The sequence below is a fragment of the Xenopus tropicalis genome, chromosome 1, assembly GCF_000004195.4.
Source record: "Xenopus tropicalis strain Nigerian chromosome 1, UCB_Xtro_10.0, whole genome shotgun sequence".
In the NCBI taxonomy this organism is placed as follows: domain Eukaryota; kingdom Metazoa; phylum Chordata; class Amphibia; order Anura; family Pipidae; genus Xenopus; species Xenopus tropicalis.
Window position 1 is genome coordinate 192,684,256 of NC_030677.2, and position 144,179 is coordinate 192,828,434.

Genomic DNA, 144,179 nt, shown 5'->3' on the forward strand with positions numbered 1-144,179 from the left:
CAACTGAAGAGAATGGTCATTTATTCTACTAGACTCCTAGACTCTCCTAAACTGAAAGACCTTCTTGAAGGTCAGTTAGTGTGAAATTTTGGGTGAAAAGTATTTGCTGACAATATTCTTGATATGAGTGATACACAGGTATATTCCTACTGAACATCGGTGCTCATTTAAAGAGCTAATGGGGGCCCTGACCAAAGGTTGGACCTTTAAAGAGGCTCTAACTAAAGGTTGGACATTAAAGCGGGGCTTAAACTGGAAGAGTTTAACAACCACTGCCTTAATGAATTCTCATTCAATGCCCACCAGTGCCAATAGTATTGGCACCAATGGAGTGGTACTTTGGCAGTGTATGCATGTGCATATGTGCAAGTAACTTTGCAATCAGTGGTGTTTTCACTTTTGAAATGAGAAATGGGGCTTATTTTTTGTTTTTCCAATGCTCCCATATGAACTGGAAAATGTAATGTATATTTGTATAAGTCCATGATAAAAAGTAGTCTGTAGAGTTTCAAAACATGTTCAAAAGAAAGTCATTCTAGTGTAATAAGGTTTAATAAGGTGGAACCTGATACTGGCAGTTGCTTGGCCTGTCGAAATTTGAGTAGTTTGTTGACCTATAGTCATTAATAAAATCCATCTTCAATCACCAGAAAGATATAGCTTTATTTATTGACATACTGCAGTGACTCACATTCATTTTTAATATAAAAGGTAACACAATATTTCATAAGTGGACCCAAAAGGAAATTATAAAAAAATTCTAACAGTGAATTGTGACCAGAGCTATTTTGTTTTATATTTACAGCTTTATACATCAGCTTCTACCTACAGTGGTTATTTGTCCCCATTACGTTTGTTTGGCACTCTATATTCAGTACTGTGTTAATACTCTATACAACCCATAACTCCATCTTCTCCATCCCTATCCCAAAAACCCACTTCTCCCACCATAAAACTCTCCTTTGCTTCACCAGCTCTTTCCCACTAAATCTTATGACTATTTTTACCTTTTCTAGAATCTTCCTATATTTAAAAGGATGTTATCACTTTATATAGATTTCCTTTTCCTAATTTTATTCTATTTTAGTTAAGGTTCATTTGCACAACAGATCTGTGTATCATCTTGAGGATATATGATCTGCCACTAATGCTAGATCTCAGGTAAGAGACCTTGGCTCAGATAGTTGTAGCAACTTCTTATGAAGCTGTAGTTACGTCTCAAGGTGTGCTAGCATACTAAGTATATCCCAATGCCTGCTATCAGGCAATTATACATATGTACTGTGTCTTTGTTTCTACTTCAACAAAACTTTCTCTTGCATGTAATTCTATATTGATGTAAACAATGGAAAATCATGAACCATATCTACAGCCCTATAGAACCTGATACAAAATTCAAGGGGCAGATTTATTATGCTGTGTAAAAAACAGCAACAAAACTCGCCAGGCTTCGACGTGTAAAAAAACAACATAAAATCAGTGTAATTCTTAATCCAGCCCCCTCTATACATAGTCTTTGGCAACTGTTTGTGAAATGGCCATTTCTGCCTACATATTTAGGTTGAAAGACATCTTTATTTCTGCCCATGGAATCCCCCATTTCCCAATGGGTTGATCCAATCATTGTCACAACATAAGGAAATGGGGTACTTTGTTTTTTTTTTTAAATAAAAATACTGCTCTGGATTTGGCAGTGTCTCTATTGTTTGGCAGCACAACACTTTTTTTTAAATAAATAAACATAAATAAGGTTCACAATTAATCAAACAAAGACCAATATCTTAATTCACTGCTGAACCTAATTTTAATTGGTACCTCCTGTGAGCTGCCATGTTCCTCGCTATGTGTTTAAGAGTGTATGATAGTATTTTCTAACTATTACAGTTTCATAAATATATAAAATTAAGTGTAACTATATGGCAGCAGAACAGCACCATCAAGTGGTCATACAAAGAAGGTGATATTGCTCCAGTAACAGCAATTTGACTGGCCCCAACCCAAAAGCTATCCGAGTGCTACAATGTTAACCAAAGACCTTGGTTGAATAACATTTTCTATGGTCTATGACTTACTCATAGGCTTCTTGTTTTCTGCCCTATAGTAATTGTTTCCAGGGGTTCCTGGACAGAATCAAGCAGTGTATTTAAGGTCAAATACTGTAAATGGAAATGACTCTACATCCATTAAGGGTGTACAGTAGTTAACTTCTAGGTTTACAATTAAAAAATAGCTTCCTACAGTATTACATATGGTACCTAAGATGCCCCAATAACACAACATAAGCATATCTACAAGGAAGACATTTACCTAATATTTATGCACTATGAAAATCTAGCTGGGCATATACAAATATGCAAAAAAAAATAATCTTGTGGATTTAATGTGGATTTTATAAAAACAGAAGAGTGAGACAGTCACCAAATTATACATTAATCTAGACTGAAACCTATGACTATACAGTTTTTAGACAGTGGATATGACAGTTTTTGCCCTGGAGTTGTCCAATTCATGTTTGGAGAACCACTTCTCAAAAGAGTCAGTCTGCTCAATGTCTGTCGCTTCTGCCTTGATCTACCAGTAGTCATCAGAAAAGCACACTTTGAACTGTTGAAATAGTAGCACATTTACATCGTGCACCTTTTCAATTGTTGGCCTACAACACCCAGGTTTATGGTGGCCCAAGACCAGTGGAGGAGCAGTCGGTAAATTGTTCTTAATTGATTTAGTTTTGGCGATGTTGCCCTTTGTATTGCTAGGGGCATTTATTTTCTGGAAAGGTTCTCTTGTTAGGACCCAAAAACAAAAAGGGAACCATAGTGATGTGATACTAATACTGTATGTCCCTCAATCCCATGGGCAGGCATTGGGCAATAAAACATTTGAGGACCTCAACAGCCTATCGGCTTTCAGTTGGACAGCATTGCTCTTCAGTGAGGGTTGGGGTGTGTGCTAAAGCTGCACCACAGCGGAATATTATGGCCTAGCTAAAACAATTCTGGCAATGTCTGAGCAAAAGGCAAGTGCTTTTTGCCTTTAAATCTGTTTCATCCATCACTCAGGGAAGCTGCAGAATGTAGTATCTTCTATTGCTGACTGGGAGTTAGTAGACAGTTTCTACCACCCATCTTCAGAATCATCTTCTGTTATTTTTTTTATAATGCTGCCACATAAAGAACCCAACTCATGAAATAAGTTTAACATCTCCAGTAGAATAAAAAAATACAAACGGCTTTGTCTAAAAATATAACTAAAGTCCAAAGAAAAGGAAAAAATAGAAAGCACAGTCAACTTTTCTTTTTGGCCTAGTAGTCCATCTAGAAAATAATGTTCCACTGATATGTGTTTGAAATGGTCCAACGTCCATTTTTTGGTGACACTCTTTTCCCCTGAGGTCTTTATGAGGCCTAGTCTCCTTGGATCCTACAGGCCTTAACACTTAAAATAATGTGATTGCATCCTTGTTTATACTGTAGAGTTGTCAAGCAGAACTTGCCAAGCGTCACCTCCTTTGAACACTGCTTTTGTTGCAGTTGGTTTCTTCTAGACGCTGGTCTAGCATAGATCAGCCGCACTGAATGTTCCAGATTCTGTCACTTTTTGTCAATTATCCATGAACTGTTCATAAATGTCTTTTAACGTTTATCCTTGTGCTTCTTTGGAAACATTAAACCAAATATAATAATCCAGCTGTGTTCAAGTATGACCAAAAGGAAAGGCAAAAATGTCATTCTTCCATCTTTTCTTTTAGTGGCCTTTTGAAAAATCCAGTCTGCGAAAGGAAACAGGAACCCTTTGTTACTCTATGCAGGTTAATGAATACCTTATATATAATAGGGATGATGGTTATTTACATTGAGCTTAATAAGTGAAGATGATTGTCTAGGTCAGCAATAAATTTGACAGTCTAGAAAATCCATAAATTGCTTCTTAGTAACCCAAAACTGTTTAATGGGGAAAAGGAATGACTGTTTGGGATCCATAGAAGAGAATAGAAAGTTTATCAGGGCAAGATTTCAATAGGATATTATGGGCTGACCTTAAGTCCTTTACTATTGATATATTGAGTCCTGTATTATTGAGATTCATTACTTTATATACCTTAACATATTTGCTAAATGATTTCCTGATCAGGGGGTTTCTCATGCATTTCTTATATCAATAGTCTGACACAAATACAAAATTATATAGGCACCATGTCTGTTCAGTAGTATATCTTCTTCAAAATACAATAAATCTCTTACCTTCCACATTGCAAATATGATCAGGGCTAATATCAGTAGGCCAATGATAATGCTAAGAGGAATAACCCAGAAGGGCACTTTTCCATGCTCCAATTCTTTTGATATTTTAATCATTGTCTGTAAAGAATATAAATAGCAGAGTTACTGAAGGTGATGACAATAAACAAGGTACAAAGTGAAAACAAGCTACACTGACAATACAAAATATGATGGAAGTGGACGTTGGTAAAGTGACACATATTCCTATGAAAAGCAAAATCAGAACTAATAAAATATGTTCAGCATCTCCAGTAGAGTGAAATACATATACGTGTACGGATTCAAAACCTGCCTTTGCTCATCACCCTTTCTTCTCCATCTTCTTTCCTTCTTTTCCTTTGATCCTTTGTATTTATCCTCCTTCTATATCATCCTCCTAGATATATTTTTTTAACTTTAACCTATTTAGCAACTGTTCATGATAAGTCCTCATATACAGTTGTATTAAACGTATTTCTAAGAAACTTGCCACTGTGTGCCCAACGTGGAATTTAAATCTGTGCCTGGGGTATGTAACTAATGGTGGCCTTGGGCGGGCCAAGCCGACCGGGCGCCCTAGGCAACCCGGTCGGCCACCTTGCCTCCCCCCCCCTCGCTTTGGCGCATGCTGTTAATGACAAGTGGCGGGGGCAATGACAAAGAAGGAAGACTAGGGGTAGGCAGGAGAGGCTCCTGCCTGATGCCCCCCAATCATTGAGCCCTAGGCAGCTGCCTCTTCTGCCTACCCCTAGTTCCGGCCTTGACCGCAAGATCCACTCTTTGAAAGGATCACCAAACAGATTTGGCTCCTATTCTTATCCAATTGTTGGCCCTTGAGAACAATCAGATCATGCACTAAGGCCTACAAAGGACCATATAACTAGGGCCACAGCAATGCACTGGTGCGCTCTTTGTCTGGATTTTCAAACCTGTCTGATATCTAGGTGAGTTTTGGCCAGATATTGGTTGGGCAGGCCAGCCAGAGGGCCAATAAGCTGCTGATTCGGTCTGGAGTGACTGAGATTTTATAGGCCATTGTAAAGCCACCTTAGCTCTTCTTGTCTCAATGAGGCCCTATCCCTCCAAGCTGAGAGCAATACAAAACAGAACAAGTTCCTGCCAGGCACATAAAGGGACTCAGTGATCTCAATATTCTTCCCAAGCAGTGCTGTCCAACATATCACATCTAGCTGATTATTTCTCATAAAGTGTGTTTATGGACCAACTGAATTCAAATGATCATGTCATACAGTGAAGTCTATGGAGCCTTCAAGTGAACTGGGGGCCATAAAACCCTTTGGAGGGCCACATTCAACCCCTGGGCTGCCAGTTGGATAGCCCTGTTCCCAAGGATTCCCCCTGGCACCCTGTCAGCTTTTTTTCTTAATAAAAGGTTTTGTATGGAAATTAAAATCTGCAGTTAATGCAATTAGATGTAATTAGAGATGTATTTGTCAGTCTTTCAATTTATTTTGCTAATTCAAATAAAATCTAAAATGTACCAAACACAAATTTGAAACCGAATATAAAAAAACTCAATCTAATTACACACGCAAAAAAACTTTAATGCGGCAAATTCGGCAAGGTCTACAAGCTGTAAACAAATTGACCAAAAAAATATAAGGACAGGGCACTAAGAAATGAATGCTTTAGTGATACGCTGGAGACATAGAAAATCAATCTGTTAAATGGGTTTCGGCAAAATGGCGAGTGGTCAAAAGTCTTAAAAATTATAAATAGGTGAAGTTGTCAGAGAGGAAAAGATGGGGAATATTACTCTGCATATTATTATATAGGTATCAAAGTACTTACCTCATAATTCCTACTCCCGGGGTTTAAGACCAGCAACGAGCTCTCACTTTGCAGCTTTGCGTTCAGAACAAGATTAAGATTGTGAATGTTGGCCTAAAATGATATCATTTGGTCAGTGTTTTGTGCAAATATATACAATTTACAATCAGTATTCAGTATTACCTAACAATAATTAAGGTTTGAGGGTCTGGCTGTATCCCATGTTCAGCTGAACTGGGTCTCTAGTCCCCATTATAGTTTCTATAACTTTCTATAGTTTCTATTGAAAAAAATAAAAGCAATAATAAACACCTTGTTGCACAGTACAGCACAAGGCCTCGGGCCAGGGAACTCCAATGTATCTTCTATATTGTACAACATTGTACAAAACACAGGTTTCAGGGAGTCATGTGACAGAACTGACATCACTAAGCAACAATTATACTGTTGACATCACAAGAGCTCTTTATCAGGATATCTTTTCTTCAGTACTCCATTGGGTTCCGCGTGGATATAAAACCATGGGAGTGCAGGCAGAGTGCTTTAATACAGGCCAGGAAACTCCTCATAGTGTACAACAGGGGGTACATTGTTTTTTCTTGATACACAAGTTTCAGTAAGCCATGTGACACAAATGACATCACCACACACCAATTATAGGGATACATATTCTACATGTTATTTGTTGCCCCTGTGTACTGGTTATATATTATGGAAGTTAGCATAACAAAATGGCTTTAGTGCATTATAAAGAAAGACAAGACAAGCAAGGTAGAGACACATTACCTTTATAAAAGTTGATTTCCAGACCCTTAGTGACACGTTGATGTGAGTATCATTGGCTGGCTCTACTGTGCACTCAAATGAGCTGCATTTACTTCTTTTGCAGTCCTGTTATGATTAATGACATGACAAGTATAAAACTTTTGCTCAGAATTTAGTCAAACTGAAAAGGGGAAAACTAAGGCACAAACAGGGAAAAGGCTTCATTTCTGTTTTTAGTCAGTTTGTATAGTAGGAATTTCACTTACCCCATTTATTGTGACCTCCTGTGCATCTATATTTTAGTGGGGCACAACCCACCCTTTGTCAGGATCATCCCACTGGTAACCAGTACAGTTGCTAACTCCACTATAGGCAATAAAGGGTGAACTAATGCTTAAAGGGCATCCATATCTACATTTGTTAAGGAGCCCCACACAACACAGAAACCCCTAATATCCCTATCACTGTAATCTGTTCCTTCACAAAGTAGAAAAAAATACAATTTTATATGCTGAAATCCAGCTGCAAAACTGTTCTTCTCTTTCTGCGTCATTTGAAATCCTGGCAGAGGAGGAGGGACTAAAACATTGATGTTACAAATTGTAACAACTTCTCCACAGCTTACAGACAGCATGCAGGAACTACATAACCCACAATGCATTGCACTGGGATGTTCCTTTCCTTATTGGCATCACGTGGCAGGGAATTGTGGGATTGGGAGGATGCAGGCTGAAGGCAGGCGGCTACTGTTACATTATATCATACACAGATCAGCCAGATCAGCAGGGGAACAGTTCCCTAAGCCCCCCCCGGCTTAGGGAACTGTTCCAAACCATATTATTACATTAAAAATAACAAGAAAAAGGCTGCTGCAAAGTTGCTTGAAATTATTATTATGAAAGTTGAGTTCCCCTTTAATAAAACAATTTTCATAGAAATGCTGCACATAATTTTTTGGTTTCTGTACCACCCATAGCCTTTTACTAGTGAAGATCTGTACCTCTCAAGATGCCTCCAGATTCACATTACATGGCAGCTCAGAAAGCAGTGCATTCTGCATCAGAATTTAATCAGCCCTGTAACATAAGCTGTTAGGACAGGCAAACTTCATTTTTACTTGATAATTTGTGGCAACCCCTAAGCTCAGCTTCTCAACTGCTGCCCAGGGCACACTGAGCATGTGCAGTGTCACTGACACTTCTGGCAGTGTCCAAGATGGGAAGCGCCAGTGACAAATTTTAAGGCCTGGATCATTACTGCTAGAGAGATGCTGAACCTTTAGGCTTGTGCAATAATTTTATTATAAAAAATACATCAATTCTAGCAATATCTGTTTTTAGGGATAAGTTCTCCTTTAACAGCCATGTGAGACACAGGCCACAACCAGTGCGCTCAATTTCTCATGATCACTTACTACTTATGAATCTATGTTTTAGAGCAGTGTTGTGCGGCTTTTACCACATTTGATACCTCGTGTTCAAGAGCTGGATTGCAGCATACTGAAATGTGAATGAACAGTGAAACGTTCCATTTACCAATGGTCAATATATTAGCTGAAGACTTAAGCTACAACTTAAGGCTATATATGAAAGTATTTTTTCAACACTGATTTAATTGACTACTCATAATCCATGATTTATAGATGTAAATAAATATTTTTTGGGGAAAATAGTACTCCTATAAGGCACACAGGAAAATGACCCCCAGTGCTGCCTATGGCAACCTCATGAAAACAGCAGAATGGAACATTTTCATATGAATCGCCCCCCAAATCTAGCAGTATATTGTCAGATGAAAATTTGCACTCATCTGTATCCAGGGAATTTTGGATACAGATGAGTGCTGTTCAATGTCTCATTAGAATTTTTTATTTTTTTACATAAAAGTGCAGTACCACAAACAGACACCAGATGGTGTAGACGTACAGCTTTATAGTCTATAGATGTCAGTTAACCATTAGCTGCTATCAGGAGAGAGTGCAACAATCTTGGAATTGATTTTGCATTTATATTGGCTTTTCTGTAAAAATACAATTATATGGTTGAAATGTTTTGCCAGGAATGGATTCGCAGGGTATCCAAATATTGCCGCCAATTTTTTTGATGCGCAACATTTTCACCGTTTCGTGAATCTTTCGAAACGAAACGGGACTGATTCGCTCATGACTAATTATAATAGCTGACATAGCTGACAAGAAAAGATATTTTTTAATCATTTGTAACCAGTTAAAAGTGCGGATAATCCTGAATCCATCTTTAATTTGACACCATCGTGTTTTGAAAATATATATTTGTGAATTGGGCATTCCTGGGGGAGAATTGACACTCACTGGAGGAATTCTGAAGCACAAACAGGGTATAAACTGCTCACAATTAAAAAGTAGAATAGTAGGCTTATTTACAACAATGTAATCACACATGAATGCCATTATTAAAGCAACAGTTATACAGTTATACATGGTTTACAAAAACATGCATGCCACTGTAGGGACCCATAGGATTAATAGCTCCTATGGCTTTAAATTGCTACTACTTTCTACAGAGCTGTCAACCTGGACATTACAGAACCCGGGGGAAACTGGTGTTCGTACCCAGACGTGTTGCCATGCATATATGCACGCTTCCGGAAATGATGCGCAAATGCTTTACATACTTACTGTGCATGCGTGTGCGAAATCGGACGCAAACTTTGGGGGATAGTCTATAAATTGTGAGAATACTACTGGGTGACGGGAGACAGGGGAGGGAAGGCAAAAAATAGTGGGGATTGACAGTTTTGTTTCTATTCCCTTAGTTACTAGGTGGAAGCTATTGTATCTAGTTTTTTCTCATTAACATAGTTAATTACAGGACTAGCTTTTGTTATAGGATGTTCACAGAGGAATTCCGTGACCATATAAAACGACAAAGCTGAAGGCCGAGTGCTTTTATACAGGGCATGCAACACCAAGGTAACTTCTGATATCCTTATACTTTACAACAGGGGGTACATTATTCATTTTAATATAAGTTTCAGTAAGTCATGTGACAGAAATGACACACTAAGGGGCATATTTATTATGCTGTGTAAAAAACAGCGAGAAAATTCGCCAGGCTTCGCCGTGTAAAAACGGCGTAAAATCTGCGTATTGGCTACAGATGCCTTATTGTCACAGCTGCAGAGGAATGCTTGCCAGGGGTGGGGGCTTATGCCCCAGTTTTAGGCACAAGTGTGCCAAGGTGGATATGGTTTCCTCGGACAAGGGTCCCAGGACGGTGGTTTTATGGTTACCTGCTCCCACTTGCCGTGGGGGATATAATGTTGATACAATGTTGATTGTTATTGTAAAATCTTAACAGTAATTTGTTAATAAAGCTGTGGCCTATTTTATCCCAACTTGGTTGTCCTTATTGCCTTTTGGGGGGGGTGGGAAAAGGTAGTTTGGATCCCTTCAGGTTAATAAAGCCGACTCAATTGACGATGCACAGAGAAACAAGAAGGGAGCCGGAGAGCAGAGAGACAGGGACAAAGGAAAAGATAAAAGAGAATGAACTTCTGGACTTACCAATATCGTGTCTCTTAAATTCTCTTTGAACTCCGGCATTGTGTATGTTTTTCCAGAATTTATGCTCAGTGGATCCAATAGGTCAGAGCTGCAATTAACATTCTACAGAGAGGAAGATATTCATGTTATTCACTCGCTGAACCCTGGACACTGATTAACTATACCAAGTATTAAGTACCAAGTATGAATTTCTGCAACCCCCTACACATGGGGAATATACATGAAATATCCTACTCTGGGTTAGTACAGATATGGGATTCCTTATCCAGAAACCTGATATCCCAAAAGATCCAAATTACAGAACGCTATCTCCCATAGAGTTTATATTTATTTCCTTTTTCTCTGTAATGAGAGTGCCTTGTATTTAATCCTAACTAAGGGGGTGGGGGTTTGCCCTCAGCTGTAGGCCTGGCATTGGCAGGATAGAAATAAGAATAGGTAGGAAATACTGGCATATTGTACACTCTAGGGGTCCAAATTGTATATGAGTGATACACATGTATTCATTTTCACTTATCATTATTAAAGTAGGAATACAGTACAGGTATGGGACCCATTATCCAGAATCCTGGGTTTTCCAGATAAGAGGTCTTTCTGTAATTTGGATCTCCATACCTTAAGTCTACAAAAAATCATTTAAACATTAAATAAACCCAATAGTATTTATAGATTAATTATATGTTAATTGGGATCAAGTACAAGGTACAGAAAAATACACAAAGTGTATTATTTTCAATGCTTTATTCAAAATATCATGGTAAAACTCTGATTCTGGTCTACTCTAATAAGGTGATAGGGCGACATTCACTGTGCAAGTTCCATTAGTGCTTAAAGGAATACTGTCGTGGGAAAACAAGTTTTTTTCAAAACCATCAGTTAATAGAGCTTCTCCAGCAGAATCCTGTATTCTGGTTTTCAAGAACTCAAACAGATTTTTTTTATATTTAATTTTGAAATTTCACATGGGGCTAGCCATATTCTTCATTTCCCAGGGTGCCACAGCCATGTGACCTGTGCTCTGATAATCTTCAGTCACACTTTACTGCTGCGCTGCAAGTTGTAGTGATCTCCAAGCAGCTGATCAGTAGAACAATGGGAAGGGAGCAAGATAGCAGCTCCCAGTAGGTATCAGAATAGCACTCAATAGTAAGAAATCCAAGTCCGGCTTGGGACTCCTCCAGTTACATGGGAGTAGGAGAAACAATAGGTTACCTGAAAGCTGTTCTAATGTGTAGCGCTGGCTCCTTCTGAAAGCTCAGACTCAGGCACAATGCACTGAGATGACGCCTACACACCAATATTGCAGCTAGAAATACATTTGTTGGTTCAAGGATAACATTTTAAATGGTAAAGTGAATTATTTGTTATGTAAACAGTGTAATTTAGAAATAAAAGGTATACCATTAAAATCAGTATCCCTTTAACATCTCCCCCTGGCCTGACCTCTGCCAGAACTAGAAGTCAATTGTTGCAGCTGCACAGAGGATTTTTCATCCTGTCAGATACATGGCTGTTTTTATACATAGACACCCAAGGGCAGTGGCGTAACAACTCTGCGCCGGGCCCCCCTGCAAAAGAATCTACAAAGGGGCCCAGTGCAGAGCAGCAAACTCACCCGGCCCCGTCACACTGATGTGCCGTCCCTCAGCTCTGATACAGGTTTCTGGATAATGGATCCCATGCATAATATACTCTCAGAGCAGGAATACAGTATAATATACTCACGTGAGAGAAGGATACGTTGGTGAGATATAGGAGAATATTATTGTCTGGTGTTTTGTAGGGAAATGAAAGACGGAATGAAACCTTTGGCATGGGAATAAAATCATTCTTCCTAATCTAGAACAGAAAGTCAGAATTATTACATTTCTCACAAATGTTGCACCCAACCCCATTGCTCTCTCCCCTCCCTGTCTCTCACAGTCCTACAGTTCAGCAGCAACAACCACATGATCGTTCGCTTTTTTTTCTAAAAAACAGCAGCACCAAGAAGCTTCTACAATGTAAAGAAACATTCCACATTGGTCCCCATTTCCATAGGACATTCCTGAATCACAGATTCCAAACAGAGTGCAGCCCAATGAAAAGTAGGCTTTGGGGTGGATGAGGGTGTAACTGGGTATGGCCGGGGCAGATTGGTTTTTAAAAGTAACAAGTTGGGAAGTATATACAGATTTGATAAGCTCCCTCAGTTCATTGAAGTTTCAGCTTCAATGATTTAGGATAGGCCAGAGAAGGCATCAGGGGGTATAAATCTCACAATGTCTCAACATGTACTTACCACATAGTGTATATTCACTTCCGCCCCAATGGCTTCAGTGGAATTGATTGTTGCCGGTATAGAGTCGTTTGCTGCAATCGGAACATGAAACTCTTTTGTAGAACTGGGGGAGAAATGGTTAGTTTAACTAATTATACTCTTAGAAAGATACGTGATAGAGTAAATTTCTTGTCAGTGAACAATTTTTTCCCCAATGCAGTAAAACTATCAGCATTACCTTTTATCTGCAGGTAGAATAAATTATAGTAATGATCGGTTGCTATGGAAATTGTAATGGGGTCAGTCAGCCCAGTTTCAGTAAAACAGCCCCGGTGTGTGTAGAAATATAGCATATACAGTACTGGGCAATCCCTGTACCCCAGGTACTAGTGATGTGCAGGTCAGGAAAAACTCAACCCCGCAAACCCAAACCTGCTAAAAGTTGCTAATGTAGGACCCACACATAACCCGTACTTGCATCTACCCACACCTAATGCTACTTCTGCGAGCGCCTAGGGTCAGACTGGGGCAGCGGGACGCTGTGGGACCCTGACCAGATCCCTGCTGGCCCTCATCCACTGACCTCCCTCTCCCGGTCACATCTATTTAAGCATGAGATGCATACTTGGGGGGAGGGGCAATCAGCGGGGGGCCCCTGCAAAGTGTGGGGGGCTCCAGTCCGACCCTGCGAGTGCCTCTGGTTCCAAGACAGAGATCTTTGGGAGCAAATGAAGAGTGTAGTTTCCCAGTCTGACTTGTACCCAACTAGAATCTGTAACAGTCACCCCAAATTTCTACCTAAACCTGCCCGAACCATAAGTAAACCCACAGGATTTGTATCAATGTACAGTACACATCACTACTGGGTACCACAGGTGAGAACTTTTATCTTCCTGACTAAATATATATTTTAGTGAGTGGCTGCACATAGCAGAGAACCATGTCATAACAGATACCTTACAAATGTCAGCCAGGATTCATATTTCACCGTAAATGTAATGTTCTTCCTATTGTTCATCAGTGTTTCTGGCTTCTCTTCACTGTCACTAGAACAGAACATATTGGATAGTTTAGCTTCAGTGCAAATGTACTAAAACAATATAACAATTTACTTGTATTTTTTCCTTAATTGCATGTGCAGCCTGGGCTTGGGGGACCCAGCACCATAATGTGCAAATATGGTCATTTTATTCCTGCCCTAGCAACCAATCAGCAATTTTCTTTGATCTGATCAAAAGTATTCAGGATAAAGAGAGCGCTGGATAGCAGCAGGGCTGCATGACCTGTCCAGCATCATCAGAAGGGGATAAGCTAGTTAAGGGGAGGGTTAGAGTAGGGGGGTAGCAGTGGGTATATAGTTGAGTGGTAGGGTGTAGCTATTCACCATTTTAGAATGGGCAGAAAAAAAAAGTTTTCCACCCACCCTCCCTTAGCATTGGGGATGGATTTATTTATTAGTTTGATGTTTTTCTAGTTATCACGTATATGGCCTTGGAGGGTCAGGGGGTACACTAGCGCATAGACTTTAGGGAAGAGTCAGATAAACTTGGTATAGGATGGTCCCTGAAGATGGCTGATTGGCAAAAGGGGGGCAGGCGGTGGGTGCCCTCTGAGCCAGTATGGCGACTAGAGGATAACGCATCTCAATCTTGGGTCATAAAAACAAATTCTGGATTGGTTATGAGTTATTACTGTTAAATACATGTAGAACTATTATTGTCACTTTCTCTTTTTTGATTCAACAGTTTGTATTTGTTACAGCAATAAAAAGTTTAATTATATAGATGCTTACAATGATACATATACAAATGCAGCCAAGTTCCTTCACCATGTTGTCGCGTTATGTCTCTTTCAGTTAATACAGGGAAAAAAAAAAAAAAAAATTGCTACCAGATGGCGCATGGTCTCTATGGCATTTTCTATTGTATTTTGTGGGCAAGTCTTTGACTCACTAGCACCATCTAGAGGCAGGCAAATAATAGTGTCTGGATAAGGTGAGACAAAATGCGAAAACTTGCTGGCTGCATCTTTACACATGGTGAAACCTAATAGAAAGTATCTGTAAAATAGAGAGACAATAGATACACCCAGGTAACTCCTGGCCAATAATGCAGAACTATACAACCATTGGAGGTAGTGGTTGGGGGGGGAGTGTTATTAAGGCCAAGTAACAACAAAGGGGGGGGGGGGACATGTTATTAACTGAGCCTAGCCAAAGATCCAGTACCTTTTAAAGGAGAACTAGAACGTAACAAAAAATGTTGGACAGAAATATTGTACATTATGTTTTTGGCTTCTGTACCAGCCCAAGTGCCCATTATATGGAAATTTAATAATCAGCCCTGTAACATCACTCCCTGTTACAGACAAAGCTCATTTTCATGGTACCATTTGAATTTTTAGATGATGTTAAGGCCAATATACTGCTGGACAGAAAGCCCTGAATCTGCTTTTTTCCCAATGCAGAATATGAATGCAACTGTCCACAACTATCTTATAGGCTAAAAGGAAATGAAAGAATTTATATATCGTTGGCTTAAACAGGTTGAATCAGGGAAAAGGAGAGTGCATTGCAGTACAGGCAACACAGAACAGCTCTTTCTCCTTATATATCATTTGGTGCATCACAGAAGAGTGACATTATACAGTAGATATTCAGTTGATTAGTTTTTTTCTTTGTTTTTTGTTTTGTTTGTCTATGTAAAGTTGGGAGGAACACGGGTCAAAAAAATTTCATTACAGTAATGATGCTTCATTGTTATTTGTATATGACAATAAACTTGAAACTTGATCTCATACCTTGTTGCATTGACAAATATAAAGGTGTTATCCAAAAGATGTGAGGAGTTGAACTGGAATGTGATTTTGAATGAAATCTAAAGGGTGGAAAGAAAGAGGGAAGAGAATAAAGTTTCCAAACATAACAGGATCTACAATTGCTTCTCTTGTATGTACTGCAGTAGCGAATATGTATAGCAAATATTATGTCAGGTAAGGAATCTCTTTCTCCAGAATGATCTGATAGCAGCTCCTCATTATCAACTCCGATTTACTGGTCACTTTTCAGTATATTTCCTTGTTCAACCTGAATGCAATGAATAGGGCTTGTGCTGAACATACTTTTTGCCTAATGTTCTTTATAGTTAAATAGTTATTAATAGGTAATAATTAGATTAACAGTTCACTGGTATAAAGAAGGCCAAGGGATTATCGTAAGGTCACATTGCAGCAGACACTCCAGAGGGGGGTATGATGCCCCCCATGGAGCCCCCAGCCACTGAGGTCCCCTGTTGCACACCCTATCCTCACTGTCCTCTTACCATCGCGTCACACCTGTGCTTTTTTTTTTTTTTACAAGAGCATCAATTTTTTGTCGCCCGTTTCGCGGAAACAAAGAATCCATGTCTGAGGAAAGTTCGGCCATTACTAGATACAATAGTGCAAGCTGAAACGCTATATTTATGCTGCAGAAAGCTTTACCATACCTGAGTAAACAGCCCTAGCAGCTTCCTCTGTTTGTTTAAGATAGCAGCAGCCATTTTAGCTTGGTCTTATTAAATTCCATGCTGCAGCTCTGGCTGCTGGTAGCTTATATTACAGCAGAAAGGGGAGGGGGAGAGAGCAAAGATGAGAAGGGGAGAGTGGAGCAAACTGAGCAGACTCACGCTGTGCCCTAAAGGATTTTTCTGAGAGAAGGAAGTCTGACACTGAAGAACATGTGTACACAAAAGAAGAAAAGAAATCCTGTATTTATTTTGGATACAGGACTGATAGAGTTTTCCTGTGTTTTTTTTTTTTTACAGTTTTTCTGTGGGTGTTTTTAGCTTTATTTACATAGACATTATTCAGTTAACTTTCTGCTACAAGGTTACATTGGGCAAGGCATTTACTTACCATTTCATCCTTCTTCAGGAAAGGATATCCTATTTTGCACGTAACATCATGATCCGATTCACAGCTCACTTTCTGCTTATCCTGTAGGACACAACCATGTACAGTGAGAGACATCACCCCCAATGCAGAAACCAGGGGGTACACAATACAGGTAGGGTTGCTGCCTTTGCAGATGGCTAAACCCGGACAAAGAGGGTGGAGTTTAGGCATCAGGTGTGGGGCAGTGATGCTGGGGCGTGGGTATGGAACTGGCACAATGTTGCGTGGGGTTATGACACTGGGTTGGGGTTATTGTATCAATTGCCTGCATTTATGTTTTTTCAATGTTTTAAACTGGCCAGCTCTGAAAAACTGGGATGCTGGTTAAAAACCGGTCAGTCGGCAACTTTAGCCCATTCTATATTTTTCCTGATAAGTAAATCCAATTCTTTAAAAACATGGGAACTATTATACAGAAATACAGTTATTCTAATAAAAATGAACTGTACTTGATGATAACTAAGCCATGGTGATAGAAAAAATCACTGTGAGTATCTTAATATAAGTGTTTTTCATTTATTGGGCAGATAATTGTTCAGGTTTCACAAGGCTGAAAAACGAACAGACAGTTGAGCCCCGAACAGGTCTAAGAGAAAACAAACTGTTTGGGTCAAAAGCGAACAGGCGACAACCCTACGTACAGGCCAGAACCTTCTCATCTGATGCAGGATCTCAGAGCATTGTGTTTATTTGCACTTTTAGTGACAAATACAGTCCAGCTGATATCTAGAAACAGTTAACATGGGATACTTAACTCCAACTATAGGCAGCCTACCTTGGTAATATAATGTAACACCCATACATTTTAGTGGCATGCAGAAAGGCTTTGTAGGCTTCTTGTTTTAATTTGTTACACTGCATTTCTGCCTGCTTAAAGACAGTATGAGAGGAATCATATGATATGCATAGAGATGCTTTATGTCTGTAAAGTCATTAGTTATAGAAAGGTCAGGGCATCTTTATGGGGAAGACACATTGACTTGTTGTACATCTGGGGGCGGCCACAGCTGGATAAAGACAATGGGTGCCTTAGTTCAGTAACAGCTGCCAAGACGTAACTTATTTGGTTTACAGTGTAAAAACACAAAAAGGGATAATAGGCCATGGGTTTGTAATGGATGCACTGTTCAATTAACATTTCGGGGGTGGGGGGGGGGTTATTGCTATGAGGTTTGTAGTAGAGAAAAAGAAGTGTTACACTTAGCAGATATTGAATACATACTTCCAAGGGTCTCGTGTGCACACCTGAGCCAGTACATTAGGGCTTTACAAGTGGAAACTTGGGGGTTCTGTGTCTGTGTGTGGGGGCGCTATCTCCAAACCTGCAGTCATTGTTTTTTTACAAGTGTCTTTGTATTGTGCTAGCACATGGAGTATCTCACAATACAGACCTCCTATTGCTGATTATGGTATATAACCCTATATACTATTATTTGCAGTAACTTACACCTCCACAAACACATGGACTCAGTTTGTAAGTTTCATGTTTTACTGTTTATTGTTGTATACATTGGATTATGTACCCACAAGTGTTTGCTTTGCTCAGTGTATTCTATTGCATGTGGCTTAAATGGTCTCAGGCATTTCAGGGGGTCTGTGGTGACAGAGACCAAAGATAAAAAGGAAAAATAGTTAAAAATCTGTTTTTTAGAGTTGATTTCCACCCCTTGTGGATAGAGGCAATAGAAAGTCTGAGAGCAATACACATTTGGAATTAAGCACTGAAAAGTCTTCCTGGCAAGGAGACAGCAATGGTTGCCAGTCAATAAGAAAAACATATGAACAGGTTGTCTCCTTACAATAATTTATGGATTTTCTTGTTATAGAAGAAGGGGAATTTTAGCATTAAAGGACAGATTTATCAAAATGTCTTAAAACTCACCCATATGGGATATTTAGAAGAATATTTACCAATGGGTGATTTGTACATTTTACATGCTTCTAAATATCCCATAGGAATGAATAGAATGTGGGTAAGTTTTTATGTATTAAAATCTAAACTCAAATTTTAATAAATCCGCCCCTAAGTTTCATGTCATGGATTGACATAATCATCGGATGACCCTGGGCTCAATGTTTTCTCTTCCACCCTCCCTAGTCTTGTGAAGTTATAGGCCAGATTTATCAATGTTCGTATTTGAATTTTTACCTCGATTCAAGGTTTTTTTTGTCAATTATTCATTAAGCTAAAATACTCGAAAAAACTAGAATGGAAAACTTTGGCATCTAGAAGCTTCCGAGGTCATGTAGAAATCAGTGGCAGCTGTCCTAGGCATAATTTAAATTATCTATTCAATTCAAGTTTGAGTTTTTTTAAGGTTTTTTTGGGATTGTAAACTCAAAAAAATTGATGTATTCATTTTTTCCCAATATTTTATTTACTCATGTTTTTTTATATATGGATTTTTTAATAAATGAGCAAACATTCTAGTTTTTTTAAATTGAGTTTATTTGAAGTAGAAACCTCACAAATTAGAATTTTGGTTTCGATATGGCTCCCAGTCTCCAGTATGGCTTTCCCTATAGGTGATATGTTATATTGTTTTTGCTATGTCTCAGTAATGCGCTTTTATCTCCTGCTTGCTACAGCTTTATTTGGGGTGATTGGCGAGCATTCCCTAGCATGGGAATAGAACACGACATGGGGAGTTCAGCGGCTTTCCCAGTAGCCTATTGTTTGGAACAACCCTAGGAGACCCCGGAACATGTGTTGATGTTTCTGCCTACAGGTTCAGTGCCCTGCAGCTGCAATATAATTTTACAAAGGATTTATAAATGTAATAATGGTTTGGGAACTCTTAACAGCAGCCTTGGGCAGCCACAGCTCTCCGTGCTCATCTAGTTATTGGCAGCCTTGCATAGGAGTGTGTTAGCCAGATACCAAGTGACCAAACACTTGTAAATAAATGTCCTTATTAAACAATGTGAAGGCAAATTGCTTCCTCTGCTTATACAGCTGGCAATCAAGATCAATCAAGAGATTGTCTAGGAACTTCTCTCTGAAATCTGATTGACATAAATGAGCTTTGAGGTCATTTCAAAATCACTTACCTCAGTTGCAGCCAGTATAATGTTTGGGGAATATTTGACAATCACCCTGGCATTATAAGCACTCTTCTTCATATTCTTAACCGTCAGAGTCAGATTGAACTTGTCCTTTGTGGGCTTCACAATTGCTTCATTAAAGCTGTGCGGATAAATGACACATTTACGACCCTTTGAAGGAAAACAGTTCTACTGTATATATAAATATACATCCATACACCCTCCCAATATGAATATCTGGCCGAAATGACACATTCCAGGGTGATCAGTGCAGTTATGGCAATGTCCTGGGAATCACAGTGATTGATATTCAGTAGCATAAAGCCAGACTTTGTAAAAGGGACATTCTCCTTTACACATGTTATAGATGGACCTATTCTGAGCAATTTTTAGTTGGTCTTTGTGAATGAATTTGTACGTTCTTTTTTAATTACAGGTATGGGACTTGTTATCCAGAATGCTTGGGACCTGTGGTTTACTGGATAAGGGATCTCTCCGTAATTTGGAGCTTTATAACTTTAATCTATCAAAAAATAATTTAAACATTCATTTAATCCAATAGGTTTGTTTTGCCTCAAGTAAGGATTAATTATATCTTAGTTGGGATCAAGTACAGGTACTGTTTTATTATTACAGAGAAAAGGGAATCATTTAACCATTAAATAAACACAATAGGACTGTTCTGCCCCCAATAAGGGGTAATTATATCTTAGTTGGGATCAAGTACAGGTACTGTTTTATTATTACAGAGAAAAGGGAATCATTTAACCATGAAATAACCCCAATAGGGCTGTTCTGCCCCCAATAAGGGGTAATTATATCTTAGTTGGGATCAAGTACAGGTACTGTTTTATTATTACAGAGAAAAGGGAATCATTTAACCATTAAATAAACCCAATAGGGCTGTTCTGCCCCCAATAAGGGGTAATTATATCTTAGTTGGGATCAAGTACAGGTACTGTTTTATTATTACAGAGAAAAGGGAATCATTTAACCATTAAATAAACCCAATAGGGCTGTTCTGCCCCCAATAAGGGGTAATTATATCTTAGTTGGGATCAAGTACAGGTACTGTTTTATTATTACAGAGAAAAGGGAATCATTTAAACATGAAATAAACCCAATAGGGCTGTTCTGCCCCCAATAAGGGGTAATTATATCTTAGTTGGGATCAAGTACAAGGTTCTGTTGTATTATTACAGAGAAAAAGGGAATCATTTAACCATGAAATAACCCCAATAGGGCTGTTCTGCCCCCAATAAGGGGTAATTATATCTTAGTTGGGATCAAGTACAGGTACTGTTTTATTATTACAGAGAAAAGGGAATCATTTAACCATTAAATAAACCCAATAGGGCTGTTCTGCCCCCAATAAGGGGTAATTATATCTTAGTTGGGATCAAGTACAGGTACTGTTTTATTATTACAGAGAAAAGGGAATCATTTAACCATTAAATAAACCCAATAGGGCTGTTCTGCCCCCAATAAGGGGTAATTATATCTTAGTTGGGATCAAGTACAGGTACTGTTTTATTATTACAGAGAAAAGGGAATCATTTAAACATGAAATAAACCCAATAGGGCTGTTCTGCCCCCAATAAGGGGTAATTATATCTTAGTTGGGATCAAGTACAAGGTTCTGTTGTATTATTACAGAGAAAAAGGGAATAATCTTTTAAAGTTAGATTTATGTGCTTATATTGTTATCTATGGGAGATGGCCTTCCTGTAATTTGGAACTTTCTCGATAATGGGTCTCTGGATAATAGATCCCATACCTGAACTAGCATTCCTATTCTGGCACTTTCCATCTGTGGCTGAAAAAGCTGCCTGGTTATCAGGGTCACTGTTTTCGACAACCAAAAAACCAAACTGACAGTGAGCCTGTATTCTTATACAGGTTGTATTCTTATTTTTTTTAAGCCCTCCAGTCTGATTTCAAAACTGCTGCATGGTTGGCAGGGTAATTAGGCTGCAGTTCTTCAGAACAAAAAATGTAAGTACTTCAGTATAGTTTTCCCCAGGGTGTATAACCCATTGTACCCAATCAAACACTTTTCAATATTTCACAACTGAAAATCAAGAAATATTAGGCCACACCCTGGTCTGTCCAGGCCACACCCAGTTATGCCCAAAAACCCACTGCTCCACATGATAAATATTACTTCTGCAGCTCCAATCAGAACCAAGCATTTGAATAAAGTAGTGGCTGTAAGTAATTACAGAGGCTGATACAATCTAATAACCAGAATCACAGATAATGTATCAAACCCCCCTCACTTGCCAAACCATACAAGCACACCCACTTTAGCATGTGTTTAGTCAGATACAATACCTGATTCCATCCATACTTATTTCAGCATCTAGGACTAAGTCAGTAATACATTTCTGTTCTGATCCACAATCCATTGTGAAAGGAATCTATTAAAAGAATAAAGGAAAATAAGAACTTGTAGCTGTAAGTGGTTCATCAGCATGTAACCAACTGTAATGTTTTGGACTGTGGATGGGGAACCCATAGAAAAACACCAACAACACACACAATTCTGAAAGAATATAGAGCTAACAATATGAGGCAGGATATGGTATCTGGTGAGGCAAATCATGCTGTCCTATTGCCTATAGGGCACATTTACTTATGGTACCACAGTTACACTGCACTGAATACCATTCATTAAAGGTATTTGTGTTAACATGCATCAACTCCTGGCACTACTGTATAGTTGTTATACCTTCCTGGGGGCCTTCTAATATGGATCAAGTACTGTTGCGCTTACTGACTCAGCCCACTGTGGGAACCCTAAAGATACCACTTCTGAACTAGGCAGTAGCTCCAGGCAGAGCCCTGCATTGGGTTGAGTACCTGTGGGTTACCTGCAGCAAAATGAGTAATTTGTTCTTGTGGGCGGGCACAACAATGTCACAGTTACTCCTAGATTGCTGTCCCTCTGGATTGACATCTCTGCTAGCTCCAGAGTTCCTACAGTGGACTGAGTCAACAGCCACAGTGCAGATGCACCATAAGAATCGGGTGCAGATGTCACTTTCTTCTAGGGTTACCACATTTTGTGTGATGTAATGCCTTTGGGTAAGGGATTAGGATGTGATGTCGCACAGCGGTGGGGAAATGAGTTGACTGAATGGGGAACTGAACGGACAAGACCAGTGATCCCCAACTAGTGGTTCGTGAGCAGCATGTTGCTCCCCAACCCCTTGGATGTTGCTCCCAGTGGCCTCAAAGCAGGTGCTTATTTTTGACTTCCTGGCTTGGAGGCAAGTTTTGGTTGCATCACAACCATGTGTACTGCCAAACATCCTCCTGTAGCTGCCAGTCCACATAGGAGCTACCTATAGCCAATCACAGCCCTTATTTGGCACCCATATAAACATTTTTCATGCTTGTGTTGCTCCCCAACTCTTTTCTTTATATGGGGAATCCAGGGGCACAGGTGGGATTGTCCTTATAAGGGGGAATCCAGCAGCAGATAAGGTCAGTGAAGGGAGGGATTTATAGGGAATTACAAATTTACCTGCAATGTAAATGTGTAATTCCTGCCCTAGCTGGAGATTTACTGACAGGGCTAGTCACATAACGGCCGGGTGGCTACCCTACCTTCTTCTGGAAATCATGGGCAGCATAATTGCATAAATATTAACGCATCAGCCACAATTGCATCAGACACATCTCCCCCTGATGCACCACAGTTAAACTGGAATCTTAAAAACATGCTGAATTGTGGGAAAGTAACATTATTATGCTCTAAACTGCACTTAGCCCACTGTAATGAGGTAAGTAAATAACTCATAATGTGTGAAAGAAAAAATGGAAATCAAGTTATGTCATTAAAAAAAACAGGAAAACTAGATATATTTATATTTAACAGCACTAATTAGAAGGGTATCAGAGAGATATGTAACCCTTTCACTGCCTTCATTTTAGAAGAGTTGATAACATTTCCTAATGTGTTTTAGATGCTGCAAAAAAGAAAAAAAAGCCCAAATTAATGATATTTTATCTTTTTTAAACCTTTATTTAAAAACAAATGGTTCTGTGCATGCTGAGCGAAGGAAATAGTTCTGCCCTGTTATTTTCCTGTGCGCAGTGAATAGAATGTTAGCTCGGTACAAATGAGCGACGTGACTTCATCCTGTGCATTGGTTCTAAATATTATGTTAAATCATTTCCTCGGGATAAAACAATGTCTGGCTGAAGGAAAATATAAAAACCACTGGGGAATTTCTTTGGGATATCACAATATATCAACATTCAGTGATGGGAAAGAAACTTTCATGTAACCTCTTCCACTTGCTCTTTGCACAGTACTGTTGCTTTTTGTTTTGCTTGTCCCAGATGCTAATTCAGGGGTCCACAGAGATCTTTATGTATTGGGCTCTGGACAGGGGGAGCGTCAGTTTACAGGCACCTACCTATATAAACCAACCCCATTGTACCCCTTTATAAGAGGCATAGCTCATCTTTAAATTAACTTTTAGTATGATATAGACATTGATATTCTGAGACAATTTGCAATTGGTCTTTATTTTTTATTATTTGTGCTTTTTCAGTTATTTAGCTTTTTGTTTATCAGCTCTCTAGTTTGCCATTTCAAAAGCTGGTTGCTAGGGTCTTGTTTACCTTAGCAACCAGCCATTGTTTTTTGGCTGCTGGGGTCAGTGACCCCTCATTTGAAAGCTGGAAAGATGTAGAAGAAGAAGGCAAACAATTAAAAAACTATAAATATTAAAGAAAGAAAACCAATTGCAAAGCTGCTAGGAATAGGACATTCTATAACATACCAAAAGTCAACATAAAGGTGCACCACCCCTATAAATAACACACCGGACCATTTGAATCTTTTAGGTAGAAGAGGCTGCTGCTTGTTTATTAACAAAATGACATCCATTAACATTAAAGGAACAGTAACGCCAATGAAAGTGCATAAAAGTAATAACAATATAATATACTGTTGCCCTGCATTGCTACAACTGGTGTGTTTGCCTCAGAAAGACTACTATAGTTTATATAAGTAAGCTGCTGTGTAGCCATGGGGGCAGCCATTCAAAGGAGAAAAGGCACAGGTTACTTTGCAGATAACAGATAAACCCCCATTATATGGGGCTTATCTACTAGTTATCTGCTATGTAACCTGTGCCTTTTCTCCTTTTTTCTAGCATGAATGGCTGCCCCCATGGCTACACAGCAGCTTATTTATATTGTAGCTTTTCTGTAGCAAAAACACCAGTTTTTTGCAGAGCAACAGCACATTATATTTTAATTACTTAAAAACACTTTAATTTTTTGATGTTACTGTTCCTTTAAAACTTCAAAGATTCAGAAAATGTAATACCAAAGCAAACCTTACATCAATTATCTTTTAATTTCCATTAGTTGCCCAAGGCTATGAACAGTTATAGCCAAAGTAAGGGTCAGCCTGTGGTTACTCCTAGGCCTGACTCTTTCCCATAACTGACTCCTCCCCATATCTCACACCCATTCCAGCAGACCCCTTCCGTCACTTTGGCCCCGCCCACAAAATAAACTTTGTACTCCCTCTCACCCCACTACCAGCAAATAGTATTCTTTCTTCCACCCAGATGTTCATAAATAAATTGAGCTCTTACAGTCATATTAAGAAATTCAAATATAGAAAAGAAGATCTATTGCAGAATATGTTCAGCCCAATAACAGGGATTTGCAGGCCAAACAATGCCTGGATTTTCCCCATTCAGCACCACTGGAGCAGAGGCTGATGTGAGGATATGTCTGCAGTATTTGCAAAGCATTTCAGTATTATTAATAAACAATTGGTAAAATCAGTGGTTTTGGCTCACAAGTACCTCAAAACCCATAGATTTTACTTCCAGTTTCCTTTCTGCTCTATGGGGATAATGAGCTTCTTTAAAAACAAATGAAAAAATTACACTGATTTCCCTGCATGTGGATTTCTCTTTTCTTCATGGTGCTACTTCAGTTCAATTGATTCTAAGTTTAGACCTCTGCATTTCCCTCACTTCTATTGCTAACTCAGATTTTTCAGACTTACGTATGAGTTATAAAAGTTTGGAAGTTCACTGCTGAGAACTGGGCCTTTTTCTGGGTCAGGAAAATTAAATTCAACCGAGACGTTAATGGAGTTCAAGAAATCAGGTTTTTCCTGTATGGGGGAGAGAGAAAGACCACAGAGGTATGTTGTACATGATTGTTGTTTATCATTCCCCCACAGCTCAATACAAATAATATTATAGGCCATCTAAGGTTTGACGCTAAGCCTTATGGGCCTATTCTCCCAACAAATGAAGAATATATAAAGACAGGAATGCATTTTTCCATCTGCATTTACACATTTTAGGCACAGACTCACAAATACATTGGAACAGAAGCATTTCATTTACATAATAATTGCGCTGCGCAGGGCCCTGATGCTACATCTCCAAACAAGGGTCTCCATTTTCTGTACATAGGGTTGTCTACCTCAAAGTGCTACTATCTGGTCCTCATGAAGAACAATATATATAACCTTTTGATTTACTAATATACCTACTAAGCAGGAGTCAGCACATCAGGCCCTAGACAGACATGTGGACTGTCCAAAATGGGCTGGAACTCAGAAGGCAAGAGAAAAGCATAAGTGTACTTGTATAGCGATGATGTACTTGGAAATGAATACAGCAAAACAACCCTTTAAAACAACCCTTTACATAATGATGGAGGATCACTAGAAATCACCACCTCTTCATTGCACACATCTGTAAGGCTCTCCTGGGGTTTGAACTTGGGACCTTCTGGTTGCTCTCCCAAACCACTGGGCCTGGAAAGCAGCAAGCAAGTGCTCATCTCCTGTTTTCCTGGATAAATTATATCACCCCAGCAGCCTTATTGGTTGGATGGGGTCAGCCAATCAGCTCTGACTTTGGTCTATATAAACCCAGCCCTCCTCATTTCCTATGCCTGGGCATTGACCTCATTTCTGATCACTGTGGCAGGCCCTAGATGTCTACTCCTTGCTCTGGTTCTTGTTTCTGCTCTTGTCTTGTCCTTGTTTTTACCCCTGTTCCTGCTCTGTCCTGTCCCTGTTCTTGTCTTAGTCCTGTTCTTGCTCCAGTCCTGCTTGAGACTCTTTCTACACCGCCCCACCTCTGCCTGTCCCAGATTCTCTGTCTCTTCTGTCCTGCACACATCCAGTCACCACTTCTTTGTTGGCTCTATCCTGCTCCATTTAGTCACTTATTCTTCCCTCATTTTACTCTGATCTCCCTCCTGTACCTTTGTCACCCATGCCTGAAGGACTCACAGCTTCCCCGCTCTCTTCTCCTTAGCAATCCTTTACAATCCCTCACAAAACCACAAGGATCAGGATAAGGGTTTGTGTTAGTGGCCACCCAAAATCAGCAACCAAACCAATGGCTATATGGGTCTATCTTTCTCTGGTTAAAATGAGGCTTTATAGTGTATATGGATGAAAAAGCACCTAGATGACTCTCTGGGGTTCATTTACCAACACTGGGTAAACTTGACTGTGGGCAGTAACCCACAGCAACCAATCAAATTATTGCCTTAATTGTTCTACCTTTAGCTGGCTAAACAAAGCCAATCACTGATTGGTTGTTATGGGTTATTGCACACAGGCATATTTGCCCAGTGTTGATAAATGAGCCCCACTATGTTACTGAGAACCCAGCAAGGTAATTGTGATTGTTTGTTGGCTTTTATTGTTCACATTACTGTGTTTCCATTAGTCAGTGAGCCCTGATATTAGAAATTACGATTATTTCGAAAATTACTTGCCACCGTATAAAAGTCATGATTCAGACAATTCCCTTTGTGTCCCATAACCCCTTGGAACTTCCTATCCTGAGAATCATTGAATAAGACTCGAGAGGCGTATCGGGGTGAGTCCAATGTGATGGTATAGATGATATCTGTAGAGATGAAAGCAGTAATTATAATGTATAGGAGTCTGTACTAAATAGGATCAAGTTCCTGCAGCTTTAGTGTGGCCTTTCTACTTACCTGAACTAGCTTTTTTGTCCTCACCAGACTTTAGCAGTAGATTAAAACAAAACCTTGCTTTAATGCAAACGGTAGGTCTGTTGCTGACCGTGCAGTCCTTCTTTTCAATATTAATTGCATTTGGGGTAAACTCTGTGGTTACTGTTATTTCGGCAACGTCCCGAGACCTAACAATAGAATGGAAACATTTGCATTGTAACAAGGAAATGGCTGGTTAAAGGGAATTTATATTCAGTACGGGTCAGTTACATTAAGGGTCCTTTAAGAACGTTGTGCAATGTGCAATTTTTCAATGCAAATCCCCACAATGCAGTGGTTATTCCCTGAATTCCAGGGTATTTGCAGCTGTGTGTGGAGTTGTGCCTGTTGAGATTGTCCCCGATACATCAAAACAAACACAGTTGCACATCTGTGTTCCCAAACCAGATGCAGATTAAAAATAATTTGCACCTATTGACACAACCCTGTTGGTGAGACCCTGGGATTGCCGCCATGTTTTGGGAATATGGGTCTCTGCTCTACGTTCTGGAGTGTAGAAACCTGCAGCAATTTTCCAAAATGAAATATGGTGAATAGCACCCATATTTGCACTTTGCACCCTGTGTTGCACTAATTAAATGATCCCCAGTCATATACCTGAGCTTAGAGATTGACCCACAATATTCAGTATAAATACAATGAACAATGTAAGGCAGTGGCGTAACTACATAAACAGCAGACCCTGCAGTTGCAGGGGGGCCCAGACTGTGGTGTTTGCTGTATATTAGTTCCCCCTTCCCGGCCCCCATTTAGTCAGGGCTGGGAGGGGGGCGGTGGAGGAGGGACTGGTCGTACCGGGCCCGCTGCAGAAAAAGCTTTTGAGAGGGCCATGTGCGACTAGTCCCTCCTCCCCTGCCTGGACCGGCCAAATTAGGCCGCTGATGTAAGGCTCAGCGGCCTGCCCGACCGATACCTGGCCTGAAATTGGCCAGATCTTGATCGGGCAGGTTAGAAAATCTAGTCAGATTAGGGACCGCATCAGCACGTTGATGCGGTCCTCGGACTGACTTTTTCTAAACCCGTCGTTATAATTTGATCGTTTGGCCCCAGGGCCAAACAATAGAATTATCCTGGATTCTCCCAATATCGCCCATCCGTAGGTGGGGGATATCGGGAGAAGATCCGTTCGCTTGGCGACGAGCGGATCTTATGGTGTATGGGGACCTTAAGTAATGCAGACTTGCTGCTCTGCAAACCTATAAACGCACATACATACCAAAAAAGGGATGCTCCCCCAAGTCCTCCAATAGTGACATCAGTCAGACCATCTCCATTTAAATCCATTTCACCATGAATAGACTGTCCAAAAAATCTGACTTTCTTTCCATCACCCCCTGATGGGATACGCTGTTTGTAAGAAAAAAAATAAAAAGATATTTCATGAGGACAATTAAGGGTTACTAATTTGCAAACAGCCAGCTCTTCAAATGTTGAAAAGAAATGACTTTTCTCCTGACATGTTAATTAGTGGTTTGGTAGAATGTGTAATCGACCATCAGCAAAGCAAGTTATAGAGTGCCAGAGGGTGCAATCTGCAATGGAGCCCTGTACTTACCACTTGCCCTATGTTAGGGAGTGAGGCCAGGGAGCCTTGGGCCAGTTTGGCTCTTTAGAGCTTTCTGGACCTGCCAAGCTCACTATGTTGGATTTTGCCCCTTCAGACCCCCGGGAGCAACAGGATGTAAATGGTTTTGATTTTCCATCGTCCTCTTCCGGAAATCCACGGCAAAATCATAGACTCTTCCCAGGACTGAGACTGCTTTTGTCCATATGTCAGGATTTTCATCAGGACATTTGGCCAGTGGACTGGGGGGGTGAATTTTTTAGTTGTAACTTGAAATTATTGGCCGGCATGTCGGTCTGAGTTCTGTTAATTCTCTTTTGTGAAGTTTTTAATAAAACCACATAAAAACCCTACTGAAAGTGATACACATAAAGACTCTTTTGCCTCCCTTAATGCTCCTGACTTGCAGCAGGGGCAGTAGAAAATAGTCCCTTATAAAGTAATTAGCTAGACAACATACGTGGTTCCAACCACATCAGGGGTGGTTCCCCTTTAAGTTAACTTTTATTATGTTATACAATGCCCTATTCCTAGCAACTTTGGTTTTTATTATTTATTGTTTAAAATTTTTGAATTATTTGCCTCTCTCTTCGCCTCTTACTAGCTTTTAAATGGCGGTCACTAACCCCAGCACTCTCATTCCCACAAGCCCACAAAAATAAAATAAAAAATACCAAATCAGCACCGGATGGGGTAGCAACCTTACAATGACTGCCCTCCCACACCACCAAAGAGGGCCAGTTCTGCTAATTTACCAAGAAAGAAATATCTGCTATCCAAGCACTAAAATGTAACTTTTATCATACCTTTAAAAACATTCTTCCACTTATTAAATTCACCATTACAGAACTTGTGAGCCGCAGTCAATCCTCCTCACTTGCAGCAGGGGCAGTAAAAAAATAACCCCTTATGACATCATATTAATGCTACTTGAATCTATTGCTGATTAAAACACAGGCCAAAGCTGCCAATGTAAAGGGCAATTGTAGTTATCTGATATAACTGCTCAGTAAGAGCTTTGACTATAAATCCAATCTTCCATGAATTATATTTTATACAGGGCATCTTCTTCTATCAAAAACAGTTCATGCTTTACCATTACCCCATCAAGTTCTCAAATAAAGCTATAGAAGACGTACCTGAGCATAGTTTTCTTTTATAGATTTCCCACTGCCGTGATAAATGTAAACAGCCCCCCGATGATCCCCTTCTAACGGGGCTCCTATAGCGACATCATTAAACCCATCCAAATTTAAATCCGTTACAGCTGCTATTGCCGTCCCAAACCGAGAGCCACATGGCTCGTTCTGGTTCTCATTCTGGCAGCTGATATCTTTCTGCTGAGAGCAGCAAGTCTGGTTTAATGGCTCCAAACTCATCTGATAGTGCATTTCTTTCTGTGAACGGAAAATGTAAGCATTCAATTAGTTTTGTACTGGTCACATAGTTTAAACGGATTCTGTCATCATTTTTATGGTGTGCTTTTATATTTCTAAATTACACTGTTTACATAGCAAATAATTGACTCTACCATTTAAAATGTTATTCTTGAACCAACAAATGTATTTTTAGCTGTAATATTGGTGTGTAGGCGCCCTCTCAGTGCATTGTGCCTGAGTCTGAGCTTTCAGCCAGCGCTACACATTAGAACTGCTTTCAGCTAACCTATTGTTTCTTCTACTCCCATGTAACTGGAGGAGTCCCAAGCCGGACTTGGATTTCTTACTATTGAGTGCTATTCCGATACCTACTGGGAGCTGTTATCTTGCTCCCTCCCCATTCTACTGTTGATCGGCTGCTGGGAGGGGGGGATATCACTCCAACTTGCAGCGCAGCAGTAAAGTGTGACCTGTGATCTGTGATCAGAGCACAGGTCACATGGCTGTGGCACCCTGGGAAATGAAGAATATGGCTAGCTCCATGTGAAATTTCAAAATTATATATTAAAAAAAAAAATCTGTTTGCACTTTTAAAAACAGATTACAATGCAGGATTCTGCTGGAGAAGCTCTATTAACTGATGGGTTTTGTAAAAAAAACTTGTTTTCCCATGACAGTATTCCTTAAAGCTTTAAAACTTAAACTGAAAAACAATGTTAAAAGTCCTGTATACCTAAGGAATACATGTTGAAATAAAGTATCCCCTAATGTAAAATCGACAAATATCATTGAGGAGCTCCTTGACCATATAAAGGCACAAGACTCAGGTTGCCACCTTTCTGTGTGTGGCACTCCGGGCAGGGGGCGGACAGTGATGTCATGGGGGATGGGAAGTGATGTCACAGGGATGGGACAGGCAGTGTCTGGGATGGGACTGTGATGTCATGTGGTAAGGCTATGACTCAGCAACGGTGATTGGCCGATCACCACGTCAATCAAGAAGAAACCTGTCCAAATTTCCTAATTTGGAAAACCGGCAGGCAGTTTTGACCAGGACAGCCCTTCCAAAATCTGGGATGTCCAAATCAAAACCTGACAACTGGCAACTCTATACAAGACCAAAGACCAAGTGGAATTATACAGGAACTTCGAGGTGACTTCTAATATAATAAACCAATGCCATCACTAAGCACTGTTTATAAGGATGTAATTTACAGGATATTCACAGATCTCTTATATTATGTATAAATATTTAAAAAGAAAACATTCCCAGACATATAGCGCATGAAAAAATACGTTTAAAAAATGTAAGAGACCAGGATATATATATAAGAAAACATAGCTATTGTTTTCTCTTCTTACCCCATGAATTCTATACACGTACACCTTTCCTTGTTCTTGTTTGGCACTTCCCATATACATTGGAGCTCCAACGATAAGTATGTCGCTAATTGAATCTCCATCCACATCCACTGTTGTAAGCACGCTGCCAAAATATGATCCAATCTGCAAAATACAGTAGTATTAAAATGAGAAATGTTCAAATTCCCCCTATCTCTGTCTGTCTATGGCCTACTCTTACACATACCACTCAGTGTGATACATATATCCAGCATTACTGAACTTATACCTGTAATGAAAGCAACAAAATATTCATATTATGCTATGTCTTTCTAAATGCAGGGTGGGCCCCTTCCTCAGAACCTTATAAGTTACTTTCTGACACCCGAAACAACAATGTGAAAGTACCCAGAAGCTGCATGATGAATAGAATTGTACAGTATACAGGTATAGGACCCATTATCCAGAATGCTCGGGACCAAGGGTATTCCAGATAAGGGGTCTTTCTGTAATTTGGAGCTCCATACCTTAAGTCTACTAAAAAATCAATAAAACATTAAATAAACCCAATAGGGCTGTTCTGCCCCCAATAAGGGGTAATTATATCTTAGTTGGGATCAAGTACAGGTACTGTTTTATTATTACAGAGAAAAGGGAATCATTTAACCATGAAATAAACCCAATAGGGCTGTTCTGCCCCCAATAAGGGGTAATTATATCTTAGTTGGGATCAAGTACAGGTACTGTTTTATTGCTACAGAGAAAAAGGAAATCAGTTTTGAAATTCTGCATTATTTGATTAAAATGGAGTCTATGGGAGATGGGCTTTCCGTAATTCGGAGCTTTCTGGATAATGGGTTTCCAGATAAGGGATCCCATACCTGTACATGCATTTGATTACACGTAGGGTTCAAGGAGGGCTTGGAGATTAAAGGAGCAGTTCACCTTCAGGTTAACTTTTAGTATGCTATAGAATAGCCTATTCTTAGGAACCTTTCAACTGGTGTTAATTTTTTTTATTTTTAATTAAAAAAATAGTTTATATAGTCTGAATTATTTACCTTCCTCTTCTGATTATTTCCAGATTTCAAAAGGGGGTAACTGGGCCCAGCATAAAAAAAAACCTTTTTTTGTAAAGCTACAGTTCTATTGTTATTGTTACTTTATATTACTTATGTTTCTATTCAGAGCCTCTTCTATTTATATTCATGTGTCTCTTTCGAGCAGCCTGCCTGGTTACTAAGTTATATTCGACCCTAGCAACCACACAGCTGCTGAATTGCCAACCTGAAGAGCTGCTGAACAAATAGTTAAATAATAAAAAAAATACAAATGGTACAAAATGAAGACCAATTGTAATTTGTCTCAAAAGGCCCTCTCTATTTCAGGGGTCCCCAACCATTTATATTAATTTTTAAAAATTAAAAAAAAATATGTAACAGTAACCAATATGCCATAAAATGCCGTGCACACAGGCGAGGGAGAGGGCTATGAATCAGCTTCACGGCAATGGCCACTAGTGACTGGGGAGATGCAGAGAATTCTAATTGGCCTGTGAGGAAAAGATGCTGATTCACATTAATGGAATAAACTGTGGTTAAAACAACCAAAATAAGTGACATCATTAACGAAAAGCATTTCAGGATTAGCTCATATGTTTGTTCTCAGGAATCACTAGGAAATATTTCCCATACACTATGAATGCTGCAGTAGGAGTATGAACATTTCTACATTTATACCAATATTATAACTTTTAATAGTAAACACCCACCTGTTCTCCATTTAATGTCTGCAGTACCTCAATTTCCTCTCCATTCAATTTATAAATAATCACTTGGCCAGAATGGTTGTATCGGGGTTGTCCTGCAATATAGATCTCTTCTCCATGTACTGATGCAGAACTCAAGGTGTAGCCTAATAAATATACAAATATATACAGAAGCAATGAGGAAACTTGCCTGAATGTGTGGGTTTTGCCGTGCCATACAATTATTGGTAATGACTTTTATATGAGATTCTGTATGTACTGTGTATGGGCTGACAAGTGAGCTCCCTAGTCACAGGAAGGAAAGGAATGGGGCCCCATAACTTTAAGGTAGCAGGAGCCTTGATGGTGCTAGGAAAAGCAGGGGGTGTGAAAGGGGTTAATTAATACAGGCTAGGACTGGGGGAAGGAGGGTTTGTAAGTAGGAGGAGGCACCAAGATAAGAAAAGTTACAGCAGAGGAAGCGGCGGCGGTACCATTACCTTGTGGAAGTCAAGGAGTACAAGCGGTGGTTACATAGGGTTGAAAAAAGACCAGAGTCCATCAAGTTCAACCCATCCAAGTAAACCCAGCACACACAACCCACACCTACCAATCTATACACTCACATACATAAACTATATATATACAACCACTAATACTAACTGTAGATATTAGTATCACAATAGCCTTGGATACTATGCTTGTTCAAGAACTCATCCAGGCCCCTCTTATAGGCATTAACAGAATCTGCCATTACCACATCTCTAGGAAGGGCATTCCACAACCTCACTGCCCTCACTGGTGGATCAGGTTGGGGAGGGGTTTGTTTATGCTGTCACAGCTTGCGGTAGGAATGCTTGCTGGAAGGTGGGGGCTAAGCCCCAGTTTTGGCACATGGGTGTCAAAAGGTGGATGGTAACCTCCTCGGACAAGGGTCCCAGGAGAGTAGTGGATTCTGGTTGCTACACTCACTTGCCCACCTGAAGCTGCTGCGGAACGTGGCCGGCATGGCAGGCAACCATGGTTGGTGGCTGGAGTGGGCAAGCATTCCAATGGGCATTACATGGATGGTTATTGTTAAAATGTTGATTATTTTATAAATTACTTTTGTATTTATCTATTTACATATTTTTCTGTTTAATAAAGCTGCGGCCTGTTATATCCCATCCTGGGCATCATTATTGTCATTGGGGGTGGGGGAAGGAGCTAAGGTAAGGAAGCCTGCGTAACTGACACTGCACTATACCCCCAAACAATGTAGGTCTCTATAAAAATATATTGCATAAACAAGCTCATATGTAAAGTCCTGCTTCATGTAAATAAATCATTTTATATAAATATACTTTTTAAAGAGTAAGTGCTATTGGGTAATCCTAAATAGAAAATTGCCATTTTAAAAATTAAAGGCCACCTCCTAGGAGGAGTCACTGTGCACACAAACAAGCCAAGGCACACATACATGCTAGGCCCCATCAGCCAATTAATGGACAGAGTTCTGCCTTTTGCTCCCACACTACTTCCTGTTACAGTTAGAGCTGCATTATTTCCTGTCAGCTGATCTCTGAGGGAACACACAGCCCATCACTAAATGGCGGCTCAAGGGAAAGGATGTAAAAGGGCAATATTTACTGATTATATATATTCCAGTTTGGCAAGATTCTTTAATGAGTCCTATAGTCTCCTAAACTTAGTAAGTACTTCAACAGATAGGAATAATGTAACTTTATTAAGGGAACCCCTTAATTGAGTAAAACATGGAGCCCCCCCAGAAAAGTATATTGAATGAGCATAATTAATAAAGAGTGCAAAGGCTGATAGCCGTACAATGCCAGGGGATGACTATGGACAGTCTGGGTAGGGACAATGCGTTATTACTGCCAATTTACTCCTTTCCCCACTGACATAAGGAGAATCTGTATAGTTTATATAGGACATTGCAAGACAGCAGCTGCGGAGACCTAATGGGTGGTCCTTGAAAAGCCATCCATCTGCTTTTGATTCTGTTCAACAAATATTTTATTTTGGTATAAAAACATGAAAAAGAGCACGAGAGGTGAGTTCACCAGAGTTGCATGCAGGGACATATATTTAAAAGCACGGTAGGACAAGGATTTACAGCGTAGGCACTGAGAGGAAACAGCTCAGAGTTACAGTAGCTTCTCAACTCCTTTCATTGCAAACCATACAGCAGTGACTTATAGAGAAAATGAAGGGGGCTTCAGTGCAAAGGCAATATGTTAGTATAGTATTAGGTATGGGACCCATTATCCAGAATGTTAGGGGCCTGGGGTTTTCAGATAAGGGATCTTTCTGCAATTTGGATCCCCTACCTTAAGTCTACTTAAAAAATTATTTCAACATAAACCCAATAGGGCTGTTCTGCCCCCAATAAGGGGTAATTATATCTTAGTTGGGATCAAGTACAGGTACTGTTTTATTATTACAGAGAAAAGGGAATCATTTAACCATTAAATAAACCCAATAGGGCTGTTCTGCCCCCAATAAGGGGTAATTATATCTTAGTTGGGATCAAGTACAGGTACTGTTTTATTATTACATAGAAAAGGGAATCATTTAACCATTAAATAAACCCAATAGGATTGTTCTGCCCCCAATAAGGGGTAATTATATCTTAGTTGGGATCAAGTACAGGTACTATTTTATTATTACAGAGAAAAGGGAATCATTTAACCATGAAATAAACCCAATAGGGCTGTTCTGCCCCCAATAAGGGGTAATTATATCTTAGTTGGGATCATGTACAGGTACTGTTTTATTATTACAGAGAAAAGGGAATTATTTAACCATGAAATAAACCCAATAGGGCTGTTCTGCCCCCAAGAAGGGGTAATTATATCTTAGTTGGGATCAAGTACAGGTACTGTTTTATTATTACAGAGAAAAGGGAATTATTTAACCATGAAATAAACCCAATAGGGCTGTTCTGCCCCCAATAAGGGGTAATTATATCTTAGTTGGGATCAAGTACAGGTACTGTTTTATTATTACAGAGAAAAGGGAATCATTTAACCATGAAATAAACCCAATAGGACTGTTCTGCCCCCAATAAGGGGTAATTATATCTTAGTTGGGATCAAGTACAGGTACTGTTTTATTATTATTACAGAGAAAAGGGAATCATTTAACCATTAAATAAACCCAATAGGACTGTTCTGCCCCCAATAAGGGGTAATTATATCTTAGTTGGGATCAAGTACAGGTACTGTTTTATTATTATTACAGAGAAAAGGGAATCATTTAACCATTAAATAAACCCAATAGGGCTGTTCTGCCCCCAATAAGGGGTAATTATATCTTAGTTGGGATCAAGTACAGGTACTGTTTTATTATTACAGAGAAAAGGGAATCATTTAACCATTAAATAAACCCAATAGGACTGTTCTGCCCCCAATAAGGGGTAATTATATCTTAGTTGGGATCCAGTACAGGTACTGTTTTATTATTACAGAGAAAAGGGAATCATTTAACCATTAAATAAACCCAATAGGACTGTTCTGCCCCCAATAAGGGGTAATTATATCTTAGTTGGGATCCAGTACAGGGCATACCTATATATGCTTACTTGCTTAATATGCTTAAGGACGTCACACTTTGTTCTATTTTTAAATCAGAGGCCTCTAGGAAATGACCTTAAAACTACAGAGAGGCCGATGTTATTGTAAGGACTTACTGTAGGATGACCAGACCTCCAACAAACAAAAGCAATGCGCAGTACAAAGGAGCCTTAATACTTAGGAAAAGCACTTAATAATCTCAGTTTTATACAACATTTTGCTGATAGCTCACAAGAAAGTTTACAAATTACCCAAACACAGACAGATACATAAACACACACGCAAACATGCACGCACTAACACTGACAAATGCATGGATTCTGGGCATTCCTGATACACAGTACATATAGCAGTGCAGCCGGCACAACCATGCAGACCATTACATTCTACCAGAAATTGTTAGATTAAATACATGACATTTGTCCCAGTTGGTTTCCTCTTGAGGTTGACCTGGCGTGCAAAGGAAATGCTTTAAACTATCAGTTTGGACCTGGCAAGGTTCCTGGGAATTTTATTAAAAAAAAAAATCAGCAATAAAACAGAAATGTAGTTTAATTGTGTCCCCAGTATATACCCAAGGGAGGATTTATTGTAAATGAAACTGGGGAATCAAGAAAGATACTCAGCCGTTTGAGCTATTTTTTAATTTACCATCAAGGAAGTCTTAATGAATTTAGATTTGCTCTGATTAGTCTTAATGAACACAATTTGCTCTTTAATCTTTACTTGTGTGCACTGACCCTGTTACCTACCCAAAGCTGTGTATTTTGTGCCCGGCTCACCTCATGATGTTTGCTTGACTAGTGATCAGTTGACTTTCAGCGTAAGGCTTTTGCACCGGAGCCTGCGTATGTTAGTTATACTTGATTTATTTAGTGTGTATATCCTGACTTCCTTGGATGAGCACATTGATTATTTCATCTGACAAAGATTTGATGGATTTCAATAAGTATTTTGCTTGCTTTCAAATATTCCCGTATATATAGAACACAAGGGCACAGATTTGCCAATGCACTGACTTTCTATACACACCTTCCATGTTGCTACCTATATGAATAACAGACATTTTTTCAGGGTTTTCCTGGGAAGCATCAGACTGGCCCACCAGGTGTCAGTGGGCCCTCCTGCTTCTAACCATTTGACCTAATTCATGGTAATTTCTTATTTCTCTATGGCAACAAATTGACTAAATTTTAAGAAGAATAGGTTATAGGACATAAAGAAAAAAGAACAAGGACAATTTAGAGGTTGAGTGAGAAATGGATGAAAAATAGTGTGAAAAGTGGGTCCAAAAGGTTTTCTGGTGGGCCCCTGGCATCCCTGTCAGACACTGTCCCTGGGGGTCATTTTAAATACATTTCCTAAAATATTGGAAACATATTTACAATGCTTTTGCATCAACCTGGAGATACTGGTATTTCATCTATAGGCTACCTCTGAAAAGCAAACACAACAGGCGGACAAAGCCCCTTGCATGCCAAATACAAGGGAAGGGAAAGCCCTTATGAAATAATAAAGCCCTTGTGGTTGAGCATTACAGGAGGCCAGGTAGTACTAATATCCCTCTGGAGACCTGAGAATATACATAGCCATCTAGATTAGTAAATATGGTATCTGCCTGTTTGGGGTAGATGAAGGAAGCACCCAAAGGAAAGAAGCCCACTGAGTGGCTCAGTATCTGAGCAGGTTTTACTTACCAAGGTAAGCTGCCAGGGGTTCATTCTTTTCATCTGTTCGTTTTCTAAATGTTTGGTTATTGGGTATTAAAGTCGCATCAGAATTCACCATAACCACGGTTCCATTCCAGTCATATGCTCCAACAGCGCCAAGCATTGCCCAGTCCTAGGAAATAGGAAAATATTCTAGTTGTAAAAATAAATAAACACCTCTATCACAGTGTTGGGATAAGCATCATAACGCAGGAAAGCTGGAAACTACTATAGTTTTATCTGCATGTATATGTATTGCACAATATTGTTGTGAGCAGTCTTCTTAGACTAAACAGACCATTCTACTTAAACTAACACAACAATAGAATGCCCTTCCTAGTGATGGTGTAATGGCAGATTCTGTTAGTGCCTATAAGAGGGGCCTAGATGAGTTCTTAAACAACCATAGTATCCAAGGCTATTGTGATTCTGGTAGCATTTCTATCTGTCACCTCTGGGGTCCCATGTCTGCATTGGGTTTCCTTCCACACTCCAAAAAGATACAGGCAGGATACTATGTATAAATATTATAGTGACTTGGATTTTAAACTCCACTGGAGCAGAGAAAGGTGTATAATCTCTGTAAAATACTGTGTGAATGTGCCACCGCTGTTTAAATGAATACCAGACCATAATGGCAATTTACCTTTGAATAATGAGCGCTCAATCCAGTCTGTGACATTTCCATTTGAAAAGATGATGCCCGTTCTTCATTTGTAGCTGTAAAACACATTAGAAGGATCTATTGTGAGTATTTTTTTTAACATATTTAGATACATAGTAGTTGAGATTGGCCAAAAGTCAACAGAAAAAGAAAGTGTGGGGTCTGAGCAGTTACACTACAGAGGGCATGGGTTGCACCACTCGGTTGGACCGAATATGAAAGTCAAAAGACAATAATGTTCCGGAATCTGATTGTGGGGTCCCCTATCCTTACCACCTCTTTAGAATAGAGGAATGAAACTTTTATTTGAAGCAGTGTGTGTGTGGGGGGGGGGGGGTTGGGTTGGGGAATGCCCTTCCGAGTGACGATATGATGGCAGATTCTGTTAATGCCTTAAGGAGTAGTTTGAATGATTTTTTGAACAAGCATATTATCCAAGTCTGCTGGGATACTAAAATCTACAATAAGTATCAATGTTGGTATATATGGTTTATACACAGTATGTCAGTGTATAGATAGGTTAGGATAGGTTATGTGTGCTGGGGTTACTTGGAAGGGTTGAACTTGATGGACTTTGGTCTTTTTTTTAACCCAACGTAACTATGTAACTATGTATATGCCCCTTATGACCATTTATTGAAATGGCCCTGTATCCAGTGCTAGGAATCAGTTATAAGATAAAATATTGGGGAAATGCCAAACTTCCACATACATTTCCAGACAAGTGCCCACATATGAGTTGTAAAGGTAACAATAACACAGCATTCCACATGTGTATTTTAGGGATTTCCTTATTCCTATATCTCAGTAACTGGCACTGCAGCCTTAAGTAAATATTTACTGCCTGTTGTGATGCTTTCTTTTCGTTCTCAAAGAGGAATGTTTCCTTGCTTGTCTAAAAGTTTTTGATACCATCACAAACATAAATTTCCCATAACCTTTTCTTTATCGTGTCTCCCAGGGAAATGCACTGTAGCTCTAAAAATAAACAACTCCCACCACTGTTACATACATTAGGAAGCCATTTACTATTCTTACCAAATGTGGGAAGCAAATGTGTAAGTAGATATATACTGTATATATACAATTTTAGAAACACCATTTAGATTTCCTCTCACAACATATATCACCATGTGAAACTGTTGAAACTGTGAAATTACCCAGAATACATCGGAGTAGTGCTAGGGGACGGAAAATGCAGTATTATTCACTGTAAGTGAAAAAAAGGCGTCTGTACGGATTGAACTTAGTCAACATAATGGCTGGGACACCAAAATCAAGACTAAATACTGGAAAGTATTGGGAAATATTGGTCTTTTTTGCTATCATGACTGCTTTACAACAATGTTATTGTAATAGTTACAATATTTACCAAGTGATGTATCTGTACTCTGTAGGAATACATTGATAAAAGTAATATTTTAATACTAATTCAATGTGTTAAGGTATAAGGTATGCTATTCTGAGAAGACTATTTATCATGCAGTGTAAAATTATTTACTGTGGAAATATGATGTAAAAAATGCTGTAAAATAAATGAAGGGTCACTTACAAAGTACAAGGAAGAGTGCAAAGTGAAAAAATCTGTGGCCTGCTCTGTACTTTTCTGAATTTCCTTTAGAGACCTGTGTATGCCCCACGAATACAGTGCTGCCATGTAGGCAAAACCCTCTGTAGCCCCCTGACATGCTCTTCATTTAGACAGAGTCCATGCACATCAGATTCCCACCTCTAATAACACAGACCAGCTCCTCCTTCCTGAGCCCCCTCCTGAATGCCTTAATTCTTTTACTGACTCTATAGTTCATTGACTTCCCTTGTCACCCCCATAACAACTTCTTCTCTTGACCCTATGTCTTCTTTGTGGGACCCACAGCAATCTAGTTTCCGGCCTGCACACTCTACAGAGACTGACTTGTGCAGAGTTTCCAATGATCTCCAGGTTTCCAAAGCCAAAGGTCACATCTCTATACTAATCCTCCTTGACCTATCAGCAGCAATTTATATGGCTGACCTCTTCCTCCTGATGCAAATTCTGCATTCGATTGGTATCTGTAATCAGGCTGCATCCTGGATATCTACTTACCTTTCTAACCAATCCACCACTGTCTCTTTTACTAATAAAGCCTCATCTCCAGTTCCACTTAATGTAGGGGTACCCCAAGGCTCTGTACTTGGGCTGTTGGTGTTCTCCCTCTACACTCTGTCTTTAGGAAATCTCATCCGCTTATTTGGTTTTAAATATAATCCTTCTGCTGATGATATCCCAATATATGTATCAAGCCCTTCATTAACAGCTGAAAATGAGACTCAGATCTCTAACTGCCTCCTAGTAATCTCCAACTGGATGAACCAATGCTATCTCAAACTGAACCTAGCAAAAACTGAACTATCATCTTTACACCTAAGCCTGGTTCTAATCCCCGTTTCCTATCTCTATTGATGGCACGCTCATTAACCCTGTCAGCTCAGCACATTACCTGTGGTCGATCTTTGACTCCTCACTCTCTTCCGACTACTGTCAAAACCTGTTACTTTTCTTACACCATATTGCCAAAATACCTCCCTTTCTTTTACACATAACAGCTAAGACACTCATACTTGCTCTCATCCTATCCCGACTAGCCTACTGTAACCTGCTACTAACTGGCCTCCCCAACTCCCATCTCTCCCCCCTACAGTCTATATTAAATACTTCTGCCAGAATTCTGCTCCTCTCATCCAACTGAGCACAGGCCCCTCCCCTGCTGAAGTCCTTATCATGGTTCTCTATTAAACAAAGAATATCTTACAAACTCCTTCTCTTGACCTTCAAAGCCCTCCATTCCTCTGTTCCTCACTACATCTCTTCCCTTGTGTCTCTGTACGTTCCTGGCTGAAACCTCCGCTTCTCTCAGAGCAACCACTAAATTAACTTATTGCAACCCCACCTTGTATTTATTATCATATTTATTATCGAACTTTTCAACTGATATTCATTATTTTTTTATATAGTTTTTGAATTGTTTGTGTTCTTCTTCTGATTCCTTACAGCTTTCAAATGGGGGTCACTGACCCCAGCAGCCAAAAAAAACGATTGCTCTGTGAGGCTACAATTTTATTGTTATTGTTACTTTTTATAGTAAAAGTTAACTCAAAGGTGAACAACCCCTTTAGTTAATTGACAGAACCTCATGCTCCATCACTACATAGCTGCACACTAGTTATTACTAGCAGTACTTACGCAGTGTAAGATGTTGGTCCCATTTACAATAATAGCAATTCTACCGGCTCTTAGCTTTTTCTGGTGTATGGTGAGCAAGTTAAAAGAAGCTATCCCTTTTTGGTAACAAGTAACAGCACCAGATGCACTTGGCAGCAGGAAACATTTTCCAGGCGTGGAAAGTACCTGCAACGTATCTGGAGATGATTGAAACCCTGTATATGATTATATGACAGGGCTTTATTATTAATGGTAAGTTGACATTCATTTGAATCCAGCTGTACACGAGCAGCACACACAGTAGTTACTGCTTGGAATTTTATATAAAACATCACCAGAATGTGAAAATCCCTCACATAAATCTCCATTTGGCTGATCTGTATAAAGGAACTGTGAGCACTTGGCCCCTCCCCCCAAGGGCTGCCTGGAAGAAGCTTCCCAGTAATGTTAATGTCACCAACTTCCTTTTATTTATATTCTGTCACACACAAACTAAAACCCCTAATTATGTGCATACGGCCAGATGAGCATATAATATATGCAATGTCTGGATATCTGTGAGCTCTGGGGCAAGACTGGAGGCTATGGGCTTCCCACACAGAAAGCAAACAGCTGTTAAATACCCTTAAAACTTAATGGTCATCAGGGTTTCTTATATAAACACTGAAAGTGGATCTTGGTTCTGATCACATTGGCCTGAAGGCAATCAACCCACACTAGAACGCTCTGGAGGAAGCTTATATGGAAACAATTATAAAGTGACTATTGAGGCATGGGTCAAATCAAATGGTTTGCATGAGAAAAGTAGGCTTTAGTTATCCTTATACTCCAGCAGCAGCAGTTATATAGTTATCACAGGAATGTTACCTCTGCACTGCTTAACATATCTGAGTGTCAGTTTCTTGGCCTCTGCATCAATATGGTAAAGTGCAAATGTTATATATCTATTTCTTAAGGAATGCCATGGCATATTCCTCCGGAAAACTGTCCAGGAATGGGATGTTTCCTATCTGCACACAACATTATTAAAGGAATGTTGCCATTACAATGAAAATGTTGTACCTATGGCTGAAAGCAGTGTCCAGTGTTGAGTATAATAAAACTGTGGGGTTATCTGGCCTGGACTGGCAATCTGGGGGTTCTGGTACATGATAGAGGAGTAGCTGTAAGATGTCATAGTGTGAGGCATTAGGGTGGGTGAGTCCTTTAGGCGAGGTCTGATATTGTGCCAACAGGAACGGAAAAGGGGTGACACAAGATAGGAGCAGGCAAGGCAGATTCGGGTTGTAGCCGGTGTAGAACCAGGAACAGGATGGAGCGGGCAAAGAATTAGAGACTAACATAGGCAGGGACGGAGAGGATGATCTGGCAAGACTGGGGTGCAGTGGGTAAAGGATCTTAGACAGACATGAACAGGGTGGAGCATCTGAAGGATCTGGGACAGGCAAGAGCAGGGTGGAGTGGATGGAGGATCTGGGACAGGCAAGAGCAGGGTGGAGTGGATGGAGGATCTGGGACAGGCAAGAGCAGGGTGGAGTGGACAAAGGATCTGGGACAGGCAAGAGCAGGGTGGAGTGGACAAAGGATCTGGGACAGGCATGAGCAGAGTGCAGTGGACAAAGGATCTGGGACAGGCAAGAGCAGGGTGGAGTGGACAAAGGATCTGGGACAGGCAAGAGCAGAGTGGAGTGGACAAAGGATCTGGGACAGGCATGAGCAGAGTGCAGTGGACAAAGGATCTGGGACAGGCAAGAGCAGGGTGGAGTGGACAAAGGATCTGGGACAGGCATGAGCAGAGTGCAGTGGACAAAGGATCTGGGACAGGCAAAAGCAGGGTGGAGTGGACAAAGGATCTGGGACAGGCATGAGCAGAGTGCAGTGGACAAAGGATCTGGGACAGGCATGAGCAGAGTGCAGTGGACAAAGGATCTGGGACAGGCAAGAGCAGAGTGGAGTGGACAAAGGATCTGGGACAGGCAAGAGCAGGGTGGAGTGGACAAAGGATCTGGGACAGGCAAGAGCAGGGTGGAGTGGATGGAGGATCTGGGACAGACAAGAGCAGGTTGGAGCAGACAAAGAACAACAAGCAGGAACAGGACTGAACAGGAACAGACAGGGGCCAGAGCAAGGGAACAAGAGATAGACAGGCCACAGTGCTTAGGTAACCAAGGCTCAGGATGCATATTATGTGAGGAGAGCTGGGCTTAAATAGGGCAGAGTCAGCCATGACTGGCTGTCTCAAACCAACCAATAAGGCTATTGGAGTGATATAACATAGCCAGGGATCCAGATGAAAAAGAGATGAGCACATGCCGGCTGCTCTCCTGGGCCAGTGGTTAGGGAGTACAGCCAGCACCCAGGAGGTCCCAGCAGAACCTTACCTATAGACAGTCACTGTTTATTAGGCTGGTTGGGGCTGTTTGGACCACTGTTTACTTGAACTGCAAGGGCCTATTTTGAATACCAGTTTGAATTGAATTTTCTGATTGAGTGACTGTCTACGTCTTTTAATTAAGAAAGCTGAAGTTCCATCATGGACCATGTGGGATTCTAGCCTGACAAGAAAAAAGGCAAGATGGATATTCTGCTACAGTATATCAGAGAGAATCAAGGTTTATAGATCCCATACAGAAGAATTAAAAACTAAATCCAAGCAATAGGAATAACCAGTGTTCATAAAAGTAATTACTAATGGATGTTCTCATGGGTGTTTATAGTATGCAGTGAGGGGTGAATCCTGCATCAGCTGGCAGTCATGGAGAGGCAACAAAGGGCCACCCAAGTAAAAACCTACATGCCTATTTTATATAGAAGGACCCCAACAAAGAGAAATAGAAGTAGGGCACATAGGGAATACTGAGTCTACTGGCTGGTTTAGCCAGAGAGAGAGAGAGAGAAAGAAATGATACTGGTTTAGGGGATTATGTTAGAAAAGGCACTAATTTACTAATACTCGAGATAAATATCACTGGTGATGTTGCCCATAGCAACCAATCAGATTTTTGCTTTGTTTTCTTACTTGTAAGTAACTGTTTAAATCTAATTGCTGATTGGTTGCTATGGGCAACATCACTGACAATATTTATCTCCAATGTTAGTAAACACGCCCCTAAGTTTTCCCAGGAGCAGTAACCCATAGCAACCAATCAGCAGGTAGCATTTACTAGTCACCTGTTTAAAAGCAAGCATCTTATTATGGGTTACTGCTCCTGGCCAAACTTATTGCTTTTTATTACATATGGGCGATAATGTTTAAACCCTGACTGAACATCACTACTTTATTATGTTGACAAAAATAAACAACACAACACAGTCTAAACCAGTTTCCAAACCATGCATTCCACTGTCTGGAATTGGACAAAAATAACAGGGCTTTAAAACCACATAAATAAAACTATCAGGTCCTGCCAAAAGCAACATAACTGTAATAGCAAAATATCTTCTTTACCTCTGAATATCAACGAGGTACTCAGCTGATAATAGGGAACATTTATCAAAGGTTGAAAGCTTGTTTGTCCATACATTGCAATATACTTCAAGCTAACCAACTACGTCACTGTCACCCCCCAGCCTGGACAGTCCTACACTCACTTTTATCTGATTCTTTAAGAAGTCTACTGCTTCATTATACATTTAACAAGGGCACTGGGTTTTACCTGCAACTTGTTTGCTTTCAAGGTTAAAAGCCCCAAATGGAGCTACAACATAGGGCTGGCCACTGCTCTTGTAAAAACCTATACAGGAGTTTATAAAGGAGCAGTGATCCAGAGCTTCAAACTAGTCACAGGAGCTCCCCACTTCGGAAAGTGTCAGTGACACTGCACATGCTCAGTGTGCTCTGGGCAGCTGTTGAGAAGCTAAGCTTAGGGGTCATAGCAAATTATCAAGCAGAAAATGAGATTTGTCTGTCATATAAGCTGATGTTACAGGGCAAGAAGTAATTTTCTTTATTAATTACAGTCAGCCTTATATTGTGCCATTTATATTCTATATATACAGTATATTGTGCCATTTATATTCTATATATACAGTATATTGCGCCATTTATATTCTATATACACAGTATAATGTGCCATTTATATTCTATATATACAGAATAATGTGCCATTTATATTCTATATATACAGTATATTGTGACATTTATATTCTATATATATACAGTATAATGGGACATTTATACTCTATATATACAGTATAATGTGCCATTTATACTCTATATATACAGTATAATGTGCCATTTATACATTTATACTCTATATATACAGTATAATGTGACATTTATATTCTATACATACAGTATATTGTGCCATTTATATTCTATATATACAGTATAATGTGCCATTTATATTCTATATATACAGTATATTGTGACATTTATATTCTATATATACAGTATAATGTGCCATTTATACTCTATATATACAGTATAATGTGCCATTTATATTCTATATATACAGTATAATGTGCCATTTATATTCTATATATACAGTATATTGTGACATTTATATTCTATATATACAGTATAATGTGACATTTATATTCTATATATACAGTATATTGTGCCATTTATATTCTATATATACAGTATATTGTGCCATTCATATTCTATATATACAGTGTAATGTGCCATTTATATTCTATATATACAGTATAATGTGACATTTATATTCTATATATACAGTATAATGTGCCATTTATATTCTATATATACAGTATAATGTGACATTTATATTCTATATATACAGTATAATGTGACATTTATATTCTATATATACAGTATAATGTGCCATTTATATTCTATATATACAGTATAATGTGCCATTTATATTCTATATATACAGTATAATGTGACATTTATATTCTATATATACAGTATAATGTGACATTTATATTCTATATATACAGTATAGTGTGAGTGGGTCCCTAAGCTCAGGTAAGTGACAGCAGCACAGGGCAGGGAATCAGCAGAAAAGAAGATGGGGGGCAACTGGGGCATCTTTGGGGCACAGATCTTCCCTGCTAAAGGGCTGGGGTTGCCTTGGGCTGGTACAGAACCCCAAAACAAAATGTATATCATTTCTGCCCTACTTCTTTAGTTAGGCTTTAGTTCTCCTTTAACCATACCAATACCTTCAACCTAGCACAATATAACAAAGTGGTCTGTAATTAAGGGAACAAAAGAAAAGATAAAGAGTAACCCATGAACAGTGATAAGTGAAATTTGCTGCAAAATTCCCCAATTCGCCATCAATCAAAAAAAACAGCAGTTGCGTTACGTCAAATAGATTGCGTAAAAAAAATGTATTTGCTAGCAGTCCACATGCTACCAAATAGCCAATCACAGCTCTTATTTTGCATCATCTAAAGAACTTTTTAATACTTGTGTTGCTCACCAACACTTTTTACATCTGAGTGTGGCTCACAAGTAAAAAAGGTTGGGGATCCCTGGGTTAGAGCAACGTTTTTGTATGAGAAAATTTAAGGAACAACTAGTGTACAAAAGTGAAAACATAATATCAAACGTCTTTTAGAAGAAAGGGATGGATAATATGAAAGATACAACAGAAAACTCTGATGAGGCTCAAAAGGTATTGTGTTAGTATTTATAGATCAGAGAGGAAATGTGGGTACAGATGTGAGTGAGAAACTGCATTGCAACATCACTGAATATGCTGAGAAGGAATTGCAACAGTAGATATGCCTAAGGGTGATAACCGCAACTCTATTTTTATGAATGGAGACGGAAGTGAGAGCCTCTGTAGGTTGATGATTGCAGCCACACTTTGCACACATACAGGGACATACAGGCTTATCTTATCTCTGTATCTGAAATCATAAATTAGATCTCATCTCATCATTAAGGCTACACGCAATTAAAATCTGCAAACCAGACCACAAACAAAGCTCATATCACAAATGGTACCCCTTCCTTTCTAGCAGCCAGCACCTTCCCTTATAGAGTCCACCATTTTTAGAAAAAGGTCACGTGACACACATACATAAATGTTCGATACCTGCTAATGCATATTATATTAGAGAACGTGCTTTCTGAGCAATTGGCATTGAAAGTTATTTTTACATATGTGTCATTGGCACATTTCTTTTGCACGTGCTCAGCTTTCAGACAATGCACAAGAGGAAATCAATGGTGAAGATTCCAGAAAGCTGACTAAGGTGCCAGTTGTCAGGGGGAAAATATGCATACATTCTCTCCAAGACCAATGCCTATTATTAAGGGTAGATACGCCCGAAATGCGTCAGATGTCTGATGCTTCTGTTGGTTTCTTATACTATCCCAATAAAGATCACGTAAGTTTTGATATGTGGAGACCTCTTCTCTTTTCGTCCTTTTGGACTGACTAGGAGTGTTTTGGAGGACGCCGCACCCAACTTTCTGACCAGGCCACTGCCTTACATGCTGTATCTCCATGTGGTGAGTCTGAGCGCCAGTGACTTCCTTGTTTCATATCTATCTCACCAAAACAACAATGCCATAACTTTTCTTTCTTTTGATCCTGACCTAGAAACTGCACCTTTGATTTAATTTTGCAAATTTTCAGTGCAGCATTGCACATATATATTATGCTTCATTGCAAAGCAACACAAACTGAATCTACCTTCATCGCTGAGGCCTTAACTGCTCCATCTTTCTCCATTGTGGAATTCTGCACTCAGCTGACGTTCTCCTTTGTCTCTGAGTCTTTAGACTTATCTATCCCACCTCTCCAAATCTTCTGAGACCTATTAAGAACCCTTATCTGGCACTCTAGTTTCTCTTAATTAAATTCAAACTCTTGGATTTTTTTTAAAAAAAAATATTTAAACAGTAATTAAACCCAATAGGATTGTTCTGTCCCCAATAAGGGGTAATTATATCTTAGTTGGGATCAAGTACAGGTACTGTTTTATTATTACAGAGAAAAGGGAATCATTTAACCATTAAATAAACCCAATAGGGCTGTTCTGCCCCAATAAGGGGTAATTATATCTTAGTTGGGATCAAGTACAGGTACTGTTTTATTATTACAGAGAAAAGGGAATCATTTAACCATGAAATAAACCCAATAGGGCTGTTCTGCCCCCAATAAGGGGTAATTATATCTTAGTTGGGATCAAGTACAGGTACTGTTTTATTATTACAGAGAAAAGGGAATCATTTAACCATGAAATAAACCCAATAGGGCTGTTCTGCCCCCAATAAGGGGTAATTATATCTTAGTTGGGATCAAGTACAGGTACTGTTTTATTATTACAGAGAAAAGGGAATCATTTAACCATGAAATAAACCCAATAGGGCTGTTCTGCCCCCAATAAGGGGTAATTATATCTTAGTTGGGATCAAGTACAAGGTACAGTTTTATTATTACGAAGAAAAAGGAAGTCATGTTGAAAAATTAGAATTATTTGATTATAATGGAGTCTATGGGAGATGGCCTTTCCGTAATTTGGAACTTTCTGTATAATGGGTTTCCGGATAAGGGGTCCATAACTTGTACTACAAGTCAGTTCCTATTAATGGCGAGGGACTCACTTTGTTGACATGTTCAGAAGGTTAAGGGGTGCAGACTGCAGCAAGCTATTGTGTTATTGTATAACTAAACTCTGAGGACATTTGTCTACACAGCTATGACTAATATATTGTACATTATACAAGTGTTTCCCATCTCTCAACTTTTAAGGTGGACATTTTACACTGACTGATTTAAACAGAAAGCTGATAACCCAGAGGAAATAGTAATTTTTAGCGATTGTGATTTTTTTTCAACTGCCTACTAAATATAGCCTATTGTTTCCCATTACATACATGTTTTAGTTTAAGAAAACAGTCAACTTTTTTAACAATGGAGAACACCTACATAACCGCCTTAGCAGAAACAACTCCATTTTAATGCATTTATATATGCAGATAAGTAATATACAGCAGCAATATGAATACAAAGTGTAAGAATGTGATCAAATACCTTCAAGAGCGAATATCCTTTCTCCCAGAGATTCCACAATATTTAAAAGAGCCAACTCATCCGAGACATTAAAGAAATGCTTCTCTTTAGGCTCACTGGCAATGGATTTTATCTCTTCTACAAGGGTCTCTGTACTTAAATTCCCTCTGTTGTAGCTTCCCAGAATCTAAAGGAAATACAAGCAGTTAGATCTGACTGAAGGAAACACTTTTCATTGCGTTACACCACAGTTCTATTGAGTGGTTTAAGGATAGATCACACTTTTGTGCGTACAGCGAGTGTAAGGGTGATGGAACCACAGGCATCTTCACAAAACTTAGCACTGTGTATGATTTCCCACCAGGGAGGGATTCAGTTTGCCGGTGCAAAAGCATTTTGGGGAGATTTGTCGCCTATAGTAGCCAAGATTTAACCATGGGCAACAAATCTTCATTGCTCTCCAGCAATGAACAATTTTAAAATTCAACCTTGAATCCCACTAATGATGTTCATAAATGTTTCAATAAAAATACTGTATGCCTGGTTCCATTGGTGCAGGGTTAGTAAATGGCCATAATGGGCACGTATAATTTTGTACTGGTCCAGGTTTAGTAACTGGCCTATGATGAAAAAGCTCATCAACATTACAATAATGAGCACAGGTTTATTAACAGGGTTAGTACAAGGTTCATGAGAGGTGCAGGTTTAGCAAAAACCCACATGCCTTTGGTTTGGTAACTGTCTAAATAATGGGTACATATTTAATAAACAATCCACTATGGCACTGATCCCCAACTAGTGGCTCATGAGCAACATGTTGCTCACTACTTTGATGTTGCTCTTGGTGGTCTCAACGTAGGAGCCCATTTTCTGGCTTGGAGACAATACTTGGAAGCACAGAGACCTCCTGCAGACCAGCAGTGCACATGGGGATACCAAATAGCCAATCACAGCCCTTATTTAGCACCCCCCAAAGACCTTTTTCATGCTTGTGTGGCTCCCCAACACTTGTTACGTTCAATTGTGGCTCACAAGTAAAAAAGGCAGGGGATTACTGTTCTATGGGTACCGAATTAGCTAACAGCCCCTGATGAGTGATGGTTTAATGAATAGCCCAGAGAAAACCAGAGGCACAACAGTTGGGCAGTTGGGGACCCTGTACCCCCTTTGTAAGTGAAATAACCAGTTACAAAGTCAAACAAGTCATTCAGAAACCAATATTACTTTTGGTTACCACCTGTCTACTGTCTTCTTGCACACATATAACTCTCTGCTCTACATGTACAACATATAAGCTCATTATTAATGACTTAATATTTCACACACAAATAATCAAACTCCCCACAATGTCTAGCTGAGTTCTTTTCATTCTGTTGATGTATTTTGTTATACTGTTTCACACAACCTACATATTTTTTTTTGTATTCAAATCTTTATTGATAAACAAAAAATTTGCTTTATACAGATTATTCCTTAATGGTTTTCAGCACATTTAAATTGTACATTCATTCATTTCACATCCTACATATTTATGTTAATATTTTTTCATTCTGACTGTGTGGATAAATCATTTCTCATATTTATAGCTGTAGGTGTTACAGTCACAGGATACTCACTGCAATAGAAAATCTCTGAATGTCATCTGTCTCGCACTCTTTGATAACGCTGTTTAGTCTGTAATTGTCATGTGACTCCCCGTCTGTTACAACCACCATAACCTTTTTTACTCCTTTTCGTGCCCCTCTTGCTTCGGTAAATGCTTCCTTTCTATGAAGTCACATGTGCCATTTAGAAACAAATAATATTATTGGTTAGGACACTTTTTTTAGAGGCTTTAGACCCATTATGTGATATACTAAATTTACCAAATATACTGTAAATTAAGTAATAATAAATGGTAATGTCCTCTTTATGAAAAACAATGGATTCAGTTGTTAATAGGGCTATTATTCATACTTAGAATTTCAATGACTATCATCAAGACTGAATATTTGATTAATTTTTATAAACATAATTAGATCTGTGTACCTTGCTGTGTCAATACCAAGAGCTGTCATTGTCTGAGATCCACCTCTTTGCTTAATTCCCAGGGATGCCTGTCGCACTTTGGCCGTTGAATCGTAAGTATTCAGGTTAAATTCATGAGTTACATTTTCCCCGTACTGAACTATGCCAACCTACAATGGACAATGTCATAAGTAATTACTTTTGAATAACATATGGAAATCAGAAGTCAGAGAGGATACCAGCTATATTTTATTACTTTGCTTTCAGATTTAGACTGGGCTACATGGTTCATTGCAAGTAATTAAGTTTATAAAGCAAGAATTAAATCCAAAATGTAATCAATATCGTAAATCCAAGTTTTTTAATTATAATTCAATACCCCCCATACTGCTTTCGAACTACTGCCAAGTTACCTGTAACATTTGATGCGGCGGCACAAGCAGTGGAGTGGGCTGGTTCAGCAGGGGCCTATGAGAGCCAGGACCCACCAGGGTTTTTTCCTGTCGGCCTAGTCTAACCCTGACACCCCATGTTTTAGATGTAAGACACTTCACCAATTTTACTAAAGCCAGGAATATTACCCATTGATAAATTAAAATTTCAGGGCCATATAACTACCCCGGGAAACTAAAGCACTTTGATGTCACCCTCGGGAGGAAGGGTGCAGAAGTGGGGAGGCAGCTTTATCAATTTTTGAATGTGAGAACAAGAGCAGATCATGGAAAAAAAATTACAAAACACATTTAACTTTTTTTCCTGAACTGCATGTTTTTGCCCATTGTTCCACTGATTTTCAATTTAGAATTTTCGAGAATTTTGATTAATTTGAGACAATTCCCATTGACTTCAACAGAAACAGAAGTAAAAAGGCGGCTTTTACTAGCTGATTTTTTTTTTTAATGCAGCTTTCCACATTTTTTCTCTTTAATAAGTTGGGATTATTCAAGGTTTTTAAAAAAAAGGTTGTAAGTTCTATTGAGCAGGTCCTTCTTTACCTCCTACATCAGGGGTGGGCAAACTATGGCCCGCGGGCCACATCCGGACCCTTGGCCTTTTTAATCCGGCCCGCCGACGACGCCAAGTCTCATCACGCGAGACTTGGTGTCATCGGTGGGCCGGAATTAAACAGACTAAGGGGGCGTAACGCTGGCCTGGCCCAGTAAATGTGGCCCGTGAGCCAAAAAGTTTGCCCACCCCTGTCCTACATCATTCAAGATCAAGCACTGTAGAATATGTTGGCACATAAATAAGTCATTGATAATATTAACAACATGAATACATTGTAAAAGTATAAAGAATTTCTTACCTGAGTCTGGTTAGGATTTATGTTCATATTTTTTAGAAGCTTCTGTAAAAAATAATTGACACTCTCCCATGGGTAAACACTATTTGAACCATCAAGGACTATCACAATATCTAGCTGATTACTGCACCCTGAAATAAAACCATTAACACAGTCACAAAGCAAAAATAATACTGCTACATTTTTTTTTCAGAATAATTTACTGAGAATTCCAAATGCGTTCATTTTTCCCAGTGAATGAAACGGTGGCTTTGATTTGTGGCTATACAGTTCAACATAAATCATTCATGCCTTATTTTAGGCAGGGCATTGTTTACAATTGGCTGTTAAAGAATGAGTTTATAAAAACATTCAATACATTGCAGTGGTAAAATGTCCTCTCCATCAGATCCTTAGCTTTTCAATCAAATGGCCAAATAGGTTGACGGCAATAATGGTATGGGATCCCTTATCCAGAAACCCGTTATCCAGAAAGTTCTGAATTACGGAAAGGCCATCTCCAATAGACTCCATTATAAGCAAATAATTAAAATTTTAAAAATGATTTCCTTTTCCCCTCTAATAATAAAACAGTACCTTGTACTTGATCCCAACTAAAACAGTCCTATTGGGTTTATTTCATGTTTAAATGATTCCCTTTTCTCTGTAATAATAAAACAGTACCTGTACTTGATCCCAACTAAGATATAATTACCCCTTATTGGGGGCAGAACAGTCCTATTGGGTTTATTTCATGGTTAAATGATTCTCTTTTCTCTGTAATAATAAAACAGTACCTGTACTTGATCCCAACTAAGATATAATTACCCCTTATTGGGGGCAGAACAGTCCTATTGGGTTTATTTCATGGTTAAATGATTCTCTTTTCTCTGTAATAATAAAACAGTACCTGTACTTGATCCCAACTAAGATATAATTACCCCTTATTGGGGGCAGAACAGTCCTATTGGGTTTATTTCATGGTTAAATGATTCCCTTTTCTCTGTAATAATAAAACAGTACCTGTACTTGATCCCAACTAAGATATAATTAATCCTTATTGGGGGCAGAACAGCCCTATTGGGTTTATTTAATGGTTAAATGATTCCCTTTTCTCTGTAATAATAAAACAGTACCTGTACTTGATCCCAACTAAGATATAATTAATCCTTATTGGAGGCAGAACAGTCCTATTGGGTTTATTCAATATTTGAATGATTTTTAGCAGACTTAAGTTATGGAGATCTAAATTATGGGAAGATCCTTTATCCGGAAAACCCCAGGTCCCGAGCATTCTGGATAATTAGTCCCATACCTGTATCAGCAAAATTATGTCTAAGGTGTGAGCAGTGTTAGGGTAAATTAAATGTTGTATGGAAAAGATCTAGAAATGGGAAAAGTAGTGATAATTGAATCTGTCCCGTTTCACTTCCCCCAAAAAAATTTGTGAACCGCTAAAAGGAGTAAGAAACTGGACAAGAGATAAAATGACAACGCCAGGTGTATTGTGGGTACATAAATAACAAGAGACCAATCTTTATTCAGGTTTGTCAACTACTTCGCTAAATGTAAATGTTATAGTTGATTAAATACAATGCTGGGAACTTTTGAAAATGTACAGGGGGGTAGTGACAGGCGAAAGAAAATGATACAGATCAATTATATTTGTCCATACAAAAGGTGACCCATCTCTCAGAGCTGATGTTTTTGATGTAATTAACTGATCACACTAAACAACGTTTACACTATTTTTTATATACTACACTGATGAGCCCCAAGAAGGGCGAAACCAGTCTGTAGTTGGGAATCTGATCAGCTATTATCCTGGCTTCTGGTTTTAGCCTATAGGATAAACCCATGTAAATGGGATTTTTCTAAGAGCCTTAAGGAATTTGTTCCCAGAATCCCTTTTGACTTATTTGCATACATATGAGGCGGTCTCCTCAACCCTTTTGACTTGTTTGTGAATCCCCACTCCTGGCTCTGCCAAAGCTGATCAGAAAACCCTGTGCTACACTGATGAGCCCCACTAAGGGAGAAAATGGTCTGTATATTGGAATCTGATCAGCTATTATCCCGGCTTCTGCTTTACACCCAGTGGGTGAGCTTTAGCCTATAGGATAAACCCATGTAAATGGAATTTTTCTAAGAGCCTTAAGGAATTTGTTCCCAGACTCCCTTTTGACACTGTTTTTTATGTAATTTCAAAAATTGTCACAGTCACGGGTCCGCTACAGTTTGCTGTTAAATGACAACAGAGCCACTGCATAGATTACAACTACCTGAATTTGCTTTTATAACAGTATTTTATCAAGGTCTGTGTCATGAAAAACAAGACCCAGAATTCAGTTGTGATTCAAAGTGGACATGTAAAAAAATGACTGACTGTGGCTAATGCCACATGGGGCTCATTCGCAGTCATGAATCAGCCCCTAAGCTGGCATAAACGTTTCCCTGTGTCTGTACCCATAGCCATGGCGTTGGCCTGGGTGCAGGTATATGGAGCTGATTTCAGCACCAAAATATGCGAGTATGCATTTAGCTGCCAAAATTTGCTCTGTGTACCTGCGCTCAGGCCAATGCAATGGCTCAGGATACAGGCACAGGGAATGGCTGATGCCAGCATAGGGGCTAATCCTATCCTTTGTATATCCGCAGGCGGAGAATCGGCCCCGTGTGGCATTGGCTTTAGTCCAACGAAACTGGTAAGAAACTATAGATAAGCCTTTTGCTAAGGTGTTGATCTCTGCATTAACATATTTTGAACCACCACAGTATTCAATTACTTTGAATAAACCGCGTCACACTGACCCATTGGCACATCAGAAAAACTCCAGCAAGCACAGGTAGCAGTGGGCCTTCCAACATTTTGCCATGTATGCCCTTACCATGACCATTCTCCATTTCTGTTACAGAATAAAGAATAAAAACCAGGATGTCTGCTTAAAATAAAGCCTTCTTATCAGTGCAGGATAGAAATAAATATTATTTCAAATAATTTAAATTTAATGGTGTAACTGGTCCTTCAGCTTTGGGTTTATTTCTAGATATATATACATTTTAAGTTTCTTTGTCACCATCTCTGGTACAGGTATGGGACCTGTTATACAGAATGCTTGGGACCTGGGGTTTTCCAGATAAGGGATCTTTCTGTAATTTGGATCTCCTACCTTAAGTCTACTGAAAAATCATTTAAACATAAAATAAACCCAATAGGATTGTTTTGGCTCCGGTAGGGATTATTTATTTCTTAGTTGGAAGCAAGCTGTTTTATTATTACAGAGAAAAAGGAAATTATTTTTTAAAATGTGAATTATTTGCTTATAATGGAGTCTATGGGAGATGCCCTTCCCCTAATTCTGAACTTTCTGGATAATGGGTTTCCGGATAAGGGATCCCATATCCATACAATGCAAAACTAAGTAGTGCAATACACATATAGATAAATATAAATGGGCCATGCACAAAAGGCATTTCAATCCCCTGACCAATAGAGCTTACTATTTAAATGAAATACAGAGCAGAAATGGAACAGAACAGAATATAATTCTGATAAAGAATAAACAGGATAAAGAATATCATGAACCTTTTTTTATTACAAAATTATTACATTCTTTTTATTAATGTCATTCAAGTCAAAACATAAGATACTGCACCTTGGACTGATGGAGCAATGGCATTTAAAACTTCAAATGAAGAACTGACATTGGAGCAGATTCCAGTTGTATAGTGAAAACTTCCACATCTGTAAGCATATAAGGGACCACATGCCTGGGGATACAGACAATTTCATAATTTTAACATTAATACCATTCTTGACCATTTACAAGCCTTGTTGAATAAAACTTTACTTACCAGAAAACCGCCTTTAGGATTTTTCACTAAAGTTGACCCCATGGCCATATTTTCCTTTACTTCAATAATGTCAGGGATGCTTGTATTTCCTATTAGAGCAAAATGCTTATGAGAAACACAGTGAAACGGTACCACTGTCTCATCCGAACAGGAAAAATCTATCACACAGGAATTTTCCCATAAACAATTCAGTAAGGGTAAAGCTTACAGTGAGTAAATCACTATTGTATTTATATGTATATAATGTATATGTATGCTAAAGTTTTCCAAATATGCCAGATTGCATGATAAGCCTAGATGTTATATGAGATATGGTGCTTTAAATGATCCCTTTTTATTCCCTATTATGTCCTAAAAGTGGAGAGTATTTTTCGGAATCCTTCCGCAGGAGGCTCTTTAACAGGAATGGAGAAAGCCGACCTGCTAATATCGAACTAGGAAGTTAGCCCAAATCTCACACCAGTTGGTAATGGGGTCCAGCATCTTTGTTAGTTTCAGTTGTTGAGGACAGTCAGGGAAAGCCTTTATAAAATCACATCCATGCGTAAAGCTACAGTCAAGCACTGTGACATTTGAGGATCAATGTTAGTTGATAATGGATATTTGAACTGACTTGCTAAAGAAAATACTGGTTATGGCCAGGGCTGGAACTACGGGTAGGCAGGAGAGGCAACTGTCTAGGGCGTAACTTGAGGAGGGTGGCATTCAAAGGTAAAAAAGGCACTGTTCCTTCAGCTCCTTGATTCTGCACAGAGCAATGGGAATGGGGGTGAGTAGCGCAAGTGGCAAAAGGACCTGGTGGGGAGTGGTGGTGGATTGGTTTCTGGCAGCTGAGGTAGTGGCAGAGGACCTGGCGTCAGGCTGAAGTTTGCTGAGGGCGGCCTTGGGAGCCCAATTCTTTTGGCCTGCCTCTGGTTGCGGCTCTGGAAAGTCCAATCACAGCCAGGATCATACAGATCATGGTTCTTTAGGAACTTTAACATACAGTTGTGTTAATTTTGGAGAATTGGATGCAGTATTGCTCCTTTGTGACTGCAATGGTGCTAGAATTCTATAAATAATTGTTGCATTTTGGGAAAAAAAACATGGCGATCCAACCTCATAACTGACATCTGAGGTTATAACGCTTAACTACTTGAAATGCTTTACTATAAATTTCCAGGAAAACAAAAAGGCCTGACTACATTATATAAACTCATCAATGGAACTCAGAACATCAACAATTTCTTGCTATCAAAAGTAAACCTTCAAAAAAACATTTACACCTCAACAATGTTTAACCTCATGTTTAACCTTTACCCAAAAACTTTAACACGTCTTCACCACTGAAACCAACAATAAATTCATAAAAAGATAGTATGCAGCAGATTTATTAAATTGTGAGTTTAGAGATTCATAGATAACAACCTACCCGCATTCTATTCATTCCTATGGGATTTTTAGAAGTATATTTATCAATGAGTGAAAGAAATCATCATTTGATAAATACGCTTCTAAAAATTCCATTGGAATGAATAGAATGTGGGTGATTTTATTTACCAAGCTGTAAACTCACATTTTGATAAATCTGCCCATATACAGTATGACATCTAATATACATATTCATGAAGAACTGGTGGTCAAGTAGATACTCATATGTTTGGGAATTCTACAAAGGTTTAAATAATTCTGCATTCAAAAATGTCAAATCATTTCTTCAGTCACTGGAATGCAGTGGATATCAGACCCCATAGTTTCATTATTTGTGATATTTCCCCAACCATCAAACATACTGAAGCATGAAAAAATACACAGTTAGGTTTTTGCACTTAAAGGAACAGTAACACCAAAAAATAAAAGAGCTTTAAAGTAATAAAAATATAATGCACTGTTGCCCTGCAATGGTAAAACTGGTGTGTTTGCTACAGTAACACTACTATAATTTATATAATAAGCTGCTGTGTAGCCACGGGGGCAGCCATTCAAGCTGGAAAAAAGGAGAAAAGGCACAGGTTACATAGCAGATAACACACAAGTTCTGTAGAATACAATAGTGTTTTATCTGTTATCTGCTACGTGACTGTGCCTTTTCTCCTTTGAATGGCTGCCCCCATACTACACAGCAGCTTATTTATATAAATTATAGTAGTCTTTCTGAAGTAAACACACAACTTTTACCAGTGCAGAGCAGCAGCACATTATATTTTAGTTACTTTTATACACTTTCATTTTTTGGTGTTACTGTTCCTTTAATAAATACCAGACATTTGAATTGTTGAATTCCAATTCATATTTTTAAGTGCAAAAGAATCAAACTGGACCATTGATAAATACCCCCCTCAAAAAGTGAAAATAATAACTACACTTTGCAGATACATTTTTTTATAATTATAACCTGTATTCTTCCAAAAATCAGATGCAATTTATATTATTTGCACTCACTTGGTAGGTTAAGTTTTGAACAATTGGATGGCATGTGAACCGGACACTTGTAAACATCTCCCATTCTGTGTTTTGGTTGTCCTTCCAAAGGAGACCCAATAAGTACCCTAAAATAAAACCAGATGAGTTATTTAACTTTTCTGTACATTCTTGACCGAAATATAATGTTTTTTAATTATTATAAACATAACTGCTTATTGATATTGTAAAAATCATTGCATCACATTTATATCAATTCCACCTCATTGTCCAAAGGTTGAATTGGGAAATGTTGAGAGAAAGATGCTCAGATTCTGTGAATTTTCCATATTCAAAGTTACTCTGATTCTATTCAACTTAACTCAGGGGTAGGGTTTGTGTACCTATATTTTGCGTATATAGTATACATAAGTGTTTGTATGTTTGGAATAAATTGCATTTGCAAGATTCAGAGACAGACCATTATCAGAAATTCAAACAGGATATTATGGCTTGTGGGTCCTATGCTATTAAATATTGTTTGCACAAAAAAGAAGAGAGGAACACAAAAGTACATTGCTGTAAGTTTTAATAAAAAAAAAAGGCACAAAATACCATTTGCCCTCATCATTTTCAAATTGTTGAACTGTGTATCCAAACATATCTTCAGCCGAACCACTGAATGAAAGTCCATTCTTTACATCCACATTAAATGATTCCGTAAGCTTCAGCAAGGCTGTAATTTAAATAACAGAAATTGTTTTTAGATTATTATAGAGACAGATAGCTGGAGGTAGACAGATAGATAGATAGATAGATAGATAGATAGATAGATAGATAGATTGATAGATAGATGATAGATAGATAGATAGATAGATAGATAGATAGATAGATGATAGATAGATAGATAGATAGATAGATAGATAGATTGATAGATAGATGATAGATAGATAGATAGATAGATAGATAGATAGATAGATAGATGATAGATAGATAGATAGATAGATAGATAGATAGATAGATAGATAGATAGATAGACAGACAGACAGATAGATAGATACAGTAGATGATAGATAGATAGATAGATAGATAGATAGATAGATAGATAGATAGATAGATAGATAGATGATAGATAGATAGATAGATAGAAAGATAGATAATAGATAGATAGATAGATAGATAGATAGATGATAGATAGATAGATAGATAGATGATAGATAGATAGATAGATAGCAATGGATAAGTAATAACAGGTAAAAATGAATTAAGTTGAACTGTTTACCTTTAATAAAAACATAAGAGCGCACTCTGGAGAGTATCAAATACTCTGTATCATGTTATTCTGCACAACTGCAATATTTTTTTAAATCACAATTTTCAAATTATGGCTCAGTTATAAATAACCGCTATTCATATAATTCATTTAATTCTTGCCAGCAGGTTGATGTTTCTTGAAACATGATATCACCTCTAAAAATATATTTTATATTACCAGCTTTCCAATAAGATGTAATATCTTTGTTTTATGCCAGTTTCAGTTGTTCAGCCCATAATGTGTCAAGCTGTGTACAGTTAAGGCTGGAGTGCTATGAACACACATTATTAATAATAATAACCATTCCACAGATCAAAGCACACACATTGCCTTCTGATGTCTGAGATGAAGGGGGGCTCAGAGCACATTTAGGGACAGTTCTGGAAGGCAATCATGTGTCAAAAGTAAAGCTTACAGAAGTAAGTTTAGCAGAAAAATGTATATGTTTTTTATGATCTTATGGATTTAATAAGGAAGGGTATGTGCTGCTGTCACCTTAGGCAGAATCAGATGGTTGAGGCATTGTTAATTCATTTGCTATTTTATGGCACAAAACAACCATTCCTTCATTGCCCGAAGCACCATACTACAGAAAACATTTATGCACTAAGAGCTGAAATTAAAGCCAAGGGTACTGGGTAAATTTGTAGCTGGGCATTAATCTATTGCAACCAATCAAAAGTTTGCGCTCATTGTTCCTACAGCAGGCTGCAAAAGCTAACGACTGATTGGTAGCTATAGGTTACTACCCAGGTTCAGATTTGCCCAGTGTAAATAATTGGCATTTTTGGCATGGAAAAAGGAAAAAAACAGAGATTACCTAAGGAAAAGGGGCAGGTAAGAGACTGAAACAATATATAAGCTCTAAAGCTGAATGGTTTCTTTGGAAAAGTTCACGCCAAATAAAGAGAAATGCAGGTAAAGAAAATATACTCTCTCTTTTACTAGGTTAGGACTGACGCAAGGACACTGCCTTGATGGGGCTCATCAGGGATTGGATCAGTCTTCATCTCAATTCATGTAGATGAATCCAAACCACAAATTAAAACTTAATCAACAATAAAATGATAATACCATTTGACCTCTGAGAGGAATGTTGCTCCCTGGATGTAAGAATGGAGGGAACGGAGCCTTGACTTGGAGGGGGAAGGCAAGGAGTGGAAGAGCTACAATAGGACAGTTGTGGGGATATGGTGGGGCCAGGCATAGGGTTTAAGAAGGAGGAATAGTTCCCCACCCTCTATATTGTTGGAAACTATCATGTTAAGTTATGGATAGTCTTTGGCTGCTCTAATAGGGTACGTGAATCTCACTAAAAGGGGTGGTAGTGGGAGAAATGCTTGCTGGAGTCGCGGCTGGTATCAGCACCCCTTGCTCAGTAGAGTTCAGTTTGGTACCCCCTAAGGCTAATGTCCGGGGAGATTTAGCCAATATGATTTTTTAAAAGTTCCATCGACAAGTCGCTTGTCCTTTCCTAACAAGGAAACGGAGTGATTCTATTTCCCACAAATCCAGGTATCATATTCCCTGCTCACAATTAGAAATGACATTCAGTGCAATGGGGAAATCGCAGCGACTTCCCGCTCAGTGGGTTTTACTTTCAGCGATTCCAATAGTTTTGAACGACAATGCTTTCTTTGTAAAATTGAAAAAAGGGTCGGAGCGTTAAGCGAGACAAAATGAGCAACTTGTCGATGGAACTTGCTTTTTAAAAATCGCAGCGACTAATCTCTCCATGGGTCATTAGCCTTAGGTATTGTCCCCAGGAGGTAGGGGTTCAGAGTCAGGCCACTGTGCCTACACTTGCCCACCTGAGTGCAGCATTGAGTGGTTGGCATGGCAAGTAGCCTGCTCACTCCTGTAGAGTTTTAGCTGTGAGCATTCCAGGAGTGCCATTGTCATTAATAGTTTAACATTGTTTGTTACAGTCTTGTACATAATGTCCTACTGTTGGGCACTCGTAGTTAAGCAATCTAATAGGAGCTCCGTGCAAACTAAGTCTTTGTAACCAAAAGGTTAAAGGCCTCTGGCAAAATGAAAAGAGTATGAAATCATGACAAAAGCTGTATTATTCATTGGAAGAAAGCATCCTTGGTGTGTGTGTGAGCAACAGAAGTCGGACACTGCAGTCTGACTGTGGCAAGGGCCCGAGTCAAACAGATTTCACATTATTGTAAAAGGAATATTTATATTGAATATCATTACTTTTTCCACTCAGTTTCTAAGAATTCAGAAATGTAAATATAACATGTTCTTTATGGTGTCAGGACTAAAATGTTGGCTGTTCTATTCCTATATGAATGCATAGACGTGATAGCTCTTATACTGATAGACTTGCCCAGGCACCCACAAAAAGCAATCACTGTTCAGCTCATTATCAAGTAAACTAAAGAGATTCTATAATTAAACAAAGAGTGTTACAGGCTAACAACCCACTGTTAAGTGAATGAGACTAATACTGAAAAATTATAGCCACATCTTGTATATTTCATGGTACACTTGGGCCTCTCTCTTTTCTATTAGGTGATATTAGCGCAGTTTTGCCTAAAAGGGGTAGTTCACCTTTAAATTAGCTTTTAATATTATGTAGACATTGATATTCTAAGACAGTTTGCAATTGGTCTGCATTTTGTATTTCATATAGTTTTTCAGTTATTTAGTTTTTTTGTTATTTTAGCAGCTATCTGGTTGCTAGGGTCTTATTTACCCTAGGAACCAGGCAGTGGTTAAACAGGAGATGGGAATATGAATAGTAGAGAGCCTGCATAGAATATAAGTAATAAATAACAATAATTAAACTGTAGCCTCACAGAACAATGGTTTCTGGCTGCCGGGGTCAGTGACCCCCCCCCCATTTGAAAGCCTGAAAGAGTCAGAGAAAGGCAAATAATTCAAAAACTATAAAAAATAAAAACCAATTGCATAGTTGCTAGGCATAGATAATTCTATAACATACTAAAAGTTAACTTAAAGGTGAACCATCCCTTTAAAGAGACAGTGATGATTTGTTTACACAAGAACGCTGCACTACATACAAGAAAATATAAACAGAAAAAAACTGTCAATGTTCTGTATCATAAAATCACTCTTCATTATTTTATTGTATATGCAGTATTAAAGGAAATGATAGAGGAAATTACACTTATAATCTCTTCTCTTATCTGCCCAGTGACTTAAGTGCTAAAAAAAAGGTGCAAACAGCCATGGTAACAACTGGTAGTAACGCTACTCATTACCCAATAACAAGCAGGATTTAATTGGAGTTCATTTACTGGTCTAGCATAGGATTTATTTAATATAGGGTGTCCATATCACTTTAGATACCAGGGACACATCTGAAATATCCAGCTGGCAGGGCTGATTGGCTGAACTGTTTGCAGTTTAATTTAAATGCAATCAGTGCTCCCCTGTAACATGTATTTATTAGACGTATCCCTGAATTTTCAAGAGATCTGGTCACACTAATTTGACAAGATGAAAAGCTGCCAGCTCTGCCCCTAATGGCTGTACCATCCGTAGTGCATAGGATACTGTCTGGCCTGCTATAGGGGGCGCCGTCTAATGTCCGCTGTGCTGTATAGCAAATACACATGAACAAAAAACAAACATTTCCTAAAAAGGCTGCTGTTACACAAAACGGATTCTAAAGGGAAATTATGTGCAAGTGGAATAAAGATATAATGCTCTACTGGTGCTGTGGCACAAAACTGATATGGCTATTTCTATTATCTTACTGCCTCACCTGGACTGGCAATCTGTGGGTTCTAGAAAATGCCAAAGGGGCTGCTGTAAGGTGCCTTAGTCACTATTTATTGGGCTGCTGGGGGGCTGTTTGGGCCTTATTGTACTGGAAATACCTGGATCTATTTTGACTCCCAGTCTAGACCTGGTCTAATCCATCATTACAATAGGACCAATATCGTCTCATTAAAGAAGAAGGAAAGGTAAAAACTAAGTAAGTTTTATCAGAAAGGTCTATGTAAATACAGCCATAAGCACTCACAGAAATGCTGCACTGAGTTCTCTGTCAAAAGATTTGTTGTGTCTGTAATACATGTGCCAGAGACACGCAGCTCTCTCCTCTCTCCTGCTCCCCCCTCCCTCAAGAATGCTAAGAACTCACTCCCCTCCCTTAGGAATGTGGATCTGAGCCAATCAGCAGGAAGCTGACTCATAGTCGTACTAACTGAGCATGTTCTCTTGGTCTCGGTCTCAGTGCAGGAGTGAGGCATTATGGGAACTTTCGTTACACAGCTCAGCGTTTTTTCTTCTTGTTTGGCTTCTGATCATCTGAACAGGTGAAATATGGAGAGACTTAAGGGCACTATTGAGACAACTGAAGGTATGCCTGCAGCTTGAGATTAACTCTTTACTAGCCTTTCCTTCTCCTTTAACGCCTAACAAAGTCAATAAAACCCAAGAGGGCTCATTTGCAAAGCCAGACTCAGCATGCATAGTGTTAAAAATACAGGCCACAATGGTTCATATGTAACTGCCCATATAACTGCACAGCCACATGGAAGGACACAGTTTTAATAGCTCTGGTGTTTATCCCATTTCTCTCACACATACTGCTCAGCTGTCTGTATAACAGTGTAGTGCTACAGAATGTATGGCAAGATAGCTGACATCAATTTCCAGCAAATGAATTTCTGGAATGTATAGTGAGGAACCAGCATGACAAAGCCTGGGAAGCATCAGTCCTTACTGACAGGGGCGTTCTTGTGTGACTGCATAGCTTCAGGTTCGGAGGAGAAGCGTGCAAGTCAATCTGCAACAAGCCTCCTCCTACAAGTAATAAGCGCACAGCTCCATTTAGAGTCAATGGTGAGTTTATGACAGATATCTTATCTCTGATTGAAGCAAGCTGCATTTCTTTTCATATTACATGTGAATTATGTTATGCCAAGAAAAGCATTGCTCGGAACCTTCTGTATTATCTCAACAAACTGCTGAAGGGATAGGAAAGGTAGCTTATGGTCGAATACATCTTATTGGCTTTGGTTAGTTAATAAAATGGACCAGGACAAGGTTGTTGATATCATAAGTTATAAAGAATAGTATTGTAGAGGGTTGCAGGCCTAACCCCCCACTGGTGTTGTCACCCTGTCCAAGTCCCTTTGGTATTATTAGTCCCGTCCCTGTCCCACCCCCTCTGGTGATTCTGCCACAATGCCCCACCCATCTTTGATGTCACCAAAGACATTGGACATGGGTTGGGATGGGTTAGGGTATCAATTTGCTGAAGCCTGCCTAAGGTTGCCACCTGGCTGTTATTTTACTACTGGCCTAGCTGGTAAAACACCTGCCAATGCTGGGGCTGGTATTACAAATTTTGCAATACCCTTAAGATTGGGCCCTGGCCCACCCCCCAATCCACCTCAATCTGCTAATAACTTATTAACCTAATAACCTTATTTCCTTCTTATCCCTCCCTACAGATGTTGCCACACCATTACTTTGCCCATTTTATGTCTTCACCCCACCCATTTGATATTGTCACTCTTCCCCCCTTTTGTGTCTGTCCCCCCAACTGCCAGCAAAATCTAGTCAGAAAGGTTTTAACCCTACCCCTGCATGACTAAAGAATAGAGTGATATGAGTATATTATGATGTGCATATAACCAACACTGAAGTGGCCTGGGCAAAAACCAATTAGTATCCAATAAAAACAGTCTAATGTTTACAAGACTATACCGACTTATATTTAGTCAGTATGAGAACATTCATAAAACACTGCTGCAGCAACAAAACAATTGTGAACAAGTGACATGTCAAAGAAAAACTATACCCCCAAACAATGTTTTCCTTACAAAAATATATTGAATAAAACAGCTCATATGTAAAACCTTGCTTCATCTAAATAAACCATTTTCATAAAAATATACTTTTTTTGGTAGTATGTGCCATTGGGTAATCCTAAATAGAAAATTGCACCGTCCCCTAGAATCATTCGATTCACAGAGCACACAAACAAACCAAGGGCAGAAACATGTTAGCAATACATCAATTGATTTCCAGCACTCAATTTAGGGATTAATATACAATATACTACAGGATTGTATTCAGTATCAGCAATTCAGGATCCCCCAACTACACACCGATTATATCATTTGGTCCGAGTGCAACTAACCTCAGACCCTGCACCTCAGTTTTAAATCCCTTGTTGGGTAGGACTCCCTGCTCTCACACAGAAAAGATATTCTGCGTATATATATATATATATTGATATAAATAATTTGATATAAATGTGTTGGTTAAGTATTCTTTTTGGAGATATAGTTTTCCTTTAATGCCTCCTGCCTATTGGTTGCTATTGGTGATTAGACTAGTATCAAAGTTTGCACCTTTTATTACATTACCCCCTTATAAAAAATACAACTAGTGTCAAGAAGGGTAGAATATATCCTTACATTTCCAAGAACTAGAATAAAATGTTGATGCCCATATAATTTTTTAAGACATTTATTCAGTTAATAAATCAGAAAAATTCAAGTACATTACATTACATTATTGTGAGTACTGAGTAGAAATGAGTAGAAAGGGTGTAGCAGGGGTCACAGCACTGTGTTTGGCTTGGGATACTGTACTGTCCCCCTAGTGTATAGCCGTGACAGAGGGGTGGGGGAGGGATTCAGAGGGTGCTATATTCAGAAGGCTTCTCATTGGAGAACCTTCTTGCAATGGAATTAACCCACGACATGCAGCAGTTTTCATAAAATAGGCTTCTTTTTTCAAAGCTATTTCTTTACATAAATGAAGTTTATTTGATAAGCTAATTGTGAATGCGCTCATGGGTAGTGATGAGCGAAATGTTTCGCCAGGCATGGTTTCGCGGAAAAATTTGCTGTGCGTCCAAAATTGTCGCCTGCGTCAAAAGAATAGTCGCAGGTGTAAAAAAAAAATAGTCGCAGGCGTCAAAAGAATAGTTGCGGGCGTCTAAAGAATAGCTGCGGGCGACAAAATAGCTGTGGGCGACAAAAGAATAGCCGCAGGTGACAAAAGAATAGCCACGCGTGACAAAAGAATAGCCGCAGGTGACAAAAGAATAGCCGCGCGCGACAAAAGAATAGCCGCAGGTGACAAAAGAATAGCCGCAGGTGACAAAAGAATAGCCGCAGGTGACAAAAGAATAGCCGCAGGTGACAAAAGAATAGCCGCGGGCGTCAAAAGAATAGCCGCAGGTGACAAACGAATAGTCACGGGCGACAATTTTTTTTGATGCGCAACATTTTTGCCATTTTGCGAATTTTTCGCCGTTTCGCAAATCTTTTGAAATAATTCGCTCATCACTACTCATGGGAGCATTTTCGCATATTTACATAAATTTTTACCAAGGCTTTTAGACCCTTTTAAGTAACTGGAGCAAGCTACAGTTGCAGTACTAGATGAAAACAAGCAAACTCTTCAGAGTGTTTTTCATTACTATACAATAATGTTTCCGGGACTTGCCTTTGCCTTTTGAAGTTGTTTAACAGGATGTTTAATGTCTTTAAAGAATTTGACATGAAACTTGTCCTGAACTCTTTAACTTTTCCCCTCAACCGACTCACCAAGCTGTTAGCAGAGGATAATACTGAAGGAACGGGCAGACAAAAAATATAGAAACAACAAAGAAAAGCACCATGGAAAGGGTTATGCCATATTGCATAGGTAAACATTAACCTGCATAATCATTAGTTTTGCATTGTTTTGTACATTCTGTAGGGCTAGAACCCATGGGCATGCTGTACTTGTGAAGTGTATTATCTGTAAACAGGAAAATGGCAGACGTCTGAATTTCTATAACAATATAAACAAAAAGAAGTCCCCATAATAGGAAGAGGCCACAAAGCTGGTAAAAAAAACAAAAAGTATTTTTTCTATTGAAGATGGAAATGGCTAAAATATATTAGGGGCATACAAACAACCTAAATTTAATGTACAAAAATATATATGAAACATTCTTAATTATACTAAACAGTAATATGTAAGTAATAACAGGATAACTTGTAGATTGTAAGCTCTTTTGGGCAGGGCTCTCTTCACCTCTTGTATCGGTTATTGATTGCTTTATATGTTACTCTGTATGTCCAATGTATGAAACCCACTTATTGTACAGCGCTGCGGGATATGGTGGCGCTTTATAAATAAATGTTAATAATAATAACTGTCCCCTTATTGTTGGTAGATGCCTTTCTTGTGGTTAAGCTCTAGGAGGGCATATCTAAATAAAAGAAAAAGCAGATGATTGGTATCCACAAAAAAGTTTGTCTATTGTAAAACTTCCAGAAGCCTATTTTATGAGAACTGCTGCATTTCATGGGTTAATTCCTTTGCAAGAAGGTTTTCCAATGAGTGGCCTTCTGAATATAGCGCCCTCTGACCCCTCCTCCACCCCTCTGTCACGGCTATACACTAGAGCAGTGCTGTCCAACTGGCGGCCCGCGACCCCTCTCTGTGTGGCCCCCCACCTGTCTGGCTGCTTTGATGGCTTACCTTTGTGTAAACTTTAAATGGTATCAGTACTGAGATTAACTGCCACCCCTGCATTGCTCACACCTCAGATTCAGGCTGATTAAAAATTTAATCCCATGTGTTGTTCACACCTTTTAATGCCTACATTGTTCACCCCCTGCATTGTTCACACCTCAGGCTCAGACTGTAATCATCCACATTTTTCCCCTGTTCACACTTCAGACCGCAGTAGAAACCCACAAATAAACGATGCACACTATAAAAAGAGGTGGTATTGCAATTAAAAACTTTTTTAATATATAGTTATTGTGCCATACTCTGCCTGCCCTACCCTGCCTGTGTGTGCCATACTTTGCCTGCCCTATGCTGCCTGTGTGTGCCATACTCTGCCTGCCCTATGCTGCCTGTGTGTGCCATACAGAGTATGGCACACAGGCACCATAGGGCAGGCAGAGTATGGCACACAGGCACCATAGGGCAGGCAGAGTATGGCACACACAGGCACACACAGGCAGCATAGGACAGGCAAAGTATGACACACACATGCAGCATAGGGCAGGCAGAGTATGGCACACACAGGCAGGGTAGGGCAGGCAGAGTATGGCACACAGGCAGCATAGGGCAGGAAGAGTATGGCACACACAGGCAGTGTAGGGCAGGCAGAGTATTGCACACAGGCAGCATAGGGCAGGCAGAGTATGGCACACAGGCATCATAGGGCAGGCAGAGTATGGCACACAGGCAGCATAGGGCAGGCAGAGTATGGCACACACAGGCAGCATAGGGCAGGCAGAGTATGGCACACACAAGCAGCATAGGGGAGGCAGAGTATGACACACACATGCAGCATAGGGCAAGTAGAGTATGGCACACACAGGCAGGGTATGAAAGGTTTTTGCTGTACTATCACTATTAATATGGGTATGATCATACAATAACATGGGTGTGGTTTCAAGAGGGTGTGGGTTAAAAAAGGGGAGTGGTCAAAACTGGCTTCCATTATTGGCCCTCCACCATGTAGGCCAGAAAAATTCCAGCACTCGGTACCACAGAAGTTGGACAGCACTGGACTAGAGGGACAGTACAATATCCCAAGCCAAACACAGTGCTGTGACCCCTGCTACACCCTGTATCTTTAAGGAAGAATTGCGGCAAGTGTAAGTGCAAGCCCTTAGTGCTCATTTAGGGGCAGCACTTTTGCCCCAGGAAATAGCTGTACACCTTGAACCGGATAAAAATCCAGGGCAAGGTGCACAACTCCAAGGGGCACAGGCCAGCACTGTCCTGGTATAGGGTGGTTGGTAAGAATGGCACCCTGCTGTGGTCTATGGGACCGGTAATATGGGAGGGGAACACCTAGGTTCCGCCCACACACCTACCCTCCCCCTTTGAAAAGAGCTTTGCCAAAGACACAAAGTACTCTGTTCAAGGGGGCAGCCAAAGGTCTACGTGTTTGAAAATGGAGGTAACCAGGTGCAGCAAGTGCTACAAATATTATTTTAAAACGGAAATCCAAATTTTGAAGCTAAGAACTCCCATTTTCATCATCATCATCATCATTGGTAATACTGCCACAGTCCAGCTTTTTACAGGGCTGTGTCAAAATCATTTTACAAACTGCCTAGCATAATTCAAACCAGGGCTTGCCTTCTTCTATAGCTACTAAAACTGGGATGTTGAGCTTGGAGACAGGTCAAAGACCCAATTGGCTGGTTGGTGCTCCATGCTTCATAGGAAGCCAATATTGGTAGGTGATAGGAGGCTTATGGGGAAGGAAATCACCTAACAAATGGCAATACTGACTGGTATCATAAACTCTGTCAAGTCTCTAGAAGTGCTACCTGTTGGTACCACCATGCATAAAATCCTTGTGCCCATTAGACACCATCAGTTGCAAAAAATTGCATTCTTACAATGAAACTGCTATAGAATTGACTCTAAAATGAGGATATATATATTTCCTCTGAGTAACTGTTCCCTATATCCTTTGCGTCTGTGTGACAGTCTCTCTTTGTGTCACTGTGTCTCTCTCTGTTCCTGTCTGTCTGGACTGATATTTTCATGCAACTGTCTTGTCTTGGTTCTATTTTTGTATGGCTGAAAACTATAATATTGCAATATTTCTTTTAGAGAAAAAAAATCCCTGGTTTCCAGTTTTGTGTGCCATTTCAGATTAAATCTCTTCATATTCCAGTTTATATAATTCCTTAAATGTCATTTATACATGACCAGTGCTTCAGAAAATCCCAATTTTGGCTTAGTGGAGCCCTTGATGAATAAACTAGTTTGCTGTCACACATAAAATATATGTCAAAATAAACAAAAAATCAGGATATAGAACAATGTTGTAACTACTTTGCACAGGCCCCCCCCTGCTAAAAAAGCTTTAGTGGGCGGAGTAGCAAACTCACCAGGCCCCTCACCCTGAAACATCATCCCACTGGCCTGTAAACCCCAGCTCCCCACCCGCTCTCCTACCTTGGAGCCTTGGAGCTAAATGGAGGAAGCAGACCCCGTGGTCCAGGCCCCCGTCCCCCCATCCCCCAGGCCCCCCATGACCAGGAGGTGTATTTCCTCTATTGCTACACCACTGGTATAGAAGGTTATGTAGGAAGATCATTCCTTTTGTGCATGGTCATATTTGTACATATAAATGCTAACTAGTTTGCCTTGACTCTTCCTACAGGCAATTTTGTCTCTTGTTACAAATCATGTTACACTATATGGTGGCACTAACTAAGGCATCATGGTGGGTCAGAGGTTACCCCTGCAAGTAGCTAAAACAATCTCTGTTAAGTACTTTGTAAATGTGTTGGTGCTATATTAATACAGAATTTTAGGGTCATTTACTAATGCAAGTGCAATTGTGGGGCCTCTGCTGTAAATTGGCCTTAGTCAGTTACACACAGTCTATTCATTATTAGTACAGGTATGGGACTTGCTACTTGCGCTTGCTACTTGTGCTGCTACCTTCCTCCTGCCTCCTGTTCCAAATCACAAAAAAATTGCAGAAAGAAAAGTCGCAAACTTTTCATGGGTAAAAAACCAAATCAGACAATTTTCCAGCTAAGGGGAGTGACATAAGGTGCCCTAGGGGTGCCCAAACTATAAATCCGGGCCTGTACAGATCAGCTGGGATCTATGAAGGAATTTGTATTCAAGGGCTCATTTACTTCTTTGTATAACATCATACATAACACCATACATAAATGCTTTATATCGTAATGCGTATATGTGCCCTTAAAAAAAACCCCATATTTGCCATTAAATACATAAGCCAGCATTGTGTATCTGAAACAGTCAAAGACACTTTGCTTTGAGCCTATTTCTGGAATGAAACCACAAAGCACAATTTAACTGGGACTTCTGTATAAACATATGTCATCCAGGCTTAACAGCCTCTCCGTGGTATCATGTGCAATACTGTGCTGCGTGCTTCTTAGCTTCCCAGTGATATATCCCCTAAAGACATTAATCTGTTTTAGATAGCATCTGAAAACTTAACACAACCCAACAATTAAATTGACGCCATATGGCTCAGTTACAATGGGGGTGCAAGGTCCAAAGTGCAAAACACAGGTATAAAATGCCTTGTTGCTCTCTAAATAGAGTTGTGCCCTACTGTGTATGTACAGGGTCGGATTGGGCCACCGGGACACCGGGAAAAAAAACCCGGGGCCCAGACCAGACCCTTGCCAGTGCACCTCCGGCCGACCATTCCTCCCCTGACATGTTAAACTTACGCGTGCTCAGAGGAGGACTGGGCCAGAACTAGGGATAGGCAGAAGAGGCAGCTGCCTAGGGTGCAACGATTGGGGGGCACCAGGCAGGAGCCTCTCTTTGCCTATCCCTAGTCTGTGCTCCGTTTTCATTGCCCCCTCCGCTTGTCATTACACGGTGGGGGCCATGAACTATCGCTTCGTATCGCATGCATGTGCGCCATGCCAGGGGGTGCAGGGGACACGGCCGGCGGGAGGCACCTGCAGGGCCATAGGGGTGGCAGCCCCGGTGGGACCTGCACCCACCAGTTCTGACCCTGTATATGTAGCTCTGGCAGCTCTACATACTGTAGTTGTTCCCTGTTTTGCCCTCTGCTTGTCATTAATGGTGCATGGCAAGGGCTGTGAGGGCACACTAGCCCAGCTTGGGGCAAGACTTAAGTACAGGGTTTCCTTGTGTCTGAGGCTTAAATTGATGTTTCTTCAAGAATTGTACCTAGCACATCTTATTATCACCATTATTCCAAATAATGTTTAACTGTTTAGCTCCTGCTTTCATTTAGGCATAAGGACCAGAAACATGAAATGAACCTGCAGGAATGTGATGTGAATAGACCAATACCAAATCTCCATGCACTGGATTAAGAACAATGTATAATAGGATAGCAGGGGTGGGATACCACCCAAAAAAACCAGTAGCATATACTTAAATGAATTTATAACCACCTAAAAGGAAACATTCATGTCAATGTGCCTTTTTGTATTCACTCCTATTTGCTATGTAGGAGCCTTGTTTGTCTCTGCTGCCATGACAACGCCATGTTTTTTCCTTTGTGATCATACCCGATTAGTAAGTTGTGGTTTTGTGACATTCTCCCCTGCAGATTACTTCCGTTATATAGTGGTACTTTCTATGAACCTGTGTTTCAATTACATGAAAGGGCCAGAAACACAAAGAATAGCCATTATTAAAAACCCCTAAGTTCATGATTTTCCAGGTCCCCCCAAGTAAAACTTGTACAGGCAGGAGGTATTGTAATACCCCAAGAGATGTTAATTTGTGGGGTGGTGTTTGTGGGTAAGTGGGAGGGGTTTTGGCAAACTGGGGCATGACTGGGGTGCATCAGGGGTATGGTTGTACAGTATGTGTGTAGGCCATTTGTTTTTTATTGGGGCCTTATTGGCCAGATTGTCCACGCTCTATGGGGCAGGGCCGCCCCCTCTCTGTCGCGCCCCCCTGTGCATGCGCAAACGGCGAACCTTCCCCTGCGCATGAGCGAACTCGCGATTGCGCATGCGCGGCCCTTTTCAATCGCATACGGAGCAGTGGGGGAGAGGTCCCCATTACTCCGTATGCACAATAAACTTTAATATTTTGGTGCGGCGGGGCGGCATGCCGCCCCCCAATTTTTGCCGCCCTAGGCCCGGGCCTTTGTGGCCTTTCCACAAATCCGGGCCTGATAACACTTGTCCTCCCTGTGTGTAATTGTGTATTTTGTAAGATTGTACAGTGCTGCGTACCCTTGTGGCACTTTATAAATAAAGTTATACATACATACATACAACAGGGGCTGAGGTAACCAATGAGTTAACACTTTAGGGCCCTTCTAACTTGCAGCCTGTACAAGTTTTACTTGTGAGCCTCAGCAGTGGGGGTGTAAAACGTACTGAAAATCAGCTCTGGGAGGTTGATAGGGGTCTGGTCATTGACAGGGACGGGAATGGGACAGGGCCAGGTTTGATCACTTTGGATCTGGGTTGGCATCTCCAACTGTGTAAGTGTTTCCCAACTGGCTGGAATTTCTAGATGTGAAGACTGATTTACTATGTGCAGATCATAGTGCAAAGTGCAAAAACGAAAACAAGTCTTAATTTTTGCACATTTGCCCCACCCTGCTCCCTAACTGTCAGGGTATTCCTGATTCCATAAGACCTAAAAACCTAAGGTAAAAGCCAATGTGATGTAGGGCTAATGTGAATGTGTGCGTTGCTTGTTGGTTCAAGATGAGTGTTTGTCTGACTGGCACAGGCTACAAGGATTATCTATAAAATTGTTACTTTTGCACCCATAAAGATCACCAAATCATTGTCACAGCTTGGGGAGGGATGCTTGCCAGGGGGTGGGGGCTAGGCCCTAGTGTTTGTCACATGGGTGTCAAGATGGTGGATGGTAACCTCCTTGGACAAGGGTACTAGGAGGCAGATGGATTACGGTTGCCTGCTCCCACTTACCCAACTGACGCTGCTGCGGAAGGTGGCTGGCATGTCAGACAACAATGGTTGGTTAGTAAGCAAGCATTCCAGTATTCTGGTTATAACATGTATGTTCCATTTTATTGGTTAAAATGTGGCACTTTGACTTACTGTTTGGATTTAGCTTTAATTCTATTCTGTGTTTAACAAAAGCTGTGGCCTATTTATATTCCATCCTGGATGTCATCATTGTCTCTAATAAAGGGTGCCAAAGGATGTGGTGAGTGAGAAGCCTGTCACAGTGATGCTGTCAGATTTTTGTTTTATCATGGATTCTGTTCCACTTTAGTTCTTTATAATAAGGGTAAATGTGAATTTTTGCATCCACAGTTATAACCATGCCCAGTATCTACACGTATCTACAACTTTGGCTTTATTTACAAACCCCACAGATGCATTTGCTGGAGTCCTGTTTAGACAACACTTGCGCCAGTGGGATTTGCGCCAGTGAGATTTGCAATCACGTCAATGATTTCAGTCCAACCCACACTCCTGTCATGATAAGGGGATTTTCTCCAATATTTTTACAGTTTCCCCTGAGAAGAGGAGAAAGATCCCCCAATTCACCAGGTTAACATCTCTGGATTTGTGCAGCCTGCTCTTTGTGCTGAATTAGGTGCAATGTAAGTAGTGAGCCCTATACTCTTTTTTTTGTCTATTCAAGGCTTTATTTAGGTAATATCATCATAGAAAAGCACATTTTGTACAGAGATTGTTCATCTTATACATATACTTCCTATTAATACCTGTAAACCATATTTTACATCATAATAAATAAACCTTGCAGTTTTTATACATATCAACAGTAACTTAGATTCGGTAGTTGTGTGTTAGCTGTTTAATTTGATCTTTTGTGCTATCTTTATTATATATAGGTATTGCTGTATGTGGCTTTCATGTCCCTTTGTTTATCCGTTCTCTGATGTTACGTTTTTATTGATATATTCTCACCATGCTAGCCAGACTGGCAAGTAATAGCCCTGTACTCTTATAGGCAGGGGGTAAGTACAGGCTCCTGCTGTTTCTTGCACCCATTGGTGCTTCCTAGCTTCCATATTTGGACAAACAAAAACTATGGCACATCCAAGGGGACTCCCCCCCCCCACCCCCCAGCCTAAAGCAGGCAGCACTGTATTCACGGAACCATTGCAGCTCTATGGGCAATAAGCACAACACAGGCATAGGCAGATTATCAAAAAGGCTCAGACAGACTAAGCCTTCCCAAACCTTTCTGACACCTTATATATATAGTAATGATCCAATCTGTCCCATTTTGCTGAAAAATTTGCCAACCTTCGTGAAACGGCTAAAAATTTGCGAAACAGCAAAATTGTTGTGCTTGTCCTTTTTTTATGCGGTGACAATCCGCTAAAGGCGAAACATGGAAATTCGCCGCAAATCCATGCCTGCCAAATTGATTTGCCCATCACTACTTATATAACATTAAAGGTAAAGACACACGGAGCTACTTAGTAGCAGCTACTTGTCACGGCTTCTAAATGCCATAAAATACCCTGCCATAGGCAATACTGGGAATTGCCCCTGCTAAAACACATGTAGAGACAGTTATCAGTAAATGATCAGCATTGTCTATTTTAGAAGCCATGACAAGTAGCCGCTACTAGTAGCTCCGTGTGTCTTCACCCTAAAAAGAAAATAAAAACCAGCTCCCTTACTGATGTCTGGTGGTCTCTGGGTATTGCTAGTAGCAATCATATTTGGAATAGGGTTGGCAGTAATTGCCTATTTTAGCAGCTTTACACTGCTTTAACAGCTTTAACACTGGGCCACAGCACATAATCTCCTGACATGCCTGCAAGCCTCTATGCTGCTGCTTTTTGCCTTCAAAGCTTCACTACAGTTCTTTGGATATTTGACGGGCTTTGAGCCCCTCCCCTTCAGCCAATCCAATCCTGTAACCTCTGCCACAAGTTAATTCTCATACCACCAAAGAATCCGCTACATCTGACATTAGCCTAAAGTTTATCTAGGGACACATTTTGCCTCCCTAAACAAAAAAAAATCACCCTCGGCCTATGCCCTTAGGGTTTAATGTGCACTTTTGCCCCATAAATGAGGGTGACTATGTTGCTTCAGAAACCGAACATTTAGCAGCTCTGAGACACAGAAATCTGGAGGATTTCAAACTTTGGGCAATAGTTTCTCTCCTCTCTGATATGTGTTGCCACATTCCAACTAAACCAGCTGAATGTTTGTTACTGACAACTTGCTGTAACCAGAGAGGGTCCTGTGTGAGTGTGAATCTGTCTTTGGTTAGGCTGCTTCTCCCCCTCGGGAGCCATTGATTCCATCTCGTGTGACTTCCTTCAACATTTAATCACTGTGGGAAAGTTGCCCGGAACAGATTTATCCTTATAAGTCGAATTTGATCTCCTATTATATCAGTATTGGCTACAGCTTTAACCGTATTAAAAATCTCTGTTGTGGCATATTTCTCATGAATACTGTGTTATCTTTTCCCATCCCTCAAACAGCAATAACCGCGTTCCCGTCCACAAACCAGACAAAATACAACTAAAGCAAGAAGCCTTCCAGCATTATTAACAACTGCATCCATTTCTGTGTAGTTAGAAGAGATGAATCTGAAATTCTTGTACGTAATAAAGAAAAAAGAATCCTTGGTCTGTCAGCTTTAGAGCTTTCTTTAATTTAAAAACTACTCTACTTTACTCTACTCTACTATCAGTAGAGAACATTGAGCAGTCCTGGTGCGTGCAGGCAGCACAGCAGAACCTATAGTAGCAGGTATTGCAGCACCAGAAATAACCAGGATAATAAAGGTGAAGCCCCTGTAAGTAGCCTGGTTGCTATAGTATCTAGGAAGAGACGGTGCCTGCAGGTAAAACAGTGGAAGTTTGAGGCCCTGCTGTTGCCCAACCTATGACTTTCAAGAGTACAAAATACAAGAGCTCCAAAACCATTAGTGGCAGTACCATATACAGCTTAGTTCTACTGTTTGCAAGATAATACGTGCAAGTGTCTCCCCCGCCCTATATGGTCCACAGCCATCATCCTCCCCTTGCCCCCTTGCAGGTTGGACCACATGGTACTAAGTTCCCCCTGAAACTCTCCATTCTCTCCCCCAATCCACTTGTCCCCACCCCCAATTATGCCCCAAGGAACATGCCTCTGCTGGCTTCCCCTAGTACCATCCCTGATGGGTGCTCAAAGAGTTTGTCTTGCCCTGAGTCATTCCACCTCTAAGAACAGGGCTTCAACAGAGGAATGGAACAAGTGGCAAACACTGCTGTATTTAATATATCTGGAATTGCAAATAGCATCCCCCCCCCAGCTCAGCATATAGCAGATTAGGGCAGTTTTCATCTAAGAAGTCCATGTTGGACTCAGAAGCTGGTACTTGGCTGCAGATACAGACGCAGTAAGCTACAGAGTTCTTGTCATGTGGCCAAGACCACAAAAATTTGGCACAGGAGTCGTTATCTCCAATAATTCATCTTCATGTAGATTGAACACTACTTATTGTTCCCTGGAGGCGTGCCCATGTCATTGTACTTAAAGAGATACTCACACCATTTGCGAAACTGCTAAATAATTTGCGAAATGCAGCTACTGTGACTTTTTTTGACTTGACTCAACTTTTTTATTACTCTGGATACATGAAAATAAACTGGCATTTTTTCTGCAATTTATTTATTTTTTTTGTCGTGGTGAAATTTTGCAGCAGTTTTGTGAAAACATTTGCCAATGGTTAAATGTCGAATTTGGCAGCAAATACATGTCTTGGGAAAAAAGTCACTCATCACTAGTTGATAAGGCACAGTCAGCAAAAAGCAGCCCTAACAGTGAGAAACCATCAACATGAACTATAGGTAACATTAATACATTAAACAATTATTATTTTTAAGAGTAATTTTTGGTGTCAGTATCACTTTAAGGCAACCACAAGGAATGCATTAAGCCAAATCTATCATGATAGGACGTTTAATGTATGGTGAATCCCTAGATGGCTATAGCTCCAGCCTTACTGGTACATCTCTAGTTAGAAATACACAACACAGACCAATACGGATGCTACAACCTTTGGCATTTCTCCCCCATGATAATATCTGTTCATTATTTCATGACTTTGGATATAGTCAGCTGTTGAAATCTATCCCAAAGTTAATGGAGCGTACAGTACAACTTAACTTAAACCCTTGTCAATGACCTACATGATTGTAAGCTCTTTTGGGCAGGGTCTCTTCACATCTTGTATCGGTTATTGATTGCTTTATATGTTACTCTGTATGTCCAATGTATGTAACCCACTTATTGTACAGCGCTGCGGGATATGTTGGCGCTTTATAAATAAATGTTATTAATAATAATAATGAACAATGTAGAAAAGTTTCCCTATGTTTCCCTACAGACAGAGAAGATACAGGTGCTTAGTGCAACACATAAAAGAACACATAGCTCACCTGTGAGGAGATACAAGCACCCTGCAGAGAAACAGCCCATTGCAGAAAATCCTATGCCCCCTTTCCAATGGGAATTCTTATCCACCCTGGTAGGATCAGTGCTGTGTTGGAGTTCAGCTCTGCCGGAGGGATGTGACACTTTAAACAAGCTCCTACAAAGTGCACATATGAGTGTGAGCAGTGCACAGCTCCAGATTCCAGGGAAAAATGTAAGGGTGTAACATATCTGTGATTGAGTCTACTGGCGATTATCTCCAAATTCCTCTCCACAGAGCAGTAACAGTTCCACTCAGCTGCGATTGAATCCAAGCTGAAAATGAGCCGGAGATAACATCTTAACTGCTTTCCTGTGCTGCTGAATCGGGAATCAGAATAGTCACTTTCATTTCAAGGGTTCCTGTAGCCCCCAAAAAAGTGAAGCTGGATTTTTCATTAGCAAAATGACAGAGGCTTTAATATAGAAAAGGAGTGAAGGCAGCTAAGTGTGGTGAGTGCATCCCTCTCCAGATCCCCAGCCCCTTCACTGGCAGTCACACAACATTTCCTGTGAGTGTCAGTTGGGTTGGCTGCACTCTCACTGAGACATTCTGTGCAGTTTATTAACCTTTATGAACAAGTGGCTGCACTCCCCATCACGTGGCCCCGGCTAACATGTACAAATAAAGTAAGATCTTGCAGGCCGTGCTGTTTACAGAAACACTGTAGATAGTGTAAACCAAGAGGGACATCTGCACTTCATATAATAAATGATACGGCGATAACGCTTCCAAGATATACACAATTTGTTAGCATGGATTCGCTGCTTTGTGTGTGTAAGGCCACAGCGTCCCAATAAGGCTGATCATAACACACCCAGCTATATTACTGTATACTATAAGAGAATTATGTTGCCTGTGGAGTTGGGACTTGAGGGTCAGGCAGGGGCAGAATGAGCGGGGTGGGCAGGTACTGATTGGGTTGCACACTGGGCCCCTCCAAGGATTTTTTTGCGGGGGGCCCCACTTGGCCTAGGAACACCGCAGACGACTTTGTGCCTCCCACTGTACGCCAAGCTGCAATGTATTCATGGTGGCAATGAAGGTCCTTGCACTCATTTCTAGAAGGGCACTGGCAGCAGGTCAGACAAGGTATGAAAAACATGGTGGCTTGACCCCACTTTTCGTACTTTGCATGCTGACCCCCCTCCAGGGGCAATGTCCACTGGATTAACTGTTTTTGCAATAACAAGTAATCAGAAGCACTGACACTGCCATAGCATAAGTTGTGTCACAGGCACAAGTATAAGCTTCTGAACGCTGCTGAATACAGGGGGGCTTATTTACAAAGTGCAAAGTGTACGATGCATATTTAAATAAAAATCACTGTATGAAGTTGAAGAATTTCCTCCCTGAATCAGTCGTACTGGCAGATACATTATATAGCTTCAAGTAAGGGAATACAGGGTTATGGGAGATAGCTCTCAGTACAAGTGAGGGAATACGGAGTTATGGGAGATAGCTCTCAGTACAAGTGAGGGAATACAGGGGTAGGGGAGATAGCTCTCAGTACAAGTGAGGGAATACAGGCGTAGGGGAGATAGCTCTCAGTACAAGTGAGGGAATACAGGGGTATGGGAGATAGCTCTCAGTACAAGTGAGGGAATACAGGGGTAGGGGAGATAGCTCTCAGTACAAGTGAGGGAATACAGGGGTAGGGGAGATAGCTCTCAGTACAAGTGAGGGAATACAGGCGTAGGGGAGATAGCTCTCAGTACAAGTGAGGGAATACAGGGGTATGAGAGATAGCTCTCAGTACAAGTGAGGGAATACAGGGGTAGGGGGGATAGCTCTCAGTACAAGTGAGGGAATACAGGCGTAGGGGAGATAGCTCTCAGTACAAGTGAGGGAATACAGGGGTATGAGAGATAGCTCTCAGTACAAGTGAGGGAATACAGGCGTAGGGGAGATAGCTCTCAGTACAAGTGAGGGAATACAGGGGTATGGGAGATAGCTCTCAGTACAAGTGAGGGAATACAGGCGTAGGGGAGATAGCTCTCAGTACAAGTGAGGGAATACAGGGGTATGAGAGATAGCTCTCAGTACAAGTGAGGGAATACAGGCGTAGGGGAGATAGCTCTCAGTACAAGTGAGGGAATACAGGGGTATGGGAGATAGCTCTCAGTACAAGTGAGGGAATACAGGGGTATGGGAGATAGCTCTCAGTACAAGTGAGGGAATACAGGGGTATGGGAGATAGCTCTCAGTACAAGTGAGGGAATACAGGGGTATGGGAGATAGCTCTCAGTACAAGTGAGGGAATACAGGGGTATGGGAGATAGCTCTCAGTACAAGTGAGGGAATACAGGGGTATGGGAGATAGCTCTCAGTACAAGTGAGGGAATACAGGGGTAGGGGAGATAGCTCTCAGTACAAGTGAGGGAATACAGGGGTAGGGGGGATAGCTCTCAGTACAAGTGAGGGAATACAGGGGTAGGGGAGATAGCGCTCAGTACAAGTGAGGGAATACAGGGGTATGGGAGATAGCGCTCAGTACAAGTGAGGGAATACAGGGGTAGGGGAGATAGCGCTCAGTACAAGTGAGGGAATACAGGGGTAGGGGAGATAGCGCTCAGTACAAGTGAGGGAATACAGGGGTAGGGGAGATAGCTCTCAGTACAAGTGAGGGAATACAGGGGTAGGGGGGATAGCTCTCAGTACAAGTGAGGGAATACAGGGTTATGGGAGATAGCTCTCAGTACAAGTGAGGGAATACAGGGGTAGGGGAGATAGCGCTCAGTACAAGTGAGGGAATACAGGGGTATGGGAGATAGCTCTCAGTACAAGTGAGGGAATACAGGGGTAGGGGAGATAGCTCTCAGTACAAGTGAGGGAATACAGGGGTATGGGAGATAGCTCTCAGTACAAGTGAGGGAATACAGGGGTAGGGGAGATAGCTCTCAGTACAAGTGAGGGAATACAGGGGTATGGGAGATAGTTCTCAGTACAAGTGAGGGAATACAGGGGTATGGGAGATAGCTCTCAGTACAAGTGAGGGAATACAGGGGTATGGGGGATAGCTCTCAGTACAAGTGAGGGAATACAGGGGTAGGGGAGATAGCTCTCAGTACAAGTGAGGGAATACAGGGTTATGGGAGATAGCTCTCAGTACAAGTGAGGGAATACAGGGGTAGGGGAGATAGCTCTCAGTACAAGTGAGGGAATACAGGGGTATGGGAGATAGCTCTCAGTACAAGTGAGGGAATACAGGGGTATGGGAGATAGCTCTCAGTACAAGTGAGGGAATACAGGGTTATGGGAGAAAGCTCTCAGTACAATTGAGGGAATACAGGGGTATGGGGGATAGCTCTCAGTACAAGTGAGGGAATACAGGAGGATGGGAGATAGCTCTCAGTACAAGTGAGGGAATACAGGGGTATGGGAGATAGCTCTCAGTACAAGTGAGGGAATACAGGGGTATGGGAGATAGCTCTCAGTACAAGTGAGGGAATACAGAGGTAGGGGAGATAGCTCTCAGTACAAGTGAGGGAATACAGAGGTAGGGGAGATAGCTCTCAGTACAAGTGAGGGAATACAGGGGTATGGGAGATAGCTCTCAGTACAAGTGAGGGAATACATGGGTATGGGAGATAGCTCTCAGTACAAGTGAGGGAATACAGGGGTATGGGAGATAGCTCTCAGTACAAGTGAGGGAATACAGGGGTAGGGGAGATAGCTCTCAGTACAAGTGAGGGAATACAGGGGTAGGGGAGATAGCTCTCAGTACAAGTGAGGGAATACAGGGGTATGGGGGATAGCTCTCAGTACAAGTGAGGGAATACAGGGGTATGGGAGATAGCTCTCAGTACAAGTGAGGGAATACAGGGGTATGGAAGATAGCTCTCAGTACAATTGAGGGAATACAGGGGTATGGGGGATAGCTCTCAGTACAAGTGAGGGAATACAGGGGTATGGGAGATAGCTCTCAGTACAAGTGAGGGAATACAGGGGTAGGGGAGATAGCTCTCAGTACAAGTGAGGGAATACAGGGGTATGGGAGATAGCTCCCAGTACAAGTGAGGGAATACAGGGGTATGGGAGATAGCTCTCAGTACAAGTGAGGGAATACAGGGGTATGGGAGATAGCTCTCAGTACAAGTGAGGGAATACAGGGGTATGGGAGATAGCTCTCAGTACAAGTGAGGGAATACAGGGGTATGGGAGATAGCGCTCAGTACAAGTGAGGGAATACAGGGGTATGGGAGATAGCTCTCAGTACAATTGAGGGAATACAGGGGTATGGGGGATAGCTCTCAGTACAAGTGAGGGAATACAGGAGGATGGGAGATAGCTCTCAGTACAAGTGAGGGAATACAGGGGTATGGGAGATAGCTCTCAGTACAAGTGAGGGAATACAGGGGTAGGGGAGATAGCTCTCAGTACAAGTGAGGGAATACAGGGTTATGGGAGATAGCTCTCAGTACAAGTGAGGGAATACAGGGGTATGGGAGATAGCTCTCAGTACAAGTGAGGGAATACAGAGGTAGGGGAGATAGCTCTCAGTACAAGTGAGGGAATACAGGGGTATGGGAGATAGCTCTCAGTACAAGTGAGGGAATACAGGGGTATGGGAGATAGCTCTTAGTACAAGTGAGGGAATACAGGGGTAGGGGAGATAGCTCTCAGTACAAGTGAGGGAATACAGGGGTATGGGAGATAGCTCTCAGTACAAGTGAGGGAATACAGGGGTAGGGGAGATAGCTCTCAGTACAAGTGAGGGAATACAGGGTTATGGGAGATAGCTCTCAGTACAAGTGAGGGAATACAGGGGTATGGGAGATAGCTCTCAGTACAAGTGAGGGAATACAGAGGTAGGGGAGATAGCTCTCAGTACAAGTGAGGGAATACAGGGGTATGGGAGATAGCTCTCAGTACAAGTGAGGGAATACAGGGGTATGGGAGATAGCTCTTAGTACAAGTGAGGGAATACAGGGGTAGGGGAGATAGCTCTCAGTACAAGTGAGGGAATACAGGGGTAGGGGGGATAGCTCTCAGTACAAGTGAGGGAATACAGGGGTAGGGGGGATAGCTCTCAGTACAAGTGAGGGAATACAGGGGTAGGGGAGATAGCTCTCAGTACAAGTGAGGGAATACAGGGGTAGGGGGGATAGCTCTCAGTACAAGTGAGGGAATACAGGGGTAGGGGAGATAGCTCTCAGTACAAGTGAGGGAATACAGGGGTAGGGGAGATAGCTCTCAGTACAATTGAGGGAATACAGGGGTATGGGGGATAGCTCTCAGTACAAGTGAGGGAATACAGGAGGATGGGAGATAGCTCTTAGTACAAGTTGATCCAGGGACTGGTCCGATTGCCATCTTGGAGTCAGGAAGGAATTTTTTCCCCTCTGCGGCAAATTAGAGAGGCTTCAGATGGGGTTTTTTGCCTTCCTCTGGATCAACTGGCAGTTAGGCAGGTTATATATAGGCATTATGGTTGAACGTGATGGACGTGTGTCTTTTTTCAACCTAATTTACTATGTTACTATGTTTCTTTATCCTCAATGCAGTGGTCCAGAGTTCCAGTGTTATTGTAGTTGCCTGCTAAGTTGTCTACTGCACCCTGCACACCATACACCACACACCACTATGGATGCAAATAAGCATCAGTCTCAGAAAACTGCGCACAAGCTATGGAGCATTTTTTCTCCTGTATTTGTTTTTGAAGGGCTTTCTGGTGTCAATTATGGTGTCCGTCAGTAATTCCAAGGTCCCTTTGGATCAGTGTATGCACTTGTGTGTAATTCATCACTAGTGATGAGCAAAAAATCTAGAGAAATGCGCAACTTTTTAGATTTTGATTTTTGTCATGGCAAATTTTTGTGGCGGTTTCACCCAAAAATTGGCCAATGGTGACATGCGGAATTTCGCTGTGAATCCATACTTGGCGAAACATTTCGCTCATCACTATTTATCACAATAGGCTAAAGGAGAGCACTCCCAAGGGGTTATGTAATAACAAGTACATTTGTGAATAGTGTCAGTGTGTGCTCAATTTTGAATCTATTTTAGCACTTTGCTCTTCCTATTGCGTTTGTAAATGACTGATTCTTGCTCTCTTGCTAAATCCTTTTATTCCTTTACAGTGATCCCCAACCAGTGGCTCGGGGGCAACATGTTGCTCACCAACCCCTTGGATGTTGCACTCAGTGCCCCCAAACCAGGGAGTTATTTTTGAATTCCTGACTTGGGGGCAAGTTTTGGTTGGATAAAAACAAGATTTCCTACCAAATAAAGCCCCTGTAAGCTGATAGTGTGCATAGAGGCCCCTAATAGCCAATCTGAGCCCTTATTTGGCTCCTCCATGAACTTTTATGGTACTTGTGTTGCTCCCCTACTGGACAAATATGGCCGCCCCCTCATAGAGGAACATGGGGGATCAGATTGGTAATGTTAAATGCTAAATTATAAATAGCATGCAGACAATGTTATGATAGATGTAAACATTTATAATCACTAATGAACAGATTAAATACAAGTGGACCCAGTGCAGAACCCTCTAGCCCTCCACCACAGAACCCTTGACCAGTTAAGAGAATGTAACATTGACAACTAGTTTCTGTATATGATTTATCTGTGAATATTCTATCCACAACCAAAACTACCCAGACAGTGAGCTTATGGTCACTTAAGTAAGCCTGAAAATGCTTGATAAAATAGAAAATAATTGTGTTTTGTGTGGTAAGGTGGACCTTTAAGAATCACAAGCACGCAGTCCTATAAAGTGTTATACAATTATTAAATTCACACTTCTGCACTTGTTTTCGAGCACTCATTGTTGGAGAGCAGGATGTTACACATTTCCCGGCCTGAGATAAGAACCTGAGCAAATTCCATTCAGTTCAGCAGAGGAACCACCATAGCAACTTCTGACCACAGTTGCAAAAAGCTTACGAAATAAATAACCTGTTTGTTTCAGGTCATGTAGAGGCAGAGGGCATGTCTTTGTTTTGTCTCCATAGACATAAAGTTGGTACATCATATGAATGGTGCTGGTGGCTTCTGACAGTTGTGGGACTATTTGTGAGCATTGGCTCTTTGCAACAACAACTGTGTGATAAGTGCAACAGGAAAATGAAAATGATTATAAAAATTCAGGTTTCCTCACTTTTTTTTTGCCAGACAGGAGCTACACATGTACACAAGGGGGTGCTATAACTTTGATTGCCTCCTATGTGGAGGTGAGCAGATTCTAGATATTGGAATGGCAGGGCAAGTAATCTATTTAGACTTTGCTAAAACATTTGATACAGTACCACAAAGAAGGTTACTGGTTAAATTAAGGAATATTGGCAACTTAATATATGTGCTCGGTTAGAGAACTGGCTGAAGGATGGATTACAAAGAGCGGTGGTAAATGGAGCATTTTTTAATTGAACCAGTGTTGCTAGTGGAGCACCGCAGGGGTCTTTTTAACTTGATGATGCTAAATTGGAGATCTGGGCAGCAAACTAGTTCAGTGTGAATAAGTGCACTTTGGTAGAAATTACTTTAATGCGAGTTATACACTATGGGCCAATTCCGAAGTACGAATTACGAGTACGATTTGGGACAATTCGCATTAAATGCGAAATTTCTGATGTGCATTAATTTTGCAAAAAGTTGCGTCGTGCTTGTACAAAAATATCATGGTATGATCCGAAAGTTTTGAAACTTTCGTATCCGAACGATCGTAAAAGGTGACAAAAACTTTCTGACTTTGAACCTTCAGTCCATGATTTTGGCAGCCTCCCATAGGGCTCAATGGCACTCTGCAGCTCCAACCTGGCCCAAGGAAAGTCTCCCATAGGGCTCAATGGCACTCTGCAGCTCCAACCCGGCCCAAGGAAAGTCTCCCATAGGGCTCAATGGCACTCTGCAGCTCCAACCCGGCCCAAGGAAAGTCTCCCATAGGGCTCAATGGCACTCTGCAGCTCCAACCCGGCCCAAGGAAAGTCTCCCATAGGGCTCAATGGCACTCTGCAGCTCCAACCCGGCCCAAGGAAAGTCTACCATAGGGCTCAATGGCACTCTGCAGCTCCAACCCGGTCCAAGGAAAGTCTCCCATAGGGCTCAATGGCACTCTGCAGCTCCAACCTGGCCCAAGGAAAGTCTCCCATAGGGCTCAATGGCACTCTGCAGCTCCAACCCGGCCCAAGGAAAGTCTCCCATAGGGCTCAATGGCACTCTGCAGCTCCAACCCGGCCCAAGGAAAGTCTCCCATAGGGCTCAATGGCACTCTGCAGCTCCAACCCGGCCCAAGGAAAGTCTCCCATAGGGCTCAATGGCACTCTGCAGCTCCAACCCGGCCCAAGGAAAGTCTCCCATAGGGCTCAATGGCACTCTGCAGCTCCAACCCGGCCCAAGGAAAGCCTCCCATAGGGCTCAATGGCACTCTGCAGCTCCAACCCGGCCCAAGGAAAGTCTACCATAGGGCTCAATGGCACTCTGCAGATCCAACCTGGCCCAAGGAAAGCCTCCCATGCCTCACGTGCAGACTTTGCCAGTTTAAGGGCATCTCTGCAATGTGTCAACTGGGAAAGGCTTTTCATGGGGTTAGACACAGAAGGAAAATCTTTAAAACATTGCTTTGCAGGTATACACAACAGTATATTCCCCTTGTAAGCAAGGAGAGGCATCGCAAAGCAAAACCCTTATGGCTGAATAAAAGAGTTAAGGTCGAGGTTGGTAATAAAAAACGTGCTTTTAAAGCATTCAAGTTAGCTGGGACAGCGGAAACTTTCATCAGGTACAAGGAAGCAAATAAAGCATGCAAAAAAGCTATCAGGCAAGCTAAAATAGAGATGGAAAGGGATATTGCAGCTAGGAGTAAAAAGAATCCAAAATTATTTTTTAATTATGTGAATAGTAAAAAAATGAAGCAAGAAGGGGTGGGAACTTTATTATCACGGGGAGGTACGTTGGTTGATGAGAACGGGGAAAAAGCTGAAATTTTGAACTCTTATTTTTCATCTGTCTATACATCTGAGGAGCCAGATAATGAAGGCTTCCCTTTTAATATACCCAGTGCTAGTAATTTAGCTACTGGCGCATGGGTCACTCAGGAGGAAATTCAAAAGAGACTTGAACATGTAAAGGTAAACAAAGGTCCAGGACCGGATGGGATTCATCCCAGGGTATTAAATGAGCTGAGCGCTGTGATTGCCAAGCCTCTTCACATAATTTTTCAGGATTCATTGAGGTTTGGCATGGTGCCGAGAGACTGGCGGATTGCTAATGTGGTGCCGTTATTTAAAAAGGGATCTCGTTCTCAGCCTGAAAACTATAGGCCTGTTAGTCTGACATCAGTAGTAGGAAAGCTTCTGGAAGGGGTAATAAGGGATAGGATAGTTGAATACATTGCAGTTCACAATACTATTAGATTGTGCCACATGGTTTTATGCGTAACAGATCTTGCCAGACTAATTTAGTTGCCTTTTATGAGGAGGTGAGCAGGAACCTTGATGCTGGAATGGCAGTTGATGTCATCTACTTAGATTTTGCTAAAGCGTTTGATACAGTACCGCACAGAAGGTTAATGATCAAATTGAGGAATATTGGCCTAGAACATAATATTTGTAATTGGATAGAAAACTGGCTGAAGGATAGAGTACAAAGAGTGGTGGTAAATGGAACATTTTCTAATTGGGCCAGTGTGGTTAGTGGAGTACCGCAGGGGTCAGTCCTTGGTCCTTTGCTTTTTAACTTGTTTATTAATGACCTGGAGGTGGGCATAGAGAGTACTGTTTCTATTTTTGCTGATGACACTAAATTGTGCAAAACTATAAGTTCCATGCAGGATGCTGCCGCTTTGCAGAGCGATTTGACAAAATTGGAAAACTGGGCAGCAAACTGGAAAATGAGGTTCAATGTTGACAAGTGCAAAGTTATGCACTTTGGTAGGAATAATATAAACGCAAACTATCTACTGAATGGTAGTGTGTTGGGGGCATCCTTAATGGAGAAGGATCTAGGGGTTTTTGTAGATCACAAGTTGTCTAATTCCAGGCAGTGTCATTCTGTGGCTACTACAGCAAATAAAGTGCTGTCCTGTATAAAAAAGGGCATTGACTCAAGGGATGAGAACATATTTTTGCCGCTTTATAGGTCCCTGGTAAGGCCTCACCTTGAGTATGCAGTGCAGTTTTGGGCTCCAGTCCTTAAGAAGGATATTAATGAGCTGGAGAGAGTGCAGAGACGTGCAACTAAACTGGTAAAGGGGATGGAAGATTTAAGCTATGAGGTTAGACTGTCGAGGTTGGGGTTGTTTTCTCTGGAAAAGAGGCGCTTGCGAGGGGACATGATTACTCTGTACAAGTACATTAGAGGGGATTATAGGCAGTTGGGGGATGTTCTTTTTTCCCATAAAAACAATCAGCGCACCAGAGGTCACCCCTATAGATTAGAGGAACAGAGCTTCCATTTGAAGCAGCGTAGGTGGTTTTTCACGGTGAGGGCAGTGAGGTTGGGGAATGCCCTTCCTAGTGATGTGGTAATGGCAGACTCTGTTAATGCCTTTAAGAGGGGCCTGGATGAGTTTTTGAACAAGCAGAATATCCAAGGCTATTGTGATACTAATATCTACAGTTAGTATTACTGGTTGTATATATATAGTTTATGTATGTGAGTGTATAGATTGGTTAGTATAGGTTGTGTGCTGGGTTTACTCGGATGGGTTGAACTTGATGGACAATGGTCTTTTTTCAACCCTATGTAACTATGTAACTATGTAACTATGTAACTATAGGGCTCAATGGCACTCTGCAGCTCCAACCTGGCCCAAGGAAAGTCTCCCATAGGGCTCAATGGCACTCTGCAGCTCCAACCTGGCCCAAGGAAAGTCTCCCATAGGGCTCAATGGCACTCTGCAGCTCCAACCTGGCCCAAGGAAAGCCTCCCATAGGGCTCAATGGCACTCTGCAGCTCCAACCTGGCCCAAGGAAAGTCACCATACCGAAGCTTGAATGAATACAAACTTTCGTTCTCATTGCGACAAATACGATTTTGTTGCACAAATTGTCGCAAAAAGTTGCAGAAATTAATGAAAATTTCGTAGAAAATACGCACAGTTCAAAACGTCAGAAAAAATAAGATTTTTTTTCTTTTCGGACTAATATGTACTTTGATAAATGTGCCCCTAAATGGTAGTGTGATTTTATTAATGCCTTGAAAAGTGGCCTGGATGACTGTTTAGCCAAGCGTAATACCCAAGGCTATTGTGATCTTAGTATTTACAGTTAGTATAGATATTGGTATAAATAGTTTATATATATGTGTGTATAGATATGTCTGTATTAGTATGTGTATATATGTGCACTGGGTCCATTTGGAAGAGTTGAACTTGATAAACTTTTGCCTTTTTTCAACCCAAAGTAACTATGTGACTTTATACAAAATCCCTTGCTAAATTTAGTTCTAGTGTCAGGTATTTATCATGGATCCACTCGACAATTCTCCCCTACCAGAAGGGTTTTATTATACAAGGAAATTACATGGGGTAGGGATTAGAAACAGAAATAGTAAAGTCTTGCTATTTCAGGATAGCTTTGTGCAGATGTGATTATTTTCTAAAGAAACAGAAGGATCAGCATTTCACTATTTTTGTCTACTCGGGTACATTTTTATTTATAAAATCAGCAATTAGTGCAGGAAGTGTTCGTCAGTTAATCCACTAAAATAAATATTTACATTCGCTGTTTGTCCAACACGACCAAATAAAGACAATACAAAAATACAATTCAAATGGAAAAAGAAAATGCTATAGATAGTATCTAGTAGCAATTAGTCTAAAGCAACTGGACTTTTCTTATTAAATTAAACCCTAAGGGGAAGTCAGTGATATCCAATCACAATGGCTCCAGTACTGTGTTACCAACTAAGGAGCTAAGATATTGTCACAGAGTTGAAAATTCGCCTCCGCCTCCTTCCTTTTGTATCTTAGGGAGTCCATTTTGCATGGAGTGGCTTCCCCTGAGTAGAGATGATGATACAAAACTGGACTAAGGACCTTATCCTTTATAATTTGTTGGCGGAGAATTCTCTTCCACTACCATTATTTCTCACCAAGTCCAGTTGCTTTAGAGTCAGGGAGCCCCAACCTTTCTTACTTGTGAGCCACAGTCAAATGTAGAAAGACTTGGAGAGCAACACAAGCACCATAAACGTTCATGGAGGTGCCAAATAAGGGCTGTGATTGGCTATTAGGGGCCTCTATGCACACTATCAGCTTACAGGGGCTTTATTTGGTAGGAAATCTTGTTTTTATTCAACCAAAACTTGGCCCCAAGTCAGGAATTCAAAAATAACTACCTGGTTTGGGGGCACTGAGAGCAACATCCAAGGGGTTGGGGAGCAACATGTTGCCCCCGAGCCACTGGTTGGGGAATCACTACTTTAGACCAATATCTACTTGATACTGCATATCATGAACTGGATGAATGAAAATCTGTATAGATGTATTGCTATAAAGATTGAGATGAACTTACAGAATATAGGTCTCATTGGCAAAGCCAAACACAGTGTGCAATGTGCAAAAAAAGCAGGCAGGTCAAAATGGAGCGAAGAGACTTGTGGCACGGCCTTTGGATCCAACTCTGACTGTGTTAGCGCAAGATCCAGGAGAGTTGGGCAGGGGGAGGTACGTAGGCACTCCATTACCTGCCCCTACATTGAGCATCATTCAGACACAAAAGGTATGGAGAAGCATCCCACAATCAGGACAGCTTAGAAAAAGCAGTATTTTGCTCCACTGAGGGGAAGCAGTGGTGTTAATAGCCCCCAGGCATTGCATGACTAAGGTTTAGGACTAGAGATAAAAAGGGACTCAGGCAATCGTTTCTCCCTTAGAGGCTTCCACTGGAGAGGATCCATTTCATGGACACTTGTCTGAGTGCTCCGAATATTCCATCACATTCTTCTGACTCTTACAGGTAATGGTGCATTGAACCTCTGTAAAAACAGACTATTCTACGTGATAGCACTAAAGACTTATATTGTATTTTGTATTGGTTTATTATTATTACATGTTCCAGCCACTTTAGAACAGGAAATACACTTTGGGAGAACATTCTAGAAGGAGTAGGTAGGACATGGGTGACAATTCCTTAAAGGGACAGCGCCCTTCTGTGCAAAAACAGGTGGTAGTCACTGACGCATTCAGGCAGGCAGTTTGAACACTTACGTTTTTATATACAAATCATTTTCCTTCGAAGGACTTCCCAGGAAAGTTGCACAGCTTAGGCAAATTATCTCTTCAATTCCTCTACCATGGACCTAGTCCCACCTATCCACTCTGGTGGTCTGGTATCCACTCTAGTACCCCTCCACTCTCTTTAGTGGTCCGGTACTACTCAGTGATACCCCTCCACTCCTTCCGGATAGGACTTTTCATCTACGGATTCTGGCCAGAAGCTTTTACACTCTTCCTAACTGTTTCTATACTGGCGCTGGGCTCCCTGACTAACGGGGTACCCATTGGAACCTGTTTCCCTTTTCTCCTGGTTGGGGCGGAGGCTGCCCATTCTATCTACCCTGACTGCCTCGTGCATGTAATGCCCACTATTACACCCCTCTAACTTATGCTAACTATTCTTCTACTACTGCCCAGGTCCTGACTCACCTCCCTTCGATAGACTTTAACTCGACCACGTCCTCCTGTCAAAGACCCTGAACCTGGGTGATGCTGCTCCTTTTATACCTTCCTGTCTGCACTGCCCTCTGGTGGCCGGTGGTCTAAATTAAACTTAGCTATTTTAATTATACCCAAGTTACTGTACTGTCACCTAGTGGCCAAACAAAGCAATAACACTTTCATAACAAAACAAATTCACCAGAACACATATTAAGCATACAAATTTCTCCATCGTTTTGCGACAACATTTTTCACCTCCTTACAAAGAGGTGTCCTTCATTGTCAAGGGAATGGGGAGATCTACTGTCTCAAGAAAAACGTTTCAAGAAAAACTCAGAAAAGTCCAGTTGTTTTAGACTTAATTCTACTAGATACTGTATATCATGACCTGGATGAATGAGAATCTTCATAGACATACACTGAAATAATTTATATTTCACTTCCTTACAAGCAGAACAGGTCTGGACTGGGCTTCAAAATAGGTCCTGGCATTTCAAGTGCTCTGAGGCCAAAAAAAAACCCCACAGGCCCAATAAATAGTGACTGCCCATTGCATTTTGCAGCAGCCCCTCTGGCATTTCCTGCTTTCGCTGCCTGCCCTAAGTAAGTTTGCCTTCAGATGAATTTTCCCCCAAAATTTGCAAAGAAATTTGCCACTGGCAAACTCACAGACTTCACTGCAAATCTGTTAGTTGGAATTATTGGCTCATCCCTACACAGGGGTATCCCAAAACAGTTCATATAATATCCAGCCATTTGCATTAAACTAGGAATTCAAATGAGAAAATCATAAACATTGAAATTAAGTATCATGATGTTATTTGTTGCTGGAAAACCTATTAAAAACAATCAATAATGGCAAAAACTACTTCAGAAATATGCAGTTCATAAGGAGCAGCAGTACTGGGCATGGAGACCAAAAACATACTTACATTGACATCTAGTGGTGATAAAATATATTACAGCTAGAAGTGAAAAAATGTATCCGGGCAGGACCTACTGGGTTTTTTCCTGGTGCCCTGCTGGCCCAGTCTGACCCATGTTCCCATGCATTCCCACCATGAGTCCTGGCCCCAGTGGAGCTCACAAACTATGGCCAGTTTTATCAGGAGCCTGTATGTTTAAAGGGTGGGAGGAAACCAGAGCACCCAGACATAGACAGGACAGGGCTGTGGGTGCTTTTCTAACAAGAGAGATACAGTAGTTTTAGAAATGTTTCAAAGAACAAAATAAAAAGACACATTAAAGCCGTCTCCAAAATTTGAAAGAACAGAAAACATGCACAAACTGCTGTAATTGCTGGGTAAATACTATAGGTATATAGCTGGTAAACTGCATGAACAAAATTGAATGGTGACTTGTTGCCAGGTCACATTTATCTTTAAAGAGGGCACAACTGCCAAAGAAAAAAACACCTGGGTGCTATGTTGTAGTTCAACATCAACCGTAGGAAGAAACCAACAATCACTTGATTTCAATAAAGAAAAGAGAAAGTTTTATTGTGAAATCGATGTTTCGGTCTAATCCAAGACCTTATCAAGATGATGATCCTCACCAAGTCCCTAACTAAGTGCCCAGTATTTGGAACATGATTTGGCGCCAACATGAAGTCATAATGATGTCATCAACAGTAATTAGCGATGACCAAATCTGTCTGATTTTGTTTCGCTGAATAATTTTTGAAATGCATTAAAGTCAATGGGCTTTTTTTCACTGTGATTTTTTTCCATACCTTACCACTTTTTTTTTTTTTTTGCTGTGCAACTTTTTTTGTTGGCCATTATAGTATGGAAATTTTTTTTATGCCTAAACCTTGTCAGTGCCCCCTAGTGGTGAAAAATAAAGTGCAATCAGTTTACGCGCAGAGCAGTATGTTAAAAAGCAACCGTGTTTCTGTGCAGGGCAGGGGAGGAATAGATAATGCCAAGGTACCATAAAAGGGTCTCCACCTTATTGGGAGATGAGTCTCTAGTAGGAAGTGGTCCCAGAAGCTCCATAGCGCCAGTAGAGTGAGTGAGCCCAGCAGGTTGCCATGGTGACGGGTAATACGCAACTGCATCCAGTAACAAAGTCAGGTTGCTATGACCCCTCTTTGGTTAATGAATGTGACTTGTTTCATGGAAGTCCTGTGGTTTCCCAATCAATTTCTCAGAGCTGTGATAGTTTTACCCCCATACATGACTCTGCAAGGCCACATAATAATATAAACAACTAATTATGGGGTACTGGGGAGTCGCACATTGATTTTAACCTGTTCTCCAGAATAAGGATGTGCAAATATCTCATCTCTCAGTAAAGGATTAGAGAGTGTGCAGTTTTATAACAGCCATCTTTGGGCTTGGGTGGCAACATATTGGACTTTGGATTAGAAGGGGACATATCTGTACATACCAACATGTCCCTTAGATTAGGCCCCCTGGGGCCAAACGATCGAATTATAACGGCAGCAATGGGCGCAGTCAGTTTGGGGACTGTATCAACGAGCCGATGCAGTCCCCGATCCGACTAAATCTTTTAACCTGCCCGATCGATATCTGGCCGATTTCAGGCCAGATATAGGTCGGGCAGACCCCTTGTTGCTGCCCCTACATGGCCCAATAAGCTGCCGAATCTGTCTAAGGGGCCGATATCGGCAGCTACTATCGGCCTGTGTATGGCCACCATTAGTGGAGCTCAATGTAGACGTGATTACCTGGCACTATCTGGCAACTACAAGGGAGTCAACAAAGTCCATATCACACATCAGACCCTTATCCATTACTGTAGGGGGAAGTCACAAAAATGTCGGTAAAGAAAAATGTAAAAATGTTGTATAAAACTGTTATATCTGTGCCGACTTATTCATGGCGTTTTTTTGTCCCACTTTCACCAACAATTTTTGAAAAATGTCATTAAAAAGTCGGCGCGGGTATTTTTGTAGTAAGTAGGCATTTTTGAGAATTAGTCGTACCCATAGCATTTTCACTGACATTTTTTTTATGCCAAAATGACAAAAATGTCGGTAAAAAACGTTGAAGGCTTTATAGAGGAAATTTTTTTGCTGCACAAACAACATTTTCACAATGCAATGACGCCATTTGTTTACTGTGCAAACAACACTTTTTCATTTTGAAACTCTCGCTAATGTGCACTGCATTATCTGTCAGCCACTAGATGGAACTATTATATAGAAAAACCGTTCAATAGAAATTCCGTTTGATTTTATTTTGATTGAGTCAATGGAATATCGGAATGAATGTTCAACTAAATAAAAATGTTTAAGTCGCATTAAAAATAATAGTTACTTGATTTATAAGATGATTATAAATGCTAAATATTCAGAAAATATAGAAATCCCACCTTCATGGTCATTTATATATAATTTAAAAGGAATTTGCTAAAAAAGAGAATGTTAAGGAACATCACTATAAATAAGAATAATCATTTATCAACACTTTCTTCACTGGTTCTTCAGCTTTCAGCTTTGGACCATGTATATCTGCTGCTAATTGCCTAATTTACTCTGTGGTATGAAAGTGCAAGAGCCTAGTGGGACACAAATACCTTTAATGAGTGGCAAAATGTGTAACATTTCCGTCCATTTTAGGACATCCATTTGTAAATGAGGCTTATAAGATATACCATGTTGCCCAGTGGATTGCACCAAAAAGCACAAGAGCCTCTATACACCTCACTCTGAGTGCAGAGGAACATAATACTTGCCGCAGGCCTGTGGCCCCTGATGTTCCCTATCACTTGCCCTCTCTGAATACAACTTTGCAGAACATATAGGCCCCCTACATTTAGAGAAGGGGCATCTCTTCTAGGAGTGCAAGGTGCTTTCACTGTCTGAAAACTATAGGCCTGTGAGTTTAACATCAAAGGCAGGACAGGGGTCAAAATACAGTAAAATATGATATTTGAATACATTGTAAATGGCAAAACTATAAATTTGTGCCAGCACAATTCTGGACATTGAGGTAACAGTGGATGTGATATACTTAAGCTGGCCATACACGTGGCGATCTGACGATGTTTTCGTGGCACATCGTCAGATGTGCCACACACCATTCAGGGCTGAATCGGCAGGTAAGGAGGTAGAAACAATAGGATTTCTACCTCCTTCTGCTGATTCAGCGCGGAAGGAAGATTTTGATCAGGTGCCTTCTATGGCGCCCAATCAAAATTTTCCAACTGGTCTGATTGGCGAGTCGGCCGATATCAGCAGCTTCCTGCGATATCGGTCGACTCGCTGACATACCATACACGCACCGAATATCGTATGAAATTAGGTTTCGTACGATATTATCGGTGGGTGTATGGCCAGCTTTAGACTTTGCTAAAACATTTGATATAGTACCACATAATAGGTTACTGATTAAAGTAAATAATGTTGGCCTGGAACTTTATACAGTATCTGCTTAGAGATAGGACCGAGAACTGGCTGAAGGATAGATTACAAAGAGTGGCGGTAAATGGAACATTTTCTAATTGGGTCGGTGTTGTTAGTGGAATAATACTGTGCATCGATTTGTTGGCATTGTAATTACTGTCTTTATTTTTGCTGGGCAGCAAATTATCAAATGAGGTTCATCATTGATAAGTGCAAAGGTATGCACTTTGGTAGAAATAACTGATAATAAATGTTATACACTAAATGGTAGTGTGTTGGGGGCTCCTAGGCAGAGTCAGCTAGTGGTTACTAGGGCATAGAATGTACTGTCGCGCATAGAAATGGAATTTACTCGAGGGATGAAGAATAATAATGCCCCTTTATAGGTCCCTGGTAAGGCCTCACCTTGAGTATGCAGTGCAGTTTTGGGCTCCAGTCCTTAAGAAGGATATTAATGAGCTGGAGAGAGTGCAGAGACTGCAACTAAACTGGTTAAGGGGATGGAAGATTTAAACTATGAGGGTAGACGTCACGGCTGGGTAGGGATGTAGCGAACCTCAAAAAAAAAGTTTGCGAACGCGTTCGCAAACTTACGTCAAAAAGTGTGAATATTCGCGAATTTTGCGAACCCCATAGACTTCAATGAGAAGGCGAACTTTAAAACCTAGAAAAGCCATTTCTGGCCAGAAAACTGATTTTAAAGTTGTTTAAAGGGTGCCACGACCTGGACAGTGGCATGCAGGAGGGGCATCAAGGGCAAAAATTTCTCTGAAAAATACTTTGTTGACACAGCGTTGTGTAAAATCGCAAAGGTAGTTGGCAGACCTAGCGGAAATACGCCGCGTTTTTTGCTATTTCGTGCTATTACCACCATGGAAACTGGATTTGCTGAAAAACGCCATGTGTGGCTTGCGCTGCGTTTTTAGGCCGAGAAAAAACGCAGCGGAAAAACGCCACGCGAACCCAAATTGCGAACATACGCGAAAAGCGATGTTCGCGCAAATTAGTTCGCCGGCGAACAGTTCGCTACATCTCTACGGCTGGGGTTATTTTTTCAGGGAAATAGGCACTTTGACTCGATTTCTTTTTATAAGTAAACTAGAGCACATTACAGACAGATAGCAGGGCATCTTTTTCACTTAGAAAAAAAAACAGAGCCCCCCCCCCTTAAGAATTAAGGATCTGAACTTAGGTGGGTCTTCATGATGATACCTATATATCAATAAGCCTTTAGTTACTAAGTTCTCATTGAATGGTTGTCATGCAAGGTGAAAAGAAAAAATATTTTGAGAGTTTATAAGGTGCCTTCCTATTGGTTCTGATATTAATTCTCCGACACTATTAAAGCAAATTTTGAAGTATTTTCCCAGTGTCTTTGTCTCCCTGTTTCATCTTGTCCCTATTAACTGAAACCTGAGACCATAGGATAAACTCAATCACCATTACATTTAGGGACAGATTTATTATGCAGTGTAAAAACGGCGACAAAATTCATCACTCATCACCAGACTTCGCTGTGCAAAAAACGGCTTAATTTTTACTTGTTCTTCCTGTAAGGCGCTCTGCCGGGCCGGCGCGTTCTCCTACCTTAGTTCGCGCCGGCCGGCAGAAACGCTCTGGTATGGGCCCACACTTCTGGGTTCGGCAGGGACGGCGCGGCAGTACTGCGCATGTGCGATGACGCGCGGACATGCGCAGTTGCGCGCCTTGAAGCTTTGGGCGCCATCTTTGTACAGGTTTTTAGTTCTTCCGGTTCCTTTTTGTTTTGGCGCCAAAATACTGCAATTTAAACCCCTTCCTTCAGTGTTTCATTGCCCAAGCTGGCTTCTGGTTTATTGTCAGTACCTGCTTAAGCATTTTGATTGTTGTTTCCGGTTTTGACCTTTGCCTGTACCCTGACCACGATTTCTGCTACCTGCCTTGACCTTTTGCCTGTGCCCGACTACGATTCTTGCTACCTGCCTCGACCTTTGCCTGTACCCCGACTACGATTTTGCCTTGCCTTGCCGGTACCCCGTTTTTGTCTGAACTCTGAAAGTTAGCAGGACCCCAGGTTGGACCGCAGCAGAAAGTTCCGGGCCCCAAAAGGGCGTCGGTGAAGACCGGGAAGGGCTGGGAGTTCCTGTTATACCGTAAGAGTCAGACTTTGCATCCAGCGGTCGCACACTGGTTCCTACCTAACTTGAACGTTACACTTCCACCGAAAGTTACGTAAAATAATGGCATAAAATCGAGCGTTCAGATGGCGAACTTCTCCATTTATTTTTACCAGGTGCCCCCAGTCATGTGACTTGTGCATTGATAAACTTCAGACTCTTTTTACTGCTGGGCCTAGATGAGTTCTTGAGCAATCAGAATATCCAAGGCTATTATGATACTGATATCTACAGTTAGTACTAGTGGTTGTATTTATAGTTTATGTATGTGAGTGTATAGATTGGTAGGTGTGGGTTAGGTGTGCTGGGTTTACTTGGATGGGTTGAACTTGATGGTTTTGACCAGTCAGTTTGAGAGGTTTACTCAGGGCTAAGTAACTGCAAGCTACAACAACATCATAGTGCAGGTATAGGACCCGTTATCCAGAATGCTCGGGACCAAGGGTATTCCAGATAAGGGGTCTTTCCGTAGGTGCTGCGAGCGGCGCAGGGTTTGCGGCAGGAGCGGGGGGGTTGTGGAGCTTAGGGGGGGTTTGTGGCAGGAGCGGGGGGGGGGTTGTGGAGCTTAGGGGGGGTTTGTGGCAGGAGCGGGGGGGGGTTGTGGAGCTTGGGGGGGTTTGTGGCAGGAGCGGGGGGGGGTTGTGGCAGGAGAGGGGGGGGTTTGTGGCAGGAGCGGGGGGGGGTTGTGGAGCTTAGGGGGGTTTGTGGCAGGAGCGGGGGGGTTGTGGAGCTTGGGGGGGTTTGTGGCAGGAGCGGGGGGGGTTGTGGAGCTTGGGGGGGGTTTGTGGCAGGAGCGGGGGGGGTTGTGGAGCTTGGGGGGAGTTTGTGGCAGGAGCAGGGAGCTGCAGAATCTTTGTGACAGGAGCGGGGAGCTGGCTTGTGCTTTTCAGCCCATACAGACATCCTGGACAAGATGGCGGCGCTGTTCACTGAAACAAGTATGTAAGTTCTAGTAAGTGTATCTCTGTAAATCTTTCATTAGGCAAGCCAGAAATATAGCATTTTTACACAGCAATAGTAGTACTATTTAATAGTGTGCTTAATAGATTTTGACTTTCTTTCTCCTTTAATTCTGAGCTTTTGTGGATAATGGGTTTCCAGATAAGGGATCCCATTCCTCTAGTAAAAAGATATATATATATATATTTTATTTTTTTTATTAGAAAACCCCAAAGGAAAATTAGGATAATATAAACATCACAATTGGTGACATGGCTAGGAACTAGTTAATACCAACACTGAGCTATAGTGCGCATTTTAGCTACATTCCGCGGTATATTTGCTAAGTGCCATTCGCATCTGAAAATGCAACCTTGAAATAATTTTATGCTAATGTCAAATTGCTTGAAAACCTTTAATCAAACCCCGTTCCCAACTCTGCTATTTGCGCTTAATATATTACTGAGCCGTGTTTCGAGACAACATATTTACGGCCCCCGAATGCAGATTGTTTGTAATTTATAGGGAGTGCACAATGCACATGAACTCACTCAAACTGTCCTTCTGTTTACAAGGCTGTCAAGCGACTTTTTAGCCCTTTCCAACTAATGTCAGGGTTTTAATATTCAGCGAATGCAGAACAAATGGGATTTTGTAAGGATAACAAACTAACCACGAATTAGCAAATGGAATAAATGCATTATTGCCTGGGAATGCAGGGCTCTTTAAATAGTTGTAATTGAACTTTACTGGTACCACATTAAGTACAAACAATGGCATGTAGCGCTCGCCGCTCCCAATCCGTATATTGCCCTGCTGATATAGGGCTGCGCTGCCGGCGGATTTATGGTCTCATTCTGTTCAGAGAAAATGAAAATGGAGATGCCTTTTAAAGATTTCAACATCCACTCGCACTGGGAAAACAACACTTTTAGATTTTAATCTCCAATACAAATCACAGTGTCTAACAGCATAACATAGATGGAGAGGCCTGATAATAACAAAGTAGATGGAGTCCAGGATACAGGAATTACAGGAATTACCCTACAGAATGCCAGAGCATACTTTCTATGCCACATCTTGCTATTTGATACTCTTTGGGGCCGATTCATTAAAACACGAGTTCGAATCCCGAATGGTAAAATTCGGATTGGATACAATAATTTCTGATGATCGCAAATATCACGAAAATGCTTACAAAAAAATCGTATTAGCCACGATAATATCGTATTGGCAATCTGAAAGGCACGAAATTTTCGTACCGAATGATTGTAAACAGCGGCATTTTCCGCGCAAGTGTATGGAAAAGTCACACAAGCGTCCGAAAAAGTCATGCGGGCGCACGAAAAAGTGAGAAAAAATTGGCGAAAATACGCTCGGAGTGTTCGAATGAACGCTCCGAGCGGTCGTGTCTTAATAAATCTCCCCTTTTGGGTATCTAGGATCGACAAGGGGGTATTTGCACTATAGTTTTACTCCATCTCTGTATAGAAAGTGGAATAATATATACTGCTTCTTAACCTTGAAATTTAGCTTTAATTTAGTGTTTGGGATTATAATACTAAAGCCTTGCTTACCTGAGCACTGTGGCACATCCATGGCTCTTTTTCCCTTAATTTGACACCTGTCTCTTCCTGCTCAGTCCTGTTCCTGCTTGGTTCCTTTCATCCACTCCACCTACGGTTGGCACCTGTCAAAATGACCTGCCCGGTTTTCCCAATTTGGAAAACCAGGCTCTGTGATTGATTCGGTGATTGGTCAATTGCCGATCTCAGCGTCATAGCCCCACCCCATGATGGCGCACCATGCCCCTGTGAAGTCACACTGGAGTTCCCAGGCAGGAGAGGTGGTAACCATAGCTCTGCCCCTTGCCTGTCCCAGATCCTTCACCTACTCTGCAGTTTATACAGGCTCCTGCCTAAAATGTATGCAGGATAAAAGACAACTGCACTTATAATAACCCCAAATCCCATCATTTTATCACAGTTGAGTCAGTGGGGAAAAAAAGCTCCCCAGTAAATATTAGGTGTAAAGTACCATTTCCACCTTCAAGTGTTTCCCTCCACGATGGCAACTTCTTTAAAATTTGCAAAACGCCCAAAAAAGTGTGACTTTTTTGACACAAGCATATCCATTTTTTCACAAGGCCATGAACGCTACTTTTTTGACTCGAACGTGACTTTTTTGACCTGACCATGTATTTTCCGGGGCGACATTTTGTGCCCATTTCGAGAAAAAATAAGCTGATGGCAAAATGTGGAATTTCGCTAATCCATGCCTGCCGAAAAAATGTGCTCATATTACATCGAGTACCGCAAACTAGAACCAGGCGTCCATGTAATCTTGCAGGAAATGATGGCTTCTGGACTAATGCTGGCCATACACATTAGATCTGCCCATTTGACATGGTTGCCAAACCAACACATACCTGTATTTGCCTGATTTGACCACCTACATTCTGGACCTTATTTAGCTGATCCAAAGGATTGGCTCCTGGCCAACCATCAGATCAAAATGGACACCTACGCAGGCTCATCAGGACAGGACCACATGAATACGGTCTCTGAAGAGGTCCAAACAGACAGCTTTAGAAAATTTTGAGCTTGAGCAATTTTGCTAATTTTGACACAGTTGGGCCAAGTGCAATTACCCCTCATGGCCACAATTAGCCTGGAACTGTGGTAAAACATTCTGTATGGTTGGTAATTGATGCCTAATGCAAGAAATTATGGCATCTACAATTGTAGGCAATTGTAGAGCATTTTAAAAGTGAGAAAAAACTCTCTACATGGAGAATTGTGTCGGACAGTTCACACCGCACTTACGGTCATGTGAAAGTGCAGGGAGTGTCTTTGGATGCAAGTACCTTAATCAGGTCTGGATTCGGACTCAAAATAGCCCCTGGCATTTCAAGTACACAGAGGCCCAAACAGCCCCCCAGCAGCTCAACAAATAGTGAGTGTCTATGGCATCTTACAGCAGCCCCTCTGGCATTTGCCAGAATCCACAGATTGCCAGTCCGGGCCAGTCCTTAATGAATTTTGTATGTACTCTGCATTGCGTCTATTTTGAAGCACCCACATTTTTCAAATTACCTCTGTAAGCATTTTACCTGAAAAAGCAACATCAAGCAGGGGCGTATTTATATTAAGGGCCACTGCTTAGGGCAATGTTGGGGGATGGCCCTGGGGTGACTATTTTTTTTTCCCATAGGAAGTCTGTCGACGGAGCTGGGTTGGTGAGGGGGTTTCCAAGAAATTTAAAGGTCCTACCGTAGTTTCCAGTTTTACTCAGTGAGTACTCCTCAACAGGTAGCAGCCCTCGTGCTGGCTGTGTAGCTTACAAATATAGTTCAAAGAACCCGGAGAGTACCATTATGTGCAGTGAAGCAGTGTAGTTTTATTGAGACATCTTTTAGGGGGTTGTGGGCTTTGGGGGAAATGATGTCACGCGCACCCTGACGTAGGGGCTTATTTAGGTCCATTGCCTAGGGCAGCACCAAACCTAAATACACCCCTGACATCAAGGAATGCCATGGCACTTCTCCTTTATTATATGACCCCCCTGCCATGTTTTGTTTTTGATTTTTTTTTTAAGCTTTTGCTCCAACTTTTTATTTTCATAATAATATTTGGAGCTAATGAATCATTCATATCTGGTACAAACTCATTTTACAGCTCGCTTTACTTCAGTGACATAAGTTAAAGATGCAATATTAATTTTCCCAGTCAGGTACACAGCTGGCAATGTTGTATAAAATATATATATATATATATACCTTGTTGTCTGCATTTGGGAGCTAAAATGACAGAAAAGCACTTCTTCTGTCTTTAATCTGAGAATCTGAGCCTCATGCTTTATATTTATGTTCCATTTACTGCTTGTGCTTGCATCTACCACCTGCACTTTGCTTCGTGTCTTCTTCCATTAGCAGAGGTACTTCTGATGTCCGTCGAGGGAAAAAAAAGGAAACTACGCGTTATAAAAACCTTGTAGTGGCACAACAAAGGCTATGTTATAGGGGCTTTCTACTTTGTTCAATTGTACATCATGCCATTATATCTCCTGCCTGAAGCTCTGCCAGGGTGAAAGGTTTCCAGATATCCCAGCTGGGATTTTTCTTTATTTCCAGTAAAACTTTAGATAATGGAGTGCTTGATAAATGTGACCATCCCCTCGCAGTGGTATACATCTACATTTCCAGAATAAGACTATCATCGGAGTTGAAAGTGTTCGTTTTTAGCTGAAAACAGTGTATATGGATTTGTACATAGACTTAAAAGTACACATAGGGGCTGATTTACTTACCCACGAACGGGTCGAATGGAGTCCGATTGCGTTTTTTTCGTAATGATCGGTACTTTGCGATTTTTTCGTATGTTTTGCGATTTTTTCGGATTCTGTACGAATTTTTCGGATCCAATACGATTTTTGCGTAAAAACGCGAGTTTTCCTATCCATTACGAAAGTTGCGTAAAAAGTTGCGCATTTTGCGTAGCGTTAAAACTTACGCGAAAAGTTGCGCATTTTTCGTAGCGTTAAGTTTTAACGCTACGAAAAATGCGCAACTTTTCGCGTAAGTTTTAACGCTACGCAAAATGCGCAACTTTTTACGCAACTTTCGTAATGGATACGAAAAACTCGCGTTTTTACGCAAAAATCGTATTGGATCCGAAAAATTCGTACAGAATCCGAAAAAATCGCAAAACATACGAAAAAGTCGCAAAATATTCGTTTTCAAGTCGGAACTTTTCCAATTCGGGTCGGATTCGTGGGTTAGTAAATCAGCCCCATAGGCTTCTGTGTGATTCTACCTCATTTTTACCCAAAATAACAGACAATGATAGCAAATGATTGCATTTTTTCTTCCACAGATTTGTGATTTGTTTGCACAAAAAATGAGGAGATAATAAATGTATTAAAGCAGAAAAAAATTCCAGATCCAGAGACTATTTCCATAAAAAAACTATGCAGTGTATGTGTATAAATACTTCTATTAATAGGTTAAATTCTTGACCATGAAGGACAATATACCTCTATAATTAGGTTAAATTCTTGACCATGATGGACAATATACATTTATAAATAGGTTAAATTCTTGACCATGAAGGACAATATATATTTATAAATAGGTTAAATTCTTGACCATGAAGGACAATATATATTTATAAATAGGTTAAATTCTTGACCATGAAGGAAAATATACATTTATAAATAGGTTAAATTCTTGACCATGAAGGACAATATATATTTATAAATAGGTTAAATTCTTGACCATGAAGGAAAATATACATTTATAAATAGGTTAAATTCTTGACCATGAAGGACAATATATATTTATAAATAGGTTAAATTCTTGACCATGAAGGAAAATATACATTTATAAATAGGTTAAATTCTTGACCATGAAGGACAATATATATTTATAAATAGGTTAAATTCTTGACCATGAAGGACAATATATATTTATAAATAGGTTAAATTCTTGACCATGAAGGAAAATATACATTTATAAATAGGTTAAATTCTTGACCATGAAGGACAATATATATTTATAAATAGGTTAAATTCTTGACCATGAAGGAAAATATACATTTATAAATAGGTTAAATTCTTGACCATGAAGGACAATATATATTTATAAATAGGTTAAATTCTTGACCATGAAGGACAATATATATTTATAAATAGGTTAAATTCTTGACCATGAAGGAAAATATACATTTATAAATAGGTTAAATTCTTGACCATGAAGGGCAATATACATTTATAAATAGGTTAAAGGGCCAATGAAACTAGATATAAAATTTATGCCCCAAAAAATCAAAATACAGGTGTGTGATATCTAGAATGTTTCAGACCTGGGATGCTCCGGATGAAGCAGCTTTCTTGACCATGAAGGACAATGTCTTAAGGCTTCTAAAGCATTTAAAGATAAAGTAATCAATGGAATTATTATGCCACCATCATTATTTATTGGAATAAAAAGAAATTATTAGCAAATCGGATGGCATAAATTCTGCTATTACTGTCCCTCTGGAATTTAGTCATGAGTCTATGCTGGACAATGGATTTTGGAGTAAAAACAGTGGTTGTTTGAACTATATATGCCTCCTCTTTTGTTTTCCTTATTAAACCTTATAATTCCAAATATTGGGTCTATGGGATCAGCTTACCCTAGTCTAAGTCTTCTTGCATGAAAATAATTGCAGATTGCAGTACTTAATGATTGGTGCCAGATCTCCTCCAATCACTGCGCTGATACCAATTCCAAGATGGTCTCTTCATAATATATGAATGATGAATCATGGCATGTTTGTATGGATTAATGTTAAAGATGAAATTAAAAGAATTGTTTTTATTAAGAAGCATGGTTTTTTTTAGAAACCTATAAAAAATATAATGCCTAAACTAATTGGCTCCAAACCAGTTTGGTAAAAAGCACCCACAGCAGCCCCTAAAAATATACAGTATTTTCAAAATGTACAGTCTAACATAAACATACCATTTATTACTGAACTATTACAAGTATGGGACCTGTTATTCAGAATGCTTGGGACCTGGGGTTTTCTGTATATGGGGTCTTTCCATAATTTGGATCTGCTTACTTAGGATCGTTTTGCCTCCAATAAGGATTAATTATATCTTAGTTGGGATCAAGTACAGGTACTGTTTTATTATTACAGAGAAAAGGGAATCATTTAACCATGAAATAAACCCAATAGGATTGTTCTGCCCCAATAAGGGGTAATTATATCTTAGTTGGGATCAAGTACAGGTACTGTTTTATTATTACAGAGAAAAGGGAATCATTTAACCATTAAATAAACCCAATAGGGCTGTTCTGCCCCCAATAAGGGGTAATTATATCTTAGTTGGGATCAAGTACAGGTACTGTTTTATTATTACAGAGAAAAGGGAATCATTTAACCATTAAATAAACCCAATAGGGCTGTTCTGCCCCAATAAGGGGTAATTATATCTTAGTTGGGATCAAGTACAGGTACTGTTTTATTATTACAGAGAAAAGGGAATCATTTAACCATGAAATAAACCCAATAGGGCTGTTCTGCCCCCAATAAGGGGTAATTATATCTTAGTTGGGATCAAGTACAGGTTCTGTTTTATTATTACAGAGAAAAGGGAATCATTTAACCATTAAATAAACCCAATAGGATTGTTCTGCCCCAATAAGGGGTAATTATATCTTAGTTGGGATCAAGTACAGGTACTGTTTTATTATTACAGAGAAAAGGGAATCATTTAACCATGAAATAAACCCAATAGGGCTGTTCTGCCCCCAATAAGGGGTAATTATATCTTAGTTGGGATCAAGTACAGGTACTGTTTTATTATTACAGAGAAAAGGGAATCATTTAACCATGAAATAAACCCAATAGGACTGTTCTGCCCCCAATAAGGGGTAATTATATCTTAGTTGGGATCAAGTACAGGTACTGTTTTATTATTACAGAGAAAAGGGAATCATTTAACCATTAAATAAACCCAATAGGACTGTTCTGCCCCCAATAAGGGGTAATTATATCTTAGTTGGGATCAAGTACAGGTACTGTTTTATTATTACAGAGAAAAACAAAATCATTTTTTCTAAATTTGAATAATTTGATTAAAATGAAGTCTATTGGAGATGGCCTTCTGTAATTTAGAGCTTTCTGGATAATGGGTTTCAAAATAACAGATCTAATAATTGTACTGCTTACACTACAAGGTTAGTATAAATACTTATCATTGGGCTAATGAGTTACCCCTTTCCTATGTTCTCCTAGAAGCTCTGATGGATACAGGGAATTCTATGTAGAGCAGTCTTAAAGGAGAACTAAAGCATAACAAAGAAGTAGGTTAGGAATACTGCAAATGATGTTCTAAGCTTCTTTACCAGACCATGGTGATAACAGCCCTTTAGCAGGGAAGATCTGTGCCCCTAAAGATATCAAACTCATGAGACAAGGCTGTAGCATCAGCTTGTATGACAGTCCTTATTCTCCTTATTTTCGTATTAATGATTAGTGAGGACCCCTAAACTTAGCTTTACAATAACAGCCCAGACACCCCTAACAAAATCCAATATGGTGCATACACAAAATTTTGGGGTGATACAAAGCTTGCCTTACTTACAGTGTCCACAAAATGGCGCCTACCAGCTTGCTATGACTGTGTATTTCCAAGACTGAAGGAAACAAGATTTATACAATTTATATAGTGTAAGTGAAGTTTATTTTGCTTGATAAACACAATCTTTGAAATTATTTCTTAAAGTGACAGGTCCCCTTTAAGAAGTTTAAAAAGAACATGGTGGGGAATGATTCCAAGTGATTCAGATACATTGCTGTAGAATTAACTAAGACTTCATGAGTGCTGTATAGAGTTTATATAAAATGATCTTCCTTGCTACATCAATGCAAAATGGAGACTCGCTACTTCCTATATTTTCTTCTATTTCATATCTCATATTTGTCCTTTGAACAAAACTATATATATTTTACAAATATTGTCAAACTTACAGATATATATTTTTCAGTATGACCATGAAAGCTAGGGAGAAGTGCAGAAGGAATAACCTTGCCACTACTGGAAATGGCTGAAACATGCCCAGTAACTCCCTAGGCTAGCCTTATCCCTATTGTATGTTCATAGTGTTCTACGCTACTATTCCTATCCATTGCTTTTATGTTGAAATAAAAGTGCGGTGCTGTATTGTACAATGAGAAAGTGTCATTTTCTTTTACAGAAAAAAAAAGAAATCATGGATAATAATAAAAATCTGCAGAAATGTAGCAATTACAACTATTGAAAGTATGGCTGAAATAGATGTGATATCCAGAAATACAAAATGGTATGTACAGTAGAGCTGGATAAACTAAGCTACTCTCTCTAATGGGCTAAATAGGCAGAAACAATATGACCTTTCATTCTTACTGCTGTAGTGGGAGTTTGTGCGAAGTCTTCTGGTGCACCAATCTTACAATTCCAACAAGACTTTGCAATTATTATAAAAAAAAAACAACATTTCCCAGCATTATCAAGCTACATTTCGCCACTGCTTGTAAAGAAATCATTTCAACAAAAAAATGGGTAAGTATGAAAGTCGAGTGAAAAGAAGGGAGTAGTTTGGTTTCTGTCGAGGGCAGGAGTAATCAGCGCTGATTGCTGAGCAAGAACATAATCCCAGGATAGACCATTGTGTCCAACAGACGTCTATTATACTCTACTAGAGCAAAACAAAAATTTGTAGCTTCTCCGGTACACAAAACATTGTGTATTAAGACCATGCTAAAACTGAAACTTTTATAGCGTTTTTTTATTGTGCCATTTTGGGTTTTAGCCAAAAACATAAGTGCATGGAGAACAAACAGTTTTGTTGACAGCGCCACAAGCTGATCTCATAATAAGCAATTAAATGAAGAAAGAAAAGCTCAATATTTTCATGGCAGCAAGGGCAAGTCAAATTCATTATAAACAGAATAAGAAGAACACAGAAAAAAAAAACCCACAAAAAAGATAAGCGATAAGCTTGGACTTTGTTGTCATCTAAAAAGCAGTATTTCAACATGGTGGCAAAAGTCGCTTGTGGTTTTCATGTCTTTCTTGCTGTTCGAAGCAGCTTAATATAACTGAGCTTTCTCTAGTATGGCATATGTAGCACACTTAGGATACTAGGCTAAGTGAGTAGAACTGCTACCTTGCAGTACTGGGGCCCTGGGTTCGATTCCATTCTGGAGAACTCTCTGTAAGGGATTTGTATGTTTCTGTCCTTGCTTGCATGGGTTTTGTCTGGGTGCTCCATAGTATGCGATCATAAGGGCCTTAAGAGGTTATGTAATAAAAGGCACTAAGTTTGCCCAGGAGCAGTAACCCATAGCAACCAATCAGCTGGTAGAATTTACTGGTCACCTTTTAAAAGCAAATATCTTATTGGTTGCTACGTGTTACTGCTCCTGGGCAAACTTAGTGTCTTTTATTACGTATGGGGATAGAGTGTAAGCTCCAGTGGGGCAGGAACTGATGTTTAAAAGAACAAGCAGAAATTGATGGTGCTGTGTAATGATACTTTCATAATCAGCATTAAACTAGGAAGCTATTTATTAAACCACTGGATCTTGTTTAATCTCTGCTAATTTGCCACATTCTGGGTTGGAGCCTTAGTTGGCTAGTGGCTACTAAAAGAGAACTGACTTTAGCAACAAATGGTATCTTAGTAAATCCAAGGGGTCCAAACTTTGTGCATCTGCGGATATTTGGAAGAATTTGCTGTTTGAATTTGTAGGACATTTCATCAGTCCTATAGTGGCCTCAAAAGGACTAATCTTGATAGATGGATGAAGGGCTGTCATTACCAGCATCATCATTTCAAATAATATTTGTTGTCAAAAATTGCCTTTCTGGTCCTTTCATTAGAATTTGCCAAATTGTAACCTTATTAATAACCAGTTAGGGTTCTGCGTGCATTTCAGCTCAGTGAACAGGTTGAATAGTAACTTGTGATCTTTTTTTAATGCATTTTCTGGGACTTTGTTGCTGAGCTTTTGTGAAAGCAACAACCATTAGTGTTTAAATAATATTCTAGTGAGTGTTTATTTCTACTGTAGCTCCAGCTGCTTATTTGCTAAGGGCAACATCAGTGCAGGGTTGGATTGAGCCAATGGGATACTGGGCAAAAATAAACAATCCCCACCAGGAAGCATCAGTGCTCCATTGCTTACCTTCCTCTCCTGATCGTACCTAGGTTAGTATGAGCTATGTGTGCTGGGGTGGGGGGGATGGAGGTGGTCGAGCGGTGGAGGCCTTTGGGTGGCAGCCCCAGTAGGCTCCCCCACACCCCAGTCTAAGCACCATCAGTGCTTAGTTAATGTTTACTTGCATAAGGAGATCACAGATCCCAGGACATGTCAATTCCAGGAAGGTTTGGGACAGTTTTCTGGTGTTTTCAGTTTTGTTACGAAAAGAATTTTGGTGACTGTGCATGGCTGTGGGCTGGTACAGTGATGCCAATGGGCCATGTTCCAATGAAGTAACACAACTGTCATTTTGGCACCACTTATACTTCCTCTCAGTCACTTCCCCTGATCCAGTCTTTGCTCTGCCCATGGTTTGCTGAGGCTTCAGCTGACAGTCTCTTTGGGTCAGAGATATCAAAATTTCACTTGATGTTTTTTCTTTATTTGTGAAAAAGTGGCAAAAAAACATGAATGTGAATTGACGAGCAATTATTTTCTGAAACCTCAAATGGTCGGCATTTGAGAAGTCGCCAAAAAAAAGCCCTCAGCTGCTGAGTTGCTATAGAAGTCAGTCAGAATTGTCTCAGTCAACTGTATTCATTTATTTTCCCTGTTTATTAACACATTTGAAACTTTCAGCCTTATTGAAAGTGAAGGGAACAAAGAGATTTTCTCTGCTGTGCAATTTTTATTCCACTGAAGAACGGGACACAAATATTTGGTTTGAGTTCTTGTCTAAATAAGCTAGCACTTGAGACAGCCGCATCACTCATTTGTTGTACAGGTATGGGACCTGTTATCCAGAATGCTTGGACATCTGGGATAAGGGATCTTTCCATGATTTGGATCTTTATACCTTAAGTCTACTAACAAACCATAAAACCCAATATGATTGTTTTGCATCCAATAAGGGGTAATTATATCTTAGTTGGGATTAAGTACAGGTACTGTTTTATTATTACAGAGAAAAGGGAATCATTTAACCATTAAATAAACCCAATAGGGCTGTTCTGCCCCAATAAGGGGTAATTATATCTTAGTTGGGATCAAGTACAGATACTGTTTTATTATTACAGAGAAAAGGGAATCATTTAACCATGAAATAAACCCAATAGGGCTGTTCTGCCCCCAATAAGGGGTAATTATATCTTAGTTGGGATCAAGTACAGGTAATGTTTTATTATTACAGAGAAAAGGGAATCATTTAACCATGAAATAAACCCAATAGGGCTGTTCTGCCCCCAATAAGGGGTAATTATATCTTAGTTGGGATCAAGTACAGGTACTGTTTTATTATTACAGAGAAAAGGGAATCATTTAACCATGAAATAAACCCAATAGGGCTGTTCTGCCCCCAATAAGGGGTAATTATATCTTAGTTGGGATCAAGTACAGGTACTGTTTTATTATTACAGAGAAAAGGGAATCATTTAACCATTAAATAAACCCAATAGGGCTGTTCTGCCCCCAATAAGGGGTAATTATATCTTAGTTGGGATCAAGTACAGGTACTGTTTTATTATTACAGAGAAAAGGGAATCATTTAACCATGAAATAAACCCAATAGGGCTGTTCTGCCCCCAATAAGGGGTAATTATATCTTAGTTGGGATCAAGTACAGGTACTGTTTTATTATTACAGAGAAAAGGGAATCATTTAACCATGAAATAAACCCAATAGGACTGTTCTGCCCCCAATAAGGGGTAATTATATCTTAGTTGGGATCAAGTACAGGTACTGTCTTATTATTACAGAGAAAAGGGAATCATTTAACCATTAAATAAACCCAATAGGGCTGTTCTGCCCCCAATAAGGGGTAATTATATCTTAGTTGGGATCAATTACAAGGTACTGTTTTATTATTACAGAGAAAAAGGAAATCATTTTAAAAATCTGAGTTATTTGCTGAAAATGGAACCTATGGTGATGAGTGATTTTTTTTGGGCGCAGTGGCGGCAGAATGGGCGTCCAAGGCAAAAAAAGACATGCACGAAAAAAAAGACGTGCACGTGAGAAAATTGTGCGACACATTTGGGGATTTTTTGCTGTTTTGGGAATTTTTCTGTCGTTTCGCCTATGGGAGATGGCCTTGCCTTAGTTTGGAGCTTTCTGGATAATGGGTTTGTGGATAACTGATCCCATACAGGTAGTTATTTCCTATGGCACTTCAAATCAGTGGGAAGTGCCAAGTAGAAGGTAGTGGGCTTCCAGACTGGCCCGTACGCTGTAGCCCAAAACGAACTGGAAAAAGTTCTTGTTAAAAACATACAAATTAGTAGAAAATGTCATTGCTTTGTTTAAGTAGCCGTAGATTTTTCTGCTTTATTTCCTTTATAAACAGATTTGTATTAAGTACATTTGGAACATAGGGAAGCGACATATTATTCTGTCTGCAAATGAAGCATATCCTCTATAATGCATCGTTACCCGAGGGCGTTAGTTATCTAGTGCAAGTCCCTAATGAGCGAGGTTATTGTATCATGTGCTCATTAGGCAAAGTCTGCTGAAAGACACACAACTGTCAGCCTTGTTCAGCTTTGATGTTCCATTAAGCAATCAATATAGATTACTGATGTTCAGCTAAATGTTTTCCAACTGCAAAAGGTCAATATTTGTTAGTTTGTTGGTAGAATAATTAATCAATCGATGGCGAATGCCTGCACTTCAGAAGAATTATAGCCGTTTATGCACTGCGCCTCGCAAGGTGTAAATATTTAAATACATGCTTCATTAAGCGAGTGTCTGCTGATGGCGACAATTGTGTGCGGGTTGTACACAGGCATCATTTCCCCACTTACAAGCATAGCGATGTGTCGCATCCCACAATACACTGGTAAAGTGCACTTACTTACCCTTATTTACTAAGGCACGTTCTACTAATTAATATTATTTATTCCTGCTATTATACATTTTAAAGGGGAACTTCACTCAAACACAACTAAAGCTTTTTAAAAAGTAAACATAATATCAAGCAACTTTGCAATATACATCAATTAAACAATATGCAGCCTTTTCATAATTTTAAATATAATAATAACAGTTCCCTAAGCCCCGCCCCCTGTTCCCCTGCGGATCTGGCTGGCTACTTTGAAACTCAAATAAAATGTAACAGTAGTCGCCTGCCCTCAGCCTGCCTTCAGCCTGCCTCCTCCCAATCCCACAATTCCCTGCACATGTGATGTAAATAAGGAAAAGAACATCCCAGTGCAATGCATTGTGGGTTATGTAGTTCCTGCATGCTGTCTGTAAGCTGTGGAGAAGTTGTTACAATTTGTAACATCAATTTTTTAGTCCCTCCTCCCCTGCCAGGATTTCAAATGGTGCAGAAAGAGAAGAGCTGTTTTTGGATCTCAGCATATAAAAATGGAATTCAATTATACTTTTTGAAGGAGCAGATTACATTGATAGGTACATAATGGTTTATGGCCACCTTTAAAGGAGACTTATCATATAAAAATTATGAATGTACCAGTGAATTATACTTTTTAGATAAAGAAGGATTGTGCTTAAAAAAGTTGTGTTTCGGACTGATTTATTGAGAAATTCCACCAAAACCCCACTAGTCCCACCCACCTGCTCCACTTCCTGCTGGCTGAATTCTCTGGATGTGCAGGGGGGCCAGCGGCACTCAGTACACTGCACTGTAGGATAGGAACCAATCGGCAGCTAGGCTGACCTGATAGGGAACTGAAGCCTGTTTTTGCTTGTGTGAGTGCAGGGCTGTGATTGGCTCTCCCCCTCCTACTGTGCGTCTGGCAGGGACTGTTAGAGATTAATTTTTAGCCACCATATATTATTCATAATTGCCTACAAAATTAGGTTTTTTTCCATTAATCCAATATGTCTCCTTTAAATACAAGGTCCCCAGTCTCCCAATCATTTACACCTGCTATTGACCAGGCATTAAGTCCAAGTAAGATTTTTCAATAGGCCACTTATTATGATGTAAACTATCTGTTGGTTAAGTATTTATTCTGTGGGTAAAGTTTTCCTCTAATTAATCACACATACTTACAGTCACAATGAGCTAATTGAAAGCCAATAAATCCATCACCCAAACTAACTACAAATAGTAACAAGCACATCTGTCCTGCTTCTCTTTGCCAAAAAAATTACAAAACATTAGCAAACATATTCATCAAACACATTCAACTCATCACTAACTAAGGACTTTTCCTTCAGGATGAAGGGTCTGAAACAGCCCGCAAGGCCCTACAAGGGACAGAAAAAACACAAATTCACTAAAGACAAAGATGTCTGTGCCCCCATTTTGGCTGCTACAGGCGCTACCAACCAGCCCAATAGTAAGCATAATTGCAGAGCCCTGCATAGGGAATCAATGCCTTTGTGTAACCTGCCCAGTAGAGGACATAGGGGATGGGTAATAGGGGTAATCCCATGCAACACTGACTTAATTAGGTCATTTTTTCTAGACCATTTACTATACAAGTTATATATTCCCATTCCATTTGCTTATTTATGCGCAAATTCAGTATTCAATACAAAATGGCACAGCGTTTATGCGCCTCGCTCTTTCTCTTACAGTATTGAACGCTGATGGTTGAACAATTATTTTACCAATGAATTAACAAATATTGACTTGCTTTGTTTAAAAGCATCAGCCTAATGTAACCAAAGTTAGCTGCTGGCAAAACTGGGCTCCCAAACAACTGTCCTCTTCTGCTGCTACTGCATTTTTATACATTATTAGGTCCAAATTACAGAAAGATCCCTTTTCTGTAAAACCCCAGGTCCCAAGCATTCTGGATAACAGGTCCCACACCTGTACTACTACTATATGCATTTACATCTACTATATTCATCTAAAAGTGTTCCTGCGCACACAACACATTGAATGTGATTGGTTTGCACTAATATGTAAACATAATGACCGTCTCCAAAATGCAGCTGCATTCATTCCCAAATATAACATTAGGCAACAGCATCATCATATACGTTCCAGACACACAATGTAAAACCAAGACAGCTATACAGATAAAGTTAGTCTTCCAATGAGATGTATGCTCCTTGCGGTCATATGTTTTTTTCTTGGGTTTGGTACCCACAGAGTCAGACTGGGCTGGCAGGACACCAGGAAAAAACCCAGTATGCCCAGGAAAAAACCCGGTGGCCCAGGACTGATCCCTGCTGGGTGCTCCAGGGCCCCCTCTCCTGACACGACTAGGTATGCGTGCTCGGGGGACATGATTGGGTGGCACAAAATAAAAAATGCGCTCAGTAAAGTTAGTTAGGCAAAAATATAATCAATAAAGGCTGGAGTGAGAAGATGTCTAACATAATAGCCAGAACTCTATTTCTTCCAGCTGTTAGCAGTCAGTAACCAATCAGTGACTTGGGGGGGGGGGGGGCATATGGGACATAACTGTTCAATTACTTTGCTTTTGAATCTGACCTGAGTGCTCACAAACTAACTGAACAGTTATGTCCCATGTGCCCCCCACCCCTTAAAAGTCACTGACTAAGAAGTTAGAGAGCAGAAAGCAGGAAGTAGTGCTCTGGCTATTATGTTAGACATCCACTCACTCCAGCCGTTATCCAGTCCATGACTGGACTGGTTGACAGCTGTCGTTGTTTTTATTGGCATGCATGGGAGTGTTGAAGTGGTTATGGGTGTATTCCAGCTTACCATTTGTCCTGCATTTAAATACTGCTACTATTTTATAAGCAATGGCTACGCTAGGTATATATATTCTAATCATTCTGATATGAAATCCATGGCAATGTTTAATTTTGCCTTTTCTTTAGGTTACAGTACAGAAAATGTAGCCTTGTAGAAGTAATATACCCCTCCATGCCAGTGTGTGTAAGTAAGCTAATGAGCTTCATATTCAGGTTGCATGGTACAGGTATCGGACCCCTTATCCGGAAACCCGTTATCCAGAAAGCTCCGAATTACGGAAAGCCTGTCTCCCATAGACTCCATTTTAATCAAATAATTCAGAATGTTTAAACTGATTCCCTTTTTCTCTGTAATAATAAAACAGTACCTTGTAATTGATCCCAACTAAGATATAATTAATCCGTATTGGATGCAAAACAATCCTATTGGGTTTAATTAATGTTTTATTGATTTTTTAGTAGACTTAAGGTATGGAGATCCAAATTACGGAAAGACCCCTTATCCGGAGCATTCTGGATAATGGGTCCTATACCTGTACAAGCAGACCACACAGTCTGACCACGAGTGCCTGAAAGGTGCACTCCTGTCAACATATACTCAGTACAGATGGAACTGACTTAAGGGGTCCATTACAAGTCACTCAGTCAGGGCTACTTTAAGGTACCAGTGGGCCTAGGGCAAATCGTAATTGGTGGGCCACTACTGCCCCAAGAAATTTGGGTTAGAATATTCCTTAAGCGGATAAAATTCAATATAGTAAGTCAGGCAGAAGAAATAGACTGTGCTACTACTAAAGAAGACCAATCCCCAGGTGTGTCACCCTGAACCAACAGAAAAATGACAAAATGGTGATGCCACAAAAATAAGGCAAAGAGACTAAAATAATATGCTATACTGTAGAGCTCTTCTGATTGATTAAAATAAGGGCTCTGCCATCGCTGCAGGGTGCTTCTGACAGAAGTTATCCTAGATAAAAGGTGGGCTAGTGGGCCCTCTATCCTGGTGGGTCATGGGCACTGCACAGTGTGCAAAGTGCAAAAGAAAGGCTGCAGATTGCAATTATTTTGCACTTCGCATGCTGCATGGTACACTGTATAAGTAGCCACAGGTTTTTGCTCTCTTTTACAGAGCACAGTGCAGAGCTAGGTCAGCCGGGCCGGGCACCCTAGGCAACTCACCTGGTACCTCTCCATTGCACGCTTCCCCCACCCCCCCACAGCATCACCACATGTGTACATACTGTGACGGAAACACGCATTAAAGCGGCACTGACAAGTGGCAGTGGGGAACGAGCCCAGACATGGTGTAGGCAAAGGAAGAGGTATGTGCCTAACACCCCCATGGTTGCGCCCTAGGCATGTGCCTCTTCTGTCTACCCTTAGTTCCGGCACTGGGGCATGCACCTTGCACCTGCATTTGGCAGAGTTTGATCTAAGTTTGATCCAAGTTTGATCCAAGAGGGGCATTAGGGGGAAGGCACCTAGGTGTTCATCCACCTACTCCCTTCCAGCCACTGAACTTGTATGTATCATTTAGGGAACATCAGAAAGCAAAACCTGCATCGGGCATCAGGGCAGGCAGTAAGAACAGGGCTACCAGCCTCCTGGTGCTGCACTCTGCTCTCTGTGCTGGATTTCATTGTGACATAACAGTAAATAAAAATGCAGCAAAGTATAAGTATACAGAAGGTATACAGAATATAGAAATAGATTGTACTGATAAGAACTGCCTTTGGATTGTATCAGTGTTACTCTTTTCCAAATATTAATTAACAAACAGTAACCATATTACAGGTATGGGACCTGTTATCCAGATTGCTCAAGATCTGAGGTTTTCTGGATAAGAGATCTTTCTGTAATTTGGATCTCCATACTATCATTCTACTAAAACTAGCAATGAGTGATTTTTTTCACCAAGCATGGATTCACAGCGTAATTCAGCATTTCCACAATTTTTTTGCAAAATAGCAGCAATGGTGAAAAAAGTCGCAACAGAAAAGTCGACAAGACAAAAATGTTGCTAATATAAAAGACACCCATTGACTTATGCATTTGTAGTAAAAAAGAAAAAAAAAATTGTGTGTAAAAAATGTCACCCACGTAAAATTTTAGTCTATTGACTTCAATGTGTTTTGTGAATTTTTTGTCGTTCTGCATTTTTTCGGCGAAGCCAAATGGGACAGATTTGCTCATCACTACTAAAAACTAATATAAACTTGAATTCACCGAATAGGACTGTTTTCTACTGAATCCTCCAGTAAGAATTGTTTTCATTATAGTTGGGATCAAGTACAGGTACTGTTTTATTATTACAGAGAAAAGGGAATCATTTAACCATGAAATAAACCCAATAGGGCTGTTCTGCCCCAATAAGGGGTAATTATATCTTAGTTGGGATCAAGTACAGGTACTGTTTTATTATTACAGAGAAAAGGGAATCATTTAACCATGAAATAAACCCAATAGGGCTGTTCTGCCCCAATAAGGGGTAATTATATCTTAGTTGGGATCAAGTACAGGTACTGTTTTATTATTACAGAGAAAAGGGAATCATTTAACCATGAAATAAACCCAATAGGACTGTTCTGCCCCCAATAAGGGGTAATTATATCTTAGTTGGGATCAAGTTCAAGGTACTGTTTTATTATTACAGAGAAAAATAAAAACATTTTTTAAAAATTTGAATGATTTATTTCAAATGGAGCCTATGGGAGATGGTCTTCTCCTAATTTGGAACTTTCTGGATAATGGGTTTCTGGATAACAGATCCTATAGCTGGTACTGTAGAACAGGTACATGCACAACCAACATCACATCACCAAGACCAAGTGAGACTCCAGTTCTACTATTTCTTTTTGGAAGTTTTTCCAGTTCCAGTGTAAGAGCTTGTATAAACCTTGGTGACCTGGAGTCAGATGTTTGTGCCGCAGAAAGCAATCTATCAGCTTAAGGGAATACTGAACATTTCACTGAAGATATAGAGCAGGCCTAGTGGTGTATCTTTCACTTGATTCCTTTGAGGAGAAGGCCCCGTTGCTGCAACATTTCTAATGCAACAGCTCTGTAGTTTTATACATTCTAGAGATTTATTTAAGTGGAATGGCACTTAGAATGCCTGTAAAAAGATGGCAGAGAGCAGACAAATCATGAATGCAAGTTGATAGGCAGGGAAAGCGTTCCAAAGGCTCTGTGAGAAAGGCTTTGACTCAAATAGATGGGAATTTTCACAAGGATCATATTCCACGCTTCAGAACACCTACCACGGATCAATAGCTGAAACAAAACATCTGTTCTGTGTTTCCAACACTCTGTGGGATTATACAGACAACTACTTTATATCATTTTCTCTTTCTTCATCTTGGTAGTTTGCCTCTCTCAGGTTTTGCAGACTCATAAACAGCTGCATGCAATTAACACCTCTTTATTCTAACAGCCTCGCTAGCTGACTAAAATTAACACCTACTAATTCAAATTTTACCTTTAACCCATTGACCATCTAATTGAGGTGTTATCCTGACCTAATCTTTGCCCTCAGTTGGTTGAAATTTATCTTTCCTCAAAAGGTTTTTCTTCCCCTTCTAGATATATTTTAATTCTTCCTCTGAAAATGACAATATTAGTGTTTATTTTGTTGTACAGTAGAGTAATACTAGTGTGAAACATAATGCTTAAAGGGAAACTTAAGCCTAACTAAGAAAATAGGGCAGAAATGATGTCCATTTTATTTTGGGGTTCTGTACCAGCCCAAGGCAACCCCAGCCCTTTAGCAGGGAAGATCTGTGCCCCCAAATATGCCCCAGTAGCCCCCCATCTTCTTTTCTGCTGATTCCCTGCTCTGTGCTGCTGTCACTTACCTGAGCTTATGGGTCCACTCACTATATACTGTATATATATGTAGGGACCCATAGGGTTAAGCTCCCTATGGTGTTATCCCCTATCTTTATGTTATCTGTGCTGTAATAGGGCAGAGCCCTCTACACTCAGATTACAGTTATAAGGCTACCCCCTATAGGTTTAGCCCAGGTTGACCACTCCCCTTGGCAGACTATATAGTGTCTTGCACAAGGAAGTGTCTTCCTCTTTGGCTGCATGCTGTGTTCTGGACAGATCCCAACTGAGCCTGGACCAGAACATAGGCCCAGAAGACATTTGTACCCTAGGGGACCACCTACCCTAGTGATATGTCGGGGACAGGGCCCCGTGAACGAGGTAAAGTCAGCACAGTCAGTTATATGTAATAGCACCCTCTAGGAGTGGTGAGCATAGTCAGCTTATTTAGTAAGGGCAGCACTGGCCCCATCCAAAGAGACTGTAAGGGTTTAGTCTAACCCAGGCTTTGTATGCCTTGCTGTAGGGACCACACAGTTAAGACGTAGGATTCAAGCAGTTCCTTACCCTGAACCATAGTTGGCTGGAGGGGATCCGTTCCAGTAAAGGGCATCCATCCCTGGTATACAGCTAACACTCTGCATATCCTATCAAGTGGGTTATACTGTTCCTTAAGGGTCACATCTGCTGTTATCCTCTGTGACCATCCACTGCTGTGTCTGTGAGTAATACCCTGCTGCACTACCACACTGTGCCTTTGTACAATAAACCAGTTATTATTTGATTATAAAGAATCCTCTGGCGTCCATTACTCTCTATTTGCACTACCCACCTCAGCTAGTTGTAGTTGAACTACACCCTCGCTCCATTATAATTCTCCCATTTAGCGGAGGCTCACTCCTAAGTATTAAGGTCGCATGTAGCACATGCTCTACCTTACATTACTAGCCTGGATTTGTCCTTAAATCAGCCAAATAGGTGCTACATATACAATATAAATGTCACAGTATAACCTGAGCTTAGGGACCCACTCACTATATACTGTATATATACAATATAAACGTCACAGTATAACCTGAGCTTAGGGACCCACTCACTATATACTGTATATATACAATATAAATGTCACAGTATAACCTGAGCTTAGGGGCCCACTCACTATATACTGTATATATACAATATAAATGTCACAGTATAACCTGAGCTTAGGGGCCCACTCACTATATACTGTATATATACAATATAAATGTCACAGTATAACCTGAGCTTAGGGGCCCACTCACTATATACTGTATATATACAATATAAATGTCACAGTATAACCTGAGCTTAGGGGCCCACTCACTATATACTGTATATATACAATATAAATGTCACAGTATAACCTGAGCTTAGGGACCCACTCACTATATACTGTATATATACAATATAAATGTCACAGTATAACCTGAGCTTAGGGGCCCACTCACTATATACTGTATATATACAATATAAATGGCACATTATAACCTGAGCTTAGGGACCCACTCACTATATACTGTATATATACAATATAAACGTCACAGTATAACCTGAGCTTAGGGGCCCACTCACTATATACTGTATATATACAATATAAATGGCACATTATAACCTGAGCTTAGGGACCCACTCACTATATACTGTATATATACAATATAAACGTCACAGTATAACCTGAGTTTAGGGGCCCACTCACTATATACTGTATATATACAATATAAATGTCACAGTATAACCTGAGCTTAGGGACCCACTCACTATATACTGTATATATACAATATAAATGTCACAGCATAACCTGAGCTTAGGGACCCACTCACTATATACTGTATATATACAATATAAATGTCACAGCATAACCTGAGCTTAGGGACCCACTCACTATATACTGTATATATACAATATAAATGTCACAGCATAACCTGAGCTTAGGGACCCACTCACTATATACTGTATATATACAATATAAATGTCACAGTATAACCTGAGCTTAGGGGCCCACTCACTATATACTGTATATATACAATATAAAGGGGCCCACTCACTATATACTGTTTATATACAATATAAATGGCACATTATAACCTGAGCTTAGGGACCCACTCACTATATACTGTATATATACAATATAAATGTCACAGTATAACCTGAGCTTAGGGACCCACTCACTATATACTGTATATATAGAATATAAATGGCACATTATACTGTATATATAGAAAATAAATGGCACATTATACTGTATATATAGAATATAAATGGCACATTATACTGTATATATAGAATATAAATGGCACATTATACTGTATATATAGAATATAAATGGCACAATATACTGTATATATAGAATATAAATGGCACAATATACTGTATATATAGAATATAAATGGCACAATTAGTGATGGGCAAAATAATTCGCCAGGCATGGATTCTCAGCAAATTTTCTGTGCTTCGCCTTTGGCGGATTTTTCACGAAACGGGCTACATACATACATACAAGATTCGCTGCAGGATAATTCGCCATGCATCAAAAAAATTATTACCCGCGTCAAAAAATGTTCGCCCGCATAAAAAAAAATTATGTGCATCAAAAAAAAAATCAAACATTTTCACCTTTTTGCAAATTTTTCGCCATTTCACGAATCTTTTAAAAGATTTGTGAATTTTTTGGCAAAGCGAAACAGGACAGATACGCTCATCACTAGTCACAATATATGGCTGATTAGTAATTAATACAGATAATTACTTGATGGCAGCTCAGAAGCCAGTGCAATTAGCATCATAACTTACAAATTAGCCCTGTAGCATCCGCTTATATGACATCTACTGCTTCAATATACATTTAACAAAGGGACTGAGTTTTACCTGCAACTTGCTTGCTTTCAAGGTTAAAACCCCCAAATATTTGCCCTTTTTATTGGCTCCACTGGGATCACCTGACTGTAGCTGGGAAGGGTGGGAGCTACAACATGGAGCTGGCCCCTGCTCCTGTATAAACTATAGCAAAAAAGGGAAAGTTTTGCTCCCCACTAAATTTGAAACCAATGAGGCTTTGACCACAAAATTCATAAAGGCAACAACAAGAGCCCCCCTGCACTCACCCATTATCAATATATATAGGACATTAAGGCATTCTGTGCATTAAACTACCAAGCAATGCCCTCCCCTTTAACCAAAACAAGGATTGACTATGAAGATTTCCATTCATCCAGGTCATGGTATATCTAGTATTGAACTGAGGAAGCTGCTCAGATGGGTAGTGAAACATCTTCAATGATTACTTAATAAGTCCAGTAGCTTTAGATTTATTTATATTAGATAAAACAAGGATTGTTTGTCCAGAAATAGTAAATAGTGATAAATTAATTTTAGCGCAAAAAATGCCCATAGAGTCCAATGGTTGCAAAAAAAAAAAAAAAGTTGCATAGAATGAAAAAAGTTATTGAGAAAAACATGCCCATTAACTTTAATGCATTTTGTGAATTTCTTTGGCGAATGGAACAGATTCGCTCATCACTAATGGGAAAGAATTGTGTAGTACGATCCAGATTTTATACAACTTAATTAGGAATAAGCTTCAGTAGCCATTTAAAAGCAGGCCCACACTATAATCATAAAGACCTGGGTGCATAAGACCTTGGTCTGACACCAAATTTAGATGGTCCCAAATGAGGGAAAAAGGTTGTTCACCACAAAATCTAAGGGACTGGGTGTGCGCGAACCCCAAGTCATCCGAACTGATGAGCAAGGAGTATCAGTAGGCAAATCTACTCACCCGCATACACAGGCGGCCCGGGAGGCTTGGGTGCAGATACTCCAGACCTGTAGTTTGAGGAGGATCCACACTTCCAAACGAGGCACCCACACCAGACTGAGAAATGACACTGATGAAGCAGTAGTAACAATAAAAATGTCTTTATTGCTTAGAAAAGGGTTAAAAGAAGTGCTTCATCTGTGGCATTTCTCAGTCTGGTGTGTGAGCTTTGTATGGAAGTGAGGCCAGTCTAGTAGTAACCTATAACAATGTTACTGTGGTGAAGGAAAGTTCAAATGCAATGATGTTTCAGTGATTGACGCATTTTCTGAGAAGATGATGGCAGTACGAGCTCCACAATTTTAGAAAATAGTTAGCCTTCCGTCTGTCTTCCATGTTTGGGCAAATAGTTAGCCAGCTTTGAGCTCTTTCCTATATATAAAAAAGAGAAGACCAGTGAAGTTGAAAGTCATTTTTTATTTCCAGCCCTGACAAAGGAGTAATTATGAACTATGCAAAAGGTATATTATAATGGTATGAGCTGTGTGTAAGCTGTAGACATCATGTGTAGTTATAATTTTTTTTATTGTTTGTGTTTTTCAAATATGTACATTTTGTATTACATACAGTATAGTAACATAGTTAAGTTGGGTTGCAAAAATACAAAAAGTCCATCAAGTTCAACCCTTCCAATCAATACAATCACATTACAATACAAATATATACAGATACCTATACTAATCTAACTGTAGATCATATAACTATGCTGCTTCAAATGGAAGTTCAGTTCCTCAAGTCTAAAGGTGGGGGGGGGGCCTCTGGTTTGTGGTGTTTTTATGAGAAAAAAGATCTCCCTCTATCTGTCAATAATGTTGTCTAAAGTAGAAGTATGGGTTCTCCCCAGGGAAATAGAACATGTCCTCAGTAATGGTAATAATTCAAAACCATAGCAAAATAAATAATGAAGACCAGTTAAGAAATTTCTTAGGATAAAAAGTTTCTTAGGAAAAAGTGCAGGTGATATTACAATTTCTCGTTTCTTAATTCATATCGCCTGAACAAAATCTCCAAAAGTTCATATATCAGCCCGATCTTAGACGACCAACTCAGAAATAATGGGGCATTTTTTTTCTCTTTCGAACCCTTTAAAGCCTTCAGAATTCAGTACAGCTACAAGCAAGAAAGACAATGATATAATTATATTTCAGTATTTAGTAGAATGAATGTGTAGCATCATGCTTTAATGTAGGAATAATATTTATGGAGCAGTATAGTTATGATATACTTTTTAGGGTTCATTTACTATAGCGCTAATTTGGAACCCATACAGCAAAATAACATCTACTGCAGTGATGTTTTTTCATTGGGTGTAGTAATAACATATTTTTTAACATCCCCATGCACCTGTCCCAAAAAACAGTGCGACTAGTGTACTATTTACTAGGTACAATCCCAGAGATCATGCCTTTTAAAGCCAGTAGTTAATCTAATGGCTCTCTTGTGGCCATGCACTAGAATCTAGACCTGTGCCCAACCTGGCCCTCACCCCAACCCCTCTATGACCCCCCCCTTCCAGACCCCGTACATGACCCACACCCGCAATGGCTTTACTTTTTACCCAATGCAGGGACCTGCGATACTGGAAGTGAGTCACGCTGGACCAGAAGTGACATTAAGTGATGAGCGAATCTGTTCCGTTTTGCTTCGCCGAAAAATTCGCTAATCTTTGAAAAGATTCGTGAAACGGGAAAAAATTTGCGAAGCGGCAAAAATGTTGTCAAAAAAAATTGTCCCCTGTGACTATACTTTTGTCGTCCACGGCTATTCTTTTGTCGCCCGCAGCTATTCTTTTGTCGCCTGCGGCTATTCTTTTGTCGTGAGGCTATTCTTTTGTCGCCCGGCTACTTTTTGTCACCTGCTATTCTTTTGACGCGGGTGACAATTTTTGGACGTGCGTCAAATTTTTTCAACCAATCCGTCAATGGCGAAACGTGGAAATTTGCCGCAAATCCATGCCTGGCGAAACATTACGCCCATCACTAGTGACATTACTCCAGAGGCGGATCAACCAGGTTAAAAGAAAAAACAGTCTAAACATCACAGGCAGGTAGGAGGGCTAAGACCTGCAGCAAAAACAGATACCCAAGTAGATGTACCGCCCACCCGGTTGGGCTTTACTTGGGAAACAAAAGCTGACACAGAGCCTAGTCTAATATCGGAAGGAAAGGGTAATATTTTTTGACATTTTTATCCCTTACCCATTGACTACACCACCATATAAATATAGTGAATCTTTCAAAAGATTTGTGAAATGCTGAAAAATTCGGGAAAATGTTGCGCATCAAAAAAAAAATTGTCGCCCATCATTTTTTGCTGTGCACTACAATTTTTTGCCAAGCCCGACAATTTTTTCTTACACCCGAAATGTGGAAATTCGCCGTGAAACCATACCTGCCAAAAAATTTCGCTCATCACTACTGCTAACTGAAAACAAAAGGCTTAGAAGATGCTGAGCCAGACTCCCCTTGTGATATAGGCATGGCATGACCACGACTGCATTCCACTCAGCTGGAGCCCACTGATGGGTCTTTTCAAATTATGGCAACCACAAATACTGTATATACAGTAAATAAATGACTTTATTCTGTATATAAATAAATTACTTTTTTATAGATGATTTCTAGGAACAGAAATTGAACGTGCAGTAAATTCCCTAAGAGATTTATGAACATAAAAGGTTTTAATTGTCAGTACATGCACTAATTTCCTGCTGCTCAGCCATGTATTCGTATTCTGTATCGGTAAGGCACAAATTCAGTGCAGCAGCTGCTCCTGCTATAGCTTTATTTCAATTTTAAATCCACATTTTTTGCAAGTTTCCCAAAAGAGGGCAGCAGAGCTCTGCCTATGGTATGACCGTATTTATCATCTGTTCCTTGAATAGAAACCTAAATCAGGAATAAGCAAGAGAGAAACGAAGTTAAGAAAAATAGATTGCATTAGTGCAGAGTTTTGTTCTAATAATTATTGAAAGCCGTGGGGAATATGGAATCATAGCGTGATTCTCATGGACTCTTTGTGACTGCCTGACGTGAATATAGACAGAAATCTTCTATCTCTCTAGGAGACTCAATAACATGTTCTCTCTCTGAAATAAAAACAATTTGTAACCAGTGTGCTAATGCGCACCTTCTATGGGGAATGTAGATCCGTGCTCCTAATATGTAATTAACATGTTGTTGGTATTTAGTAAGGTAAATAAATAGATTAAGACAATGAAATGCAACAGACTCAATGATGGATGCTTTGGTTCAGCAATTTGGGTCCTTAACTGGCATGAAAAAAACCTTCCTGCTATTCAATTCTGAACCCAAAGTATGAGGTATGGGGGAAAGGGGCAAAGGAGGGGAGACTTTACCAAGTCTTATCTAGAAATAGTCAGTTGATTACTAGGTGGGAGATTAAAGGTTGATCACATGTTGCTTGCCCACCGGCTGTAGACTATAAGGGCAATTTTTGGTCTTTCAATCTTTGCACTTCAGTATAGTTGCACTTGGTGCTGCTTGGTCCTCCCTGCCTCCCTGCACAGTTGCACCTATTAATAATGCAGGAGAACTCTGGGGGTACTGCTGCCTCTGAATGAGGTGATAGCTTCAGGGATCCCACAGCCCCCTGTGCCAATTGCTCTTGTGCAGTTACACCAAAAGAATAGGGTGCCAATGATGCCAGCTGGACATATTCGAAAATTTTCAGCAATTGTGTCCAGGGCTGGGTTTATGTAGCATCAGGCTTTAATGTAGGAATAATATTCATGGAGCAGTATAGTTAATATATACTTTTTAGGGTTCATTTACTGTAGTGCTAGTTTGGAACCCATACAGCAAAATAACATCCACTGTGGTGGTGTTTTTCATTGGGTGTAGTAATAACATATTTTCTGCCAATGATGCCAGCTGGACATATTTGAAAATTTTCATCAATTGTGTCCAGGGCTGGGTTTAAAATACTTGAGCTCCTAGGCCAGGCTGCCCCTCGCTGCCCACCTGCAACAACCAACAGCTGCTGTCACCACCTACCATTTCTAGGGTCAGACTGGGGGGTGCAGAGCCCACCGGAGCTCCCGCCGGCCACATCCCCTAGACTCACCCCCACAGGGCCCCCCACCCGACGTCCTCCCCTGAGTGTCAGGGGGAAAACGGTCAAGCAGGGGGAGTGCCAATGAGGGTCGGGTCTGGGCCACCGGGGCCAACTAGGGCTGGGGCCCACCAAAATTTTTCCCGGTGTCCCGGCGTCCCAGTACAACCCTGACCATCTCAGAAGCGGTGTCTCCACTTTGTTAAGAACCCCTGCCCCAAACCCAACCTGTGCTCGGGATCTTTGACAGGTAGTGCAGTCCTCAGTGCGGCTCCCTAGCATAGGGCTCAATGGCACTCTGCAGCTCCAACCTGGCCCAAGGAAAGTCTCCCATAGGGCTCAATGGCACTCTGCAGCTCCAACCCGGCCCAAGGAAAGCCTCCCATAGGGCTCAATGGCACTCTGCAGCTCCAACCCGGCCCAAGGAAAGTCTCCTATAGGGCTCAATGGCACTCTGCAGCTCCAACCCGGCCCAAGGGAAGTCTCCCATAGGGCTCAATGGCACTCTGCAGCTCCAACCCGGCCCAAGGAAAGTCTCCCATAGGGCTCAATGGCACTCTGCAGCTCCAACCCGGCCCAAGGAAAGTCTCCCATAGGGCTCAATGGCACTCTGCAGCTCCAACCCGGCCCAAGGAAAGTCTCCCATAGGGCTTAATGGCACTCTGCAGCTCCAACCCGGCCCAAGGAAAGTCTCCCATAGGGCTCAATGGCACTCTGCAGCTCCAACCTGGCCCAAGGAAAGTCACGATACCAAAGCTTAAATGAATTCCGAAATGGTCTTAGTCTTTGCAAAAAATACAACTTTTTGTTGAATTTAATGAAAATCATGAAAAAGTTCAATTTTAACGATATTATTGTGGTCATTACGAAAAGTTCTAAAACTGAGAAAAAATACGATTTTTTTTCTGATAAAAGAAAATCGTGGTATAATGAATAAGCCCCTAAGGGTCATTTTTGACCACAAGTGTAACTAGGACGCAATTCAACATTTTTTTTTACCCAGTACGCAGCATTTTCCCCAAAATTCTTGCATAAGTGTGGCATTTGACACAATTGTGGCCAATGCATCAAAATACACAAAATTGTGTACACAAATTTTAATGAAAATAGCATTTCATAATTCCCAGCACTCGTCATCAAAATTACATTTGATTCTTCAGGTGCGTGCATCCCTATTGACAAGTAGTGATGAGCAAATTTTTTTGCCAGGCATGGATTCACAGCGAATTTCCGCATTTCGCCATTGGCAAATTGTTTCGCAGAACTTTGCAGAAATAATTTTTGTTGCGGTTTTTTTTTTGGTCGCGTCAAAAAAAGGCACAGTCATGTAAAAAAAAGCGCGGGCGACAAAGATAGACGCAGCCAACAAAAAAAAATGCGTTTCGCAAATTTTCCACCATTTCGTGAATTTTCTTGCCGTTTCGGGAAACGGGACAGATTCGCTCATCACCATTGACAAGGCCTATTGTGATGTGTTTAATTACAACATAGACATTAATTAACAAGAAACAATGCAGATGCGGTGGTGCCAAGCGCAGTTATGGGAAATGCACAGAACAGCTATAGACCCAAGTACTTTTCATTAATGGTGTCGGCTCACAAAATTGCCAAGGCAAAATTGGCTGAAAAGGGGGTAAAGGTTGAACATTAGTGAACAAGCCCTTATGTGAACATTATCAGTAATTGCATTTTAGGCATTTTCCTTTTCTTGTGCCTGAGTGTGTGGCACATTTGTGTTTACGGAAGTTATTATGAAGCACTAAAACTAATTATTGGAATAAAAACCCATACATTTGTGGGTAGGGGAAGCTGCAGAGTCATCTACACATTAGCTGGTTTCATTTGTAAAGAACTGTGGTTCTAGCAGAAGTCCTCTGGGATGGTTGATACACCCAATTAGCACTAGGCCAGGCATCACAAAGATGCATTTTTGCTCTTTCTACATCAAGATTAGCGATGAGCAAATTTCACTGAAGTGTGGGAATTTGAGATGTATTTCAACTTATCTGTTTATCTCATCTGTTATTTCAACTTATCTGTTTATCTTATCTGTTATTTCAACTTATCTGTTTATCTTATCTGTTATTTCAACTTATCTGTTTGAAGGGAAACATACAAAATTCTAGAGGCACCACATAAAGTGACTAGTGATGAGCGAATCTGTTCCGTTTTGCTTCGCCGAAAAATTTGAGAATCTGTCAAAAGATCCGTGAAACGGCGAAAAATTCGCGACACGGCGAAAATGTTGTGCGACAAAAAGAAATTGTCACCCGCGGCTATTATTTTGTCACCCGCAGCTATTATTTTGTTGCGCGGCTATTATTTTGTTGCCCGCGGCCATTATTTTGTCGCGCGGCTATTATTTTGTCGCCCGCGGCTATTATTTTGTCGCGCAGCTATTATTTCGTCGCCCGCGGCTATTATTTTGTCGCGTGGCTATTATTTCGTCGCGCAGCTATTCTTTTGACGCCCGCGACCATTCTTTTTTTCAGGTCCCTTATTCCTGTAATTATGAACTGCAGGGAAGACGATCACTAACATGTTTTTTCAGTCTAGTTAATTGACGTGAGATGCTCTGATCATTTTTGCTCCAGCTTTTCCCTTTGGAGAAGATAGAGCTCGCCACAGTCTGCTAGAATGAAATTCCAATTCCAAAATATTTTTGTGTGATTTTTTTACTTTTTCTTCTTTATATTGTCATTTTAATGATAAATTGTGACTTATAGTAGTCACATAATGTTATATATCTCTGTTCTACCAAGTAAAACACTTCTAAAAAATGTAGAAGATGCTTTTTTTCAAAAATTATCTGGTAATTGTCTGGTATTTCCAAGCAAGTACAGGTATGGGACCTATTATCCAGAATGCTCGGGACCTGGGGCTTTCCGGATAAGGGGTCTTTCCGTAATTTGGATCTTATTACGGGCATAAGTCTACTAAGAAATATATTTAACATTAATTAAACCCAATAGGGTTGTTTTGCTTTTAGTTAGGATTAATTATATCTTAGTTGGGATCAAGTACAGGTACTGTTTTATTATTACAGAGAAAAGGGAATCATTTAACCATGAAATAAACCCAATAGGGCTGTTCTGCCCCCAATAAGGGGTAATTATATCTTAGTTGGGATCAAGTACAGGTACTGTTTTATTATTACAGAGAAAAGGGAATCATTTAACCATTAAATAAACCCAATAGGGCTGTTCTGCCCCCAATAAGGGGTAATTATATCTTAGTTGGGATCAAGTACAGGTACTGTTTTATTATTACAGAGAAAAGGGAATCATTTAACCATTAAATAAACCCAATAGGGCTGTTCTGCCCCCAATAAGGGGTAATTATATCTTAGTTGGGATCAAGTACAGGTACTGTTTTATTATTACAGAGAAAAGGGAATCATTTAACCATGAAATAAACCCAATAGGGCTGTTCTGCCCCAATAAGGGGTAATTATATCTTAGTTGGGATCAAGTACAGGTACTGTTTTATTATTAAAGAGAAAAAGGAAATCATTTTTAAAAATTAGAATTATTTGCTTATAATGGAGTCTATGGGAGATGGCCTTTCCGTAGTTCGGAGCTTTCTGGATAACGGGTTTCCAGATAACGGATTCTATACCTGTACTTTATTTCTAGTGGTAATTTGATCCGTAGGGGTACATACTTTCTGTGGTTAATGCTGAAGTAAACAATAACAATATGGCAGCATGATATTAAATTTGGAGTTTCAAGTCCACAAATCCACCCATCACTTTAGGAAATAAAGAAACAGCAACTTTAGAGTAGGTATTTAATCTATTGTTTATTATGTAATGACTTCCTTCCTCTGATATCCTCAATTCTCCAAAAGTTGTTAAACTAGTTACCAGAACCACCTATATCTGTTGGTTAATGCTGTGGAAGGCAGTTTATCGATACCCATGGAGGAAGCAATGGTCATTAATGATCTGATGTTCTAACTAAATTAGTAACTAAATTAGACTTCTCATGACAATATCTGTGGCTAAGCATCCCGTTAACACATTGTTCATGCTGATTTGGTGGAACAGATAATTTGACTAGGGATAATGTTCTTTATTGTTCAGACATTATTGGGTTTCTGTGTTGGAACCAAGATATGTGGGCAGGGAAAGGAACCTATTGCCTATTCCTGTTCCTCCACAGCTCTTTTGTGCTGACATTACTGTAATGTTTCTCTTGTTGGCAACCTGCCCATGCTCCTGGCATCTAGGTGATAAATGCCTTTCTACCACAAGCAGAAAAGATCCCAATGTATTAGTTATTGGCAGATTTACTAACCCTGTTTCATGGCCTTCTTAGGTGAGCATAGTGTGATCTACACCAATCAATGAAACAGTCTTGATTAAATAAGAAAAGAAATGCTGAGGGAGAGTCAGAGGAAAAGTACTACAGGATCCATTATCCGGAAACCCATTATCCATAAAGCTCTGAATTACAGGAAGTCCCATAGACTCCACTTTAATCAAATAACTCATCAACTAATTCTAATTTTACAGGTCTTATACCTGTACTAAAGCAGGTGCAGAGATTAGAGATGTAGCGAACTGTTCGCCAGCGAACTAATTCGCGCGAACATCGGGTGTTCGCAAGTTTGCGAACTTTCCGCGTATGTTCGCAATTTGGGTTTGCCGCGGTTTTTTTTTTTCGCTGCGTTTTTTCTCTGCGTTTTTTCTCAGCCTAAAAACGCCGCACAACCACACATGGCGTTTTTCAGCCTAGTACTGGTGTAAGCAAATCCCGTTTCCATGGTGCTAATAGTGCGAAATAGCAAAAAACGCTGCGTATTTCCACTAGGTCTGCCCGTTTTTACGCAACGCTGTGTCAACAACGTATTTTTCAGAGAAATTTTTGCCCTTGATCCCCCTCCGGCATGCCACTGTCCAGGTCGTGGCACCCTTTAAACAACTTTAAAGTCAGTTTCCTGGCGAGAAATGGCTTTTCTAGGTTTTTTTTTTTTTGTTATTTATTGTTTTTATTGGTGAATAAAATGAAATTAACATCAAAAAAGTTACATTGATCTTACATTATACCGTATGAAGTATAAAGAAACAAGGTACAAAACGTGCCAAAAGCACTAGAATATGAAGTAACACTGTTGTGTTGTTTCCATAGCAGGTAGGTGAACAATAAACACAGTTTCACCAGTTTTTTATTTTTTAACTATCTACAACTAAACAGATCTAACAGAAGGATAGGGTAAAGAAGTGAAAAAGAAAATGAGAAGGGTAAGAAAAGAAAAGTAGTCAAGGCGCATAAAAAAGCATATCAACAAATAGTGTATTAATTATTTAGCTGCATCCAAAGCCTTACAGCAGAGACGTTTTTCAAAGAAAATTCCTAATTGGATTTTCCCCTACGTACTTGCTATTATTCCATAAGTCCCATTTTGCGTGGTACTTGTGCAGAAGGTGATTATTTCTAGCATTGAAGTATTCCAAGATGCTGTGATTATTGAGCATTATAGTTACCTCTTTTAGTGAAGGAGTCGTGGTCGCTTTTCTAGGTTTTAAAGTTCGCCTTCCCATTGAAGTCTATGGGGTTCGCAAAGTTCGCGAATATTCGTGCTTTTTGGCGTAAGTTCACGAACGCGTTCGCGAACTTTTTTTCTGAGGTTCGCTACATCCCTAGCAGAGATCCATGGGATCTTTGGGAGGTGCAAACTACATAGTTCCATGGTACATGTACATATAGTCAAAACAAATAGTGCAGGGAATAGCAATTTGCAGACTAATTCTATAGCAATTACAAATTAACTTACAATTACAAATAACTTTAACATCGTTTAACATTTATAATTCATTTAGATTAGAAAGTTGCACAGAATTACATTTTCCATCAAATAGAAAATCGAACTAGAATTTTAATTTGAATTCTTCTAAATTGTATATAATGTATATAATGTATATAATTAGGCCTAGGCTTACTGGTCTAATTACTAAGATTAAAAAGACAGCACAAAAATACACAGTAAATGATCTATATTATATCATATTGAAGATCTATACCAGTGATCTCCAACCATAGACTCGTGAGCAACATGTTGCTCCCCAACCCCTTGGATGTTGCTCCCAGTGGCCTCAAAGCAGGTGCTCATTTTTGAATTCCTGGCTTGGAAGCAAACTTTTAGCTGTAAAAAACATGTATAACATGCCAAACAGTAGAGATGTAGCGAACCTCACAAAAAAAGTTTGCGAACCCGTTCGCGAACTTCCACCAAAAAGTGCGAACTTTCGCGAACTTTGCGAACCCCATAGACTTCAATGGGAAGGCGAACTTTAAAAACTAGAAAAGCCATTTCTGGCCAGAAAACTGATTTTAAATTTGTTTAAAGGGTGCCACGACCTGGACAGTGGCATGCAGGAGGGGGATCAAGGGCAAAAATTTCTCTGAAAAATACGTTGTTGACACAGCGTTGCGTTTAATGCTGTAAAGGGCAGAAATCACACTACATTTCTAAACTTGTGTAATAAACTGCTTTAAAACGTCCAGCGTCTACATGCCAATCAAGTTGTGTAAAGGTTACAGCCGGTTCACACGCAAAGACAAAACGCCGCAGTAGTGGATACGGAATATATTATTGCTGGTGGAAAAACATCGCTCAGGTGATTTTATTGCAATGCAATGTCACTACTATGTGTAACGTGTTTGGTGCACTACTATGAATAACAGCAAACAGCACTGGACACGTTAAAGAACAGTAACTTAAATTAAAAAAAAAAAATTAATATTAAAAAAAAAGTGATCTCTGGTTGGTGCTGGGGGTGAACTACTAGGAGCAGCACACCAGTCCCCAACACAGCTAGACTAATAGCACTGGGCTCTATAAATTACAGTAGCAAAGTAAAAAAACACAAATAAAAAAAATGATGTGAATGTGTGGTTGGTGCTGGTGCACTACTATGAGCAGCACATCTGTCTCCAACACACACAGACGGAGCTGCAGTACACAATGAAAAGAAGAGTAACAGTAATCAGAAAATAAAAGCAGTCCTTACAAGGACTATTGGGTTACAGCAGATGATCAGCAGGACAGCTGTCCCACAGCAGCTACATACAGAGCAGTAGAAAGTAGATTACTAGTCAGCAAAGCTACCTAAACTGTCCCTCAAACCCCTGCACAGCTCTCTCCCTATGCTAACTCATCAAGCACACACAGGCAGAATGTAAAATGGCTGCTGGGCTTCGGTCTATATATGGAAGGGAGTGGTCCGGGGGTGGTCCAGGAGGGAGAGCTGCCTGATTGGCTGCCATGTATCTGCTGGCTCTGGGGTGAGAGGTCAAAATTTGGCTCCAGCTAAGGCGAACCCAAAATTGCGAACTTCGCTAAAAGTTCGCGAACTTGCGAACTTGCGAACACCCGATTTTAGTGCGAATTAGTTCTCCGGCGAACAGTTAGCTACATCTCTACCAAACAGATCCTCCTGTAGGCTTCCAGGCTACACAGGGTCTTCCTATAGCCATCACAAACCATTTTTGGCAGCCCAAGTAAATTTTTCATGCTTGTGTTGCTCTCCAACTTTTTTAACATTTGAATGTGGCTCAGAGGTAAAAATAGTTGGGGATGCATTGGCAACCATGTAAAAAGTACCTTAATGAATTATGTTTCATTGCATCCATAATAAAGCACCCGTACTTGGGGGGGGCATTTGTAAATTACTGTTTTTATTGTTTGTTTTAATAGAAATCTCTAGGAAATATCATCCCCGTAATTCAGAGCTTTCTAGATAACGGACCACCCCTCCTTAATCCCATACCTGTACTCAAAATATTCATAATCCAATAATAAACCATCTAGATATGAATTACATGCTCAAGTCACATAGTCTGTAACTATGGCTTATTTTCTATTACAATTTCTCATTTAATCTCAAGTCTGAGCAATAAATCTAAACATGCAAAGGCTTTAGTTGCATTTCCATTTTGGTCTCATTAAGAAAATTCACAACAGGGGCAAATCCAAGTTGAGAAAAAAAAAATTATCACAATATGGAACGTGAATTAATCGCAGAAAATGATTAAAAGCAAATTTCAGTTGGAGGGGTATCTGCTGTTCACAGCATCTCTCATTATCAGCAACAGCCACTTAGCTAAATGAAAAGCAAAATATATGGTGTGGGTGCGCTCAATAAGCTTTCTAAATATGTTTGCATTAAACAATGTTATAATTTACTCTGTCCCACCTATTTTGTGAAATGAATATACTAATGAAGAAAGGGCGGATAATAATTAATACTGTTTTAGAAAGCAAAGGCAGAACAAATAACGGGGAGAAATATATTTATATTTTCAGACAGCATGACAAGCAAATATCTTTCGTTATAAGTGCACACATTTAAGAACGGGATAAGGCACTTTTATTATTATTATTAACATTTATTTATACAGTGCCAACATATTCCGCAGCGCTGTACAATAAGTGGGTTTCATACATTGGACATACAGAGTAACATATAAAGCAATCAATAACCGATACAAGAGGTGAAGAGAGCCCTGCCCAAAAGATCTATCTATCTATTATTATTATTATTATTAATATTTATTTATAAAGCAGCAACATATCCCGCAGCGCTGTACAATAAGTGGGTTTCATACATTGGACATACAGAGTAACATATAAAGCAATCAATAACCGATACAAGAGGTGAAGAGAGCCCTGCCCAAAAGATCTATCTATCATCTATTATTATTATTAATATTTATTTATAAAGCACCAACATATCCCGCAGCGCTGTACAATAAGTGGGTTTCACACATTGGACATACAGAGTAACATATAAAGCAATCAATAACCGATACAAGAGGTGAAGAGAGCCCTGCCCAAAAGATCTATCTATCTATCATCTATCTATTATTATTATTAACATTTATTTATAAAGCACCAACATATTCCGCAGCGCTGTACAATAAGTGGGTTACATACATGGGACATACAGAGTAACATATAAAGCAATCAATAACCGATACAAGAGGTGAAGAGAGCCCTGCCCAAAAGATCTATCTATCTATCATCTATTATTATTATTAACATTTATTTATAAAGCACCAACATATCCCGCAGCGCTGTACAATAAGTGGGTTACATACATTGGACATACAGAGTAACATATAAAGCAATCAATAACCGATACAAGAGGTGAAGAGAGCCCTGCCCAAAAGATCTATCTATCTATCATCTATTATTATTATTAACATTTATTTATAAAGCGCCAACATATCCCGCAGCGCTGTACAATAGGTGGGTTACATACATTGGACATACAGAGTAACATATAAAGCAATCAATAACCGATACAAGAGGTGAAAAGAGCCCTGCCCAAAAGAGCTTACAATCTACTTTCCCATGGATACTGTACATTGTAGATGTATAGATAATTACAATTATAGGAAATAATACACAGACTTTAATTTTGTTGGAGAAAGACTGTACTTATTTTATTAAACTCTTGTATAATGATTTTAGCACTGATATGGTGATTTTATTAAATTCATATATAGTAAATAAACATCTGTATCATATCCTAGTAACCTTAATTACGGATGAACAATCATCCAAGGCATAAAATTCAACTTAAATGTGCATTATTAGGCCATATTACTGGTTCTGATATGAAGTTAGCATTGATCAGAATAACAGATGGCACCTGCAGTTTTGGGTGTTATTCCAGCACTAAAGGGGTGACCCCCAGGTTTGACTTAACATTTGTAAGCAAGATTTTTAATAACTTTCTTAAATCCACTCTTCACCATGGCTGCATCCATCATTTTGTTTGGCAGTGTACCTCCAAAACTATCAGTCCTATGTATGAGCTCAGAGCTGCTCTTTAGTATTGAAAAATGACCAATTATATTAACTAAAGCTAGGATAATTTATTGCTAAAAATATTTGTATGTATATCTTTATTTATAAAGCGCTAGTTATGTACGCAGCGCTGTACAGTAGAATAGATTCATACAAACAGGGGATTAAAGATAATGGATAAATACAAAAGATAATGGATAAATACAAAGTACAACAATAAATACAAATAAATACAAGGTACAGTTGCAATAAGTTAAGAGTCAGAAACACAAGATGAAGGAGGTCCCTGCCCCGTAGAGCTTACAATCTATATTGGTATTTATCATGTAATTTATTATATAATACACAAGAGCCATGAATTTCCTATAATATCCTACTTATGTCATAAGTAGTTATGAGCGATTTTTTTTTTTTGGCCAGACAAAGATTCGCAGCAAAATTTTGCCATTGGCGCATGCAGAAAAAAATGGTTGCTGTAGGAGTGACTTTAATATATTTGTAGAAAAAAAGAAAGTTGCATGAGTAAAAAAAAAAAATTGTTGCTTGTAAGAAAAAATGGTTGCGCATAAGAAAAATTGTCGCCCATTGACTTTAATGCATTTAGAATGAAAAAAAAAGTTGCGCACCTAAGAAAAAATTGTCACACTTAAGAAAAAATTGATGCTTCTAAATAAAAAATGTTGCCCATTGACTTTCATGCATTAAGCTAATTTTTTGCCAAAGCAAAATGGGACAGATTCGCTTATCATTAGTTGCTACTGGTGCTTAGTAATGACATTTTTGTCACATGACTCATTGAAACTTGAAATAATGTACCCCCTTATTGTAAAATATGAAGATATTAGAAGTCACCTCTGAGTTCCACAACCGGCATAAAAGCACCTTAGCCTCATTCTTTTAAATGTTTGTTTTTTTTTTTATCTTGCACACTTTAGCACACTTATAGACACCCATATACACACTTACATACCATCACACAACTTTTTATACACAAATTCTCACAAATATTTTTTTTTACTTATTTATGTTACCCCTTTGTTTTTTGTTTTTTTCCCTAAAAACTGTTTATTTTGACAGCGTGACTTTCGGAACAGATATTGGGACCACTGTCATGTGGCTTATTTTGTTATTTAATTGATTTGCACAATGTTTGTGGTTTTATTGCATTTTTATCTTTACCTATTTTTAATTCATCCGAACTAATTCGCCGAAAAAATGGAGTAAAAAGCTGTGTAAAATAAATGGAAAACATTGGCATCTGAACGCCGGATATTACGCCGGATATTACGCTGTTTGACACACAAACAAATTTTCTCGCTGTTTTTTACACAGCATAATAAATATGCCCCATAATACGCTGTCAGGGGGCTCTGTATACAAAAGCTGAGTTGGCAGGCGGGGTTAATACATACCACACTAATTAAGGGGTATATTTATCATGCTGTGTAAAAAGTGGAGTGAAGCATTACTGGTGATGTTGCCCAGGGCAACCAATCAGCATCTGCATCTGATTGGCTGCTAAGAGCAACATCACCGGTAATGTTTTACTCCACTTTTTACACAGCATGATAAATATACCCCTATCACCAAAAAATGGTGATTTGTGTGATGTAAGTGAACTTTACACCACACTTTCATTTGTAAATCAGGCCTTATATTCCTAGCTGTTTTCAAAAACAGATATTTGGTTCATGTTGTAATGATTCTCTAACATGTTTAGGTTTTTGAGCAATATTCTTCTACAGTTACAAATGTGAAGCTCACAAAGCATTTTATGTTAACAATCTCTGTATTTAGTGTCTATCCAACTTTTATCTTCCAATGCCGAAGTGCTCGTTAAATGCATTTCCTACATTATACAGTGCTGTGTGATTTTATTAGGGCTGGGTAATCACATTAGGGACTGATTTCCTAAATAAGAAAATATGCTCACTCAGATAAAAGCTAATGTTATGTTAAAATACACAGCGCTACACGTCAGACATACTGCGAGTAAAACATCAGAGATTCCATCGACCCCATCCTAGATTGTTTTTCCCCTGTGGTGAGAGTTGAACATATGGTGAATCTGTATATAAGCTTGGTAAACTGAACATTGGGGTAGTGTAGTACTTTCTCTAAAGAATTTAACATTTCTGACTCAGAAATCAAAACTAAGCAACTAGAAATGAAAATATTTGTTAAAAAGGATAAAGAGGTGAGGCTAAAGATGGCCTCTCTCTCAGGTGGGCTTTTTCTTACATGCACTTCCCAAAACGGCTATTTTAATGCCACATATAGCAGCTGGAACAGATCGGAGGAGGGGCAGAATGACCCCGGCCCAACCCTACAAGGGAGCCCATTAAATGTATGGTTAAGGGGAGGGGGCTAAAGCTGGGGGGAGAGGTGGAGCAGATGCCATTTTAGGTTGAGGGCAGGCATTGAGAGCCACCATTTTAGAAAGACAGCAGGAGAGAATGTTCCCACCCGCCCTCCCTAGTGTGGTGGGTTGAGTTTGTTTCTTTGAGTCCTTTAGGTGGGTAGTGTCACAAAGGTGGTGCTAATAATAGCATATTGTCACAGCTAGTAGGCGGGCCCATGTCAGTCTGCGGTGCTGTTATATAAATTCATTTGTGGGATGGTTTAACCCCTAAGGTGGGTGACCATTGTGTGTGGATGGAACCTTTGGAAAACCTTCAGTAAAGAGATGGTGGGCTTGAGGTTAAAGGGGCCTCTTCCTTTAACAGGTGGCTTGCTGAGCCTGGGTTTGTGGGAGTATCCTCTGAGCCAGGATGTTGGGAGGCTGGAGGATAGTGATATATGTTATGGAAGGGCAGACTGACAGGGGCTCTGGTTATGTACTGTTCAATACATGTTAATGCTATGGTTACTTAAAAACTTGTATAAAGATATGCAGGCCTAATTGTATTATATGTGATGGTTTTGTGCTATCTGTAATTCTTCAATAAAGCTGTGGCTATTATCATCCAATGATATTGTCACACATTTCACTGAGTAAGCAGGGCAGTGTGAGGTTGTAGTGGGGGGTGCTGGGGTCATGCTGCAACTCCACAACCATCTCTTGTCAACAGGTGGGCACATCCGGAGATCCACTTATTTGATGACCTCACCGAACAAGTGGGTCTTAACATGTATGGCCACATTTATTCTCCTAAAGAAAGCTATAGAAGGATAAGGACCTAGCCCTCTCTCTAACCATCTCTATCTTGCGCATCATTCTTCCTAATACTGAGGCCTCCCGCTTCTGTGTTTCTGGCACTGTCCCCCATCCTCACACAAGTAAAGTCTGAAGAGGGCAAAACCTAAACTCCATCCTCCCTTATGGTGTGCATTTCCTACACCTCCATGCTCCTAACTCTCAACAGCCCAAGAGTTAGCCCTCATTTGTAAAGACAGGAAAGAACATCTTCTCAAATACTCTACATATCTAATTAAAGAAATTATGGGCAATTGTAAGCTCTTTTCATGTTGGGGCTTAAAAGTCTGGCAAGTTAGATAGGAAGCTTCAAACAAATTGCCCTGTTTATAAAGTTCAGTGAAATAGCCCAATTTACAAATTATAAGATGTATAATGGCATAAATAGATTAGATTGTAAGCTCTATGGGACAGAAACCTCTTTCCTACTGTGTCTCATACCACATGGCACTTACTCCCTGTGTATTTATATATATTTATTGTATTTATTTATTATAACTCTTGTCCTCCCTGTGTGTAATTGTGTTTATTGTAAGATTGTACAGCACTGCGTACCCTTGTGGCGCTTTATAAATAAAGTTATACATACATATACATACATACAAATCGGAAAATATTGATTTTTTTGCTCATGTTTAGCTCTGTGTATAGTCTGTAAAACTTTGAAATTTGGAACTGGTAAACGAGCCCCTATTTTCTGTAAACAACTGGGTTTTTAAGTCTGATGTCTCCTTGATTGCCCTTATACTTAAACCTCTGGGTAAAATAACATTAAATGAATATGTGCATATCTCTAATCTAATTGGAACTTGGGGATACAAGACATTAATTTGCGGAAATCCTAACTCAAGCAGACATCAGTTCTGAAAGGTCATTCCTCTCTGTCCTAATGCCATATGCATATACTCAGAATTACTGTATATTAGAGAGACGCACGCTTGCTGTGTGGGAAGCGAAAATATAATCACGTTGGTTCAATAGAACATAGCACGGATATGAAGTCGCTCCTTAAATGAATCCCAAAAGCTCAAACTAATTTGCTTGGTAAGAGCCAAGGTTCATCATTTTGACGATGATGTCTCTCTAGAATCCACCATAAGGGCTTCTGATGCAACACCGGAGAGATGATCTACAGATATTTTAAAGTATTAAATTATGCTTTGTACTTACAGTGCATAGTAATACAATCACATAAATTGTTAGCAGAAGAAAATGCCTTTTACATTTATGAACTAATATGGGTAAGTGCACTGCATGAATTGGTTTCACTGTACTATAGACTTTTGCATGCAATTTAGTTATGCAGGACAGCAGGAAACTAGATGGCAGGATTATAAAACGATGCAATCGCCGGAAGCTACAAACCACTCTCTGAATAAAAGAATTTCAAAATCACTTTTCTCAGACAAGTACAGGTATGGGATCTGTTATACAGTAACCCGTTACCCAGAGGGTTCCAAATTACTG

The 144,179-nt window shown here is 40.1% G+C and overlaps 1 protein-coding gene across 1 annotated transcript; it reads right to left on the reverse strand.

Annotated features, from left to right (window-relative positions):
• Positions 1–638: 638 nt before the first annotated feature.
• Positions 639–81,041, reverse strand: itga1 (integrin subunit alpha 1). Its single transcript, XM_002933044.4, has 30 exons — positions 80,477–81,041; positions 60,906–61,026; positions 60,333–60,439; positions 57,912–58,000; positions 57,713–57,827; positions 54,081–54,208; positions 52,796–52,944; positions 52,384–52,534; positions 50,789–50,954; positions 39,608–39,681; positions 38,950–39,094; positions 33,702–33,844; positions 31,952–32,095; positions 30,350–30,607; positions 28,863–28,993; positions 27,608–27,774; positions 27,383–27,516; positions 25,641–25,751; positions 21,932–22,017; positions 19,604–19,739; positions 16,514–16,594; positions 15,419–15,495; positions 13,576–13,665; positions 12,641–12,743; positions 12,085–12,198; positions 10,360–10,461; positions 6,837–6,941; positions 6,072–6,164; positions 4,242–4,358; positions 639–3,769 (listed from the first exon to the last, which is right to left on the reverse strand). Exons 1-30 carry the CDS (start codon positions 80,514–80,516, stop codon positions 3,725–3,727), a joined length of 3,522 nt encoding a protein of 1,173 aa, XP_002933090.3. The 5' UTR covers positions 80,517–81,041; the 3' UTR covers positions 639–3,724.
• Positions 81,042–144,179: the final 63,138 nt, after the last annotated feature.

Bases quoted from the DNA above. Each gene is read 5' to 3' on its own strand.
- itga1 (XM_002933044.4), bottom strand. From the start codon at position 80,516: ATGGGCTGTTTCTCTGCAGGGTGCTTGTATCTCCTCACAG. The intron at 33,845-38,949 runs GTAAGTAAAACC...TATATTTATTAG, and splicing joins ACCCCTGGCAGCTTACCTTG to GCTACACCTTGAGTTCTGCA. The intron at 32,096-33,701 runs GTGGGTGTTTAC...TGTATTTTGCAG, and splicing joins AGACATTAAATGGAGAACAG to ATTGGATCATATTTTGGCAG.